The following is a 144,179-nucleotide window of genomic DNA, read 5'->3' as shown; positions in this document are numbered from 1 at the left end:
ACTCAAACAACCTTCACCCACAAGCATTCAGGCAGATATATCACATAAGCATATAGCCACATGGTAAGCATGCGAGATGCTAAAGCATAAAACACTTACAGTGTACTCCAAGCCAAAACAATGAACATATTAGTAACCAAATGTATGATCCAAGTCCATGTTAAATGGCTAATGCATCGCATACAAAATGCAATCTATAATAGGCTCGGCCAATCCTAGGATGGCGTATGGAATGCAACAAGTAAAACGTATTCAAGTTAGATTGAAATACTATGCAGTTAGCATGATGCGCCGAGCCCAGTGCATGCAAGACAAATGAATGGATGCACGCATGCATAGCATAAGGTATGCTAAATTAAATATGACCTAATACTAACCATCAAAAGCAGGTAAGTAAAAGGGAGAAAGAAGTGGGGATTGGAAAACATGCACACATGCACCCACACTTATTACACATTTGCCCTCGCTCGGAGGGTCCGAAAGAATAATACAAGCCGAATAACAAATCAACTATCCTAGCCAATTAATTATTACAAACCCTCTAATTAATTAACAAATTATTTACAAAAAAACAGCCTAAATATGAAACTAAAGAGACCGCCGCAGCTCTACCTCGGAATGCATGGATGATGCATGCTCGATTTGCCTTGCTCGGAAACCCGATACCATGCCACTATTGCCTCTGTTTACACTACCCTGCTCCTCTGAAAATTATGAAAATCCTGAGGTTGCTTCTGAACTGCTCCTTGAGCATTCTGGAATACCACCGGCCAAGGAATAAGATCACCGGCCATGGGAATATGCTCATCGGCTAAATATTGGGCCATCGGCTGGACATTGATGGTCGGTCGGCACTACAAATGGCCAGCCGGCTATTGCTTCCTGCAGAATCCTGCAGTTGACAGCAGTAGAGGGCAAGCAGTGTATGGCATGGAATTTTCAAGCAAATGTGAGTATGGCCACACTCCCTATCATGCAATGGACTCAAGGGAGCGTGGCTCTCGACCCTCAGGCCATCAATTATGCATTTTGATGCATGATGGCCTAAGAGACCAAGTTTGCCATTCAATATAAATGCATACACAAAAGAAATGAATGCCTCATGCCCTATCATGTTGAGGTCAAGGGCGTTGGCGACCGAGGAGTGAGACGTGTTTCGTCACTTTAAGTACGAACATGCCTCATTCCTCAAGTTTGGTTTGACACCCCAAACCAAACAAGATGCAATCCATGTATGCCATATACAATGCAAAGTGATGCAACTCATGCAAGGCAATATGAGCATGCTAAGCTAATGCAACATGACACTACTTACTCATGCAAGCTAAACTAATGCAATATGAACATGTCAAGCATACAACAAGACTATGTGATGCACTTAGCTAAACAATATGCAAACATGCAAACAAGATATAATGCAAGCATACAACTAATATAATGCAACATGCATCATGCTAAGCATGCAACTATATACAAGGGTGGTCTTAAAATGAAATGGGAGGCCTCAGCCATGCCCCAAAACAATGGCCAAAAGTGGTGGAAATTGTGGACAAATGCTCATGCAAACATGCATACCAATGGGCCTAAGACTAAGGCATAAAAAGGAGCATTCTACTACAACTATCATGACCACTCATGGCATGGACTAAGCAACCCAAAACAGAGTTTCTATGCATAAAAAAATGCCCCAAAACCCACTGATATGGCAGCCCCAAAGACTTAAACACATAAGCATGCACAATGGCTTATATATGGAGCATAGGATCACATCTCTTCAAAGCATTGAAAGGACAACAAAATGCAAACATGTAAGCATAAAACATGGCCTGAAATGACCTAATAAGTGATTGCAAATCACTGAAATAGCCAAGATAATGCATGTTAATGACTCACACACCCGATGCCAACATGCTAGAATGCAAAGAGACTATACAAAGCATGAAAGGCATGACCAAATCAACACCCAACAGACCTCAAGCATGATGAAACATGACCAAAAGCTTCACAAAGCTAGGCAAAAACATGCAAGCATGATGGTCTAATGGCAAGATGCACTTCTAGGCAAAATGGGGAAATATAAGGCAAGTGTATAATGCATGAAATGGACCATTAATCCGACCAAAAACAGAGGCATATTATGACCTAACAACACCCAAAAACCTCTGAAATGGAGCCAAAGACAACTACTCATGCATGCTACCATTATGAGCCAAAAACATGGACAAAAGAGACACAAAGGGAGAGGGGTGTCCCTCCCCTATGCAAGACCTCAAAACCTCTTCTTGACCACTGAAAATCCTCTGGATTTCAGTGATGAGAAGACCAACACACGAAGGTATTCAAAGCTCAACCAAAGAAGGCACAAAAGGGCCAAACAAGGCCTAAGAGGGGGAGGTCGACCCCCAACACCAAAATGACCTTAACAAAACATCTTAAGCATGCAAATACAAGACTTTTTTTCAGTTATACACAAAGTTCAAAACAGCATGCAAATGGGGGTAAAAGCTAATGCAAGATTGGGGAATATAAAGCAATAGTGTTACCCTTGAAGAACACTTCAAGAACAGCAAGTCCAGCCCCCTTCTTCTGATCAAAACCACCTCAAAACTCCAAGAACAAACTCTCAACACCTCCACAATCGAAGTATGGTGTAATGCTATGTGTTTTAGTGCAAAACTAAGAAGAAAACACACTTTTAGGCCCTCAAACACACACAAATGAAGAGAGAGAGGGAGATATAGAGAGAGAGTGGAGTATATATCAAATATATATGTATTATCTCTGGTTTTGCTCAACCCCCTCAAAGGAGAGGGAAGGCCTCCTTATATAGAGCAAGATGGAGGCCTAAGCTTCCAAGAGAAGCTAACAAAAGGGGTCAAGGCTTCTTAAAGAAGCTAAGGCAAAGGGGTCAAGGCTTCCTTAGGAAGCTAAGACAGGTGTCTAAGCTTCTTAAGGAAACTAAGACAAAGGTCCAAACTTCCCCAAGAAGCTAGACCAAAAGGGTGCAAAGGGTGCAATTCCTCCATACACGTGTATGGAGAACAGGTCCGTGCACTCCAGCTGGCACAGCTAGCATGCACAATGCCTGAAAAAGGCGAAAAGGAGGTGCCGGCCAAAAAAAGAGACCACCGGCCAAATACATGGTCGACCGACCACACAAAATGCCGATACACCTCAGATAAGTGCCGACCGACCAAATATTTGGTCGGTAGGAAAAAGGAAAGGCTGGTGGCTTCATGCCACGGTCGGTGGGTTTCAGGGATGGCTAACAAGCCTCTTCCCACCCTCAGAAGCACAAAACACAAGTCCCTGGTGCAAAACCAAGCACAGAACAGGCAAGTTAAGAGATCTTGAGGCAAGGTGCGCGGCCGAGGCCTCCGGGAACTCAAAACGAACACGAACATGGATGATCACCGAGCATTCGAACGGTGACGTCCAAGTCTTGAGGACGGTCAAAAATGGGGTGTCTACAAGATTACACGAACAAGCCTTAGCCAAAGGCAGGTGTCAACCCTCAAGATGAAAGGTGCCAACACCTTCGAAGAGAGGTGTCAACCTTAAAAAGCAGTGAACCAAAGCACATCTAGTGTCGACACCTACGAAGGAGAGTGTCGACCCTTATCAAGGAAAGCACAGAACTGGTTCACAGGTTGTCGACCCTATACAGTAGGGGGTTAACTCTTAAGGGTCCTGAAAGACCAAAAATAGTGTTTTTCAATGCAAATTTCACATGATAGCATAAGAACACATATATTAACATCACATAGGTATATTTAACATGCCAAGCTCAGATCGAATAAAGTAAAATTGTTCCTCATTAATAGGCTTGGTAAAAATATCAGCCAATTGATGGCTTGCAGGCACAAATTCGGGTTCAATGTCATCTTTAAGTACATGATCTGGTAGAAAGTGATGCCTTATTTCAATGTGTTTAGTGCGTGAGTGATGTATAGGATTTTTTGAAAGATTAATGGCACTAGTGTTATCGCATTTAATAGGAATGTGATCGAAGAGAAGTCCAAAAACAAGAAGTTATTGTTTCATCCAAAGCATTTGAGCATAACAACTAGCAGCAGCAATGTATTCTGCTTCCGCGGTCGATAAAGCAACATAATTTTATTTTTTGCAAAACCATGAAGTGAGTGAATTTTCAAGAAAATGACAAGTGCCAACTAGTGCTTTTTCTGTCAAGTCTACATCTCGCAAAGTCAACATCCAAGAAACCATAAAGGTCAAAAGCATTTGTTTTAACTACTCTACCACTACTGTGCCTCTAGAAATGAAAGATGTGCATGCACATGCTCGGATATCACTCGAAAAGACCTCCGTTTTGCTCCTGAAAGCCTCTATTTGCAGAGTTGAACATTTTCAGAACTATTTTGCTCCACCTTACCAACACTTTGCTGAGATTTGCATCAGTGGCCAGCCGACCACTAGTAGAGACTGCCGGCCAGGTGCCGGCCATAGAAGTCGCCTACCGGCCATCTATAGTGCCCTGTCTGCCATGGATGGTGGCCTGCCGACCACTGATCCACTGTTTCACCTGCTGCAACAGAGAATAAACAAAGCAAAAGGAAGGTGTAGATGCGCCCGTGGGCCTCATGCTACAGTTCAGACTCAAATAGTCACGGTTCTTAATCTGATCTCACAATGTGCGATGTGAGATTGATAAATCACCAAAGAGTCCAAATCTGGCAAATCGTTTTGAAAAACAGTTTTTTAGAAAGAAGTGCCAAACATGGACTGCTTTGCCAGATACAGAGTCGCCACCTAAATGTTTTATTTTTGGGAAATTTAAGAAACCCTGACTTGTTGCCTAAGGCCACATGTCCGTCATCACCAAAGTTGCCTCGGATCGAGAACTTGGGTACGATTGGGGAAGGTCAGCTATGAGCACCCCCGCTCGCCCGATCCGAAAATCGGCCTGTATTAAGCATGATATTTTGTTTAGAAAACATATGTGTTCTTATTCCAGTTAATTAGCTAGAATTTACTATGTGATGCGCATAACACACAAGTATAGACTAGATCGCCTAATTTGGAACAAAGCATCGCATATCTGTTTTGTTTGAAAAATGGTTTGAGGTTTGCTACTCGCAAGTAGGCTAAAACACGGGTTTTGACAAATTATTCCAATTCAAGCAGGTTTGCTACTCGCAAGTAGGCTAAAACACGAGTTTCGACGAATTATTCCAATTCAAGCAATCCAATTCAAGCAACCCAACCTTCACCCACAGGCATTCAGGCAGTAAATCAACTAAGCAATTAGCCTCATGGCAAGCATGCTTTCATGTTAACACTCACACGTGTGCAAGGATGCTAAAGCATAAAAGCTTACCTAGTACTCCGAGCCAAAACAAGAAACTAGTTAGTAATCATGCATGATCCTAGTTCATGTTAGCAATGGCTAATGCAACGCATGCAAAATGCAACTAAGATAGGCTCGGCTACCCGAAGAATGGCATGTGAAATGCGACAACTCGATACACGTATTCAAGTTGGAATTGAAACACGATGCAGTTAGCATGATGCGCCGAGCCCGGTGCATGCAAAACAGATGAATAATGCAAACATGCGAGCACAAGTATGCTAATTGAAACATGTCCTAAACTAACCATCAAAAGCTAGTAAATAAAAGAGAGAAAGACGTGGGGTTGGAAGACATTCACACAGGCACGCACACTTATTACAAATTCGCCCTCTTGACAGAGGATCCGAAAGAATAATACAAACCAAATGAATAATTAACTACTCTAGCTAATTAATTATTACAGACCCTTAATTAATTAGCAAATTAATTACAAAATAAACTAAGTATGAAATTAAAGAGGCTGCCGCAGCTCTGCCTCGAAATGATTGGATGATGCATGCTCGATTCGCCTTCCTCAGAAACCTGTTGCCATGCCTCGGTTGCCTCTGTTTGCACTGTTCTGCACCTCTGATAATTGTGAAAATTCTTGGGAGGCTTCCGAATTACTCCCTGATCATTATGGGATATCACCGGCCGAGATATCTGACCACCGGCTATGGAAATATGGTAACCGACCAGAAGTTGGTCCACCGACTGAACTTTTGTGGTCGGCCGGCACTGAAGATTGCCGACCGGCCATTTCTTCCTGCAGAATACTAGTTTTGCTGCAACAGAGGACAGACAGTGCATGGCAAGGTATTTCCAAGGCAATGTGTGCATAGCCACTCTCCCTATCATGCAATGAACTCAAGGGAGCATGGCTCTCGGTCCTCGGGCTACCAATCACGCATTTCGATGCATGATGGCCAAAGGTGCCAAGTTTGCAAATCAATGTAAAATGAATACAACGAAAACAAATGAATGCTACACACTCTATCATGTTGGGATCAAGAGTGTCGGCGACCGAGGATTGAGGTGTATTTCATCACTTTAAGTACGAACACACCTCATACCTCATGTTTGGTTTGACACCCCAAACCAAACACAATGCAATGCATGTATGCAATATGGCTCAAATATGCAAAATGGTTCGAGTATGCAATATGGGGCTAAGTCAGCAAAGCATGCCAAATGCGATGCAACCTAAACATGCAAATGTACAATGTGCTAAGCATGCAAGATGCAATGCAATGCGATCTAACATGTAAGCTAAGCTAATGTAACAAGAACATGCAAACATGATATAATGCAAGCATATAACGAGATGCAACATGATGCAACATACCAAACATGCAACTATGTACAAGGATGGACTTAAACCGAAATGGGAGGACCTCAGCCAATCCCAAAACAGTGGCCGAAATACCAAAAATAAGGCACCAAAATGCGAGATAAACATGCACACATGTTGGTCCATCAATTAGGCCACAATGCACAACCTTCAAACATGAGCGAGATGTGATAAATATGAGGATATGGCATTACAATAAACTCTGAAATCACATGAAGAATGATGCCAAATCGACTACACAATGCAAACATGGCATGTTAACGGAATTAAAGCTCAAAGCTAGCTATGAGACTTGAACCATGACTATGTCAACCAAGCCCCAAATGGTCAATGAGACTCAAAACAATCCCGAGGCAGACCAAAATGAAGCTAAAACTCATATGGAACAAAGCCAAAACATGCTGTAAAGAAGGGCACAAAACAAGACGCATACAAGGCCCAAAAGGGCAAATGCACTACACCTCTTATAACCGAACATGACATGACTTAGGAAAATAAAATCAGAGTTATAATACACCAAAACAAACCCCAAAACCCAATGAGAAGGTCTTCCAAAGACCAAATCATGGAGGCACATGCAATGGTCCAAATAAGGAGCATGAAACAACAACTCTCCAAAGCATAGAATAGGTGATAAATGCAAGTGTGTGGCCACGAAACATGGACTGAAATATGATGACAAGTGATGCCAAATCACTGAAATAGCTCAAATGAAGCATGCTAATGACTCACACACCCGAAGCCAACAAGCTAGAATGCAAAGAGGCTATATAAAGCATGGCAAGCATGACCAAATTGACACCAAACAGAACTTAAACACGTTAAAACATGACTAAAAACTTCACAAAGCTAAGTCAAAACATGCAAGCATGCTGGTCTAAATGCATGATGCATTTCTAAGCAAAATAGAGGAATGCAAGACAAGTGTATAGTGCTTGCAAGGGGTCAACAAACCAACCTAAAATAGAGGTAAACCATGACCAAATATCACTAAATACCCACTGAGATGGAGCTAAAATCGACTAAGCATGCATGCTACCCTTATGAGCCAAAAACACAAGCATATGAGACACGAAGGGAGAGGGGTGTCCCTCCCCTATACAAGACCTCAAAACCACTCCACCCCACTGAAAATCCTCTGGATTTCAGTGGTGAGAAGGCCAATACACGAAAGTTTCAAAACTCAACAAAGAAGGCACAAAAAGAGGCCAAACAAGGCCTAAGAGGGGGAGGACGACCCCCAACACCAAAATGACCTTAAACAAACATCTTAAGCATGAAAATATAGAACTTTTATCAGTTATACACTAAGCTCAAAATAGCATGCAAGATAGGCTAAAAGCTAGTGCAAAAATGGGGAATATAAAGCAATAGTGCTCACCCTTGAAGAACACTTCAAGAACAGCAACTCCAGCCCCCTCTTTCTAATCAAAACCAACTCAAAACTCCAAGAACAACCTCTCAACACCTCAATAACCAAGGTATAGTGTAACACTAGGTGTTTTAGTGCAAAAATAAGAACAAAAACACACTTTTGAACACTAATACACACACAATCTAGAGAGAGGGGGAGATATAGAGAGAGAGTGGCATGTGTGATATATATCTCTGATTTTTTGTTCAACCCCTCTAAAGGAGGAGGGAGGCCCTCTTTTATAGAACAAAAAGGGCCTAAGCTTCTTGGAGAAGCCAAGACAAAGGGGTCAAGCTTCCTCAAGAAGCTAGAACAAAGGTTCAAGCTTCTTGGGGAAGCTAAGGCAAAGGTCCAAGCTTCTTGGGGAAGCTAAGGCAAAGGGTTCAAGCTTCCTCAAAAAGCTAGAGCAAAAGGGTGCAAATGGTGCAAATCCTCCATACACGTGTATGGACGATAGGTATGTGTGCTCCAGCTGGCACAGCTGGCATGCAAAATGCCTGAAAAAGGCAAAAAAGAAGTCCCAGCCAGAAAATATGGCCGATTGACCAAACAAATGGCCGGCCGACCAAAACCAATGCCGACCGGCCTCACCAATGGCCGGTAACAACAAAACAGGGCCGGTGGCCTCAAGCTAAGGCCAGTGAGGTGTGGGGATGACCAACAAGCCATTCTCTGCCCTCAGAAGCAAAACAAACAAATTCTTGGTCCACGACCAAGCACAAAACAGGCAAGTTAAGAGATCCTGAGGCAAGGCGCGCGGTCGAGACCTTCGGGAACTCGAAACGAACACGAACATGGATGATCATCGAGTGTTCAAACGATGACGTCCAAGTCTTGAGGACGGTCAAAAATGGGGTGACTATAGAAGGCATTCTTACAGATTGTTTGCACAACTCATCCCTCCTTTTCATGAACAAATCTAAGAAAATGTGAACTTAAGCCACAAACCACCAATTCAAGCAATTTCATTGCATAATAACTTGTGACTCAAGAGGTGCAAGTTCAATAAATGCAAAATGAGACACAAACCTCCTCCCTTTCATGAAATATCAAGGAAAGAAGTTGACCTTGGAGACTTGGATCATTTCATCACTAACAAGTATGAAATGGTCCAAGTTCCATGTGTTCAATTAACGTCCGATTGAACACATTAAAAACACAACCAAATTCTTATCTCGGCTCACTTTTGGTTCCAAGTTTTAATTGCTCATTTTAACTTTACCAACCATTCCTTAATCTAATTAAGTCCAAAATGTGAATTAAGATCCTCTAAAAGGGGTAATTTAAGGCCTGAGAGAAGTTTCATACCATTGGTAATGAACCCTCAAAAGAGGATTAAACCATTAAGCATCGACCTGAATCTCAAGCTTAAAGAATCCCAAGTTTGAAACAACCCTCAAAGAAAATTAAAAAGTCAAGAAATGAGGGAGGTTGCAAAGCTTTAGGTGCTGAAATGAAGTGCAAAATGACACCAAAGCATGCAATCAACTCCAACAAGAGGTGTTTAATGGCCTAAAACACCATTCTTGTGAGGACCTTTACACTGCAACCATGCAATACAAGACTCAAATGCAACTAACAGCTAAGAACAGTCCTAAAATAGGTCTAAAACAGTCCCAAAACATGCTAGAATTAGGCTAACAAAAGCTAAAATAATAGGCTAAAACATAGAGCATGCTAGGCTAGTAAACAAAACACAAGAAGTGGAGGCTACCCCTTCTATTTTTGGACTTCAAAACATATTTTTTGCCACTGAAATAACTCTGAAAAACAGTGTTTAAAAGCTCAAAAATAGATAGTAAAAGGGTAGAAAATACAAGGGCAAAGGCCTCCAAAACGAGGTACAAAGAAGGGTGAACCACCCCCCAAACTTTATTGGCCTTAAATCACAAGTTTCAACCCAAAAATACAGATTATACAGCCCAAAAACAGTACAAAAAAGTGCTGAAATGAAGACAAAAAGTAGCTAAAACATGGCAATTTCAGCTAGTAAACAATCCAAAGGAAGGGTGGCTAACCCCTCCATTTTTGGGACTTCAAAACCACTTTTTTAGCCTTTGAAAACCTCTAAAAATCAATGGTAAAAAGCTCAAAAAAATTGATGAAGAGATGGGAAACACAAGTGGAAAGGCTTAGATAATAAGGTTCGAAGAAGGGTGATTAACCCCTCTACCTTTAATAGCCTTAAACCACAAGCTTTAGCCCATAAAAATAGGTTTTGAAGAGCTTAAAAACAGCAATAAAAGATGGAAAACAAGTGGTATAAAGATGGTACAAAGGTAAGAGAAAGTACACCTCTTGAAGAGGAATGAACCCTTAAGTCACAACCAACCAATTTCACACTCTCAAGTGCTTCAAGAGCTCAAATCCAAGCTCAAATCACCTCAGCTAGAAGCTCTCTAGGTTTAGTTTGGTGTGTTTGGGCATAGGCAATGCAAGTTGCGAAAGAGAGAGAGAATTATAGAGAGAGAGGATATTTTCCAAAATATTTCTCTACTCTGAATGTTTTCTAACCTTGAAAGATGAGAGGAAGGTCCTCTATATATAGAAATATATGAGCTTTGGTCAAAAATATCTAAAAATGGACAGCTAGAACAGCTGGCATAAAATATCTGCGGAAAACACTAGTGGCTAGCCGGCCATCAGTGATGGCCGGCAAGGCATCATTGATGGTCAGCAAGGCACATCAATGGCGGCAGACAAGATTTGCTGGCCGGTAGCCTCCATGGATGGCCAGCAGGCCACCAGAGATTGTAGGCTAGAAAGACCAAGGCATGATCCAAAAATGAGACAAAAAAGATACAGGGTTCGAAAGGCTCAAAGTTGTGGCATTCTGCTAAGGACTTCGAGCACTCAGCAAGCAAACAGACTCATCACCAGATGTACCTGCAAGAACATCCAAGTCTTGAAAGGCCGTCAAAAATGGGGATGGGAATGCAAAACAAACTACGTTTAACACTGAAAACAAGTGGGCACAGCCAAACGACGCCTAACACAGGCTAAGTGCCTACATCCTCAATACTGGCCTCAGCGCAGCATGGATGCTTACACATAACAGAACCATGTTTCAACATGAAAGGGTGTGAACACATGCAAAACTATGTGTTTCGTAGAAAGAGAAAGAGTACAAGTAATTGGGTGGGGAATGATATAAGTGAGGAATGATCTACTGAGAAAAGATAATGATCCTAAATGTTGAATGCAACAAAACAAAGTACAATGCAATGGATGCAATAGATGCAGTGAATAAGGCGTAGGCCGAACCACATCTTACCTAGAATATGTATGGACACAAAACAGACCACGTCTAACACAGAAAAGGTGCCGAAACCCTCAAACCACAATTCTTACAGAATAGGCGTGCACACTTGTAGAGCTATGTTTTAACGTGAAAAGTATGGACACATGCTAAACTAAGCTTATCATGGAAAAGATGCATAATGTAATGTATGTGATGGACAGTGCAGTAGATGCATGCAATAGATGCTATATGCAATGCGATAGAAGTAATAGATTATGATGGATATAATGATGCAGCTAGGAAGTGATGCTTTAGAAAGTACTTTACAGGGGCAATTGGTGCGGACTCACCTTATGCTGCTGGGGATCTTTCTCTTCTTCTTGGTTTCACTTCCAAACCACAGGTACTACTTTTCTCCCTGGCTATGTTCGCAACTTTCCCTATTCTCCAACAGGGCGACAGACTAGGTTGGTTCAGTATCCAGAATTGAGATGCATTCAAGCTACCTCAACCTATGGGGTTGCCATACAGATTTCAAGCTGAGGATACACCCCAGGGTATTTAAACCAAACTTTAGTCTCAAAAATCCCGAACCTTTGCGTTCTATGCCTCAGCCATTCGAACTCTAGTTTCTACCATCTCAATTGATCTCTTAGGAACTCACCACAAACACAGGCAGGTGGCTATACCAGACCACTGGAAGTCATTCGGGCATGACAAACACCAAAGGAATTGCACCTTTAGAGGATTTAAGGTCTCCTAGACCAAGAGAGTGCACATGACAATACGATACGGGGTGCACAAGACAGTGCAATACAAAGATACAAGGTGCTCAAGATAGTGCGAGTGAGGGTGAATGAATGCACAAAATAGTGCTATACAAAATGCAATGTACAAAATAGTGCGACGTAAGATGAAATGCATAAGATAGTGTGATGTAAGATGAAATGCACAAGATAGTGCGATGCATTGTGAAATGCACAAGATAGTGCTATGCAATGTGAAATGCACAAGACAGTGCCATGCAATGCACAAGATAGTGCGATGTAAGAAGAAATGCACAAGACAGTACGAGTGATAACGAATGCACAAGACAGTGCGATGCACATGATAGTGCGAAGTAAGTTGAAATGCACTAGATAGTGCGATGTAAGGGTGCACTAGATAGTGCGATGTGAGATGAAATGCACAAGATAGTGCGATGCATTGTGAAATGCACAAGACAGTGCTATGCAATGCATAAGATAGTGCGATGTAAGAAGAAATGCACAAGACAGTGTTATGTAATGTGAAATGCACAAGGCAGTACGAGTGATAACGAATGCACAAGACAGTGCGATGCACAAGATAGTACGAAGTAAGCTAAAATGCACTAGACAGTGCGATGTAAGGGTGCCCAAGATAGTGTGATGTGAGATGAAATGCACAAGAGAGTGCGATGTGAGATGAAATACACAAGATAGTGCGATGCATTGTGAAATGCACAAGATAGTGCTATGCAATGTGAAATGCACAAGACAGTGCTATGCAATGCACAAGATAGTGCGATGTAAGAAGAAATGCACAAGACAGTGCTGTGTAATGTGAAATGCACAAGACAGTACGAGTGATAACGAATGCACAAGACAATGTGATGCACAAGATAGTGCGAAGTAAGTTAAACTAGACAGTGCGATGTAAGGGTGCCCAAGATAGTGCGATGTGAGATGAAATGCACAAGATAGTGCGATGTAAGGGTGCACAAGATAGTGCGATGTGAGATGAAATGTACAAGATAATGCGATACGCAAGATAGCGCAATTGAATTGACATGCACAAGATAGTGCGATATGCAAGATAGCGCGATTGAATTGAAATGCACATGATAGTGCGATACGTAAGATAGCGCGATTGAATTGAAATGCACAAGAGAGTGCAATGCACAAGATAGCGTGATTGAGTTAAAATGCACAAGACAGTGTGATATAAGTGAAATTGTGCAGTATGCATGCAGTGATTCATGCGATGATGCATAGAATGATTGATCGTGCGATAGATGCATGAAGTGAGATCATTGTGCGATAGATGCACAGAGTGAACAAGATTACAAATCAATACAGTGACAATGCATGTTCCATGCGAGATAGACAACTGCTGCATGATGTTAATTGAAAGAGTGTTTTATGCAAGAGACAAGAGCATATTCTATGCAAAATTGAAAGCATATTCTATGCAAGAAACAAGAGCATATTCTATGCAAAATTGAAAGCATATTCTATGCAAGAAACAAGAGCATATTCTATGCAAAATTGAAAGCATGTTCTATGCAAAATTGAAAGCATATTCTATGCAATAGAAAAAAATCAAATATGTACTTTGCTGCCTCCGATTTACCTCTCGGAGGATTTTACAACATGCTCAAAAAGGATACTACTCATTAATAACGGTAAGGGGTAACATCTGCATGCCGCTTTCATCGCCATTCTGACTTGAAATAGGCTTGAACTTTGGTTCTCGGGGTCGAGGTACACTCATACTCCAGAGAAAGGCGAGGCCTGAGAAAGTGCACCTAGAATGCAATGTCGGAATTTGCTGAAGTTGAAACACACTAAGATGCTCCAAATTTTCCCTCTTTTCTTTTGCTTCGTAGTCCGGAACCCATGTAGCTTTAGATAGGTCCTTGTTCTATTGCTCTCACTCTTGACCTGGGTTGAACCCTGCAGTTTATAAAAGAAAGGATTTTGTTTTGCAGATCATGTTGGGAATGGCGCGACACTGAGCACAAAACAATTTATTTTGGAAATTTCTTAACCAGGTATTGAGCCTACGAATGACCACAATTAAAATGACTCAAAACAAGAATCGAGACAAACAAAAAACAACAAACACAACACTTGGATGTTTTCCACTGGTGGGAGACCTCTCGGTTCACTGGGAGCCCACAGCTTCTCTAGGTATTGTTTCCCACCCTTTCTCATTTGTGATTCTCACATCACTTTGGCACTCAATCTCTTTTTCTCTGAAAAGCCCTTTCCTTACTTTTTCTCTCAACGCACATCTCTCTGTTCTTTAATCTCTCTTATTTTTTATCCCTTCCCAGGTGTGGTTGGTGGATAAGCTGAAAGTTGTGGGCTCTTGCCCGTAGCACTCTTCTAGATTCTCCTTCTTTCACTCACAGCTACTGAGCTTTCCCACAAAGGGGTTGCGGTGCGACTGGACGTTCAGCAGATCTGCAACTAACCTCGATTAACAATGCCCTTGGCCAATTTGAATGTGATCAGACTCGCCCAAATAAGGGAGTGGAATACCCTGCTCCATTTCCAGTTCGTGCCTTGCACTTGGCTTGGTATCTCGCTTCTTGGAGGATGAGAGAGTCTTTTGGTCTCTGCTGTTAGCTTCAGTTGCGCCCTTTCCAGCGAGTGCATTGATAATGGGGAAAACACAAGAAACCTGACTCAACTATGCCTCTAGTTCATTATTTTGACCATATTTTGTTTTTGGCTTTCTGCTAAAACCATTTTGATCACTATAAGAGTTAGATTAACATGCTTGTTCGACTTTCTGATTTGAAATCATGTAAGTCAAGTTGTGAGCACTGAGAATTTTCCTTTTTTGGGTCCAAGAAATGGTGCAGTTTTGGAAAAATAGAATAATTTTCAAGAAAATTAGTCAACCTCACTAAAAATCTTCAAAACTATTTCTGCAAATGGCCATTGTTCAACCAACACAGAATCTACTCTCGAGATACACAATCTCATATCTGAACTTGATTTGTTTTGCAAATGAATCTTGTAATGGAATAGGACAACCGAATTTTGAACGAAGACAAACCAATTTGCACATGGATAAGATAGCTAAGTTGAACAAGGATCAACCAATCAACATGGATGAGACTAGCAAGCTAAAAATGGTTGGGGCCAAACTTCAAGATGAAGTTGCCTACGTATCCCAAAGATAGGAATCAGGCCGTACGCAGTTTCGGCGGTTAACGCGCACTCAGGTATTAACACTCTCCTTTTACACTCTAACTTTTGCCAAAATCGCCCTTTTAGGTTTTCAACCTTACAAGCTCTGTTTTTCTTTTCTTTTCTTTTCTTTTCTTTTCTTCTTCCTATTTTTTCATTTTTGTTCTTTTTCTTTTCTCTGCTCTAACTTTTGCCTGGGTCGCCCTTCCGGGTTTTCAGCCCAACGAGCCTCTCAAGGATAGAAAAGTTAACTTGTCCATGTTGATTAGCCGTAGGATCTCTAAGCCATCTGAATCCATGAGAATGGATGTTGTTCCTGACTAAATAGTCTTGATGATGTAAGAGCCCATCCAATTGGGATTTGAATTTTCCCCTAGTGTTGTGGATAAGAACACAATTGTCCTTCAGCAATAAACTTTCTTCTCTCCATTTCTTGAATTTGGCTTTCTTGCCAATCTTCATTGGTTTGTGAAATGACTCATCTTTTGAATCTTTGAGCACATCTGACCTTTTTTTGCCCCTAGTTCAAGGACTACTTCTCATTCAGCTATGCAAGCTTCCTTTGATGACATCTGATCTTCTCAATCTGACCTTCTTGCCCCTAGTTCAAGGGTTGTTTCCGATCCGGCCATACAAGCCTTATATTGTGATTGATCATTCGAACATTCTGAGTCAAGACACAAGGTTTGAAAGAAAAGGGGTCGAGTCTTGACACTGAGAGTGATCCTATGCTGCACAATCTCAAGATCAATTCCGTGTATATCTTCGTAGGACCACGCAAAATATTTTTTTGAAATCTTTTAATAAAGCGACTAGTCGCTTAGGCTCCTCTGAAGACAATGCAGAACCAATCTGGATCAAGCCAGCATCCTTCTCAGCACTCACATTAACAAACACGATCTCATTCATTAAGGGCTTAGCATGCCTCTCTTTCTCTTAGTTGATCAAATTTTTGCAAATCCCGAGGAATTCCTTCCTCTTTGTTTTCATCATAATGTTAGAAAAGTTTTGAAAAACTTAGGTCAATGCAATGATTTTAAGGCACAGAAAAGTAGGTGAAAATCACTGTTGTTTCATTCAGATCTTCTAACGCAACTGGCTCAATGGTAGAAATAGACGCAAAAGAAAGAGTGTAAAAGACAAACATAAAACAAAAAAGTGATGCCCGAGTTAACACGCCTGAAATCACCAACCTTCGACCCAGCAAGACTGACTCAATACAACAAGACTGACTCAATACAAAAAGATTGACTCAATACCCAAGGCTGAAAGTAAAATAAACAACATTTGCAAATTGCTCAAAATAGTGCGTGCCATCCGCCATATCTGGAGTAAAATGAGCGCCATCAACAGGTGGGTCTTCCCCGATCACATAGTCACATTATCCCCCCAGTTCATTGATCCAGTGCTGATAGATTTTGTAGGACCTAGTGCGGCGATGACCTCATTGTGAATCAAATCTTGAACTTCATGGCGAAGATGAAAACAACCGTCAGTGTCATGGCCATTTGTTGATGGAAGGCACAGTACTTAGCAGCATTATATCTGGATGGAAGGGGATCAAGAAGAGGCTGAGGGTCAAGGGGTTTGAGATGGCCTTGTCCTATGAGGATTTGGAGAGCTTTGGACAAGGTCATGTAAAGGGGATTAAAGGTGTAGTTTCCAATCCTGCCAGGCTTGACAGAGGGCTTAGCAGGTGTTGACTGGGTTTGATGATCTCTTACAAGTGTAGGATTGGAGCTAAAATGGGGGTTTCTGGTTCAGCAACCCTTTTCATGGTCTGCCCCTTGATTTGAAATGCTTCCAACCTTAGTGACAAAAGTGTCATCCATAGGTTTTGCAACAACTGCCAACACTTGTTGCTTGTTCAGCCCTTTGACCTTCAATGCCTTAATAGCCCACTAAAGCTATTCATAAGGATCAATACTTGCCCCAGCCTTGTTCTTGCCCCTTGCCTCCACTTTGCTAAGGGATTGGGTCGCTATATCAGAGCAGAGCCCAGTTGTTGACATGTCCTCACCCGGACTTGAGATAGCTTGAGGTTGGCCATTTTCTATTGCTGCTCGCCCCAAGATTGGGGGAGCCTTTTGGCGTGAAATTTCTGGCATGGGATGTGGTCGATGATGGAGCCAAAATCCCAAAGGCTAAATTTGCCATAGTTCTCTGAAGATCTTCAATCATGCTTACTAACTTAGAAGTAGTGGGTTCATGGATTTGAGATGATTGGGGTTCAAGTGCATCCATCATACACAAGTCCATGCTTTCTGGAATGAACACCTCAGGCTTGGGTAGATGGGTTGGGGTGATGTATATGCTGGGGTTATAGGTGGACGGTAGTGTATGGATGAGGTTAAGGTAGTGAGGAGATACTTCCTCATGGACGGGAAGGGGTTAGTGGTAACATTAGGGTCTTGAGGTGGAGCTATCATTTGACTGTCGATGAGATTCTGAACCTCATGACAAAGGCGGTAGCAACGATTGGTACCATGACCGTGCTACTGATGATACACGCAGTATTTGGTGGGGTTATATCTAGCAGGGAGTGGGTCAGGAAGAGGTTGGGGATCAAGGGCTTTGAGATACCCTTTTTCCATCAAGACTTTTAGCGCATTGGTTAGGCTTATATAGAGGGGGGTAAAAGTTCTGCCTTGAGCTCGAGTTGGGCCGGCTGTGTGTGGGTTGGTATTGGCAAAAGGGTTGGCAGTTTTAGGATTAGTGGTGACAGTATTTACTTTTGAGAATTTTGCAGTTGTGCTACCATTGGAACTGCGAACAACATTCCTCCTCATAGGTTCATTACCCTCCACAATGATCCCTTTCCTGATGGCATCCTCGATTTGAACCCCAATTTCATGGAGATCCTTAAAGTTGAATAGCGGAAGGACTATCATTTTCTGTAATAGCCTTTCATGCAGATTTCTAACAATGATATGAACTTGCTCTTTCTCTGGAGGCCTACTTTCCATCATAGCCACCTTTGCCCTCCATCGGATGACAAACTCTGAAAAGCCCTCCTTCAGTTCCTGACGCATTGGCTCAAGATCACAAGTTGTGACATCGATCTGCGTGTTGTAGGAATATTGGGCAACGAAAGATTTGGCTAACTCCTGCCAGATCTGTTTTACAGAGTCCTCCAATTTAGCATACCGAATGGCAGCTATTCCGGACATGGTTCAGCTGAATAGTGACAACTTATGTACTCAAGTTAAACCCATTGGTCATAGGATATCAGAAAACAGATGCAAATGCACCATCAGATCTCCAGAGCCAGCGAAGCGGTCAATATACGGCATCTTGAACCACTCCAGTAAGGTAACCATCGATTTAGTGTGCCCATCCTCTATGGCTGGAATAGAGTTGACCCCCTATGCCTTTTTGAACAGCTTTTCCAGCTTGTTAACTTTGAGCGCGGTTGGATCAACCTCGAGTTCGAACGGTGTCTCGATTTGATACACCAGGGCTCTAGAAGTTTGTGTTGGGATGGGTTCTACTTGGACTGGGAGAACCAGAACACCCTCAGTTTGTGGATCTTGAGCAATGGTAGCATTAATTGTGGTACCAGGCACAGGGATAGCCGCGGTGGGTACATGTAATGCAGAGGCCGCTGCTGGCTGTGGTTGCTGTTGCTGTAGGCTAGTTATAACCTCAGCCTGACGGGCCGTAACCTCGGCCTGACGAGTCGCGTCATACTGGAGGGAGTCAACTGTTTCCTGCAGATGGAGCAATAATCCCTCCAAATATGTCGGAAGCTGAGCCATGATAGGGATAGATGCCCGAGATGAGCTGAACGAAGGTAATCTAACTAGTGAATGTCAGAACAGTGGAACTGGTGAACCTTGTATGGCCCTCCTTCGTCTTGCCACTGGCAAAGAAAACACTGGTTGCCATTGAACTAAATCTCCTACCTAACAAAGTCTATCAACACAAGTCCAGAGTACCTGTGAGAACCCGAATATAAAAATTAAGTAAATAATTAAATAATGATATTACAATCTCAAATATTTTGATGGTGAATTCTAAGGTTCAAATTAAATATTATTGGAGGATCTTTTAATTAATTTTTAAACCTAAAATAAATTTATGGTGAAAGTCTTTAATTTAGAGGCAAGATTTATTATCTTAAAAAAAATAAATAAACAAAATAAAATAAAGTAAATAGAGAGTAGGGTGTGACTTGAACTCTAGACCACAAACTTAATAAATAAGGCTTTACCATTTGAGTTGCATATAACTTATATATGTATTTTGTATATTTATCTATTTATTTAACCTATGTTTGCCCACCCCTAGTATAAATAAAATAAACACAAACCCTAATTCTTGTGATATTGTTTTCCCACAACTTTGCTGAGCAGCCGTGAGAGGTAAAGGGAGGGAGAGAGACGTCTAGGTCATTGGGTGAAAATTGTTGAGTTTTGTGGTGGCCATTGGCAAGGTAAATCCCTTATTATTTTTATTCCTTCACTATCTTTTTCTTCTTCTTGTGAGTTACTGTGTAGTTGACGGATCAAATCGGTGAAGTAGGTACATGTGTTGGGCATGGCTATGAAATATTTGGCTGATTGAGATAGTGTTTTATGTATAAAGGATAGTGTAATTCTTAGTCCAAAAATTCTGTTCAAAATAACAAACTTTAAAAATCAAGAAACCATATCAAACGGATGAATTTTAATCTGAAATTTTTACAATAGATTAATTACATATTGAATTGAATATCTAAATTTTTTCATAATTTTTGGGAGTCAAAATTCATATAAACTGATGTGTTCAAATCTGTCCAGAAAACTGCCTTTTAACAGTAAATTAGGGAGTGTTGTTCTCTTTGGATATAAATCCAAAAATTATCAAATCAGCGTCATTAGAACCGATTACGAGTCTAGTTTCTTGAATTTTTGACCTTGCGTTGATTGCTCATGTATACTAAGAGAACCATCAATTTCTTTAAAGTGCTGCAGAAAACAACCTGTTTAGATATAATTAATTGTAGATAATTATTTTGATAAGCAAATCAAGTGAAACTATTTGGGTTTGAAACTTAGGATATATTAGTTAATATCTTGATGGTTTTAGAATTTTTCGAACAACGTGGAGTGGGTTTTTAATTTTCAAAGTTAGCGAATAGATTGGAAAAATTTTGTTTTATCTTAAAGTCACTTTTAGTTAAGTTTCGATCGGAACCCATGTCTTGGGTGATTTTAGACCTTGAAGAGCATTAACTTAGGTATTATTTAAGAGTAACAGTGAGTGGGGTTGAGCTGTGTCAGTGCACTTTAGTGTGGGGTACTTAGTTTATTATTCTCTTTAGTATTTTCAAATTAGTAGTGACGTGTAGTCTCCATACTTGGTTCAGGGCACTAGTTGGACTTTTATACTCAATTCGAGGATTACATTATTTCGTTCCAGGTGAGTAGTTTCATGCTACGTATTTTTATAAATGTTCCCCTACCTTGAACTGTTGGAAAATTAAATTGTTGTTTCATGACTAAACTGTTTTGATAAATTATTATATTATCAATGGAATCAAATTATTTCTGAAACATGTGTGAACTTGGCATACTGTAAACTATTTGTTTTGGTCTCAATTTTATAATGATGAACTATCATGTTTTGCAAAACTGATGTGTATTGATTATTGCGACCATATGTGTATTTAATCCAGGGAAATTATTCCACTGTGTATGGTTACTCTGGCCACTAGGGAACAGATTCGGGTTAGGCTGTGATGACTCTAGTGCTCTACGATTGTAAAGAAAAGACCTAGGTTAGGCTAGGTGACCTTCAATCGGATCGTCTTTGAGAAAAGGCCTAGGTTGCCACCCTGAGGATGACTCTTAATTCGGTATTCGATCCAACGGGGCTTATAGCCTTGAGAACTGTGTGGCATATTATTTGTTTTTTCTTGGTACCTAGAAAATTATTGGTGTTCATGTTATAATCTGTTTTAAGTGGAAAATGTCATTTATCATGTTCTTGCGAGACATGAGTATTTTAAGTGTTGAACTGTGGAACTTTCTTTTTGAAACAGATTGTATTTACCAAACTGTATGCCAATCTAGTTTCTGTGATATATATCTTATTTTGGAATTTATCCCTATTTTCAAAACTATATATACTATCTATGTTGCTACTCAATGAGCTATCAGCTGACTTAGTTGTTTACCATTTCCAGGTGTTAGAAGGATTTGGAGTGGACTCATGGCATAGCGGGACTTAATTGCATGGACCTCTAGGGCATTTATTTAATTTGTTTTAGGTTGCTTTATCGGGTTTTGTGCATACATTGTGGTTGGGTTTTATTTAGAATTATTTTATTTTGTGGGCAGTTTGTGTCCCATTTAGTATATATATATTTTTAGGAAGTTGGTTATGACTTGTTTTGCACTTGTGGCATGTCACTGGATTGAGTTTTGATTTATTTATTTCTGAGCTATCATCACATTTATTCTTTATGGTTTTGGGTTCATGTTTAGGCTTACGTGTGCCTTAGGCTAAGTCCCTGTGGGCCATGGCCGGTCATGCCCGGATTTGGGGTGTGATAGTACTCGGGGGATATCGGAGCCTTCTGAAGCTATGGTTCACAGACTACCTAACAAAAGAGAAAACAGACAGCACCTCAGCCCAATTTCACTAGAACGGATATGATCACAGCTAAATGAATATACTCTCTATATTGAATTCTGCCCCAAAATGGATACCAACTTTGCAACTGATGTGCACATTCCTGTACAGTTTCACTGTAAAGCACATACCAATTAAACAGAGCCAAAACAACCCTATGAGGGGGTAGGGTTATCATGTCCTAGTTTCGTCAGGAGCTAGGGTTCACTATTCAAACAATGCAGTTTCAGGTAATCCTGTATTTGGGTGAGCATCATGTCCTAGTTTGGAACAGTCTCTACAGTTTTTGATATGCAACTAGGCCAAATGGTCAAAAGGGTACCTCAGCAAGACTACCTAATATACCTCTCACACCTAACACCAACAAGTGAAAGGAGGATCAAGCGGTACAGCGGTAGTCCATATCCAAGGGTTTTGTTCCCATCGTGGCAGAGCCCACGACCAATTATCCTTTTGGCAAGCTTTTCCAAGCGAGCCTCTAGCAAACCGTCCAGGAATTGCAGATGGCAAACACAATGACTTAAGCGCACCAATGCAAATGAAAAGAAACACATAAGTGTAAATAAAATGTCATATCATGAGTTCGAGTCAAGTTCTCTAAATCCCCAGCAGAGTCGCCAAAAACTGTAGCTTGGCTTTTTCGCGCCCCCTTTCAGAAGGTTTGAAAGAAAGCCCTACAGTTTGGATGCCTGCGATTCTGAATCTAATCTCACAAGTGCAATGTGAAATTGATAATCACCAAAGAGTCCAAATCCGGAAAATCTTTTGGAAAATCGATTTTGAATCAAATTGCCAAAAAAAATGGACTACTTTGCCAAATACAGAGTCGCCACCTAAATATTTTATTTTGAAAAAATTTAGAAAACCCATGACTCATGCCAAAGGCCATGTATCCGTCATCACCAAAGTTGCCTCAGCTCGAGAACTTAGGTACGAGAGGGGAAGGTCATGAATTGAGCACTCCCGCTCGCCCAATCAAAGATCGACCTCTACTAATCATGATATGATTTTTATCAACATCATGTGTTCTTGTTTCAGTTATTAGGATAGCATTACTACGTGATGCACAAAAGCAAGTATAGACTAAAACTGCAATAATTGGAGCAATTCAATTTCATGTTTGTTTTTGCGAAAAGGGTTTGAATTTGCCACCTTAAGTGGGCTTAAAGTTTGTGGATTTTGCCACCAAACATAGTGGGCTTAAAGCTGTGAATTTGCCACTTAACAAAATGGACTTTAAACTGTACATTCATCGAATTGTTCTAATGCAAGCAACAAGCCTTCATCCACAAGCATTCAGACAGTTTATCAAGTAAATATTTAGCCTCATGGTAAGCATGCTAGACGTGGCAATCACTCACACTCATGCAAGTATGCCAAAGCATTAAAAACTCACCTTGTACTCCAAGCCAAAAAGATACAAGTCAGGAAAATATGCATGATCCTAACTATGCCAGATGACTAATGCAACATATACAAGAAATGCAATTAATAGGCTCGGCTACTAATATGGCATACGGATTGATATGATAACATGCAGTTAAACACGTATTCAGAAAAGTATTGAAAATGCAGTTAGAATGATGCGCCGAGCCTCGGTACATGCAATACAAAATGAATGGATGCAAGCATAAAGTATGCTAATTGAAACGTGATGCTCCTAAAGTAACCATCGAAAACGGTTAAGTAAAAGTAGAGGTGGGCAACGGTTTATCCGAACCGTTCAAACCGCCCAATCCACCCAACCCGCATATAAATGGGCGGTTTCGCAAACATAATGCGGGCAGATGCGGTTTGAAATATGACAAATTTGCGGGTTGTAGGCGGGTCGCGGTTTAAACCTGCAACCCGCAAAAACCGCCCGCACTTTAATTATTATTATTTTTTTTTTTTTTATATACTAACTTTGTAACTTTTACAGGAACACCATTATATTCTCTATGACACTAGGATCCTTATTTTTAAGTATTTCTCAACTTTCTTAATGCCGTAGAATTATCAAGTCCTAAACTTAGTTTCTTATATGATTTTCATTGGTGATTCATCCACTTTTTCCTAATAAAATTTTCCTTCTGATGGTCGATGGAACTTCTAGTTTGATTATTGATTACTGAACTGGCAATTGTAACTAAGTACAACCTTTAATGCATTGATATACATTTTTTTCATGGAAAAAACGCTAGTGTAGGGTCTCTTTGTTTTGGTTACTTTCATTTAATACATTGATATTCAATTTTTATTTGTAAACCCATTAGAAAATTATTATCATAAATATATAAAATGAATCTGATGCCTAAATTTGATGGGGAAAAAAAACTCAAAAATTAATTTTTAAAGAAAAAAGTGTAAACTGCAAACCGTCCACAACTTTGAAAACCCTATCCGCACAAACCACAAATCGCACTACGGGCGGTTGCGGGTTGACTTTTTCTCAAACCGCATAGATGCGGACGGGTCAAAATCGAACCGCAAACCGCACAAAACCGATCCACGAACACCCCTAAGTAAAAGGGAGAAAAACGTGGGGTTGGAAGACACACACATTATTACATTACGCTCTCACAAAGGAGAGTCCGAATGAGAAACTAAGCTAAGCTAATTAAGCTAACTATTACAAAATCGAATGAAATAAATAGCTAAACTAATTAACTAATTATTACAACACTTTGAATTTAACTAACTAATAAGCTAATTAAATTACACAAATGCAAGTAAGCTAAGTAATTAAAGTATTTAACTACTCTACCACTACTCTACCTCGGGAAATGAAAGATGTCGGATATCAACCGAAAAGACCTCCGTTTTGCTCCCGAAAGCCTCTGTTTGCAGAGTTGAACATTTCCAGAACCATTTTGCTCCACCTTACCAACACTCTGTTGAGATTTGCATCAGTGGCCAACCAGCCACTGGTAGAGACTGCCGGCCAGGTGCCGACCACTGATGCACTGTTTCACCTGCTGCAATAGACGACAAACAGAGCAAAAGGAAGGCATTCTCACAGATTGTTTGCACAACTCATCCCTCCTTTCCATGAACAAATCCAAGGAAATATGAACTTAAGCCACAAACCACCAATTCAAGCAATTTCATTGCATGATGGTTTGTGACTCAAGAGGTGCAAGTTCAATAAATGCAAAATGAGACACAAACCTCCTCATTTTCATGAAATATCAAGGGAAGAAGTTGACCTTGGAGACTTGGATCATTTCATCACTAACAAGTATGAAATGGTCCAAGTTCCATGTGTTCAATTAATGTTCGATTGAACACATCAAAAACACAACCAAATTCTTATCTTGGCTCACTTTTAGTTCCAAGTCTTAATTGCTCATTTTAACTTTACCAACCATTCCTTCATCCAATTAAGTCCAAAAGGTGAATTAAGGTCCTCTAAAGGGAAGGAAGTGTCAAACAAGGGGTAGTTTAAGGCATGAGAGAAGTTTCATGCCGTTGGTAATGAACCCTCAAAAGAGGATTAAACCATTAAGCATGGACCTCAATCTCAAGCTTAAACAATCCCAAGTTTGAAACAACCCTCAAAGCAAATTAAAAAGTCAAGAAATGAGGGAGGTTGTAGAGCTTTAGGTGCTAAAATGAAATGCAAAATGACACCAAAGCATGCAATCAACTCAAACAAGAGGTGCCTAATGGCCTAAAACACCATAGTTGTGAGGATCTTTACACTACAACCATGCAGTACAAGACTCAAATGCAACTAACAGCTAAGAACAGTCCTAAAACAAGTCTAAAACAGTCCTAAAATATGCTGGAATTAGGCTAACAAAAGCTAAAATAATAGGCTAAAACATAGAGCATGCTAGGCTAGTAAACAAAACACAAGGAGGGAGGCTACCCACTCTATTTTTGGACTTCAAAACATGTTTTTAGCCACTAAAAAAACTTTGAAAAATAGTGTTTAAAAGCTCAAAAATAGACTCATCACCAGATGTACCAAAAATAAGACAAAAAGGATACAGGGTTTGAAAGGCTCAAAGCTGTGGCGTTCCGCTAAGGACTTCGAGCGCTCAGCAAGCAAACAAACTCATTACCAGATGTACCTACAAGAATATCCAATTCTTGACGGGCCATCAAAAATGGGGTGTCTACAGGTACCTAAGGTCCAAATGTGGAATACCAACAAGATATCTAAAATACGTTTTACTGCGGTGATGTGTGATTCTTTTGGAGAAGATTAAAAACGTGCACACATACAAACACTAAACATTATGCCAGGTCTACTAGCAGTTAGATAGAGGAAAGAATCAATCATACCACGATATTTCTTTTCGTCTACCAGTTTACCTTGCTCATCTTTGTCAATTTTAATCAATGTGCTCATTAGAGTTGTTACAGGCTTGGATAAGTCCATTTCAAACCTTTTGAGGAGATCCTTGATATATTTGGCTTGACATAGATGGATTCCTTCTTGGGTTTGTTTTATTTCCAATCCGAGAAAGTATGTCAACTCTCCCGTCATACTCATTTCAAATTTGCCCTACATATCCTTAGCAATTCTTTACACAAAGATTCATTAGTAGCACCAAATATGATATCATCAACATAAATTTGAACAATAAGCATATCATCATTTTTGGTTTTTATAAAGAGAGTGGTATCAATTTTGCCTCGAGAAAAACCTTTTTCAATAAGAAAATTGCTCAAGCGTTCATACCAAGCTCTAGGAGCTTGTTTCAAACCATACAAATCTTTTGAAAGTTTAAAAACGTGGTCCAGGTGTTTGTGATTTTCAAAACCAAGAGGTTGTTCAACAAAAACTTCCTCCAAAATGTACCCATTTAGAAAAACACTTTTCACATCCATTTGGCAGAGTTTAAAATCTTTAAAACATGCAAATGCAAGCAACATGCGAATGGCTTCAAGACGGGCAACAGATGCAAAAGTTTGATCAAATTCAAACCGGATTCAAGTTTAGCTTTGTTTCGAGTAACCACATCGAATTCATCCATTTTGTTTCTAAAAACCCATTTTGTTTGCAATAATAGAATGATCCTTAGGACGAGAAGTCAAAAACCAAACTTCATTTCTTTCAAACTGATTTAACTCTTCTTGCATAGCAGAAATCCAATTTTCATTATGTTCAGCCTCAGAAAAAGTTTTTGGCTCAATTTGAGAAACAAAAGCTAAATTACCACAAACATTATGAATAGAAGAGCGAGTTCTTACACATTGTGTGGCATCTCCTATGATGAGATCCATGGGATGTCCATGAGCATACTTTCATTCTTTAGGTAGATCATTTTCCTTCATTGGGCGAGCATACTCTTTTTGGAGATCATACATAGAAATTTCAACATTAGGTTCCGAAGAATGAAGTTCCGAAGAATGAAGTTCATCATTTTTTGATAAGTAAATGCCTTCTATTCTTGGATTAGAATCCGCTATATCATCACTAACAATATTCTTGGAAACATAGGAGTTAGATTCATCAAAAGCAACGTGTACAGATTCTTCAACAAGTAAGGTTCTTTTATTAAAAACATGATAAGCTTTACTAGAATTGGCATAACCAAGAAACACGGCTTCATTAGATTTAGCATCAAATTTACCAAGATTATCTTTATTATTATTGAGTACAAATCATTTACAACCAAATGCATGCAAATGCCCAATGTTGGGTTTTCTTCCTTTCCACAGTTCATATGGGGTTTTCTTAAGAATGGGTCTAATCATGGCACAATTAACAACATAGCAAGCTATATTAACAACTTCTACCCAAAAATATCTAGGCAAATCATTTCACAAAGCATAGTGCGAGCCATTTCCTCAAGACCTCTATTTTTCCTTTCAAACACAACGTTTTGTTGAAGAGTTCGAAGAGCAGAAAAATTATGATCAATTCCATGCTCATTACAAAACAGGATAAACTCATCATTATCAAATTCTCTACTATGATCACTTCTAATGCTACAAATAGCAAGACTAATCATATTTTGAATACGTTTACAAAGAGCAGAGAATGCAGAGAAAGTATCACTTTTATATGCCAAAAAAATCACCCAAGTAAATCTAGTATAATCATCTACACAGACAAGACAATAAGATTTACCACCAAGACATAAAGTCCTAGATGGTCTAAACAAATTAATATGCAACAATTGAAGAGGTCTAAATGTAGAAATAATATTTTTGGATATGAAAGAAACTTTTGTTTGTTTACCTTGTTGACAAGCATTACAAAGTGTATCTTTTTCAAAATCAATTTTTGGTAAACCAATAACTAAATCAAATTTTGAAAGTTTTGAAAGCAAGTCCATATGAGCATGTCCTGACCTTCTATGCCATAACCAACCTAACATCATGATTGGAAGATAAACTATGCAAATCAAATACATACACATTCTCAAGCCTATGACCAACAAAAAGCACTTTGTTATTAGCAAAATTCTCAATAGTGCAGTGAGATTTTTCAAAAGTAACACGATTACCTTTATCACACATTTGGCTAATACTAAGCAAGTTATGTTTCAATCCTTCAACAAGCAATACATTCTCGATAACTAGTGAAGAAGTTTTACCAATACTACCTACACCGATGATCTTTCCCTTACTGTTGTCTCCGAAGGTTACGTGACCTCCTTCTTGGGATTTAAGGGTTGAGAACATCGCCTTATCGCCGGTCATGTGCCTTGAGCATTCACTGTTGAGGTACCACCAGTTGTTGTTGGATTTTGACCTAAAGCACACTTATAAAAATCATATTTTTGTTGGCCTTTTGGTATCCATTCTTTCTTGGGTTCATAAGAGTTAGAATTTGAAGTGTTTTTGGGAACCCATTGCTTTTTCATTCTAACAAACAAATTTCTCTTAATAGGACATAAGGAGAGATGTGTCCTTTTTTACCACACCAATGACATGTGAGATGAGAATGACTAGATGATGCATGAACAAAAATCTTTTCGGGATTCTTCATTTTTGAAAATGGTTTATATCTGATCCCAACTCTTCCAACTCTTAAGAATTTTGTCTAAGGTATCTCTACCTTGAGTAAATTTTGAAAAAACATTTTTCAAGTCTTCTATGTTTTCAGTTAAAACAATTTTCTCCCCTTTCATAATCTCATTTTCTTTTTCGCAAAACCTCTATTTTCTTTTCAAGAATGGATGACTGTTTTAAAATCTCTTTCTCCTTTTCCACTTTCAAGGCTTCATTTTCTAAAGCATTGATCTTAGACGTCAAGGATTCATTTTCTTGTGATAAACTTGAAATCATTTTCTTTCGATAACTACTTTTTGAATAAAGCTTGTTAAATTCGGCATGTAATTCATCAAAAGCATATTGTAGTTCATCAAAAGTAAAGGGTTCATCATTTACCTCATCCTTATCTTCAAGTGCCATCAAGCATAGGTTAGCAACTTCATTTTTGCAAACTTCAGTTTCTGAGTTGCTTTCATCACTATCTTCTCCCTATGCTACAATCATGGCTTTCTTCTTATCCTTCTTGAATTGTTTCTTGAGCTCCGGACATTCAGATTTTTAATGTCCCAGTTTGTTGTATTCGTAGCAAGTAACTTCAGATTTTATGTGAATTTCACCTTTTTGAAAATCTTTGTTGAAGTCTTTTCTGAAGAACTTTCTTATACCTTGTTTCTTCTTCACAAATGTCATTTCTTCATCATCTTCCTCTAATCATCTTCTTCTTCCTCTTGATGTTTTGAGGTAAACTTGAAAGCTATATATTTCTTCTTGTTCTTGTCCTTTTCTTCATTTCCTTCTTGCATAATGAGCTCATGAGTTAGGAGAGATCCCATCAACTCATCAAAGCTTAATGTTGATAAGTCCCTTGCTTCTATCACAACGATAACTTTATTCTCCCAGCTTTTCAGCAATGACCTGAGGACTTTTCTCACAACTTTTGCATTAGTATAAGTCTTACAGAGAGATTCCAGACTATTTATAATATCATTAAAGTGAGTGAACATTTGGGAGATGTTCTCATCGTGTTTCATTTTGAAGGCAAACTAATTCTAGATTCTTTAACTTGAGTAGTTCCCTCATAAGTTACAATAAGTTTATCCCAAATTTCTATCGTCGTTGTACAAGTGCAAATTCTATTGAACTCAGTAACATCAAGTACACAATACAACATATTAACAGTTTTGGCATTGGCTTGAATATGTTTATAATCAGCACTAGTCCATTCACTCTCAAGTTTGGGAATTTTCAGATCACCTATGATTTTGATGGGGACGTTGGGACCATCACATATGATTTTTCAAACCTCATAGTCAATAGATTGGATATGCATAATCATATGAGTTTTTTAATAATTGAAATTTGTGCCATTGAAAAAGGGTGGCCGGCTTGAGACTTGACCTTCAGGAAGAGAGGAGCTAGAGGTTGCCATAGATCGCTCTAAGATTGTTAAGTCACAAAACTAGAGACGTGGCTCTATTACCAATTGTTACCCGGGTAGGCAACCCAAGAGGGGGGTGAATTGGGTAAATAAAAAATATGAGCAGAAAATTGATTGTAATTAATCAAGTAAATAAATTCAGCAAGCAATCAATTATACCGAAAATAGAAGAGAATGGGAGAAGAGCTCAAACACAAAGATTTATAACGGTTCGGCTCACCGACTTGCATCCACTCCTCAAGGTACCTCTTTGAGAATTCCTCCACTATGAATTGAATCAATACACCACCGAGCTTCACCTAGCTTGTGGATCTTTATATAGGACTTACTTTATCTGTTAAGGACTCTCAACTAAATGCCTCACCTTACAAGTGTTTTGCTCATAAATAAGGGAATAAGAATAAGAGGTACAACTATCCTCTTTTACAAAATATTTCTCTCAAAAGATAAATATGAAAGTGAAAAAGTAAAGGGATTTTTTAATACTCACATATGAAAGTGGAAGTGCAATAGAGTATGATAAATGAAGGTTATTGAATGCTCAGTGTAATGACCCCAAAATGCGTATAGAAAGTCACCCTTATTTAATTAGGGGTTAATGTGTTTTAATTCAACTATATCTATCGGAATTAAAAAAAAAATTAAAAAATTATCTGCTGAGTTATGGCGACCTTTATTGTATCGGCTTGAAATTTTTTTTACCCTCCACTCGAACATGGGCTCATTTTTGACATTCTTAATAGTGTATTTGGAATGTTCCTACCTTATTTTGGGGTATTGTTTGAGGTGGTGGTATGATGGTAAAGTAAGATTGGACCAACGAATTTAATTCGAATAGTTAACCTACGATCAGCCGTCATTCATTTGTCCTTTTCTTTTTCCACACTTTGAATTTGAATGTGAGGTTAGAACCATTGGAAAGCTTATTTCCGGGGCTTCGATTTGGACACAAGAATGACCTAGAACGGAGTCCCGATGAGAGAGTTATACCCGTTTGAAATTTTCACATCTGTGCTGGAAGCAGAGCCGCACGTGCGGGGAATAGCGCCGCACGTGCGGTCTGTGCGGGACAGCAGCTCTAAAAACGGGATTTTTGGGCCATTTCTTGCAATTTCTTTTCCTCTCTTCTTCTCCCCTCTTCCATGTCCGAAACCCTAGCCCCAAATCCTTGAATCCCTTTACTTTGCTCACGATCCACCATGGTTTTTGGCATCAAGGATGGAGAACAAGGGAGGATCGATGTTTTTACCCAATTAGAACTTGGATTTGTGAAGGCTTCTTCTCAAGCTCACTTCTTTGCTTGATTATTGAGGTAAGGGTTTGAATACTCTTCAATACTTATATCCATAGATAGATTTGTGACATTTTATTATCTAAATACAAAATTTCCATGTTTAGAGCATGTAGTGTATAGTATGAGATTTGGGGTTTTATGGTTTGAAGATGTTGGGAGTTAATTAATGGGTTAAAATGGTGAATTATGAGTCCTAGGTGTATAATCAATGGAAAAGTTGGAATAAAAAGTGTTGGGTTAATAAGTTTGATTATTTCTTGAAATCTCCATATTTTCTTGAAACCCTAGGTTGATTAGAGATGATAACCAAAGATTTAACCCAAATTGAAAGTAGAATAATGAAATTGAGGTATTGAATTATGTATATACAAGTTTAATTGGAATTTGGTGATACTTGGAAATTATGTTTAGAATTTGCGAATGAACTTTGTTATGAGCACTGTGAATCATGTCTTAATGAGAAAGGAGATTGGGGGGGAAGAGTTTGTTGATGATGTGGATGATGTAAACTTGGCTACGGAATATTGAATTGAGTCTTAGCAATTTAATTTGAATTATGTGGAATAATATTTGGTAGTATTGAGTTGAATAATATTAAATAGTGTGGATTATATTGGATAGTGATCATTATGTGAGGTTATGTCGATTATGTTGAATTGTGTTAAATGTTGTTGAATTGAATTGTGTAGGGTTATCTGCAGGGACGGACCTAGCATGTAAACACTGTGAGTAATAGTACTCTAATGCACATTATTTACCGTTAATAATGATTCTTATTAACATCTTGTTCTCCGTGGTCAATTAAGTTAACATGTATGTGGAACGAGAATTAGTGTGAACTTATGTAAACATTGAAGGATTTGGCACACACTGACATGATACAGACATCTACCTAGAGTGGATCGTCAAAATGAATAATTGGATAAGACTACGGGTTGTTTGTACATTAATAACCATTATGGAATTATGTTAAATATCAGATGGACCTCTGAATGACTCAATCCCGATAAAGAATTGAATGTCAATAACACGATTATGTGACCCACGTTATGATGTGAATGGCTCCATTCTTATTAATGTAATGGAGCATTTACCTTCTGTTTATTGTTAATAGTGTTGTTCTATTATTGTGGGACAATTATGTCACCTTATGAGAAACCATGGGAAAATCTAAGAGCATTACTGGGTACTACGTTCTGTTTATTATTGATAATGGATACTAACACACTGTTATCTGTAAGTCAGTTGTATGGATTTATAACGAACAAGGGAAATGTAAGTGTATTACTAGATTATGGTATCTGCGTATCTCTGGACTCGTTTAATATGTAATAACATTCTGTTATCTGTGAACTAGAGGTAGTAATTCATGACAAACAAATGGGATGTGACTGCATTATGAAGTTCAATCTGGTAATAGTTGCTATTAGCACTCTGTTGAACGTAACGTAACTGTGTTACCTCATGTGAATAATTAGAAGGAACTATGTGCGTCTATATGAATCTATGAGGCCGAGGGCCAGCTTGTGAAATTATGAATATTTGTGTAATTGTGAACTTATGAGGTCAAGGGCCGACTTGTGAATCTATGAACTTATGAGGCGAAGGGCCGACTTGTGAATCTATGAACTTATGAGGCAAAGGGCCGACTTGTGAATCTATGAACTTATGAGGCCGAGGGCCAACTTGTGAATTTGTGACCTTATGAGGCCGAGGACCAACTTGTGAAAATATGAATCTATGAGGCCGAGGGCCAACGTGTGAAACTATGAATTCAAAGGGCCAAGGGCCAAGTTGTGAAGTTATGAATCTCAATTATGAATCTATAAAGCCAAAGGCTAATTGTGAATATGTGAACCCACCAGGCCAAGGGCCAGTCTGTGAATTTGTGAACCAACAAGACCGTTCTGACACTAGTACGGAATCAGATTAACTACCTGTCTTTTATATTATATAAACTCTTATTTGCATTATAATTCAAGTTGAACATGGAGTTATTCACGTACTATTATTCACTGAGGTTATCTCACTATGTATTTTGTCTGATTCCGTAGGTCCTGCGTTTGGAGGTCAGCCTCAACTTTTAATGCTCGTCTTCCTTTGTTAGCCTCTGTGTGTCCAAGCATTTGGGTGAAGCCTACCTGTTTGGTGAAGTTTTGGCTTAGATTCTGATTTTCTATAATATGTTGTAACTTCTAATGTTTTTTTTTATTATACGCCCAAACACGGGCGGGGTTGTATATGTGTATGTAACTATTTTTATCTGTCTATTTGTGATCCTGGCATGATAGTGGTTGCTCAATGGATGTAGCTCTTTCTTTGCATGTTATTATATAAACTTTATGCTTCCACTCAGGCCCCATATGTTATATATAGCAGGTTAAGTGTCCGTTTTTGAAGTGGTCATGCCCAAATTTCTAGGGGCGGGTTTGGGGCGTGACACTCAGAGTTTCTGTGTTGGAGAGAAGTACATTCAGATCTAGAGAGCTTCCTCATTTATAGCTTTAATGGCTTCTAGCCGTTAGAGAGAAGTATGAGTGAGTATTCTAGCTGTTGGAGCAGATCAAGTGTAATATCTTTTAGCTGTAAGGAGCAGAGCATGGGTGATATCTTCTAGCTGTAAAGAGCAGAGCATGGGTGTGCACAGGCTGTTATAAAGTCTTTGGAAGTGGAGCCTCATTAAATGCACAAACTCATAAGTCAAATCTTGGAAGCTGATAGTAGAAGATATTGTGTCATAAAAGTCTGCTCACAAATCAGAAATCATTGTTGTTCTGCGCATAGATCAGAAAAAGTGGCTAAGATTTGAGTTATGTCAAAATAGATTTGAATGGGCAGCTAGCTTTTTTTGTAACTCAGATTTAAAGGTGTCGACCCCTGTAGATTGGGTATCGACCTTTTGCTTCTCTTTTCTACTCTTTGTGATTTCCAGGTGTTCCTGGTGTCGAGCCTTTCGAAACTAGGTGTCGACCCTTTGTTTGCTGACAGTCTGAACTTTGTATACTGAAATTTAGTGTTAACCCTTGTCATTCTTGGTGTCAACCCTTGTTGTTGGATTGTCTGAGCCTTGTATACTGAAATTTAGTGTCGACCCTTATCATTCTTGGTGTCAACCCTTGGTACACTGAAACTTGGTGTCGACCCTTGTCATTCTTGGTGTCGACCCTTGGTTGCTGCAACACGTAGGCATTGTGTACTTCATTCTAGTATCGACGTTTATTGTCTTGGTGTCGACCCTTAGACCTGTTTAAAGCACAGATAGTGTTTTGCATACATGTGCTAATTCCATGTTTTTGAGGTACCAATATTCATGAGAAAATGGCAAATTATAAGCATTCATCTATTAGAAACAATGAAGAGCAATAATATAATATTATTTTGAAAACTTTGAATAAATAAATAAGTTCAAAATATTTGTCAATAATCAAAATCAATAAGAATTTAAATTCAAATAACCTTGGGACTAACTTGATTCACTACCCTATTTTCTATTGTGAATGAAATGATTTATGAATTATGATATCAAAATGGCATTGCATAGTTTTGGAAAGAGATATATAATATTTTGGCACAGATTCATATACTGTGTTGGATTATTTCTACTGGCTTTGGCTCACCCTATATGGGAAAAACATTTCAGGTGCTGATGATATGCCACCGCCAAGGCAATAGCTTGGGAGGACTTGGAGCAAGAGCTTTATTTTTGTTTAATTGTTATATATGTTTTGTACAAGCTAAGGGCCTTTATTTGTATTGGATTTAAATCCACTTTTGTTGTAACCAAGCATTGTCTTGGAAAGTTGTAAGCCTTTAGGGCATTTGTTATCTATTTTACTTTCATGTCATATCTCTTATTGTAACACATGATACAGATTCAGAGTTAGGGCTTGTGAATGTATGAATACATGTGTCATCTTTTGTATAATTCAAATCATATATGAATGGAAAGGATATTTATTTTGGAAATGCATTGTCTTATTTGATTATACATCATAGTTTGTCGTTTATATTTTCAGGGCGTTACAAAGACTAAGTCCCTTTTTGTCTAGTTTGTATGTATATAGTGACGTAAGGATGATGTGTATATATATAAAGTTTAAAAAAATTTATGTCCCATATATATTTACAAAGCTCAATGGACATTGCATATTTGTTATTTGCTTCTACTAGCCCCTAATAATTTTATTTCTGTTTAAGAGGCCTTCAGTAATCTACAAATACTGGCCAGTTACGATGCTAAACCTATAGGGGCAAGTTTGGGTCATGAAAACACCCCTCAGAAAGTGTCTTGTGGCTTCTATTCTGGAAATCCTGCACTGACCTAAATCTCAGCCAAAAGATGAATTCGGCCGGCCCTTTTTCCTATTCGGCCGGCCACTGTTATGTATAGCCGACTAACTTCTTCGAGAACAGAGCATACAATTTATGGAGAGTGTTCCCCTCGGTGCTTCTAGAGCTGCGGGTCAATTTCTTTTATTTGTTTTATATGATTTGTTAGATTCAGCAATAACTTGGCTAAATTAATTCATTGTTGTAATAATTTCTTCAATTTCCCTTCTTTTCTTTTTTATTATTATTTATTCAAAGTGTTGTAATAATCCCTCTCTCTCTCTCTCCCCCTCTCTCTCCCTCCCCCTATCCTTTCTTATTCAAATTGTTGTAATAATCTTCCAGCCTCATGTGTTTCTAACCCTTTTATTTATGTGCTTTCTGTATAACATCATGTTTTATTTATCATATCTATACTGTGCATCCATCTTTCATGCATTGAGATTCGGTTAATTTGCATATGTAGGTTTTATCAATTCTTATGTGTCTTTGTGCGCTAATTCATATCTTGAAATGATTCACATATCATGTACTTAGCAGCCGAATCTATAGTTTCATTCTTGTATATGTACTGCATTAGCTATTTGTATATAGGATCATGCATATATATAGCATATTATTTTTTGGTTTGCCACGGAGGAATACTAGATGAGCATTTATAGCTTTAGCATCTGGGTTGTGTATGTTATTTTACCATATTTAGCATCTTATCATGCAACTATGTGCTTAAATGATATACCTCCTCTAAAACCAGTGGATAAGAGTTGTGTTGCTTAGGTTGGAATGATGTTGGTTGATATACATGTGAGCTTAGTTTTCTTTAAATTGTATATTTATTCAAAAACCTTTCAAAATGTATAAAATCAAAGCATACCAAAATAAGTGACATGATCTATAATTGAATGCCTCACATAGTGATGTTAGCATTCTAAAATAACCGGAACATGAGCATATAATGTTTATAAAACTCATATCATGGTTTGGTAGAGACCAATCTTTTGATCGGGTAAGCGGGGATGCTCAATTCATGACTCTCCCCCCTTATACCTAAGGTTTCGAATCAAGGCATCTTTGGTTATGATGAATAATGGCCTTTAACACGACTCACGGGTTTCTTATTTTCCCCAAAAGATTAGGTGATGACTCTAAGATCTGGTGATGTAGTCCATTTCTAGTATATTTTGCAATAAATAGATTTTCGATAAAAGTTACCTGATTTGAACTCTCATTTTTTGTTTCACGCACTAGTAAGACTAGATCAGGAGATTGGGAGTCTGAATTATTGGGCACGCTTAGTAACTCCAAAAGCATCCCACATTAAAATTTGAAAACCCTAATTTTTTATTACATCTCATTACCATCACCTCTATCAGCCCATTATTCTTGCTACCTCTTCATCACTGGCTAGCCCCTCACCGCCAACAGTTGCCACCTAGTCCCTCATTGTCTTACCGCCTCACCCCACCACTCTTTATCGCCGCTATCTCTGATTACCCATGTCTCACTCTTTTTAGTTGTCGCCGGCTACTTCTCTCCCACCATCTTTTGTCCGCCACCCCTTCTTTTCCCCTTCTCTTCTTCTTTTTCTTTTTCTTGTTGCCATAAGCAAATTAGAGAGATCTAGACAAACCAGATCTCGTTTTGCAGTGAAGAAAAGAGATGTGAGAGAAGCGAGGCTAATTTGGACTATGATTTGGTCAGTTCTTTATCTTTCGTTTTCTCTCTCTCTATCTCTCTTTCTCTCTCTATATATATATGGCGATCTTGTGAGATTCAACGTCGATGACTCCAATGAAGGGTTTGTAGAGATTGGGAATGGGTGGAAGGGATAGAGGCATCGGCAGCTATGGATGGTGAGGCGAGAGGTGGTCTTAAAGGTTTGAAGGTGGTGGTTGGAAGGTGGGGATAGGGTTTTTGGAGGAGGAAGAGGAAAGGAAGAAGAATAAGAAAAAGAAGAGAATAAGGAGATGGTGCATTGGCTTTGGTGGAAAGGGCGCTGGTGGAGACCGCCGCTGGTGACAGTGGCAACGAGCGACGACAATGGCAGAAAGGAGGAAAGTGGATGAAAGAGAAAGGAGATGCACATGTGTGTAAGGAGAGTAGTGGTTGAAGAGTGGTAAAATTGGTATATTGAAAAGTGTATAGAGAGAGAGTAAAAAATTAATTGATTGTAATGAGAAAATGCATGTAAGAAGATCAAATTGTAGTGCAAGTAAAATTACCCATTTGAATTTTTTTTTTCACTTATCATTCCAATTAAAATTTGAAAAAAGTACTAAAAAGTAATGGGAGAAATATCAAATCAATGCGACAATCAAAGATTATTTATTTTTTTATAATGGTGCAACTTTTGTGTGTGCATGGTGCAAATTCTCCATGTCCATTGTGTAAGTCCTCACCATAAAAAAATTCCATCTCTAATGCAATAATTTCTCCAAGCTTCCACTGATTTGATATTCCCCAAAAATAAGATAGAGACTAATAAAAATAAAATAAAAAATATTAACTTAGATGGTAAAAATAAATAATAATGATATTTAAGAAAATTCTACTATACACACCTTAAAAGGGGTATTTTTTTTTCTTTAATTATAACATTATTTTAATTATAATTTATAAAATCTTTAGTTATATGTCATGTAAGATTTAGTTATGATTTTTTTTTAATTATGACTTAAAAAATATAAAATTATATATTTTTTTAAATTCTAAAGTGCACATGACAAACACCGTGTAGCATAAACTTTCCCTAATATTTAACCCATATAAATATTAATCCAAAGCATGACACTCTGACATGAAGTTTTAACGTCTCTACAATTTAAAATTTTGAGCCTGCTTCACCAGCTAACAATGGAAGGCAAGGCCATCACTTATTTGGTAAATCTCTTGCAGTCTTGCATAGACAAGAAAGCCCACCTATCAGGCAAACTCCTCCATGCTTATATACTACGTAATGGCCTCTCTTCCGACACCTTTCTCTCCAACCGCCTCATCGAATTATATTCCAAATGTGGTCATACAGATACTGCTCGCCATTTGTTCGATAAAATGCCTCACAGAAACATTTATTCATGGCATGCCATGTTAGATGGTTATTGTAAAGCTAGAAAATTAGAAGATGCACATGAACTGTTTGCAGTAATGCCTGAAAGAAACACGGTGTCGTGGAACACCTTGATTAGTGCTTTAGTTCGAAGTGGGTTTGAAAAAAAAGCATTGGATGTTTATCATATGATGAATCTTGAAGGTTTTATGCCTACCCATTTCACATTGGCTAGTGTTTTTAGTGCTTTTGGTGCATTGATGGAGGTAGACTGTGGTATGGAGTGTCATGGTGTTGCTATTAAGATTGGTCTTGACAAAAATATGTATGTGGCTAATGCTTTGTTGTGCATGTATGCAAAGTGCAGGAGTATTAGGGATGCAATTCGGGCATTCAGGGACTTGCCTGAACTTAATGAGGTTTCTTTCACGGCAATGATGGGAATGCTAGCAGAGAGTCACCAGGTTGAGGAGGCATTTAGTATGTTTAGATCAATGCACAGAACCAGAATTCATATTGATTCGATTTCATTGTCGAGTGTTCTGGGTGTTTGCACAAGAGGAGGAACAGGGGAATTTTGTGTCACTAGTGAGATGCATGGGTTTTCAAGTAATATGCATGGCCAACAAATACATAGCCTCACTGTTAAACTTGGTTTTGAGAGAGATCTTCACTTAAATAATTCATTGCTTGATATGTATGCGAAGAATGGGGACATGAACAGTGCTGGGATTATTTTTAATAATTTACCAGAAGTTAGTGTTGTTTCTTGGAACATCATGATTGGTGGGTATGGCCAGAAATATCAAGCTGAGAAAGCTGCGGAGTATATGCATATAATGCTGTGTCAGGGTTTTGAACCTGATGAGGTCACTTTCATCAATATGCTTTCAGCATGTGTCAGGTCTGGACATATTGAAAGTGGACGTAACATATTTGATAGAATGGTATGCCCAAGATTGAGTTCATGGAATGCGATACTCTCAGGGTATTCCCAGAACAGAAACCACAAGGAGGCAGTAAAGCTTTTTAGGGAAATGCAGTTTCGAGGTGTCCAACCTGATCAGACTACTGTGGCTATTATCCTCAGCTCATGTGCAGGGATGGGGCTTCTAGAGGGTGGGAAACAAGTCCATGCTGCCTCAGTAAGGGCTATGTTTGATACTGATACATATGTTGCTAGCGGACTTATCGGTATGTATTCGAAGTGCAACAGAATAGAGAGAGCAGAATGTATTTTTGATAGAATCCCAGAATTGGATATTGTTTGTTGGAATTCTATCATAGCAGGTTTATCACTAAATTCTTGGGACAAGGAAGCTTTCACCTTCTTTAGGCAAATGCTAGGAAGGGGGATGTTTCCCACCGAATTCTCTTATGCTACTGTCTTGAGTTGTTGCACAAAACTATCGTCTTTATCTCAAGGGAGACAGATTCATGCTCACATAGCACAATATGGATATATTAACAATGTCTTTGTGGGGACTGCTTTGATTAATATATATTCTAAATGTGGTGATGTAGACGGGGCCAAACAACTTTTTGATGAGATGCCTTGTAAAAATACTGTTACTTGGAATGAGATGATCCATGGGTATGCACAGAATGGATGTGGCAACGAGGCTGTTATTCTCTACGAAGACATGATTGGATCAGGAGAGGAACCTGATGCCATTACCTTTGTTGCTGTTTTAACTGCTTGTAGCCATTCAGGACTGGTAGATATGGGGATCAAAATATTCAATTCAATGCAGCATGAACATGGTGTGGAACCACTTTCAGATCATTACACTTGCATCATGGATGCTCTGGGCCGTGCTGGTCGGTTCCATGAAGCAGAAGTACTTATAGATAAGATGCCCTATAAAGATGATCCAATTATATGGGAGGTTTTACTCAGTTCTTGTAGGGTTCATGCTAACGTAAGCCTAGCAAGAAGAGCAGCAGAGGAGCTTTTCCGCTTGGACCCTCAAAACTCTGCCCCTTATGTGCTTCTTGCCAATATATATTCTTCTTTGGGAAGATGGGAAGAAGTAAAGGTTGTTAGGGAAGTGATGAATGATAAGCAGGTATTCAAGAATCCAGGTTATAGCTGGGTTGAACATAAGAATAGGATGCAAGTCTTTAAGGTTGATGATGATTTTAGGATGGCGATTGATGAATTTGAAGAAGAAAATGTTGAAATATGTTACTTTAATGGATGATACAATGGCAAGACAATTTGATATGTGGCATTTGTATTGCTCAGAAGATTGGTGTTGACTAGGTGATATCATCCTCCCTAAGGCAACAATCCTGAGTTATATGAACGTGATGGACCAAAACATCTGAGGTTCCAAATGGAATAAGTAGCAAAGTGACTTTCTTTCTTGTTTATACCAAAAGATGACTGATTCTCTTACAGAAGCTGGAGAGAACCATTGGCTTCTTGGGAGCCCGGGAGGTACATTAACAGCATTTTGCGTCCTTCCAAAATTTGATGTACACATGCAACATTATTCTCTGATTAAAATGAACTAAAAGATAAGCAACACATGTAATCTCTGCGGTAATATTCTTCATGTGACACGAAATATGCGTGCAAATTGGAATGTTGCCAAATTATGTCACTAGAAGAAAGCTCTAGATTAATTTTGTAAAAAAGGTTGTATCACTGTTATAAGGCTCCCGTTTATAGCAGGGTTGGGAGAGGTAATAGGTAGGCATCCTTTTTTTTCTCTTTTTTTTTTTATATCTCAAGGTGTCCAGGCCAGCTTACGCGCATAATTTGTTTTTTTTTTTTTGCACGGAGAGACTGATCCCTGTGGCTAGGGGCAGATAGCACTTGCCTTAGTGCTAGGTCACTACCCATTATCCATATAATTTTGTTTATGCTGTTGGCTTTCATGCTCTTGTTTTTTTTATAATGACACTCAACAACCTTCTAAGTGCAAAGATAGCGTCCCAATATTTGGCCATCGTTAGATAATGGAAGGGAGCTGTGTATATTGCGAACAAAAGTAAGGCAGCACGGTGTAATTTCAGAAACCATGAGGGAGGTCCCTATAATTGTCAGAAACTTAAGGAGAGGTCCGTGTAATTAACCCATTGAATTTTGATTATTTGTACATTGCAGTGGTAACAAATTCATATTTTGTTAGACCTAAAACAGGATGCTGGAGATGCTACGTCGTAGTAGGATTCCTGAGGGTCAAAATGATTTTTACGTATTTGATTGGGTAGTTGCTGGCTAATGATGCTGTAATTCTCAGGAATTTCTTATTAGCATGCATACTTTGTTGAAATTTTGATTCAACTATTATTTTTCATTGAATGCTTCTTTCTGTTTCCCCAATCATCTTACTTTTCTGTTCTTTTTCTATCTTTGTTTCTGTTTGCTTGACGGTTGCCCTTTCAGTATTCACCTATTTTCTTCAGTTTCTTTTATTTTCATACATCATTCAATCTAGTTTTTGCTTTCCTGTCATTAGAATCCTTCATTTTTTACGGCTGCGTACTTTATTTATGTGTGTCTTTATCAGTATGGTCTCACAATGCATGAAATTGTGGTTTCTGTAAGGTCTCACAATGCATGAAATTGTGGTTTCTGTAAGTCTTAAATGTTTCAGTATGTTTTTCAGGTTGACATTTTCAGGGACGCAGCAGACCATATGGTGAACTACATTGACCAAATTTGGACCCAAGGCTTTGAGATTGACTACTTAAGCATTTGTTGTCGACTGGGCATGGATCATTATCATGCTGTCACTATACTTCTCACACTCAGAAATCAAATTGACACTGTACTAAGGGTGCTTTTTCTAGTCTAGGCATGCAGAACCCATGCAGTTGATGTGGTCTGCGTGATAAGAAGGTATTTAAATCGCGTGAGTAAGGTGGTAGTTTTCTATGCATTACTAGTTTTATGCAACCTAACTTATATCTTCAAACCAAGCTCTGTAGAGATGATGAGAACCATGATCTTAGCTTGGAGATAGATGTGAGATCTCCTAATTGAGTCCTAGAGTGATAGGTCTACCTTTATTTCCTATCCTTCTCTAGAGTAGGTTATCTTAAGTAGTTACCCTTATATACACCTTGCAGACAGCTGAGAGCCCTTCAATTGTGATGGGTTTTTGTTTCTTGTGAAACTTACAGCATCATTTATATCACTGAATTATTTATTGTGGGATAGTTCATGTATGCATGTGAACATCTGGTGCACTGTTATTAAGTCTGGCTTTTAAAGAGAATGTTTACTCACTATTACCTTTTAGTGTAATTCATCGTATATGATAATGATAAAAATATGAACTTCATTAAATTCGCCATGGTCATCTATTTATCTGTACATATATGCATTTAAGGGCTCCAATCTTAACCAGGTTTCATAATTCAGCAAGTTTTTGGGCATTGTATTATGATATTTTGACATCTGAAGCCTTCAAATTTTTCAACGATGTACTTTGTGATTGTGTTCTTGTCTGTCCATGCTCTGGAAACATGGATCACTACTATTTACAATGGTGGTCTTAGGCGTAAATTCTGACACTAGATTTATATACTTACTACTTGTGAACGTATTAATGCTTAATTTCCGACAAGATTTTTATCCCAACACGATTGAGAATTCTTGAACTACTTTTCTATTGCAACCCAGTTGAACTTCAGACCGTTTGAAGCAGTCCTGTATTTAAGTTTGAAATTTTTGTGTTCTTTTGGGTACACTTTGCGCTGAACATGCTCAAATTAATATTGAAATCCCAGCTCTTTGTCATCTAGGTACTGATGAAATTCAGCTGTGATTTTGCTTCCAACTATATTACGGCTCAGTGAACACTTTGCTTAATGGGGTGGTTACTTCAACGAGCATTTATAGGCTACATGGATCCATTTTTTTCATTTGGTTCCATTTGCATCTCTTTTGCCAAATTATCAATTCCAGGAGGTGATCGTCCAACATCTCTCTTCATTTTTATTTTTTATTTTCGGTTTTTTTGGTCCGACTCTCCTTTTGTTCCATTTTGTTTGATGTTGTCCTCATTGACACAAATTATTCTGGTGTACAACATTGATAAAAACCGCACATGCAAGTTCATTTTGTTTTGAGGTAGCCTTTCATAAACTCCTGTTATTTGTGTTGCACATCCTAACTTAAGGGATTGATGTGCTTCTCACCATTCCTTAATGCAATGGTAGACTAGACTTCTATTACAGTAATTTGATTCAGTTCTTAAGATGGATCATTGATCTTTATTCCATTTAACGTAGAATTAAACCGTAACTTGGCTTTAAATTTTCTGTGTTACCCATAATTTTTTTGTTTGGCAAGGCCCCTGTGTAATGGAGGGCATTCTAGATACAGCATTGCCTGCCTATTATATTCTCAAATATAAACTATGTTACACGGACTCGGGTGCGGGTATCGGGTGCGGATACGTATCTAGGGGTCGGGTACTTTCAAATTAAAAATTAAGAATACGTGGATATGGATCCAAACGAGGATACGGGAACGGAGATACGTTAAATATTTAATTTTTAAAATATATTTATTTTTATCTTATGTATTACTTTTATTGATAATTTTTTTAATTTATCTATATATATATTTTTTTACTTTTAATTGACATATATATTATAAATAATAAAAATATAATAAATAAGGAATAACAAATTATATTAAAATAAATATAAAATAGATAATGTATTTTGTAGATTTTATTAATTTTTTATTATATATTATTTAATTAAATTTATTATTATATAATTGATAGGTAGATGGTATCTTTTTTTACTTTTGATTGGTAGGTGAAAATGTGAAAATTTATTAATTTGTTGGTTGGTGACAACTTTTAAGATGGAAGAAAATGAGTTGTTCTCAATATATTATTTATGATATAATTTATATTATATATTATTTATGGTAAATTATATTATATATATTATTTATGATATAATTTATATTATATATTATTTATGGTAAATTATATTTTATATAATATTTATGATATAATTTATATTATATATTATATAATTTATATTATACATTATTTATATAATAGGCACCAATTAAAAAGAAGAAAGAAGAGAAGACGGTCAAGAGAAGAATACAGAGAGAAGGGGGAAAAGAAAAGAGAGAAGAAAACAGAGAGAAGGGAGAGACGACGTTGATCGAAACAGAGAAGAGAGAGATGAAGATGATCGAGAGCGAGAGAAGAGATAGAAGAAGAGAACAATCGAGCGTGAGAGTGAGAGAGAAAAGAAGACAGTTCAATAGAAGAAGATCGAAGCCCTAATCGCAGGATCGAAGCCCTAATCGCAGTTTTCGTAGCCCTAATCCCAGGTATGTCATCTTTCTTCTTACTTCCATATGCCATATCCACTTCTTCCATGCCGTATCCACTTCTTCTATGCCGTATCCCGTCCGTATCCCATACCCGTACCCGTGTCGTGTCGTATCGACACGGGTACTTCGCCAAAACTGACGAGTCCGTGTAACTTAGAATATAAATTGTGTTATATGTTTGAGCCATCTCTTCTTGTAGTTTCTTGACTTGTCACATTCTTCTAGTGCATTTGGTTGCTCACAAAAAAGATAATGAACTGAGAACTAAGAACGGACACGTGACACGACACGGACACATGGACACGTAAACTTTTAAAAAATCTAGGACACGACACGTTACGTTGGGGACACATTCAAAACATATATTTTTATATTTTTATTAGATGTATATTTTTAAATAGTTAATATATATTTTATGTCAAATATTTAATTTTATCAAATTTATCAACCTTAAGTATGCTATTTTAGTAATTTTAATTTTTTTTGAAAAAAATAATACTCAGCGTGTCCCTAACATGTCCCTAGCGAGTCCCAACGTGTCCACAGCATGTCCAAAGTGTCACAGCTTGTCCAGCTCTCTCCAGCATGTCCAACAAAGTAGCATGTTCGGTGCGTGTCCATGTCCGACACATGTTGGACACCTATACGTGACCTTCAGAGACGTGTCCGTGCTTCATAGACTGATAACTATTTTATATGCACAATGTGGTGACCTGGTGGTCACGAGTTCGAGTCATGGAAACAGCCTCTCCATTTGCGGAGGTTAGGATGGGTACATCAACCCTTCCCCAGACCCCGCTTAAATGGGAGCTTCATGCACTGTGTACGCCCTTTTAATGTGGAATTAGACTATTAGGCATACCTTGCCATATTACGATAATTTTGTTACCGCTCCCATTCCTATACAAATACCACGTGAAAGCTCAAAAGTCAAATAAATTATTCTTTTTGAAAAATCTAAAAATCTTGGAGATATTGATTTGTGATTATGTATCAATTTTAAGCAGTAAATAACAATCCCAATCAAACAATCAAGAAAAATCGACACAATGATTTTAACGTGGAAAATCACAATTGGAGCGCCTCCAATTGTGATAAAAAGCCACGGGCCAAGCCACAAAACAATCCACTAAGAAGACACAAAGGAATTATACAAGTATACTCTCAATTACCTAGCAAATCGACACCCAAATCGAACTGACCCCTATATGCCTCTTCCAGCCCCGTCTTCACCTTAGAATTGGCTTGCCCAACGTTGAATCCACAACGCCGATATCGAATCCACAACGATGAGCCACTCCGGAATCCACCAAAGCTTCAGGCCCAAATTCCACGGAATTCACCGAAGAACAACTATCTCTCTTTTTGAATAAAACAAACTAAACAAACCCTTTATATAATTCATTCAATTCATGATTAAACTCTCACATATATCAAAGGAAACAAGCAAAGAAGCTCCAGATGAAAACCCTAATACCTAGAAGAGGATCTAGAAGCCGTAAACCTAAAAACGGACTGAAACACATATTTATAGAAAACGGCCGCGATCTCCGCTCGGGCGCAAGAATGGACGCTCGAGCGAACTGACTAAAATGCGTGTGAATAAACAGGGTCTACAGTCGAGCGCAGGAATGGCTACTTAAGTGGAAAAACAACTTGACTGCAATTTTGCTTTTTGCTTTGGGGGTACTGCCCCTTGACCCCGCCTGGGCGCTGCCCCGGACCGCCAATGGGTGCTACCCCTTGGACCCCCGCGAGCTGACCAGGTAGCTCGATCCCCGACATAGTCAGTGAAATGGCAAACAAGAAAGAATTAACTTCTGAAACTTCTCTGCAAGGCACAATTTGGGTTGGATTCGCATCTAAAAACTCATAGTCTCACTGCAATAAAAGTTTAACAACATTACGACTGAAAAGAGTTTTGTCAAACAGGATTGCCGATAACAAAAACCTAACACTTTTTATCATTTACAATTTTTTGAGCGAGAAAGTTGATTTACATCTACCTTGTTTCTTTCCTGTTAATGTATGCTAATCGGCAATTTTTCCCTATTCTATCGCTTGCCTTTGAAAGTTTATTTGGTTCTATTTTGCATGCCTCAATAAATTATTCTGCACTTAACTAATGGGTAAAAAAAGATAGCAGTTTATATTTAGTCTTAAATGGTTTCTCATTGAGAATTAACTGTTGATTTTTTAATTAATGTTTTAAGATTGAAGGAGATGAAATTGATGACCAATATCTTGCATGGACAGGTAATTGAAGACCATGTGAGATACTTTGAGCTAGGGTCTTTCATTTTTTCCAAATGTTGACAGAGTCTACCACCACTTCTACTGGGTAAGAGGCTAAGATTGGATATTTTAATGGTCTGCATCTAGCTGCTCTGCATATTTATGTGTTTGAATATTACATTTACCATTGATGGCTAAATGATATTTATTGGTTGAACAAACTACACCAGTGGTACCTATACTTTATCCTTTGTGTCAAATTTGTTTATGTAGTTCCAATTGTGACAAATTTGCCTTATAATTTTTTCCATTCTGTCAGTTTGGTTGAAATGATAACATCTGTCAGTGTTTTTAAGGAAAATGGTCATGTAAGCAAATACGGGAAATAACTCATTTCCCTTTCTCTCTCCCATTCATCTTCTTGCTCTCCCCTCTCTCTACAGAACACCCACACTGAATCCACTGTATCTCTCAATAGTTCTCTCTCTCCAATTAGGGTTACAATTCAGTCAAACGTAACCAGTTTTGCTTGGTGATGATTACACCGGAGTTGTGTTGTGTGGGTGAGAGAGAGAGAGAGAGAGAGGTGGTCAAAGGGGGCAAAACACCATCTAAATATCTATTAGTATTTTAGGTGTTCTTCTCATGGTTATACGCCTGAGCCAAACACTCACCAGTTTTTGTTCAAAATATTAACTAGAGCTATCAATTGAACCAAATTGACATAATATTAAAATTTTGTCACAATTGGAATTACAAGGATGAAATTGATACAAATGATAAATTGTAGGGTCCATTGGTGTAATTTGTCTTTATTAGCTTCATTGATCAAACTGTCACAATTGAAGAAGCAAATTAGATAAAATGTGCAGTCAAGGATCTGAATGTTGATGCATCATCTTGCAGTCCAATGAGAATAATTGTGGAAGTTGCTATTTTCTGATCCATTTGAACTGCAATATGAGCTATCAGAAGAAAAACATGAGTTCACATTCCCTATGTAATGCTTGCACACTTATTTTTAATTTTTATACAAAAGAAGGAAAAAGAATAGACTAAATTCTAAATTGCATCAACAAAAGAAACTCCTCTTAGGTCACATTAAAGGGACCTAAGAGCTCACTGGGCATATGATCTAGGTACAAATGATCCCTCCCACAAAGAAGACATTGGTTAGCAAGTGCATCAACACAACCAATTTCTTCTATATAGATGTGAGACAGAGAGCATTATTTGTCTATGCAAAGAATTTTATTTTCAATAAAAGCTTTGAAGCGGTAAATACTGATAGTTATATCCTTGATAAGTCTTATAGCCTCCGTTGAGTCTGTCTCCACCATTTCTCCCTTAAAATTCTTCCCTGGTCATCCCAAATGATGCCTCCAATATTAGCATGACCTAGATTTTCTTTGCAGCTTCCATCTGAATTATGCTTTAACCTTCCTTTGCAGGAGGAAAAATTGAGTTAATAAGGACAACAGTAGACTTAGATCTTCTCTCTTTGAGAAGGGGAGAAGGCTTCATTAATAACCTTGGCATGGAAAGGAGTATTACAGATGAGCGAGCACTCTATCATCAGCGACACTGTTATTGGAATCTTACATTGTTTCTCTCCTAAAGATGCTGACAGATAAGCTATATAGTGGACTACAGGAAATGACAATTGTGCAAAGTTTGCTGTGAACAGTGGGACTTGAGCTACACTCTTAAGCTGCTTGGTTCATGGATTTGGATAGGGATTAGGAAAAGGAAAGGGAAAATGTGTGTGAAATATAGCTATATTTCATTCACATTCCACCTACTTTTTTCCTTTCCTTTTCTAAATCCCTATCCAAATCTATGAACCAAACGCAACATTAAGCTTATTATTGAAGAAGGAATTACTAGTGGAAAGAGTTGTAGAGCATTTTCAGTGAGGTGTTGACACCTCTCTCAAGAAGCAAAGGCAACCATACCTCCTGTGAATTTGACTCAAATTGAAAGGACTTTACCCTGGCTAGCCAAAAAAGCAAAGGTTTTAATCTTTAGAAGAGACTCACACTTCCATATCCAGTCTTCTAATTAGGCTCACTGGACATATCATTGTTGATAATGAGGTCATGAAAGTAGTTTTTGGAGCTAAATATGCCATTAGAATTCAGGCCTCGGGCCATTGATGATTCAATTAGTAGTTGAAAATGATCTCATTTTGGTGATTGGAATCCTTACACAAAATGGCTATAGATTTGTTAGTATCCACTTTTTTGTTTTTATTTTTTGAGTTTATTTATTTATCTATTTTTGAGATACTTGACAACTTTATCGCCGCATAAGTAAATAACAAAATTATTGGGAAAACCTTTTTGACATGTTCGTTTACATTACATTACGCTAAACATGATCGGAAAGCCTGTACATTTGTGTGTGACCCTTGAATGCTTGTGGAAGAAACTACACAAAATCTTGATTCACTCCCTGCGATTTTAGGTATTTATCAGATAGTATTGTGGCCGCCCTTAAAAATCTCTATAATTGTATTTCAGTCCTCTCATACTTCACAAAAATCTCATTAAACTATGCAATTTTGAGTGTTTATTTATTATAAAAAAAATAAAAATAAAAAATCATCATTTTGGCTCCACAAAATATAAATTGTACTTTGGCTAATCATAAATTTAATAATTTTACCCTATACCTCTGTACAATTTCAAAATTCCACCACTGACGAAACATTTTCGTAGGTGTGTCTGGCAGAATCTCAAAATGGACTTGTGGGCAAAACAAGTCCTTTCAATGAAATTTTTGAATGTTTGGTGAGCTAACTGAAATGGGCTTCCATGGGAATGCCATATTTTAGAAGCAGCGATGGTACATCCTGTTAATTTTAGAATTTTAATTGAGTTTTAATGATGTGAAAATTTAAATTAAAAAAAAAAAAAAAGTTAAAATATCATATCAATTGATGGGACTCACCTCTAAAGCTCTTTTAAAACTTATATTTTAGAGCTTTCAAATATTTTTCTTTTAGAAGTACATTGACAAAGCATATCAAGGCTACGTCTATAGTGACTAGGGGTGTTTAAATTATCTACTAAATCAATCAAATCAAATTGACTTCTTTAGGTCCCGTTTGGAGACTTACTTTTTTAGTCAATTAGTCAAAAAATTACTAAATTAGCCAAAAAGCCAACAACTCATACCAAAAAGTCAAAGATTCTCTTTTCTCTCTACTTTTTGCACATCTTTTCGTAATTAGTTAAAAAGTCATCCCAAACATACAAGTTTTTTTTATCTACCTTTTTAGCTAAATAGTCAAAAAGTTACTAAATTAGCTTGTTCCCAAACGAGGCCTTAGTTTGGGTTTGGTTCCGAGTCTCTAAATCATTTAATTGATAGGATTTTATTGATTCATTTTAGATCTCAATTAAATCGAATCAATTCGAGAATTCAACATGTATATATATATTTTTAAATTTTATTTATATTGCCATGTCTTCTCCTAATTAGTTTAGGGAAATGATTTGGAGCCCTAAAAATACCCCTCCTAATCCCCCTAATTTCCAATTTGGGCAACTTTTTTCTTTTTTTTTTTTCTTTTTTACTTGATATGGAAATTAGGGGGATTAGGGGGGTATTTTTAGGGGGATGTAGCAAGGCCCATTAGTTTATTACAATGGATTTGATTTCAACTAATAATTTTTCACATATAAGAATTATTAGGTAAATGAAGGAAGTACTATAAGTTCGAGTTGGATTTCAAAATTGATTTAATTTGCATTGATTGTATTAATGAATGTAATTTATATTGGTTATGTTTAAGCTTGAGTTGGACTTAATTTGTATTGGCTTGCATTAAACAATATTTTACTTTTTATTTGTGTTATATTTAAATTTTAAAAACTCATTTATCTTAATTATTTATTATTTATTGATTTACTTGTTTTTAATATAATGAAATTGTGATCCCAACTCAAACCAACTCGAGCTACATTGGGTTGAAGTTGAATTGAGTTGGTTCTAGTACATGATTGGTTTAGTTTTGGATCCAAAAAAATTGGAACCAATTGGGTTGATTTTAAATTTAGTATCGAACCGAGTCAAACTGACCCATGAACACGTTTATCAACAATTGAAACATACTTATTTGCTACAAGTTATCACATTACTTCTCTATTTTTTTGCACATATTTTCATAAAAAGTCAAAAATAAAAATTAAGTAATTATTTTTTGACTTTTTATAAAAAGATATTTAAAAAAATAAAAAAGTGATCTAACAACTTATAATAAAGAGTGATAATAGGTAGCCCTAATTTTTGTGACTCAAATTGGCTCAAATGATGTGGCTCGATGATGTGGCGATGATGTGGAAAATTATTATATATATATTTTATTTTTTTATTTTATTTTTATTTTTTTTAGAATACTAAACCTAGTTGTTCTTGATAATATACGATTTCTTGAAATATTTTACCAACTCTTTTTCTTGTATCTATATCTTTAGTTGTACTAGTATTTAGTTGATTTTGTAAAAATTCATGACATTAGTGACAATTTTCTATTAATATTATTACTTGATTACCATCTAACAACAAGTCTTGGATATAAAAATGGTGGTAAAGACTCATAAAAAGGAAAAAGTTTTAGATGTTTTGATTTTAGGCCCACTATACTTTCAAAATAAAAACAGTATCTAAAGATTTTGACTGTCACCTGAGCATAGTCAGTGTAGGGCTCTGGCATTGGCAAGCTTCCAGTTTACAGAGGTAGTTACCCTCAACATTTCCTTCCTTAAATCAGGTTTAGCACAGATCTGTTTCGTTTCCTACCTCAGACCGTAACTTCAGAAACTGCTTCTTTAATTATGCAGGAGACATAAGATCAACAACTTGACATACAGTAATGACACACTCTCTTCTAAAAATGAAAAACTTTTTTATTTATTGAACAAAGATTTACAAGGAAATGGGTGTCTGTAAATTATTGGATTACTAGAGTATTGTTTGCTCTGAGAAGGCCTAAGAACTAGACTTTTAAGGGGTTGTTTGGGATGTGCTATATAAGTGCACTTTTTGACTTTTTGGCTAAAAAAATAGAGAACAAAAAGATGTATATTTGAGATAACTTTTTGACTTTTTACGAAAAAAATGTGTAATAAAATATTGTAGTAAAATCAAGATGACCATTTTACCCTTGTTGACTTTTTGACTTTTAACTTTTTCACTTTTGAGTATTTGAATTCAAAGGACAAAATAATAATTTTGCTCTCTTGGCTTCCCCACGAGCTTCACCAAATAAAAGGGACTTTTTGACTTTTTTTAATAACTTTTTGACTTTTGTAGTAGATCCCAAGCACCTACTTAGTGTCAAGTATACCCTAAGTAATCTGTCTCTTTTTTCTCTCCCTTATATAGGCACCTTGTAGACCTCTAAGTCCGGATTTCAACCTATTCTATAAATATACAATATTTTATATATTATATTTTATTGTTACTAGAAGACAAACAAGAGATAAACAAGCAAGTGGCATGGCTACATGCTGATTTATTTATTAACAAGAGACACCTAGTGGGGTAGTCACATGGAAGTGTAGTCTTCAGCCCATGGTTTGCCAAACTGTCGGTGGTTTTATCAACCCATTGCATTGGTTAGATTCCACACCCCTACATCACCCATGATATTACTAAGATCATAGTTCTCATCATACTCTTCAAACATCTCATCACATCCTTCTAGATCTTATTCCATAAGATATTTCTCCAGAATTTTACATCCTCTTTTAGATAAATATGTCCCCGATTCTACTTGTTCCAAATAATCATATAATGATTCATAAGGCAATCCTGGAACAATTAATTTTTCTGCCAAGGATGGTGTTATGGAAAATGTAGCTCTTCCATGATGAACTAATTTGAATCCAACCCTTGCTAATTCTGTAGTTTCGTGAGATATTAGGAAAAATGCCCTCACCCTTGCTTCTGTTGGATCTAATATAAAAGGTTTGTCCCAATCTTGGGGCCAATCACATTTGTAAGGGATTATGTCTTTCTTGTCCTTGACTTTTATCATATAATGAGCTGCATTTAGACGTTCATCATTTACCTTTGTTTGGGCAGTTGTAAATGTGATGGATGCCATGCTTGGATATTCTTCAAAGACTTTATAAATTATTCTGAACATGAATTGTTGGAATTTGGTGAGCTGAGTGAATATAGTACTCTGTAGGTGAGGTGGAATGTCGAATGTATTGATTATTCCCAATTTCCACATTTGAACCAAAGGATCTTTTGGGCTGATGACCTTTTATGGATTAAATAAAACTTTTAACATTCTATAACTGTACTATGCGATTCATCCGTTGAAGTAGCACTACTGAGTTCCTAGATAGGTGACACGTTCTTCATACCATTTCAGAAATAACTTAAGAAACGTATATTTTTTTTTATTTTATCTTGGAGGTCACCAGGGAGTTGAAGAAACGTATATAATACTTTTAATCTTAAAAAGGTTTTTGCTACTAAATGGGTCGTTCTAATAAGCTCATTCAAAGAACAGTTCTTTCTTGCAGCTTGCATTTTTTCGATAATTTTCGCGCTGTCTTGTGTCACCAAGTCCAAAACCTCTTGAGTTTCTTCCAGGAGTGTTTCTTGCTCTGGTAGTGTAAGTCTTGTGGATGAGGATGCCAATGCCATCTGCAAGTTCTTGAGTTAGAGTATCTGCTAAACTATTTTTATTACCATTAATATGTTCTATATCAAAAGTAAATTTTTTTAACCAAAGTTGCCATTGTAAAAGCCTCCCTTGCATCTCCATGTTAGATAAATCCTTATTTATGTAACATAATAGGCCTTTCCAATCAGTTCTTATTAAAAACGGTTTTTATGCCAAAAACATTTAAAAAATTTCTATTCCTTTTACTATGGCTAATAATTCTCTTTCCATGGTAGAATAAAATTACATTCAGCTTGATTAAAACTTCCACTACAATATCTACATAATTGATTATTTTCTTTTATTTTTAAAACTGCGCTCCAGTGGTTGTTATTTGCATCAGTTTCTAGTACTAGTTCATCATTTTCATTAGGAAGAGTTAGGGTAGGTAAATCTATACATTTTTGTTTTAAGAATTTTACTAAGATAGAGTTGGCTGAGTTCGAAGTCCAACTCTCATCATTTTTTAGTTTCTTTTGTAAAGGTTTTCTTATTTTGGCTAAGTCTTTTATAAAATCTGAGACATATGTTAAACATCCTAAAAATCTTTTTAATTGTTTTCTATTCATGATTTTATCAGAAAATTTATTAATTCTTTCGAGAACATGATTTTGCATTTTTATTGTTCCTCCTTTGACTTCAAGTCCTAAAAATTCTATTTCATTTTGTGCATACACAAATTTCTTTTCACCTAATATTATTCCATGTTTTTCACATTTTTCTGTTATTATTTTAATATCTATTCTATGTTGTTCTATGGATTTGGAAAAAATTAAAATATCATCTATATATACAAGACAAATATTATTTAATTCTTTAAAGATGTTATCCATTCTTCTTTGAAATATTTGAGGTGCATTTTTTAACCCGAATGGCTTTACAAGCCATTCATAATGTCCTTGTGGTGCAATAAAGGCTGTTAGTGATATGCTATCTTTATCCATTTTTATTTGTCAATATTCACTTTTACAGTCCATTTTGGAGAACCAGGAGGCGCCATGTATTCTGTTGAGAAGGACTTGCTTATTTGGAATAAAATAACCGTCTTTTTTAGTATTATCATTTAATGTTTTGTAATTTATTACCATTCTAACCTTTCCTCTTTTAACCTCAGCATGATTTATGACCATAAATATTGGAGTACTATGTGGACTTTCACTATCTCTAATTAATATTTTTTTTGTTTTAGATCTTCTATCTCTTTTCTGAATTCCTCTATATCATTATAAGTATATACAATTTGTTTTACTCTAATTGTTTTATTAGGATCGATGAAGTCTATTTTAGCTATACTTTTATCTTTATGCCAAAATTTTGATGGATCTTCACTATATAAATTTTTGCATCTTTCTTGTTGTTCTTTTTGAATTTCTTCTTGAATACTAATTTCTTTAATACTTAATGCAGTTTCGCTCCCAGTTGAAGAGATTACCTCCTCACCACGCTCTGATACCAATTTACGAATTTCTATTGGATCTTATTTATGAATTTCTGCTAGATCTAATTTAATATTAATTACGAATTTCTACTGGATCTAATTTAATATTAACTCCTGTAATAATTTTCATTGATAATTTACACTTGCCTTTTCTAAAGATATTTTATTTTTTATACTAACAATTCTTTGGCTTTAATTTATTATATATTGTCCTGAGGCAATAGTCAAAAGAGAATTTAATTTATTTAACTCACTCTCTAATTTAGAAATATAATCTAAACTATCTTTTACTTCAGCTCTAAGTGTTGTAATTAAAAACATATAATTATTAATTCTAAGTTCATTTGAATATATAATTTTTATTTACCATGTATACTTTTTGTAATTTTTATTTATATATATTATTTTTATTTTTTTAATTTAATTTTTATTTATTTATTTATTTATTTTTATTATTTTTGGCCAATTTATAATTTTATGAAAGTTATTAATGACAAAAATAACTAAGACCATCTCCAACGGTGAACCAAACTTGGCATCAAATTTAAAATTTGGTGAAAAAGTCATTTTTTTAAGCTCCAACGGTTTCACCAAATCGATATCAAATCCAGAATTCAGCAAAAATGGTACCAAACTGAGTGCAGGCGAAGCATTTCACCAAAGCACTGTTCCTAACCGTTGGGATGAGACGAACGGGTCAACCATCCGGTTGACCAACCGGTCGCCCCGGAGAAAGTTCAGACCGTTCACAAAAAAGTTCAAACCAGTCAAAAAAAAAAAAAAAAAAAAATTTGCCTAGGTGGTCGACCACCCGGTCGACCGGCCGGTTGACCACCCGGTCGACCACCAAAAGTTCAAAAAATTCAAAAAAAAAGGTACAAACAGGTAAAAAAAAAAAAAAAAAAAAAAAATTTGCCGTTACCGGTTGACCGGCCGGTCAACCAACCGGTTGCCCAGCGCAAATTTGATGAAACGGATTTGATGTTGAACCGTTGGCGCGCGAAGTATCAAATTAAGGAAATGACCCCTTTTTTACTCAGATTTGGTGAAACATTTGGTACACCGTTGGAGATGTTCTAAGGTGGCTTTGGTTTGGTGAAATGGATGTCTAGACAGATTTTGAGCCAAATTATGTCTCAATCTCCCAAGCTACTAGGAATTAGTGGCCTTATAATATGAGTCTGTACATTTCGATATTTTTAATTAAAAAATCGTATAAATACCCCCTTACAAAGGAGTGAAAGTGATGAAACTTTAGGGTCGCGGGAATTAAAACGTAAAGATACATAAATGGTAAAATTAATATAATATTTATCAATAGTTGAGGAGATTTTTGTGTGATTAATCCTTCATGTAAGAGTAAATTAAAAATATATTTTTTAAAATTTATTGAAAATATGTCTCTTATAATTTTAAAAATTATAAATACTCCTTTGTCAAAAAAAATTATTGAATAAATGAAATTTCAAACTACTCTCCTATATAATAATAAAATTATTTAAAATTTTAATTGAAATATAATTTTGACATCATTAAAACTATTAATTGACTTAATTATCTATACTATTATATTAAGTGAAGAGTGAACTAGGGGTAGGTATCAACCCGTTGGCTTGCTCGGTCCAGCCCTATTTTTTTAGGGCTTGGAAGGTTATTTTAGCCCATAGGACTGAACTGGGCCAACATTTTTAGCTCGATATATTAATGGGTTGGTTTGGGATTTATACTTTCAACCTACCTAGCCGTTATTAAATTAATTAATTAATTATATATATTAATATATATATATATATATATTGGATTTAGATTTTATCTCTGTTGATTTTATGAAAATTCACATTTGTAGGATGTGTAATTAAATTTATTTAAGAAAATTTTCAATTTATAATGATGTCAATATATTTATTTAATAAATATAATGTATGATTGAATTTAATGATGAAATGTTTTAAATTTTTTCAAACATATAGTCTGATTGGTGGACTTGGAATTTTTAATTATTTTTTGGGTCGGGCTTGGGCAAATGTAGTGATCAGATGTTAAGGCCGGGCCGGACTTAGGTAGACACAAAATTCCTTATTATGTAGTGTCAACCCAATTTGGCCCGACGAATGTCCACTCCCTAGGCTAGATTTAGTGTCCAAGCCTTAGATCTTAAAGACTCTTACCACTTGAATAATAAACAATATATAGTAATAATTTTTATTTTATTTTTACTTACTTAAATTGCACAGAGATCATTTTTTTTTTTTTTTTTTTTTGCGATTATACACATCAAAGGATAAAATGTAATTTTAAAAATTACAAAAAATAATTTATATTTTAAACAAATTTTAGAAAGTATATTCATAATTTACAGGGGTAAAAAACATATTACTCAAAGAAAAGTATACTGTTTAAGTGGATTCCCATTACATTGGCTTATTAAAATTTCAGACAAGGATGAGCTTACAATAATTCAAATCAGCAGCACCACACATGGGTCTCACTACTATGGGTGTGTACTGTGTACGATATATGACTTATATTATTTATAGTATCATTTTCAAGTTATAATTAAAAAAATTATAATGGAACATAATTAAATATTACTTAAGATATAATTAAAAAAAATTATCATAACTAAAATAATAATTATAATAAATCGTAACCAAATCATAATTAAGTCATAATTGTTTAGGAAGGTGAGTTTTTAGTAAAAAAAATAATTATAATTTATCACATCACTCACTTTACTTTTCTATATATCTTTTCATAAAGATTTAATTAAAATAGTCAATTTCTCAAACGAGATTCACAACAAAACACTACTTGATGCATAACCGAAGACCTCTCCAGTCATAACTTAAATAAAAACAACAATAAGTCATAATTAATTAACACCACAATTGAGTAATAATCTAACCTTGTTTGGGAACAGGTTATTTTAGTAATTTTTTAGTTTTTTTTTTTACTAAAATATAAGTAAACAAATTAATATGTTTAAAATGACTTTTTAATTTTTTACGAAAAGATGTGCAAAAAGTAATCTTTATCTTTTTGACCTAGGTTATAGGCTTTTTTTTAATTTTTTAATAATTTTTTGACTTTTGGCAACACTATTTTTTAGTCTAAAAGTCAAAAAGTCATTAAAAAAATCAAAAAGTTAACAACCTATATCAAAAAGTTAAACATTTCATTTTCTCTTTACTTTTTGTACATTTTTTCGTAAAAACCTAAAAAGTTATTCTAAACATATTATTTTTTTATATTATATTTTAACCAAAAAATTTAAAAATTACTAAAAAAATATGTTCTTAAATGAGGCCTAAATTAAAAGTATTACATATCAAACGAGACCTCAATAACACAACGAGAACCACGATGAACCAACCTTAATGTCCATCTAAACAGTTGCCACTAGTTTCGGTTGATATCTAACTACTGAAATGTATAAAAATCCATGAAAACATTTTAAAATATAATATATATATATATATATATTTATATTCAAACTTTTTGTACTTTTATTTTTTATTGAAGAAATTTTATTAGTAATCTTTTGAAATGAACTATATAAGTATACCTTTTAGTTTTTTAATTAAAAAAGTAGATAAAAAAAAAATTGTATGTTTGAGATAATTTTTTGATTTTTTACAAAAAAATATGTATTAAAATATTGTATCAACTAGCAAAATTACCTTCTTAGCATGTGCTGCACTGTGATGGTATTAAAATATTGTTTGGGTTCCGTGCAGTATACTGTGCTGCATTGTGATGGTATTAAAATATTGTTTGGGTTTCATGCAGTGCACTGTACTGCATAGTGTTTTTTTTTTCTTCACCAAAAATGTCTAATGATGTATGTGAATAGTGTTGATTTTTTTACTTTTTCAGTAATTTTTTGACTTTTTTAAGAGATGTCAAATACCTACGTATTATGTGAAATTGTCTATATTATGCTCCCAATAAATGAGCAACAGTAAGGTACTAGATATGGATAAGCTCCCCTCCATATTTTTATCTCTTCATGTCCTTCTTATAGGTCCTAATTTGGATCCGCACCGATAATCCAAACCGTCTATCTCGTAAATTTCGTAATAAAGGTCATTTAGGCAAAAAATGAATTTCGTTGAAAAATTATAGACTTAAGAAAAAATCTCATTTTGTTTAATAAAATGAACCACAAATATAATTGTAAACTTAAACATTTTATTTTATAAAATAAAATATTTTTTGTTCATGTGTATATAATTTTTCAATAAAGTTCATTTTTAGCATGTATGATCTTTATTACAAAACTTACAAAATAGATAGTTTGGATTATCAGTACGGATCCAAATTAGAGCCTATGGGAAGATATGAAAAGATGATGGTACGGAGATAAACCTATCCCAATTATTGTCTTTAATATAAAAGTGTCAATATTATCTAAGAAAAATTTCCATTATGTTATTGGTTATGAAGACTATGTGAATAATGTTATCACATTCTAGAAATAGCAACACTGAATCATTACCCATTATTAACAGCCTGAAACTATTATTAGCATGACTCAAATATAAAATTTTACTAGTATGTATATATATAATGTGTAACATTTGGATTGCCCAAAGAACTGGCAATTTTCTGTTGTTGTTTTGTTTGGGAGCAAAGGGATCATAGTGGGTTTCTGCTGGCTTCAAATAGCCCATCAAATGCTACCCTCCATAATTATTTATTAAATAAAGAAAATGGCTTGGAGGCAAGGGGACACATCGTTATTGGTACGGAAAAAGTCTGTTTAATTTATTTAAAAGTTAGGTTTATATTGTTTAATGCCCTCACATCCCTTGCCTTTAAAAAATTAATTAATCAAATGTTTAACCAAAAACAGCTTTTGTGAAAGTTGGTAATTTGGTTGGGAATGGAGTGGTGAGTGACTTCTCAACTTGACATTTGGGTGGTGGTGAAGGGATGGCTTTAGTGCTCTCCTTTTAGTAAGACTAAAAAATATTATCAATATATGAGCTTTGAAGATCTATATTCCTATTTGGATTGTATATAAATTACATTAACCTTTTTTTGAAATTTAAAATATATATATATATATATATAGCAAATTTCACAATTTTAATATAATTACATCAATATTCCTTTTAGTAAAGCTAAGTAAATCAGAATTAATACATATAGTATGAAAATATAAAGATAAATAAACAGAAATGGATAAAAGGAATGTTAGTGTAATTATATGTTTAAGTGTGAATACATATGGTATGATAACCCAACCCATATTATGCTTAATCATACATGTGTTTATGTGTTTGATATGAATTTGCAGGTTTAAATATGTCAACTATGTGATTTTGGAATTATATTTGTTAAGTGTAGGAATATCTGTTTGCATTTGCAACTTTGAACTAAAATTGAAAGCCTTAGAGGGGCCAAAAATCAAAACCGACTTTATGTTTCTATTTAATATGATTTTTAGAGACTACGGTGAAATTTTGCAAAATTACGATTTGTAATGTTTTAATTAGCCTAATTGTATATAGCTCTAGCTTTTGAGTTCATCTTGGTAGAAAGCCTTTGCTAGAGAATGGGTTAGAGAGAGAAGAAGATGAGAAGCTAGGGATTTGGAGGAGATTCAAGGGGCAAACCCTAGATTTGAGTCAATGTATGGAAATCTACTTAGAATTCTTATATACAACTTATCTTTTGCTTGAAATCATGAGGGATTTGAAGATTTAACACTTATTTGAGTTAGGGTTTGGTAATGTGTAATTGTTTGAACAAAATTCAGAAAGTGGAATCTTAATTTCTTCACCTTTGTTTGATTTGAGTTTAATCTTGTGAACAATTCATGAAATGAGCTCTAGATTGTTGATTTGTTGAAAGATCATCCATGTTTATATGTATTGTGGGCTCGATCATGTAATTTATGAATGTATGAAAAAAGATGAGACCTTGATTTTGTCATTGAAGCAAGATTGATGTGTTTGAGTTGTAATTACGCATGAATCATGTTAGTATATCATGTGTTTGAGTGGTTTTTGCATGAATTTTTGGCTTGAAAATAAGTTTGAAAGCTTAAGGTTGAATCAATTTTCGGACTGTCCAGAAAAGCCTAGAACCGCATGTGCGAAGCTCACATCTGCACGTGCAGAACTCTCAACCGCACGTGCGAAAAACAAAACAAATCTTAGCGTTGCTATTGCATTAATTGCATGTACAACACCTTCCGCACGTGCTGTGAGGGACTTCCACACGTGCAAAAAACATAGGGAAAACCTGCCCAGTGAGGGACTTCTGCACGTGCAAAAAACATAGGGAAAACCTACCTTTTTTTTTAATTTCTCCGACCCTTTGAATCTGTTAATGAACATGTTTTGACCCTTCACAATGCCTAACAATGAATGGAAAATGAACGAATCGTAAAATGAAGAAATAAAGGAAAAGGCTAAGAATTGAACGAATTGTTTACCAAATTTGTATATGTGTTGTGTTGTGTAGGTCACCTACTAGAAGGACCGCTACACGGCCAACATCACTGTGAGTAATAGTATCATAAAGATATGTTCTTAATTGATTATTTTGATTCAAATACGGTGACTTATTCTGATATTGTGTTTGATCGAAATGAACGAGTTTTATGAACGTTATATGACATATACAATATGGACCTAAGGTCGTTCCATTTATGCTATGATGTACTTGGGCTGTCACGACCCAAACCCGCCCCTATGGGTTTAGCATCATAACCGGCCAGTAATCCGTGATTACCGAAGGCCTGCTTGACAGTAAAGACAGTAATACAGAGTACAGGGGCTGGCGGAAGCCAAAACAATAATAAAAGATGTCCAATGAGCTGTGACAGTCTGTATGCAAAAAGACTTTTCTGAACATATTCACATTCAAACCAAAACAGTATATACATAACAGGTGCACATAACATCCAGGTTAGGGACCAAGTCCCTTCTTCAAACTGTACAGTACAAGTTTAAAATAGTATTACAGAATAGAAGCAAAAAGGGGAACTGAGATACCCCAAAAAGCCCTGGCTTGGACTGACATGGAACCTCGCAGTAAGGCACAACAGTTGGTTTGACAAAACGAGAGCTAACCCGACGCCCCTAGCTCCGGTCCGGTCTGGACACCTACATATATATATAAACAGTGAGCTAAAGCCCAGTGAATAACAACTATGTAAAGAGCTTAAAAATGAATGTCCTTTCAGTCATTAAACAGTCATAATAGTCATTTAGTAACCATAGCAGTTATATGTAGTACATCCAATAGCAAAACAGTACAGTAGGTCTTAACAGACCGAACAGTCAGTTGATGGCCATAATAACAATAACAGTAGTGGTTCCAAACTTGGGAACCAACAGAGATCTCTGTGACAGTAGCAGTAACAGTACAGTAACAGTAAGTTGCTAAGGATGCCACGAATACAGTTTACAAATAGGACAAACATTCGTTCATTAAACAATAACGTTTCAGTAAACAGAACAGTTGCTCATTCAGAAAATATTCATAATTGAACATATCTTTACAACATTGTTACTCACAGAGCATTGGGCTATAAGCAGCTAATGAGCGTCCTCAGATGCCAACCCTACAGTTACAGAACGAACACACACTAAGTTATACACTTGGGTTTAATAACTTAACCCCTAACTTGACTCGGTGTGGTTCTACATCAATAACCTCATTAACATGCCTTAAACTAGGCCTAGGAATGCCTGGGATGAAATAAGGATGCAAAGATGTACTTTAAAACACTTTTCAAAATTTGCTGAAACAGGGGTCCACGCTCGAGTGTGGCTTTCTACGCTCGAGTGGACATGCAGACAAAGGAGCTCCGCTCGAGCGTGACTTTCCCCGCTCGAGCGGACTGTAAACTCAGGTAAAAGTATTGGATGCATGCAATTCACGCTCGATGGACGCTCGACCTCCGCTCGAGCGCGAGACACAAGTCCTCACTCGAGCGTGCATTCCCTCGCTCGAGCGGACTGTAAACACATGAAAAGTACTGGATACACGCATTTCACGCTCGAGCGTTACTTTTCCCGCTCGAGTGGGATGCATGTACTCAGAGTGTATGCTCGAGCGTGAAGTCTTACGCTCGAGCGTGGCCAAAATCTAGAATTTCCAGATTGAACCTCCAAGCTCAAATTCAACATTTAAAGCATCAAATTCGATTCTTTTGGGCCAAATTTCTGGAAAACACTTTAAAACTCGTAATATGACATGTTTCAAAGATCAATTTGCAAAATCAAGGCTCAAAAGTAGTTCAATTAAACACAAATCCAAACAAAACTTCATGAACATAATGTATATGTGACATGCAAATGTTCAATTGAAATCAAAGCTTCAAATACTTGATCAAATGAGTCAATTCACTCAAAAACATGATGAATTCATAGACCATAGCTAGAATATAGACATGCATGTGAGGATTTCCATGAAATCAACCTCAAAACTCACCAATGTGTACATGCATGCATGATTCAAGTTTCAATTCAACAATTTAAAACCAATTCTGGACTTAGATCACTAATGGCTCATGGACCATGCAAGATACAACTAGAATTCAAGTTCAATAAGATGATTCTCCTATCTTAGGTCTTCAATTCTAGGTATGGAAGCTCAAATATGTAAATTTCCTTCAATTTCTTCTAGTTCTCCAAGCTAATTCTAGATGAAATCACTCTTTCTCCCAATTCTCTCTCTCATTCGGTTAGCTCTAGATGAAATGAATGAGATGGTGTAAAGTTAAGCTCCCAAACAAGATTGTAGAAGTGGCCCACTAAATGGCAAGTTTGGTAATTAATCAAACTAAAGCAATTTAATATTATTTAATCCAATTAAATCATTCCAAATCAATTTTAATTAAATCTACCATAAAATCACATAAATTTCAATTAGCATAAAACACTAATCGATTTCCGATTCGGTCGCGGATAGGACCTTTAATTTGCAATTCAAAGATAAAACATGGACAGATCGTTCAATGACTAACAGATAGAAATGCATTTAAAACAGTATACTCTTGCAATCAATTCAAAATCTCAGTCAAATCAGTTACTTATCATTCTCAGTCACAGTTTAATAGTAATCAGAGGTGAGGGTTGTCACATGGGCCCAAGGCCGTTATGTTAATGATATGATGATATATGATCGAGCCCGAGGCCGTTATGTTAATATGTGGGCCTGAGGCCGTTATGTTAATATGTGGATCCGAGGCCGTTGTGATATATGATTGGGCCCGAAGCCGTTGTGATATATGATTAGGCCTGAGGCCATTTTGTTATATGTTGGGCCTGAGGCCATTTTATTATATGTTGGGCCTGAGGCCGTTGTATTAGATGTTGGGCCTAAGACCATTCTGTTATAGGGTGGGCCTAAGGCTGTTCTGTAATATGTTGGACCTAAAGCTATTCTATAAATATGATTGTGAATAATGCTGTAAATGATGTAAATGTGGAAGAGTATTGTGCTCACATAATATGTTTCCTTTTAATTCAAGATTATTCATTTGATTCTCTTTATTTTACTATTATTCATTGAGTGTCGCTCACCCCATATGTTGTATGTGTGTAGGTGATTAGCATATAAGTCAACCTTAAAGGCTGCTTTAAGAGTTATTTTGCGAACCCATTAAGTATAGCCTCCAAGATGGAGCTTTTGTCTTTGACTGACATCATGCTATGACTTTTGTTTTGTTTTGCTTAATGGTCTTGGGTTATGTGAACCATATGTATGGAATTCTCTTTGGTACATTAGTTTTTGCATGGACATGTAATTATGTGAATGTGCTATGTTGTAAGCTATATAGTTTTGATCATTTTGGCATGGCTCAATGGACTTCTTCATTTATGTTATGCTTTTGCTTATGGCCCCCTTATTATAATTATTTTATATGTTTGTTTGAGACTGAAGGTAATCAAGTGTTTACTGGCTGGTTATGATCCGAACTTTTTAGGGGTGGGTTTAGGTCGTGACACGTTTAGTCCACCTTGATTGCCGTTCTCTTCTTCCTGCTCCCTAGCTGGAGATTCTCCGAGTCCAATATCCCTTAGATTGGCAAAGCTAGGGAATATCAAAGTCGTAAGGTGTTGTTCACCTCTTGGAACTGGAATATGGTCTGTCGTCGAAAAAGTCGAGTACTTAGGATCATATCTTAACAATATATGGGCGGTGTGTCATTGCCCTTAGAGATTAAGACAGCCAGGAAAACTAAGAACGATCTTCCCTTGCACAAGAACAGATTCATTCGCTGAAGTGAGGGACTAGGTTGTTGTCTGCACCAGAAAGAAAGGGTCAAAATACAGACATTTGACGCTGAATAAGAATTAAATGTGCAAAATATCTATTCACCCACCTGGTTCGCCTTTCTATCTAAGAACCGGGTCCAGGAGATCTTCTCCCACGCCAAATTTCTAATTACCCCGGATGGCGACCATAACATCGTCGACTCTTTTGCCAGAACTGGCAGGCATGGTTATTAAGTAGTGATCTATATCTTTGGCCCTTAGAAAATATCGACCTTGCCGACCAAAGGACCTAGCCAGGACGTAGTAATATCGAATGACAGGAATTCCTAGGTCGAGTCGAAGCCGACGGTTTAATTCTATTATACCAATTATTATACGGTAGAAATTTACATTAGGCTGTGAAGGGATCAGACCCCAGTAACGAATGACGGATCTGAGAAATGGATGGAGAGGAAAACGGACTCCACGCTTAGCGATTGACAACAAAGGGAAGATGATAGTGTTAACGTCAGCCCTTTCTATATCAACCACATCATCCCTGATAAGGGTCAATTAAACGTCGTCTAGGATCAAAAAATGATGACGAAAGGCGGTGACTCGATCCTTAGAGATGAGAGCTTTTAAATGATTCGTCATATATGGTAGTCAAATCAAAGACCAGAACAAAAGCAAGAAGAAGTAACAAAAGGCTGGACTGAAGCTATACAAGCAAAGTAAAAGATTAGGCTTAGAAGACTTACAGAGTGAAACGAAAGATACGAGCTATTGAGAAGGCAGAATAATCGCACAAAGTTTTGAAGGTGGAGAAATGCTAATGCTGTGTAAAGAGTGAAGTCCCATTAGAAACAAAAAAAGGCAAGAGAGATTTCAAATCGCATTAAATAAATGAAGAGTACGAAGAGGCGGAAAGCAATAATCATTCTTCATTACGTCTTTTCTAACACGAGTGTTGAAAAGGCGTGTCCGTCGTATTCCCAAATTCTAAAGCACTGTAAAATGTGGTGACTTGATCTTTCGATGATCGAGTATGTTGGCTACACGGAACCGTGGGTAGCCGAATACTCGAAGGGCAACTGTGGGAGCCAAAATATAATGGCCCAAATAAGTACACGAGGCCCAAAAACATAGTCCAACCCAACTGAGCCCAATCAGAGATCGACCCATTTGGCGAGTTTACTGGGCTGAATCGGAGCCGAGTAGAAGTCACTAGAAGAGACGATCGCCGAGTAATGTCGAGCCAAGTAATGTAGATGAGTCAGTATTGATTCGTTGAGTTGCCAATTCTTTCCCATAAAGTGCAACGGGGAAGTGGGCTATAGCAAGAAATGCATAGCACAAGATAAAAACTCGAAGGAGAAACTCTATAAAAAGGAAGGAAACTCCAAAATGAGGTATGATCTAAATTATTAACCTATACAAATGAAGAGCATTAGACTTTTCTAAGAGGCTAATTAAACCGTCGGAGTGGTAATTCTGGCACTCCCGACCAGAGTTGCTATTTTAGGTGACGTTCGAAGGATTGTTCAAAGATCTGCTTGGACAAAAGAGTATCGGAAATCCATTTCTCTACACTAATCAATATAGTCTATACATGTATATGATCATAAATGCTTACATACTACACACATAAGTAATGTACTTTTTTTCATTATCCAAAATAAGGTTATACACAAGTATACTTTTCTTCAAAATCATTTTCTAACATTCTAAAATGGACCAAAAATCTTTAACTTTTCATCTCATCATTTTTAACTTAAAAGATTTCATCACTTTTAGATATTTGAAAACCTTCTCAATAAGTACCTTCAAAGCCTAAAAGATTTCATCTCTTTTAGATATTTGAAAACCACCTCAATAAATACCTTCAAATTCACTAAAGTAGATAAATTAAAATGACCCAATACAACCATACTATGATTTGACAACGTCGAGGCCACATTAATTTTAAATAACTCCCAATAAGTTATCACATCATATAACCCACTAGATTCACAATGACGATCACCACTACACCCTGGCCCATTTGGAATGTTAAAGTTTGATTAAAATAATTAATAAAGACAAAAAAAATAAAAAGAGATTAAAATAATTAATAAGATAAAATATTATATTAAAATCATAATTATTTTATTTTTTTTCTTACAACCATCAAATCAACTACAAAAGAAGTTAATTATCATTTTAAAAATAATTTTTTTAATCAGAATAAAATAACCAATTAGTCAAAAAAATAATTTTTTTAATCAGAGTAAAATAACCAATTAGTCAAAAAAAAATTAAAATAACTAAATTCTCAAACGAGACCAATATCTCCGAGTCATCACACACATATCCTAGCCAATAGGACAAAGGAGCATTTGGGCATCCATTACATCACATGTACACATTGCATAAACAAAACATTACTATCTCAAAAACAATTCGGGATTTATCGAGGCAAATGTTACCACTTTGTGGTGTTTTGAGAAGTTGGAAAAAAATTAATTTTTTAACTTTTTTAATGATTTTTTTTGATAAAAAACTGAGTTATTTTAGATAAAATAATTAATTTTTTTAACTAAAAAAACTGAAAAATTAAAAAGTTGACTTTTTGGTGATGTTTCCAAAAGAGCCCAAATCATGTGTTGGTTGGAGGGAACTTCGGACCCATGTGAAATTACCAGTTAGTGGTAATTTTAGAAACTCATTACAGATAAAAGAGCCCAAATCATGTGCTGGTTGGAGGGAACTTCGGACCCATCTGACATTACCATTTAGTGGTAATTTTAGAAACTCATTACAGATTCATGAAAAAAATTATAGTTTTAATTATTAAAATTTATAAAATTTACAACTTATTTATAATAATTTTTCAAAACACGCACTGCACTGAAATTCTCCCTTTTTTAAATACACTTGGCCAAAAAAAAAAAAAAACTCTCACTCTTTCTCTATACTATTTAAATACTATTTTTATTAATTTAAATTTAAAATTACTTTTATAAAGTTAATATTATTGACTAGCCCAAACCACTAGTTATATTTCTTGAGCTAAAATCACCAAAATTAAAATAGTTAACTTGATAATTAGTTTGATAGAGTTAAAATTTGATGATTTATTAATTATTTTAGCTAAAAATAAAATGGTAAATTACATTAATCTGTCTTAGGATTTCGAGAAAATATAGTAAGTCTCACAATTTTGACATAGTTAGATTGAGCTTTTTGAAATTTTAATTCATATAACATTTAACCTATTTTCATCAATAATTAATTTGTTATATAAATGGAAAAATAAATTTTATTTTTTATTTTTTGATAACTCGGTATCTAGTTCAATGAACTGACTAACCCGGAGGACCAATCCCACAAATGAAAAAAATGATATTGCCATATCTTTTACACGAAAGTGTATATTTTACATTTTTTTTTTGGTTGTGGATTTGCACTATCTGGATTAGTTTCGGTTCATTTAACCTTACTAAATGGGAGGTTAGTATAATTATGTCAAAATTGTAGGGCTACTGTATTTTTTTTTTTAAAATTCAGGGAAGATCAGTGTAATTTACCTAAATTAAAAATAACTAGTTTGATAGTGATGCTCTTAGGCCGCGTTTGTTTTGTTTTGTTAAGCGATAGAGATTGAATTTGTAAGTTGATGAGCTCCACAAAAATATTTGTTTTGCAAAATTACTTAGGTTATCTTTGGCATAAATTTTTTGGGCTAAAATAATCACAAAAAGACAAAATAGAGTAAAAAGTCAATAAGATAAAATGTCACATCAAAACCATAATCATTTCATTTTTTCTATCATAAAAGTCAAAAAAACTAAAAAATTCATCTCAAGCGAGACTTTTTAGCCCCAGGCTAATAGTCAAAAAATCAAAAAACCAACACATATTCCAAATGAAAGCTAAGAGTCTCATTTGACAATAAATTATCAAGGGGGTTGGAATTCACAATTTAGGCATTATATGACATAACTAAATAAGTGCACTTTGAATCATATCACTTATCTATTTTTTTTACATATTTTTTCATAAAAAGTTAAAAAATATATTTATTTAGATCATTTTAAATAACTCCTCAATCATATGATATTGAAAGTGAAAATATAATTTTAGTATCACTTTAAAAAAAATAACAAAGTTATCATTTATATATTAAAGAATTTTAGTTCATGAATTTAGTCAACTTCTACATAAATTTATAAATTTAATTTTAACCAATTTATACAATCATCTTAATATAGATATAATTTAATTTATATTTTCAACTTAATGTGAACAAATATGTAACTCACTCAATTATAGTAAGTTTTTTTTATTTATTTATAATTTTTTAGAAAAATGATATACAAATTTACTTTACAAATCTATTTTTTAGATCCAATAATATGTAAATAATATGATATATACAAGCTCATTTTACAGATCTATTTTTTAAATATAGTAATGTGTAAGTAATATGATCAATTGATGATTAGAAAAGAAATAAATAGAAATGTTATCTTAAATATTTTAATCAATTATCACATCATTAAATTTAAAAAATAAGTATAACTTTTTAAGTGCAAATAGCAATTAGTGTGTTTGGTTTTAGTTTTCTAAATTCAATTTTTCAAAAATTGAGTTTTTTATTTTTCGTGTGGTGTTTTTAGCAAATATTTTTTAAATTTTAAGCAGTTTTTTTTTTCTTTTTTAGATGTACGATACTTAGATGTATCTAAATAGTAAATTATTTGTAAAAAAATATTTTAAAAAATTAATAAATATACAAAAATATGAAAATATACTGAATTTTCATATATATATATTTTAATATTTTTGACATTTAGTGATTTTTTTAAAGATTTTTTTTTAAAAATATTATATTTTTTAAGTATATTTATGTTAAATATGTCTAAAAATTAAAAAATTACTTAAAATATTAAAAAAATTTAATAAAAATAAAAACATACAAAAAAATAATAATAAATAAATAGAGAGCAAATTACCAACACCCCCTCTAGGTTTGACTAAAATACGAATTCCTCTTAAGGTTTGAGAAATTACATTCCACCATTTGAGGTTTATATTTGCATAATAAATTACTCTCTTATTTGCTATGCAAATATAAACCTTAGGGAGCAATTTATAATTTCTTAAGCCTTAGAAAGAAATTCATATTTTAATCAAATCTCGAGGAGTGTTGATAATTTACCCAAAAATAAAATTTTACTAAAAACTAAAATTTGAAAACTTGAAACAAACAGACTGAATACTCTCTCCGTTAATTTAGGGGTGGTTTGAGATGATTCAAATAAGTGTACTTTTTGACTTTTTATAAAATATAAATTTGATATAAATTGAATTTGAAGTAATTTAGTAAAAAAAGTAATATAACTTAAATAAAATAATGTGATTTAAATAAGATAATAATATTTTTACTCTTTTTTTTTTTAATTATTACAACCAAGAGCTTAAACAGGCAAACGAACATGGCAAAAAGTGGACATTGTAAAGGCTGTAGGAACGGCGCCGTGTTTCTCTTTACCGATAAGCCTGCTGATTTGCTCGAATGGGCATTGAAACCCGAGCTCTCTCTCTCTCTCTCTCCCCGCATCTCTCTGATTTTGTGTATTCCTGAAAACTCAGATAATTTCCCGGCATACGAACAACCCTAGCAATCGTATACCTCAATTTCTTTCTCCAAAAAAAAAAAAAGAAAAATTGAAATTCCGAGAAATAAGAAACACAAAACCAAGCTCAATGAAACTAACACAGCGAGGGAAAGATATAAAAAAAGTATACTCATAGCTCTTCTCACTATTTTTTTTTTTCTTTTTTGGGTGTTTGAGCATTTTGAGGGTTTTGAGAGAGAAAGAGCTGACTTTGAAGCTCGAGGAAGACAATTTACGTTACAGACTTCGAAAAAGTAGGCTTTCTTCGAAGCTTTTGCAATGGAGATTTTTCAAAAAGTGCTGAATTTTGATCCTTTGTTTGGGATTTATTGAAACTTTCAAGGACACTTTTACCATTTGAAACCATGAGCTTTGATTGTGTAAAACATAGAAATTGAGCTGCAAATTTACTTTTTTTTTGTTCTTTTTTATTTTTTTTGGCAGTAGTTGAAACACATCGCAGATCTGTTTTTTGTGGTGTAATTTCGTCTTATGAATAAACAATCGGTAACAAATCACAACTCATTCCTCTCCTCTCTCTACACACTGACATAAATGTTTATGGTTCATTATTTGGTAGAGCAATGGTAAAGGGCCACAAAAAGTGTGGCTCAAATGGCTCGAAACTGTTAAAACGACGTCGTTTTGGGCGCAAAACAACGTAAAACGACGTCATTTTAACAGTTTTGAACCATTTGAGCCACACTTTTTGTGGCCCTCAAACATTTTTCATAATGTCTGTAATTTTGTAGGGTCAGCGGAGCCTTTAAAGCCTAAAGTCACAGATTTGGAGTCTTATGCGCAATTATTGCTTCATAGATTTTTTTAGATCAACCGCCAGCTTTTATTTGAAGCAGAAAAAGGGTTACAGATCAGATCAAAGTGATCCACAACCACACAAGAGGTAGACATTTCATTTTAGCTTTTCATTTTAGGTTTGTGAAGATACAAAGTCACATCTTTTGCTTGTTGTCAATAATGGTTGCTAGTTATAATAGTGTAAAAGCAGTGTACGTTTTCTCATCATCTGATGCTTTATTTTTATTTATTTATTTTGAACCCTTCCCAGGCTGAAAAAGAGAGAGTCTGAGCAAATTCAGAGGCTTTTCTTTCCTTTCCGTTTTTGAAAGCACTGCAAAAAGCTCCAACCGAGCCTGCGACCGAACGTGATATATCGAAGCGTAATAAAAGGCCTTTAGGCTCCGTTTGTTTGGCGTTAGGGGGAGAGAAGTGGATTTGATAGTGAGAAAGGGATTGAGAATGTGGTGTTTATTTTGAGAGATAGAGAGAGAACTAGTAATCTCTTAATATTAGTAAGGAGGAAGAAGAAGAATTGGTAAGGAGGAGATAGCGATGATATTAAAAAAATAGTGAGAGAATTAGAAATTTTTTTATTTTTTTTATATTAGAATTTTTTTTAAATATAATGTTTATTTTTTTATTATTTTATATAAAAATAATTTAACAACTCCTCACTATTAATTCCCTCATTATCAATTCCTTCACTAACAATTCCCTCACTATTAATCTCCTCACTATCAATTCATTCCGTTCTATCCCTCAAAACAAACAAGCCTTATATTCGAAAGCCGAAGTAGTGTGTATGATCGTCATCAACGCAAAGGACAAACCACACCTGCACTCTGCAAATAAACTTTTCTTTCTCCAAACCCTAATTTTAAAATATATAGACCGTCTCTCTTTCTCTCTCTAGAAGTGGAGTGGGGAAGGAGGATATGAAAGAAAGCTAAAGGGGGTGTTTCAGTTTATGGAGCTGGACGAGATTCAAACGCAGGGATGTAAGTTTCCCAGGATCGGCAACGGCATAGGGAAAAGGGGAAGAGAGCAACAATACCCAGATGTGGATGAAGATGGAGGAGAACCCAAAAGGGGTGGAGGAGGAAATGGTGACATTGGTGGTTTTGGTAGACTAATTTGTGGGTGGCCATCGTCGCGGATTGTTAGGGTTTCTAGGGCAACTGGCGGTAAAGATCGACACAGCAAGGTTTTGACCTCGAAAGGGCTTCGAGACCGTCGTGTTCGTCTCTCGGTTACCACTGCTATTCAGTTTTATGATCTTCAAGATCGTCTTGGTGTCGATCAGCCCAGCAAGGCTGTTGAGTGGCTTCTTAAAGCCGCGGCAAAGTCCATTGATGAACTGCCTTGTATCAAAGCTTCACTTCCCAACACGCCCAAGCAGCTGAGAGACGAAAAGCGGTCCAGAGAACAAGGACTCGATGATTCTGCTGAGATGGAATTGGATGGTGATCCGAATCACAATCAGCATCAACAACATGTTTCTTTGTCGAAATCAGGTTGTAGTAGCACTTCGGAGACTAGTAAGGGCTCGGGATTATCTCTATCGCGGTCTGAAAGTCGCGTAAAAGCTCGAGAGCGGGCGAGGGAAAGGAATCAAATGAGGGCAGAGAAAGAAAAGGAGAAAGAGAGTGAATCTGGAGCGGCCAATGCCAATCACCTAACAAATGTGAACCCTATTTCTCAAAGTTCATTCACTGAATTGCTCACTGGTGGGATAAACAATGTGAATAGCAACAGCAGCTCTAGTCCCAATGGATCAGCTCAACAAAACCCTAGTGGTGGAGAGGCTAATTTCTTCCAAAAGACCCCGATTGATTACTATGCCTCTGGTTTTCTTGCTCCATCATCATTGGCGTCCCGAAACCATAACTCATCATCTGGGTTTTCCGGACAAATTTACTTGGCAAATTCAACGATTTCGCCATTCAGCGTTGCGGGAGATCATCATCATCATCATCATCATCATCCAGAGCTGCAACATTTCTCTCTTGCCCCAGACCATTTCCTCCCAGTAGCTTCTTCTGCAGTAGCTGGTGGTGGGAGTGGAAGTGATTACAACCTCAACTTCACATTCTCTGCCGGCCTTGCTGGTATGAATAGGGGGACCCTTCAGTCCAATTCACCATCTTTGTTACCTTACCGTCAGAGGTTATCATCATCATCACATATAGACGCATCAAATTCAAATGTAAATGTTAATGTACCCTTCTTCATCGGGACCGCTGCGCCGAATGCTGCATCTTTGGAGAATCATCATCATCAGTTCCCACATGGTCTTGATGGCCGCTTGCAACTCAGCTATGGCGATAGCGGAAGGCATTCAGACCACAAGGGCAAAGGAAAGAACTGAGTTAGCATAGCTCTCGGCCCATCTTCATCTCTCTGGTAAGACTAACAAAAAAATCCTTTTTTTTTTTTTTTAAAATTAAAATTATCTGCACCATTATTTGTGCAACCTTGGCTCTATTGCTTCACATGGGTTTTGGTAAATATTTCCTTGTTTGCTTTTCAGATCTGCATGAATGAATATAGTTTGATTTCTTGGTATCATAAAAAGCATTTGGAATCATATATTTATATTTATAGTTGTTTGTGTTGTCTTTTATGATACCGGGTCTTGATTGCTGCAAATGGGGATCGGCTGGTTGTCTGTTTGTTTGTTCTCTTCCTGGTTCCCTTGTGTGTAGCATGCGCTATGGTCGAGCCAGGTGTTAGTCGTAGAGAGGGATTAACGCACTTTGAGCAATAGTGAGAGATTCTAAATTCTAATGGAGCTTATTTTTAAATTATAATGTCATGTCGGAACCATTACCATTTCAATGACTTTATCACCCAACCAGGCTGGAAACGGCGGACTGTCCACATTAGAGCGACTCCCAACCAAGCTGTGAAACTCAACTTTTTTTTCTTTTTATTTTTAGAATGGAGCATCTAGAGATTTATTTTTATATTTATCTTTATTATACCCTTTTTCTCATTTTCATTTTCATTTTTTTTATTTAAATTTTAACAATCAATCATATATATATTTTTAAATATCTATAACTTTCAAATATAGAGGTGATTTTTATAAATTAGTAACCATTATAAAATGATACAAATAAAGATATAATTAATAAAAAAATTGAACATAATAATTTAAATTAAATATAAAAGCTACATTTTTTTAATCATTGGATAAAAAAATAGAAATGAGTGAATTTTTAGAGAGAAATAAGTGACTTTTTCACAAATGATAAATATATCCAAGATATAACTTTTATTGGAATAAAGTTTTACTATTTGTTTTAAATAAAATATGTGAATAGTGATTGAGATAGGAATAGAAATGTGGTTGGGGTTGGTATGAATAATAAGTCTCTAAAATCAATTTTTGAATATGAATATAAATATTAATTGTGATCTCCGCAATAAGGCCTAGTTTGGGAAGACTAAATAAGTGCACTTTTTGACTTTTTTTGTATTATGTGTAGAAAAAGTAGAGATGAGATGTTGATTGATGTGACCCAAAAAAGATAAAAAGATGAAATAAGTGCACTTTTTTGGGAGTAGCCAAACTAGGCCTAAATATTTGGGTTGGAGACGCGTGAAAAATTATTAGATATTTTAATATCATGGGATATTATTTATGTGGTACATTTAATAAATGAGAAATAGCCACATATATTAAGTGAGGGAAGGGACTATGATACATACCCTTTGAGGGGTATGAACTATATGTACCGTATAACTATAGAAGTCACAACTAATAAAATAAAATAAAATAAAATTATAATTAAACTAAAAAAAGTCATAACTAAATATCTCAAATATCTCAAAATAATGTCATAATTAAAAAAGAAGAAGTCATAATTAAAGAAAAAAATAGCATAACTAAGAGTGTATATGGTACGAGGACGTGTATAATAGAATTCTCCTTAACTCTTAGTCATCTAAAAGAAGGGTCAATATCACCTCTAAATTTTTTGCTATGTGATTGCTTTGAAATTGTTACTGTTTTGGCAATTCGAAAGTTAGAAATGTAAATTTGCACGTGCCATCAAGGATTGAATAACTCTTGCAGATATTAATTTAGCCAAACAACTGATTAGGCCATTGTGAATGTATTTTTTTTAAATTTTTTATTTTTACTTCAATGAAGATGACTTAAATATTTGTGTTTAAGTGAGAACAAATTAATGAACAAGAAAAATTAAGTGCGACAATAATTTAAAACAGAATAGGGAATGGGGAGAAATTGAGACAGGAATTGAGTAACTGATTAATTGAATAATCCGATTACACTTGTTATTAACTTGATTGACCTGACAACTTCGAATGTGGAAACTAGTTACAGATTTTAAGTTAAAATCCACTCCTATAAAATGTAAGTGCAGAGTAAGAGATAAGTGTTTGATTTGTTCGGGGCTTTTTCTGTCTTTCACTTTGACTGATTATAGATGTACTTTGAATTCGCTAGCAATTGCTTTTTGACCTCCATGATCTTCATCAATATAGCTACATTCATGAAATTTTTCCATCCTTTGACTCTGAATTTGAATTCCAAAACTTTAATCGATCTTTTATAACTGCTTGAAACGATTATGCCCTTTAGCTTTGCCCCTCAACTTCAAATGTTATTGAAATTGTGATTTGCCATGTGACACCTTCCATTACCCAACATTTATTCCTCTCTAATCGCACCATATGCTCTCTTAATTGGATGATCACACCTCTTCATATTTTGGCAACATGTCACCTTCGAATTGGTGATTTTGAATTTGGCGCCAACAGAAATACTAAGTAAGCAATACCACATGAAGTTTAAGGAATACTAAATAATTATTCAAGACGAAGGCCACGTTTAGGATTAGATTAGCAATCCAATGAGACCCACATAAATTATAAGAGACCCATGGGATTTATATTACCAATCCAATGAGACCTACATAAATTATAAGTAAGAGACCCATGGGATTATAAATCCCATGTGGTGGAATTAGCATTCATAGGAGGAGTTAAATTTGTCATTTACATCCCTTAGGATTGACTGTGAAAATTTTATTTGTCAATCACTTTACAAAAATAACAAAAAGTTTATTGGTGATAAGCCTATTTCTATAGGCATATGGCATTAGGTTTAAAGATTGATCTTTAATGGAGATAAGGGCATGATATATAAAATTGTTTGGTGATAAGAGCAAATTATTATTTTGAAGGATTTTTTTTTTCATTTTTACCCCACTGCCACTATATCACTGTCGGCCGCTGCTAAAAAAGTGGTTGGAAAGTTCGCAATGACAATCACTAACTATGTTATATGAACTTTTCAAAATAAATTAAATATCCGTGTTACACTTGATACTCGAACATGGGTATAGGATATGTGTCGGTTACTTTTCAACGGACACTTCTTATATGATTGTATATAATTTAAGAAGTACGGACACTTCTAACAAGGTGATGTATCTGTATCGTGTCCTTGTCGGACACCAGCACTTTTTCGATACTTAGCCGACACGTGTCCGACATTCTTCAAAACGTGTCTTATTTTTAAAGATCCGGACACTTTTTGAACACTTAGAGGACACACGTGTCTATCGATTAAATACAAGTGAAACTAATTATAACTTTGAACAAAACAATTTAAGATACAATAATAAAACAAAAATCATCTAATTTATAAGAATTAGCATCATATTATTTTTTTTATTATTTTTGAATGATATATTCGTATATATATAACATATAATAAATATATAAAATTATATATTTCATACGTGTTCCTCACGTGTCATGTCTTGTTTTTTTTGAAAATTGACATAGCTGCGTGTTCGTATCGTATTCATGTCTTGTCCGTACTTCTTAGTATATAACACTATTATTATATATACGTGTTGTTGTATAATTGTTGTAAATGTCTTTTTGATATTATAAGTTACATATAACATCATTTTATATCACATACTTGATTAAAAATATAAAATATGACATTTTTTTTTACCGAGTCCATGTAATCTTAAATTTATGATTGATGAGTTCGAAAGCTAAATACATATCCATACCCGTCACTTGTACCCTATTCCATATAACATAGGCAACTGGTGGTGGTAATATAGACAAATAGATATATATATATATATATATATATATATATTTTGATCAGTAAAGAAAAATTTCATTAAAAAATATGAAATTAAAGGTACAGAAAGATAGGTGAATAGATAGGTGATACACAGATAAATAGGGGATTACACATGGACAGATGGATGACACTTAGACAAATAGGTGAATAGACAGATGATGTGGACGGATAGGTGGATAGTAGATTTTGTTTTGAAAAGATGCTTGCTTAGGGAACCAGCAGTTGGAGCAAGTATTCCCACGGCTGTCCAAGCTTGCTGTCAATAGGGAGGGTCTTTTTTCTGTTGGTGTTGACATAAATGAGGGAAGAGTTCAATGGAATTTAAGCTTTAGAAATTAGAAGGCATTTTTTTTTCTCTTGGGAAGAGAAGTACAGGAAGTTGTTGTGCTTACTAGAAGACTCACCGGTTCTGAAAGAAGTGACGAAAGGAAGTTGAATTCATCAAGTATGTTCTTAGGAGGGTTGGACACGGGTCGGTTCGGGTCGGTTTTTTATTCCGACTGCTACAATGTTCGAAATAGACTAGTCGTGAGATACGGTTTTGAGGTTGGTTTCGGTCAAGTTGCTCGAGTTATAGAAAATCACAAACAAAAAACGAAAACATAAAAGAAAGAAAGATCCAGGAATGATTTGTGAAGGAGGAAGAAGTCAAAGAACAAAATAACAATAAAGGGATACAAAAATGAATAAACTCACAAGAAATCAAAGCCTTCATCCATTTTGCAAGTGGATTGGAAGTTGTTCATAATCAACTCACTAGAATAACGCAACTTAGGGTTTGGCCCTTCGTCATCAAATTAGATGATGGGTTTCGAAAATCAAAATATTCGAAGTGGGAGGGGAGAGGAGGTGGTTATGTTTCGGAATTTAGAGTAGAGAGGCAAGAGTGATGGAAGGAGATTAGACACTGAGAATAGGGGATATCGGAAAAAAAAAATTAAAAAATAAAAAAAGTGTTAAGAGAGATAAGTAAATACCTATGAGAGAGAGGATAAACATATACATCTTTGGAATATGAAATGAGAGAGAGAGATTTTTGAAATATGTAATGGCTTTTGAAATAATGACTTATTGAAATATGTGAAGTTGTTATCATGTGATAATGACAGAGCCTTATAGATATACAGAAAGCCAATAGAACAATGACAGGTAATAAAATTATTTTTTAATAATTATCGGTCGGATCGGTTTTTGTCAGTTGGTGCACTTATTGAACCGCCGCCCGTACGAGAAATTGAAAATTTTCACTCCTCTTAGCTGCAGCCGACCACTACTTCCTAAAAGACCGGCCATTTCTTGATTTTTTGAATCGGATTGGTCGGTTTGGGCAGGTGATTCGGGTTTTTGTACTGCCCTAGTTCTCAGTGAATCTTCTGTATAAAATGGCTGAAGCATCCTGAGGTTTTAAAGTTCCTATTCTTGATAACTTTTGGAAAAGTGTTGCACCGCCAAGAGCTCAATTTTTTGGGTGGATAGCGTGGTGTGGCAGAGTTAAAACTTGTGAGCTGTTGCATAGCTGGGGTGTTGTTGATGGAAACTTTCCTTAAATTTGTCATTTTTGTGGGCAAGCTATTGATTCTATGGAGCACATTTTGTTGCAGTGCAGCATGGTGTGGATAATTAGGTTTAAATGTCTTTTGTGGTGGGGCATGTAGTGGGTAACACCTAGTTTTGAGGGAATTACTGTATTGGTGGTTTGGTTTCAAGTTAAAAAATGCAAGAAAAATGATTTGGGAAAGTATTCTGTTTGCAGTTATTTGGGACATTGTGGAGGATTAATTGAAGTTGTCTTTAACAATTGTCACCCTTCTTTGGATGAGGTGTTGGATCTTGTGAAGGTCAGAGTTGCGTTACAGGTTAAGACATACGTTAATATTTCACGTTATTCTGTCAATAATTTTCACACTTTGGTTTTAACCCCTAAAACCCCCATTGCCAAGCCTATCTGATTCCTCTTTCAATCATAAAGAACCCAAGTTCTTCTAAGCCCTCAACAAATGTCACTTTGGTTTTAGCCTTATCAACAAACATAACTTGTTCCTCTTTCAATCGTAAAGAGCCCAAATTTTACTCAGCAGTTTCCCTTTGGGTATGGTTCTTTGCACTCAAAACAACCCCTTACAAAGTATTTTTTACTTGTATAGAACCCTAGCTCTACCCTTTTTCTACTATATTAAAATGATAAAAGTTCCACATTTTACCAACCTTTCTACCACTTTAAAAGAACATTTAAAAAAATGAATAAAGGTTGAGACCCCCTTGACCGCCTTTAGTTTTGATTGGTCAACTTTTCCCTTTTTTTTTTTTTTTTTTAATCTTCTCACCCAATCCCCAACCTCCATGTGTGTGAGGGGGTTGTGGGGGTGGGTGTTTTAAGGGGGTCTAAATCAATGTCTTAAAAAAATAGTTCAAGTACTTTCTATTATGCTGCCCTACATTTTGTATCTAAGCTCACCAGAATTTTTTTTTTATTTTTTTATTTTTCTGTCAAAGAAAGAAACTTTATTAAAAACATTTCAAATAAAAAATTGCAAAAAAACCTCACCCTGATCAAGCCAATCCTGAGAAACATTCTCTCCCAAAAATTGAAACATGAGGAAAAATACTCAAAATTCAGGTACTATACAACAGTCTGAAAGAAGTTTAAAAAACTGAATCTCCTATTCCATCAATTCAAGAGATAAAATCAGGCGCTGAATAAATCATTCAAGCTCCTCTACCCAGCAAGAAAAACTAACCAGTGCCAAACTGCAACCTCAAGCCATTCTGAAATTACATTGTTGAAAATAACTTTGTTCCAAGCTTACAGGAAATTGTTCACCATATTAATCCTACATCATTTTTGATTCCACGTTGCTATCAACCCCATTTCACAAACAGTTGACCATTGATTGCAGTTTGTTCCACTTACAGTTTGAGTGTCTTGTTTGTTATTCCATCATTAATTGTTCTGAATTGGAAATGCTTTTCCCATTATAAAAAGAAACGGAATTAGTTTAGAGCTTTGTGGTAGCAAACTATGGGTGCATACTATTTACAAGCTTCATTAAAAGCATGCTATCAAGAAGTTGTGTGGATTTGACAAAACCACCAATCCCAGTCAAATCCTCATGGCTAACATAAACAAAAACTGCAATTAGAGATGCTACATAATCTTAGAGAGCTCCACATTTATGAAGACTAGTCAAATAGATTTTCTCATTACAGACTCTAGTGTGGGGTATTCCATGCTTTGTGCATGTAATCAATCCCTTTTAAATTCAGCACTCCTTGTTGAACAAAAATAACAACAATCTCTAAAGCTAACAATTCTGAGAAAATTAGGAACTTCATTGAATTTCTTAATAAGTTTCTGCATAATATTGATGGTGTTAGAAGCTTAAAATTAAAAAGATCAAAATCTGGAGCAGGGTATCCTTCTTTCTAGATGTTGAAAACTCTTTTGTTTTGTTCATCAGTTGGTCCCTGGTCAATGCTTTTTGGCTTTTCTCTGAGCATGTTTGCGGCATTTATGTTGGTGGCATTATGTTCCGTAACCGTAACCTATTCTCCCAAGTGCTGGAATGATAGGCCTATGTTAACTAACCCATAAAGTATGAGCTTCCCTGGAAGTATGATTTTGCCATCAATGAGCACTAAAACTTGATTCTGTCTGTAGAACATCATGCCAAGTGGTAATGTGTAGGCTCAAAATTATAGGGCCATGCTTGGTTCCAGGTTGGTTTAAGGGTTTTGAATACTGTAAAACTATGGGTAGGACATAGGATTAGGGGATAGCCTGATAAGCAATATCATGAGATAATGTGTGAGATAAAAGATGAGATAAGGGGGAGATTATTCAGATTGTTCTCTCCATTTAGTCACCATATGGGTGATAAGCAATCTTTAGGGCTCAATTCCAGGACCAAAAATAATGAAACAAACGATGGATTAATGGACATGGAGGAGAGCTGGCCCTACATGTTTTTTTCCTCCCCCAATCCCCCTTAATCCGGTAAACAAACAAGCCTAGTAATCAAACATTATTTTTTTTTTTTTGGTTTCTTTCATATTTGTTTGATTCAAATTGTAGAACTAATCATAACTAGTCAACCATATTGTCACAGACAGGATACAAACATTTAGTGCTTGTTTGTTTGCGGGATTAGGGAGGTTGAATTGGGACTAAAAGACATGTATCCCCCAATGTGTTCTCCTTATCCTCCAATGCGTTGTTTTGTTGAAAACAGGTAATTTCCAGAATTAGCCCTTATCACTCTCATATGATGGATTAAATGGGGAATAATTAATCCCCATCCCGTCACATGATCAAAACATTTACTTTTATATCCAGTACAACCAAACATATTTTAATGTTCTATTAGCACAAGAAGTTGAAGGTGCATAAAAGAATTGAACTCCTGTAATCTTAGGCCTCGTTTGGGAACCATCATTTTTAGCCAAAAAGTCAAAAAGTTACTAAATTAGCCAAAAAGCCAACAACTCATACCAAAAAGTCAAAGATTCTCTTTTCTCTCTACTTTTTGCACTTCTTTTCGTAAAAAGTCAAAAAGTCATCCCAAACATACTAGTTTTTTTTTAGCTCATATTTTAGCCAATTAGTCAAAAAGTTACTAAATTAGCCTGTTCCCAAACGAGACCTTAATGTAATACAATATTAAAGTCCGAAACCTAATGTATATTATAGACATGTAAACTTTTAGATTCAGTTTTTTTTTTGACTATAGTTGTATTAACCTTTGAACACAGCATACCATTTCATCCTTAGTAAGCGACCTTATTCAGCTTACATGGTAAGGCTGGCCAATTGATCTCCGTTTCTTCTTCTTTGTCGTAATTTTTATTGTCATTTAATAAAATATTACTTTTTTTTGCCGATGAAGGAAAACAAAAAATCCCACATGACAGCTTTCGCCAAATGCGTGAACTTAATTTTTTTTTTTTTGGATCGGTAATAAAAGTATAATTTTATTAGTTCAAATAAAACATTACAAGAGAGGAAAAGCGAATTGTGTTTAAGCTTACCCATTGTGGTAGACTCTCACAGCACAGTGCAACCTACAAATAACCCAACAAAAAATATAGTGGTTGGCAAGAAGCCAACAACCAAAAATTACCCTTAACAACAAAGCAAATTATTGGTTTTAAAAACCAGCAAAAACAAAGCAATTTCTTCTTTGTCCTCCATGGCCTATTCCATAACCTCTTCAAGTCCTCAGGGATAAAGAAAAAAAAATGGAATATGGACTTAACACTTCAAATATTTAAAAATCCAGGGACCTCAGCTGTGAAATACTTTTAAGTAGGGCCTCAACTCCTATAGACTTGTGCTCAAGGAGGTATTTTTAATTTTTCCTACTAACTATACACCATGAAAAGAAGTTTGTTTTCCAAAAAATATTAATCAATAGGGGCTTTTTAAAGTTATATGTTATTGATAATAGTACGTTCTACTGTATATAGAAATAAATTAATTATTGTAAATTATGTTGACCTCCCTCGAGTTTTGCAGGATATTACTTTATTCTTATTAGTTTGATGAAATTATACCAATCTCTTGTCCACTTATCCTTTTGATTCCTTCGTTTGGACCTCTACTCTGTATAGAATTGTAAGATGAATTGATAGAGAGAGAGGGAATAAATTGAGTGTATTGATTATTAGGGGTGGGCGCGGGTCGGTTGCGGTCACGGAATCTCTAATCCGCTATCCGTCTGCCAGATTGGCATTGGAGAAAATCAATTTGCATCCGTCCGCCAATCCGGCGGATGTGGATTGAGCGGATTGGCGGTTTGGAGGATGGATGCGAATCGGTTTGGCGAATTAAAATTTTATAAATTTTCAACATAATTGAACTTGTGTACTTCCACCAAAAAAAAAGAAAAGAAAGTATTACAGTCAATGACTTAAAAAATATTACAATCACTGCATGCCTCATCCAAAGTAAGAAAGTTTGAATCTTTAGAATATCACAATTACAGCATGCCTCATCCACATAAAGTATTACAATCTGTGGCTCTTAAAATATAAAAACAATTCAAACCACCAAAATCATAAACAGAGTAGTAGTAGAGATTGTATGTCTCTGTATTGTTACATCTATATCTGTTTTTGAAAACAAAAACCAATCAGCATATATCATATTTTCGATTTATTATTTTTAGAGATAGATTTAAAAACTAAAAAATATAGATAAATAATACGTTTATTTTTTTCAATTCAAAAAAGATATTCAAGTTGAAAACTTTTTTCAACAGAATATTTAAACTCTTTTTTAATTGAAAACACAAACAGAATATTTAGACAAACTGAAAACACAAAGTCTTATAAATTACTAGGGGTGCTCGCGGTTCGGCGGTTCGGTTGCGGCCAAAGGAATCTCAAATCCGCCATCTGTCCGCCAGATTGGCGGATTGGAGAAAATCAATCCGCAACCATCTGCTCGTCATCACGCATCCGTCCAAAATGCGGCGGATCGGTTCGGTTCGGTCGATTTTGACGGATCGGTATATCCGTTGCTCACCCCTATTGGTTATGTTAAATGTGTATATTCAGTCTATTACACAAAGGGAAGCTTGCTCTCTTTTCTAGAGAGGAGAGTACATAGGATGCCAAAGGGGCACCGAAAGTAGAAAGCAGAAACAATAATAATGGTTTGCTTTACTTTACATAAATGTATGGCAGCTATTTACACTAACATCCCTTCGCAAACTTAAGGAGGGATAGCATCAACCAGCTTGAGTTTGGAAACGAGATAACTGAAGCGACCAGGAGGATGAGCTTTGGTGAAAATATCAGTAGGTTGATCGACAGAAGCAACAGGGCGAAGCAGAACAGTGCCACGGGTAATATGCTGGCGAATGAAATGACAATCAATCTCAATATGCTTGGTGCGATCATGAAAAACATCATTGTGAGCAATCTGAATGGCACTCTGATTGTCACAATAGAGAGAGGTAGCGCCAGAAGAAAAAACATCCAAATCAACAAGGAGCCATGGAAGCTAGAGAAGTTCTTGAGTAGTATCAGCAAGAGCTCGGTATTCAGCTTTGGTGATAGAGCGGGCAGTGAGGGATTGTTTCTTGCTATGCCAAGTAAGAAGAGAATCCCCTAAGAAGAAACAGAAACCCGTGGTGGAGCGTCGATCCGTAGGATCCCCAGCCCAATCAGCATTAGAAAAAGCACACAGTTCAAGAGAGGAGGAAGCAGAATAGTGGAGGCTATGGAACAGAGTGCCTTTGAGATAGCGAAGGATGCGGAGTAGAGCAGTATAATGGGGAGTGCGAGGAGCTGACATGTACTGACTAACAATGTGAACAGTATAGACAATGTCAGGACGAGTCACGGTGAGATATACAAGACTACCGACGAGCTGGCGATAAAGAGTAGAATCTGAGAGGAGATCCCCATCGAGAGGTGTGAGACGAATCTGAGGATCAACTGGGGTAGAGGTAGTTTTGCAATCGGTAAGACCAGCACGGGCCAGAAGATCGGATGCATATCTGGCCTGGGACAAATAGGGACCAGTAGAATCATGAGAGACTTCAAGGCCTAAGAAGTAGTTAAGAGTACCAAGGTCCTTCATCCCAAATTGACAGTGGAGAAAACTTTTGAGGTGAAGAATACTAGCTGCATCATTACCAATGATAATCATATGATCTACATAAAGAAGGAGAAGAGTGGTACCATGAGGAGTAGTTCGTATAAATAAAGCAGAGTCATAGGAGCTAGAGGGATTTTTTGAAAGAACGATTCCAGACTACAAATGAAGACCGACTTGAGGAATGGGATAGTAAGAACTACTAGATCATTACCTGGTTTCGAAATACCTCTATTCCCTCTATCATATGTTAGTGTAAATAGCTGTCATACATTTATGTAAAGTAAAGCAAACAATTATTATTGTTTCTACTTTCTGCTTTCGGTGTCCCTTTGGCATCCTATGTACTCTCCTCTTTATAAAAGAGAGTAAGCTTCCCTTTGTGTAATAGACTGAATATACACATTCAACATAATCAATACACTCAATTTATTCCCTCTCTCTCTATCAATTCATCTTATATGGTATCAAAGCCAGTTATACACTTCTGGCATTTTTCGTTTTTGGTGCTTAGTCCCGTACACAGTGGCACTACACCAAATAGCTCGGAATCACCTCACGATTCCAACGGCACCACGCCCGTCACCAGAAACGCCGTCACGTGCCTCCACGCGCCACCTTTGTGTTCGGCGCGTCTCAGCTTCCGTCGCCACTCGCACACATGGGATTGAAGCAGAACAAAGCAGGCAGAGCCAAAAACCCGAAGATTGGTGTATGGAGGAGGAGTTCCATGCAGACGTTCAAAGGGAGTTTGATTATTTGTGACAGGGGTAGAAGCACAATTGATAGTGTATACAGTAGTAAGGGCAGCTTCCCCCCCAAAAGTTTTCAGGGCAGGAAGAAGAGAGGAGAGCGCAAGTAGTGTCAAGAATATGCCGATGTTTCCTTTCAGCACGGCCATTTTGTTGGGACGTGCCAGTACAGGAACGATGAGGCTGTGTATCATGACTCTGAAGAAAGGAAAGGAAATCGGAATCCCGATATTCCATAGCATTGTCAAAGTGAAAAAGTTTGATGGTTTTGGAAAATTGGGTGGGGACCATTTTGGCAAATCTATAATAAAGGTGTTTAAGTTCATACCGAGTTTTCATGAGAAAAGCCAACTAAACTGGGAAAAATCATCAATAAAAACAACAAAATAACGAGATCCCCCCATAGTAATAGTAGGGGATGGGCCCCAAATATCCAAATGTATAAGATCAAAAGGTGCATGGGAAACAGAAGTACTTTTATTGAATGATAAAGCAGGTTGTTTTGCAAGTTGACAGGGTATACAATCGAAAGTATCTGGAATTACATGACCCAATTGACCACTAGAAACCAAAGACTTTAAGCGACTAACAGAAATATGCCTTAAGCGACAATGCCAAAGATGAAAAGGAGATAATGAGGAAGCAGATGCAGGAGCAGCGATATGAGGGGAGTCAGGAACATGAAGGTGAATGAGTTCATAGAGACGTCAGTGCTTACGGCCGATCCCAATAGTTTGCCCCGTCTGAGGGTCCTGCACCAAACAATCAGTAGTAGAAAATGTAACAGTTAGACCAAGCTCACATAATTGACCAATAGAAATAAGGTTTAAAGTGAGAGCAGGGATATGATAAACTTGAGGTAAAGATAAAGAAGATGTGGAAACAGTACCAACATGACGGATAGACATGAGAGAATCATTAGCAGTATGAATTGAGGGAATATGAGTAGATGAAGAGATGGAAGAAAATATAGTAGAACTGGAAGTCATATGATTACAACAGGCAGAGTCAAAATACCAAGAAGAGTTACCTGGGATCACAGACAAAGCAGTAGGAGGTGTACCAGAGGTGGAGAGAAGCTGTTTGAACATGGCCTCTACGTTAGTTTGAGAAAAAAGAGGGGTAGATGGAGTAGGTGACTCAGAGAAACCCTTAGAGGCAGCAGCAACAGTGCGATGAGATTGATTCCCGGAACGATGAGAGCTCCCTCGGGAAGAACCACGCGAGAGGAGTGGCTAGTGGAGGATGATCGGGATGGATTGCGAAAACAATCCTGCTGTAGATGACCAGGACCAAGTTTGTTGCAGTATCGACAGGATCTGACAAGGCAGTATCCACTGGGTCGATGATGGCCGTGACTGAGGAGTGGCAAGAACAGAGTCCACATGATGAGTTTGGAGAGTACGAAGACGAGTCTCCTCAGATGGCAGCTCAGAAATAGCTTGTTCAAGAGTGGGTAACAGAAGGCGATGAAGAAGAGAGGCACACACGAGCTCAAAAGAGGGAGTGAGAGCCATGAGAAAGTGAACCAACTGCTGCTGATTACGATAGATAGTAAATAAAGCAGCATCTTCTCGGTGAGGCCATGCCGGTTCTAAGAGAGCAAGCTGGTCCCAAACAGAATACATTTGAGAAAGAAAGTCATTAATAGACTGACTGGATTCTTGGTGCATGCGGTGAAGTTGGCTCTGAAGTTGATATTGATGGGCAAGACCAGTAGTCTGGTATCGTTCTTTCAAAAAATTCCATGTCTTTTGCAGGAGTGGTTACAGAGTCAAGCTGAAAATGACCAAACTGAAGACTGATAGAGGGAACAGAGGTATTTCGAAACCAGGTAATGATTTGGTAGTTCTTACTATCCCATTCCTCAAGTCGGTCTTCATATGTAGCAGTAGCAGTAGCAGTAGTAGCAGCAGTTTCATTGGTGTCTTTCACCGGTTGGGTCACATCCCCGGTGATAATGCGCTAGAGTTTCTTTCCTTAGAGGAAGGAAGACATGACTTGGGCCCATAGAACATAGTTGGAACCATTAAGAATAACAGAAATTGGATGGGAGGCATCATGATGATCCATAATAATAGTTGAGTAGGGCTAAATAAATAGGAGTAGACCTGGAGGAGCAAAATTAGGTAAAACAGAGTGTACCAGTGAGTCCGGAAGGTTGAAAATAGCTAAGAAAGGTGTGTTGTGCTGAGATGACGTCAGCAGATGCTAAAATGATGTCAGCAGCGCACAATAGCAGGTTGCAGTGAGGAGCACGATAGCAGGAAGGGCGTGCGGCGCACCGTAGCAGACTGGCGCACGCGCGACGCACGGGAGCAGACTGGTGCACGCGGGTGCACAATAACAGAACGGTTTACGTGAGGCGCACAGCAGTAGGCGCGGCGCACGAAAGAGCAGGGCTGACGTCAGACGTTGATGTGAGCAGGTAACCGAGGGTGCGTGTGCGAGTGGCGTCCGAAGTTGAGATGCGCCGAACACAAAGGTGGCGCGTGGAGGCGCGTGACGGCGTTTCTGGTGACGGGCGTGGTGCCGTTGGAATCGTGAGGTGATTCTGAGCTGTTTGGTGTAGTGCCATTGTGTACGGGACTAAGCACCAAAAATGAAAAATGCCAGAAGTGTATAACTGGGCTCTGATACCATGGAAGATGAATTGATAGAGAGAGAGGGAATAAATTGAGTGTATTGAATATGTTGAATGTGTATATTCAGTCTATTACACAAAGGGAAGCTCACTCTCTTTTATAGAGAGGATAGTACATAGGATGCCAAAGGGACACCGAAAGCAGAAAGCAGAAACAATAATAATGGTTTGCTTTACTTTACATAAATGTATGACAGTTATTTACATTAACATATTTACACTAACAAGAATATTAAAGAATTCTTCTGCCCTACAAAACAAAGGCTTCTGTTCAACTCCTATCTCACTGATGGTCAAATAATCTGCTATTGTAGCATTATTGTCGAAAGCAATGGAATGTAGGACTCGAAAGGTCTTTATCATATCATGCGCCATGTCAAAAACTTGACCCTCTTCCCATCCCCAGCCATATATCTAACAAATCTAAACAAATATAGCCAATATTTCTTGATACCTTTCCAGTTTCCATAATCAACCCTATAAGATCCTTTTGTCTCTCATGAACCCCAACCTTTCCCCTGAAAGCCATGATTGCTTAGCTCTACCTTTATCTATAACATATCTCTGTTTCCTAAGAAAACTTGAGTGAAGGGCTTAAAGTTTCGAACACCCAAACCATCTCTACCTCATAAGAGAACACACTATATTAACAATATGATATTTGAACTCATCACTTAAACCTCCCTACAAATAAATAAATAAATGCAATTCAATTCCTCAAGTTTCTCTGCCACGGAAGCGGAGATAGTGAGATGAAACTAGTGGAGACTAGAAAAGGTGCTCGTTTTAAGAGCAAGCCTGCCTACTTTTGAGACATTGCCTTTTCCAAGCAGCCAGTCTTCTTAAAAACACTCCACAACAGCATCCTAAATTGAGGTAGCATAAAAGCAAGAACCAATAGGAAGCCCCAAATAGACACAGGGAATGATCCCAAATAAACTAAATGTGGCCAATTGATGTTAAAAGGATGTTTGGTCATTACGGCAGCTAAAAGGAGCTGAAATTTGTGGAACAAAGTTGAGGGAACTAATATATGTTTTTGTTATTCCTTTTTACCTTGTGGACAAACTCCTCCAAAAATATGGCTAATTTGGCCATTTCACCTTTAAGGATGGCAATGTTTTGATTCAATGAATGATGAGTAATCTTCTGCCATTTTTCTCTAAATAAATTGTAGGATTAAGTGCTTACTATCTCACCAAAACTCATAGGTAGTGGTGAAGATGTAATTTTATTTCTTTGAAGGGTACAACACCAAGTGCCACAAGTTGACTGTGACTCGTGGAGGTCTGGCCCCTACCCAGGCCAACATAAATTAGTGGCTCAATAGACCTCGTTTGGCAACTTTCAATTTTAACCAAAAAGTGAAAAAGTCACTATAACTTATCACATCACTCTTTCTACTTTTCTACACATCTTTTCGTAAAAACCTAAAAAGTTACTAAAATAGCATGTTCCCAAATTTTGATCTAAAATCTCACTACAAAACTTTGCTATTTGAATGAATATTTATGAGAAACATCAAGAATGCAACAGCATAAAGAACACAATTCTGGGTGATTTTTCTATGGGCATTGCTTCATCAAGAGATATGTAGTATCCATTATTAACCATCACAAATTATGGGTCATTTGGGAATGCCTTTTCTAGTGTTTTTTTTTTTTTTTGAGTTTTTTACGAAAAGAAATGTAAAAAAGTAGAGAGAATAAAACGAGGCCTAATATGAAGATAATACTACACAGAGAAAAGCAAATAAAACTCTACAGTTTAGAAAAAGCTGCTCAAGCATTACTATCTTTTATAACCTCGGACATAGATGAGCCAAACACTATTGAAATGCACACTTGTCTAATATTAATTTTGATATTATTTTTGGGTTATATAATACAAAATATTAGTCTTAATTATCTCCTCTTCTGCTTGCAAGTGTATCTGCAAATACAAAACTATTATTGTATAGTCGTAATAAGCTGGCCTGGTATCTAAAAGGAACAGCTGGGAATGGAGTTCTATTATTATTCGTAGTGATTACTCCTCAGCTATGAAGACATTTCAAAACAAGTGCAGTATCCGTGTCAGACACACGGACACTTCGGGGACACGTATGGGACACATCACATGGCGTGTTCCCTTATTTAATTAATTTATTTTCAGAGAACACACCGATGACACACTAGGGACATGCCAAGTTGTATTTTCTCTCATTTTATTTAGTGCTTTTGATGAATGTTGAATGTTTATTATTATTATTTTTTAGATTTAAATACTTAATAGATCATCCATAAAAAAAGATATAAACTGTAAGGATTGCAGACCTTATATTTTCTAAACTGTTCATTGGCTTTGGTCTTCCCTTCTATTTTAAGGAAACGTTCCTTATATTTTGTCATCCTAATTTTCTAAACTGTTCATTGGCTTTGGTCCTCCCTTTTGTTTTACGGACCTTATATTTTGTCTTCCAAGGTAATCTACCTAATTCTTGTGTTGAAAGGATTGCAAACAGTTTCATTTTCCGCTTGAATTTCTCTCGATAACTTAATTTTTTTATGATTGCTGCAAAAGTAGTAGGGCATAAACTATCTTGCCATTGTTTGATGCAGATGCTGGAGAATACTGAAGATGGAGATGGCAGCAAAGCCGTGAGTGAATGCATACCACCCCTGCATCTGGAAATGTCATTATTCGGCTTCTAAAATTCTTTTGATGTTTGCTTAATCCAATGTAAAGCCATTCAGCTCGCATTCATGTGTTTGGACATGTTATTTATGCAAGCAAGGTGTGTTCATGTTTTATGATGGGATATACCAAAGACGTTATTTGGTTCCAGTTAGTCGTTCTGCTTCTGATTCTATTGTGGAATTAATTGTCCATGTTCATCCTTGTTATTGAAGCTGAATCACCATTTCTGTTTCTGAACTGGTGACATATAGCCGTCTTTTCTTTTTTTTTTTTTTAGGTATGCATTGATGATACATATAATTCGCTCCGGTAGCAGCTGCACTTGGCAGTGTCATCTTAGAATCCAGACCATATCCTGTGGATATACCGACTGCGGCTTTTGCTTAGCTATTTGCCCCATTGGGACTAGGTTGGCATATCAATCAATGTTGGACACACTGTAGTTTAGGTCATTCATCGTTGCGTTGAAACAATTGGTACATAGTTTAGCTGTATAGGAGTCCAAGTACCTCTCTTGGCTTGATGTTGTGCCCGCTGCTTGGTTGCTTAAGCAAATTCAAGAGTTAAAAGGCTTGTGCTTCCAGGTGGTACGGGATTTTCTGACTATTTCCAGAATTGTGTTCCTGTCCCCAATTCACTGTCAATCACATGATCATGCTTTGAGATTCTACATCATGCGGTTAAGAATGTGTATTTGGAAATAGCAAAATCTATGGCCCTTGTAGGTTAGTGAAATCATGTGTTATGTGGAGTATGAAAATAGTGAATTTGGCTTTTGCTCAAGGCAGTTTGTCCGTATGATTTTACTACGAGTAAATATATTGATGGGAAAATGTTGTAAAACATGCAGTTCACTTATGGAAAATGTAATAATGCATGCAGTTAACTCTCTCTGCAGGCATGTTCTTCCCAAAAGTGAAAGATTGATGTTGCTTAGACCAATGATTGGGCTACGAAAGTATGGTGAACTAACCATGTCCGGCCATGTAGGTCGGTGTTAGGATTAGAGCATTAAATTGACAATTTTATTACTTATGTATAACTGTATATAAGGTTCAAGTTAGCTACTAATGAAGCATCTTAAAGGTAACCAATTCTTCTTTGAAGCATCTTCTAGGTTATGTAAATCTAATGAAGTGTAAGGTTTGTGATTTGGAAGTCAACCTAATTGTGGAAGAAATTATGTAAAATGAAAATCTTTGAAGGAGTGTTTCGTAACGCTGTGTTTGGTTGGGGGATTTGAGAAGGGAAATGGAAAGGGAAATGGAAATGAAAGGAAAAGGAGAAAGAATTAATAGAATTCCAAATCCCAACTATGTTTGGTTGTGTTGGTTATAAAATAGAATTGATGTCCTAAAAGGTATCCTATTTCTTTATTTATTTCTCATCCCCTTTCTTTTCCCATATATTTTTTATTATAACCAAACATAAATAGGATTACATTTCTCATTCCTTTTCCAAATCCCACTTCAAAAACTCCAACCAAACACAGCATAAAGGTTTTGGGTTGTCATATTGAAAACTCATTTAAATAATGGATTACACCTGTAGGGATGCTAGGAGTGGATGTAGACACAATATATATATATATATATAATTTGAAATTATAAAATAAGACTAATAATACTAAAAACATCATTTTATATGATTTCTATTAGTTTCATTTTGAAATCATGTCAATATTCAAATATCGCTATTGTTTTGAATTTACTCTTCATTGAGTTTCTTATATTTTGTATCATTATGCCTTGTGAGATTATTATTTTTCATGTTTAATATTGAGGTAAATGATTCACAAAAAATATTGTTGCCTGGAATGTTAGAGACCTAAATGACCCATCTAGGCAAAGACGTGAAATCTTTTGTTGAGAAGGAAAATATTAAGAGTTTAGGCCTTCTCGAAAGTAAAGTCATGGCTGATTATGAAGGGAGAATTTTTTATCATACGTTTAGAAGCTGAAATATTTGCTCTAACTATAATATTGCTGCTTTGGGTAGCTTGTGGGTTTGCTGGGACCCTGGGTTTTGTAATGTTGTGGTCTTGGACCAATCTGATCAGTTTATTTTGTGTAAGGTCTATAATCTTGATAAGAACTCCTAGTTTTCGTTACTTTTGTTTATGCTGAAAATAAAAACACTCCGAGGAAGCCCCTTTGGCTCAACATTCATGAGAAATCTCACAGCCTTTAAAATATGCCTTGGATTCTCTTGGGAGATTTTAATAGTGAGATTTCCATATGAAAAGGTATGTGGGGGTTGTCAGATGGATCCCAAGTAAGGAGGGGACCTGAATGAATGCATTTTGAATTCTGAACTTGATGACCTTAATTATGGCAGTTGCCAATTTACTTGGGTTGGCCTAACAAACATGGAGTGGTAACTATATCACTTCTAAGCTTGATAGGGTCATTGTCAATAAGGTCTGGATGTCTACTTTCCCATCTTCTAAGGCCATTTTCTGTACTGCTGGTAATTCTAATCACTCTTTTATTGTCATTTCCATCTCTTCTGGGGAAACTCTAGGAAGCCTTTTAAATGTTTTGTCTGTTGAGCTGACCCCAAAGAATTTCTCCCCATTAATAAAATATGGTGCCAATATGTGAACGGATCTCCTATGTTCAGAATTTGCTATAAACTGAGAGCTCTTAAGCCTATCCTCAAAGTTCTCAGTATGAAAGAGTTTAGTGATATTTCTCTTCGAGTTTACTGTGTCAAAGTTGAGTTGGGCTCTGCTTAGCTCAATCTGGATAAGAATCCTCTTAATATTAATTTCCAATTAGTTGAGAGGAAAACATGTTATAAATATGCTGCCCTTTGTAAAGCTGAGGAGTTCATCTATTGGAAATCTAGAATCCAGTACCTTAAATTGAGCAACATGTTCTTTTCTGGGGTAGAAGCTAGAATGAGGGAAGACCTCTTGGCTATTATGGTTTTCAAAGAGGGTCATCTCCTTGTTAGATACTTGGGTGTTCCCCTCATTTCTACTAAAAGCTTAAATATTCTGATTGTACTCACTGTTAGAATCACTAAAAAAATCAAGCTTTAGACTAATAAGTCTCTCTCTTATGCTGGGAGGCCTCAACTTATTAAGTCTATTCTTTTTTCTATATAAGTGTATTGGTCCTTCCTTTTCATTTTGTCCAAGAAAGTAATAAGGGAAGTGAAGGCCACTCTAGGGGCATCCCTATGGTCTGGGGCTGCTTTGAAAAAGACTCTGGCCAAAGTGGCCTGGATCCACATTTGTATCTGTTTATTTCTTAGAAAAACCAAGGGGCGAACACGTAGGCTATGTTTACTTGGATTCAGTGCGGGTGTGCTAGGACTTGTGGGCCTAACCCAAGGTTAGAAATGTTTGGATATTTCTGACTTCTAACACAGACAAATGACTATGTGTGGCTCAGAGGAACCGTCACTGGTTTGGATCTTGCCCTAATGAAGAGGACTTTTACTAAATTTGCTAGGTGCAAAAAATAACTAAAATAGAATTGAATTTTCATTGATTGAAAGATGAAGTATAATTGACTAATCTAAAGATAAATTGGATAAACAACTAATTGCATGTAATTGAATTGCATTAATGAAAGATAAAGCTGTAAGAAACTAAGATAAAAGCTATGAAAGCTAAGACAAATGTGTAGATGAACTCTTGGTTGAGTATTTGGTGCTAGATCACTTCAAATGTTGGCTTTGGTGTGCCTTTATAGTGTTGGGGATGCCCCCATTTCTGCTCAACAGCGTGACAACCCTTCCTTGTGACATTTGTTTCATGATCCTTGGCTTGATCCTCAAGTATAGCAACCACTAAAGCACTAAAGGCTAGTGTCCCTCCTTTGTAGCTTTGAATTAGTCCACCAAGCTCCCCAAGCTACCACGTGTTTTATCCACAAGAAGCCTAAAACCCATTATGCATTACTTGGGGAAAACGGTTCCTTCTTTATAGCTTAGTTGTTGATTTGCCAAACCCATCAAATCCCACATATGTTATCCTTATGCAACAACCTCTAAACCATTTAGCAAAAATCAAGGGGTAAGACATCATTTAAGGAGATAGGCCTCAACCAACTCCTACTCTTTAGGAAACGGTTGAGGCCACTCAAATATCCACCAATCTTAATTAATTAATCAATTAACCAAATTGACTTAGTCAACTTAATTAATTAAAATAAAACTCAAGCCTTTAGCCGCCATTTTGCCTTGATGGGTCGCCCAAAATCATCAATCTTTTGATCTTTCATCGCCACATGACATTAAATTTGAACGAGGAATTATCACGTGGCAATTTTGTCAAAAAGGGTACAACACAGTATCCCTAGAAATGAAGGTGGCCTTGGCTTCAAGTCCATGGAAATTTGGAACAAGGCTGTTGTTACTAAGCATGTTTGGTTTTTGGTTTCTGGAGGTGAATAATCCATGTGGTGTTAGTGGGTTGTGTCTTATTTACTCAAGGACAAAAGCTTTCGGCATGTTAAGATCCCTAATGACCCCTCTTGGGTCTGGAGAAAGCTCTTAGGCCTTAGGAATGATGTATTCCCTCTATGTTATTGGGAATGGTGAGTCCACTTTTTTATGGCCCAATTACTGGCACCCTCTTGGGTCCTTATTCTTAAAGTTCGTTGAGAGGGCTTTTATGATTCTAGTTTGCTTTATCTCTAGTAATTCATGAAGTGGCCCTTAGCACAGACCTGGGAATGGATGGAAATAAAGAACATTATTCTTTCAATGAGCCCTTTCCGTTCATGTTACTTGGATCCCAACTCCTAATGGCATCTTCTCCATTAACTTTGCATGGAACCTTTGGAGAAGTAGGAGGGCTATTGTTAATGGATCTAGACTTGTTTGGTTCCCTTATCAAATTCCTAGGGTTAGCTTCATTGTCTGGCTTGCCATTCATGAGGCTCACTCAATACTGGGGATAGATTAGCTAGGTTTGGCATTAAAGATGTTGCCATGTGTTTGTGGTGGTGGTGGGAGAGACCATGACCATCTTTTCTCCAGTTGTTCTTATTCTAAGAAGGCGTCGGATTCTCTCAAAAGAAAATGTAATGTGTCCTGGTCCCATGAACTTTGGCTGTCCTTGTACATACCATGTCTGCTCAGATTAAAGGTAAGTCTCTAGGGGCTACTGTGAAATACCTGGTGTTCAAATGTTCTGTCTACGGCATTTGGATGGAACGGAATAATAGAATATTCCAATCCATGTTTGGTTCGTGTTCTGGTTTTTTTTGCAGGTGTACATTGTTCCATTGGGAAAGGGTTCTTGATGCTTGAGGTTCAGAAGCTGTCAACTCTTAGGCATATCCTAAGCTGTCAGTAAAGACCATCAGTTTGGATTTCCCATGGCAAGTATACCCATCAGCTACATTGAAATAGACTTGCACAAAAAATAAATATATAATAATAATATGACTGCGCGAGCAAATGAAATCAGTATGCACACAATTCACCCAACCCAACACACAATTCACTGTTCATTTGCTAAATTATTGGAAACCAAGAATGAGAGTCATCATCAAATGCACACTTGCATCATAATAAGACCTGACAAAAGCTTAGATGGACAGCCCACTTACACCTAATGCTCTTTTCAGATCACTAAGATTGATGGTAGTTGAAAAAAAATCTCATTGACATTTCCTTGCTATTAATTCTTAAATGCCTGTCTAATCACGGCAAAAATAAAACTTTTATACATTTGATGTGCAAAATAAGCTTATCTCCGGTCTTAATCAGCTTTTCAAACACCAATCTTTTACATAAATATCGAAGAGGAGGACCAACAACAGCATTTCTTCAATCTAACCGATTAAATTGATCAATACCTGTCTTTGTAAGGTGTTCCATACACTATCAGGTAAGGTACAGTCCGGACAACGGTGTCGATAGGAATTGCAAAGTTAACACCAGAGGACATTCCTGTCCCTGAAATAAAAGAGCAAATAATTAAAAACATTTAAAATTCTGAACTAAGCCTTCAAATATTTCATTATCATTTCTGATGGTGAAACAAAGTTTGAACAGTACTTTTATTTTATTTTATTGATCAGCAGTCTGAACAGTACTTGTTTTAAGGAAATCATGCTAATAATGGTATAATCTTGAGACAGTGGCAACGGTGACAATCATGAGATGGCCCGAACAAATTTTTTTTCTTTTTCTTTTTCTGTGCAGTTCTAACCTTACTAGAGACTAAAAATTTGGAAACAATGTCCACAAATACATAAAATGTATTTATTATTCATGAATACAAATTTTGGACATCTAGTCAAATGATTAATGATGAAAAAGTTTGCAAACTAAGCACTTTAAAATGAATTTTATCAAGAAATAATCTTGACATGAAAGAAGCCATTTTTTCATGAAGAATGATTCCATGAATGTAGCAGAACATGGATAAGTGCAACGCATGGTGAAGCTGACCAAAAAGGCGGAAAATCTCAAAATACTATAACTAAGCACATATAACTCCTTCCTCTATTGAAATACAAAGCTCCATATTTACTCAATTAACATTCACAGTGTTGCAAAAGGGCCATCTTTCCAGAATGATTAACTGCATAAGCAAGCCAAGGCAGACCAACTATCAAAAATTATTTCACGGCAAGGCCTTTATTTTTACTATATATTGCTGCAAAACTATTGTTAAAGAAAAAACTAATGACAACATTTTCTCACCTCTGCGAGTAAAAGTTGCCGTATTAACTCCAATAACGTGACCATATGAATCAATTAAAGGCCCACCTGAATTTCCTGTTCTTCAAAACCAAATAATTGAGAGCATCTAAATAATTACTTTTGAAGGATGACTAAGGAACTAAACTCATAACTCAAATAGCAACGTACATTCTCCTAAAAAGACATCAAAATCACTGCAATTGTTAGTGAACAACACCTATTGGGTCTTGTAAATCCTAATAAGTACTGTACACTGAGCCTGGGTCCAATGGGGGGTTTGGGGGCCTCCCTCAAGGAATGGGGATTTAGGGGAGTCTCCTTCGAATTTTTGGGTACTTTGCTAATTTTTTGTTGCTTCCGCATTGCCTTGATTTCTATACTTATAAATAGATGAGAGGCGCCTCTTGTTTTTTTTGTAGAGAGTTGAAATGCTTTTGTAATCATAGTGAAAACTGTAGTAGCTAGCCCTGTTCTGGGGTGAATAATGTAAATCTTTATGTTCTTGTGTGTGCGATTTCTTCGATTCATTTTAACTTTCTTGTTTCCTAACAACACTTTAGATGTCGTTTGGTAACATTTACAATTTATTGTTTTTTGTTTACAAAAAAATAAACAAATGTGTCAGTATATTTAAAGACAACTTGGTATAGAGAGCAAAGAAATGCCATTCGGAGCCAGTGGCAGCCCCAAAATTCTTGTTTCATGGTAGACATTTATTATTGTTTGGAAGAAGCACTTGGAATCAATTTTTTCATCTTTACTAGTTTTTTCAATTGTTCTTCGATTAAAAAAAAATTAAAAAAAAAAAAATTAAAGACGACAAAAACTTATTTAATTGATAAAGTAGTTTTTTAAGTTGCTTTTCCCAGTTTTTAGTAGACATTTTTCAATTTCCTACAATTTTTAAAATTTTTAGGAGCTTTTTGTCCAAAAATTACTAATAGTTAAAAAATTAAGAAAAAATCTTTAAAATTATTGAAGACAAAAAATAGGTTAAAAGAAGTTGCTTGAGATATATTGATACTATTGGCAAACATAAAAAAGATATTTAAAATTTAGAGGAGTGGGTTTAGATTTACAACGAAAGTGTTCAATTATTATTTCTTTAATATTTTATTAGGTTTTTTTTTTTTTTTGGGTGAGAAGCGAAGCATTTTTTTCTAAGAGTGAAATAACAATCCAATTAGCCAAGTATTTCAACAACAAAAAAAAAATTTAGAATGACAAATGACAATCCATATAGCCCAAAGTTGCAAATGACAAATCAAACAAAAATACAATACATATATAGTACGCAAAAAATTTGAGGGTATTCAAAGTGAATTCGTGTAAATGTAGTGCCACCCCTGTAGAGTTTTGAGGATTTTCCCTTTCAAAGTCTCACATGCAGGAGTTAAGACCTTCAAGCTATTGAGAAGGCCAGACAACAGACACCAAACTATAATAAGCCTTTTGGTGAGTAAATTAGGCTTTAAAGGAATATCTGGCAGGTCCTACATTTGTAGCAAAATAGACATCACATTTGATAGGCCTCTGCCTAGGAAGCATAGATACGGATACAGATACGGATATGACACGATACGCATATAGTAATATGACAAAATCTAAAAAAATAGGATACGAGTACGGCTAGTATACGTTTCCAAGAAAAATATATTTGAAAATATTATATTAGTAGTCAGTTACACATGAACTCAAAAATGTTGAGAAACCATACTGTAATTTTATAATGCAAAATACTAATTTTTAAGAATTAGGTGTTAATTAAGTTGGTAGCTAATATCTAGTTTACTGCTTTTACTTTTAATAGGTCTTACAAATATTTCATTTCAATATCAAGTCTAATATGTTTATATTACAATAATAGAATAACTATATTTACTTTAATTTTACTTTCTAATTCTTACTTTCTATGTAGTTATAAGAAATAAGTCAATTTGACAAATTATATTACTTTAATTCACTAAGTTCTTTTTATCAAAGAACTAAACAAAGTATTGAAAAAATATTCTTGTTTTTATCCTTACAATTATATTATATTATAATGTTATGCAAGAAATGCTATAATTCTAATTTTGTAAAGATAATACGTGATTTGGAGTATCCGATATTTCAAAATTAAGTATCCAATACTTCAATATTAATGAAAAATTAGCTAAGAAGTAGCCGATACTTTTAGTAAAAATCTGATATGTATCTGCGAGTATTCAAGGAATATCGGTATCCGATACGAATATGATACGGATACAATGCCCTTTTAGAAGTATCCGTGCTTCATAGGCCTTCGCAGCATCATAGTGTAGGGCCTGAACAAGGTGTAGAGTCACAGAATTGTTTCGATAGGAGTGAAAGTCCTCACAAACATCATGGACTTAGTGCAGGACTGCACAACATCTTGAACATGGTAGAGGAACTCATTGACGTAAAAGGCATACGCGACATTCTGGATATGGTGTAGGATTAGGGATGGGAATGGATAACCCACCCTATGGGTACACATGGATACTAGACCTAAATACATGGGTTTTCTCCTATTTTCTTGTCCATCGGATCAGATAAGTGGGGTTCTTTAAATCTCCATCGGAGATGGGTCAGGGATAGATACCTGCCCATTTCCCCATATAAAAAAACTTGTGTTTGTTCACACACTTAGTCAACTTTCCCTTTCACTGTGCATCTCCTTTCACCCCTCTCTCTTTCTTTCTATATATATATCGATATATTACCGTGTTTCACAAATACGCAGATCAGTTCTCTCTTTCCCTCTCTAAAATTGCTTCTCTTTCTCTCTCTCTCTCTCTCTCTATATATATATATATCTCTGTAATTCTCTTTCACAGATATATATACTCTTCATTCTCTCAACTATTCCTTCTCTCTCTCTCTCTCTCTCTCTCTCTACGCTTTAATCGATCAATCGTAGCCTTAATTCTCTCTGTCTCTGTCTCTCTCTCTGTGAACTGTCGTGATACTGATCCATTACAGTTCAATTGATCTATTTTGTGCCTGGTTTGGTTTCTTGGACTCACAATCTAACTTTCTCTCTCTCTAACATTGATCAATTCTATTTTTTTTTTCAATTACTAAAAATTTATTTGATTGTCTCAAAATTATATATTTGATTATTTTAAAACAAATTTTTTAATTAATTAATTAATGTGTATTTGATTTCGTTGTTGAGACAAATAAAATTGAATATATATTCAGCTTTGGTTGTGAACCTTTAAAGACAAAAAAAAAGAGGGTCAAGTTAGGTTGGAGAAAATCCAAACCCATTAGGGGATGGGGAATGGGGAATGGGAAAAAATTATTATAGGGGGATGGGGATGGGGATGGGGATGGGGAATTAATATCCGCCCCATTGCCCTCCATTGCCATAGGATGGCTTTAGGTCAACCTTGACAAGGAGCAGGGCAGCATCAAATCAGCTTGGATATGGTGTAGGACCATACAATCATCCGATGATCCCGGACTTCGCTTGAGTGCAAGGCCTCATGACAGCCTAGATAGGAAACAGGAGGACGTCAAGTCCTAGAGTGTTGACTAGGCAGAAGGCCAAGAGATTCTAATGACATGGCAATGACTACCTGAGGTAGCCAAAGGAGGTTGGTCTACATGTAAGACCATTGTTGATGACAGATGAGGTGGCAAGTGGTTAAGGCCGTCCCTAGAAACTAGCTAATGGATATGTCGGTTGAGTAACATCCCCCTATTTCAGTGGAAGCACTAGTCATGGATGAGATTGTTTAAAGACATGTCACTTGGTAGTTAAGAAAATATCAGAAATTAAAGGGACATGTGCCCACATCTAGTCCCTACAAACATGCAGGACATGGTTGGGTAATTATTAAAATTGAGCTTCAAGTTAATACCAAATGAGACACAAGGCTACATCTGATGCATTTTCCTACGAAAGTGCAGAATACGGGTTGTTCGTTGCTAAAAGTAAGCCTCAAGTTAGTAGGTCATTGGACACTTGGCATAATCAGGATAGTCTACTTGCCATGGTAGTTGAGCAGAACATAAAGAACTGGGCAAAAATTGTGTTCTCATTTTGAAGGGAAACATAATGTTCAAATTAATTTTTTGCCAAAATGAAAAGAAAAAAAACATATTTGGCATACACATGTATTTTAAAAATTTGTCTTGAAAACAAGTCAAAGGGTGGCCAAAGGTGGTTGTCGATGGTTGGAGATGGCGGCTGGATGTGGTTGTCAATCGCTGAAGGTGGTAGTTGTTGGTGGTTTCCAATGGCCAATGGCGAGAGGTGGTTAATGGGCATGGGAAGTGGTGGCCTATAGTCGGAGATGGTGGCTGGAGGTGGTGGCCGACATGGTTTCCAAAAAGAGGTGGTAGCTGGTGGTTGTTGCTGATAGTTGGGGATGGTGGCTGGCCAACAAATGTGCTGGCCTAAGGTGGTCTTCAGCAAGAGGTGGTGGCCAAAGGTTGTTGCCGCCGGTAGGAGGCTGTTGGCAGCTGCTGAAGGTGGTTTATTGATTGTGAGAGGTGGTAGCCGAAGGAGGTCACCAGCGACGTTGGCTGGAGCCAGATGTGGTCATAAGCAAAGTGGGTGGGTGGTGGGTGGTGGCCGAAAGGGGTGGGAGGAGGAAGAAATGAAAACTTTTTTTTCTAAACAAGTGAAATCAACTTTTTTGTTACAATAATTTAATAAATTTTGTAAACTGTATAGAAGTTTTTGTAAATGAAAATAGTCACCAAACGAGTTTTTGTTTATAATTTTCAAAATTTTTGTAAATATAAATAGAAAAATGTAACCATTAAATGTTACCAAACAAGCTATTAGTGACTTTGTAAACTTATGAAATCACTAAACTACAATCAAGAGTGATAGTTGAATATTTTAATTGAATAAATACTATTGAGGCTATAAAAATAGGTAATGATGGGTTAAATGAAACATAAATTTTTCTTCATATAAACTCTACACAAAGGCAAAAGATGTTTCCCATGATTTACCTGAATTAATAGCAGCATCAGTTTGTATAGCTCCTCGGATAGCTTGTCCATTTGGTGATGGTATCTCCCTGCCCAATCCACTAACTACCTGCACTAATTGAATATCAGTAAACAATAACCATGAATCTGAGTACTTGTTAATCTACTCACATACTGAGGCAAGTACTGTGTCTGTGCCAAACAAGGAACGAGCAGTCCCAAATCTAGAGAAGAGTCAAGCTACAACTGAACTAGTTCTTTGGGAAAACAAAAAGGGAAAAGAAAATAAATGCTCAATTTAATAACAAAATTACCCAAAAATCTAATATGAGATAGTTGATTAACAAAAGAAACCACCTCACCACTATTATTACCATAAAGTATCTAATGTTTGACAATAGTTGCAACTAGAATAAGGGCCTTGGTCTAAAAATGTAATTGTGCATCATAAATGTCATATATCATGATAACTTACCCCTGTTGTTAGAGTATTCTCATATCCATACGGATTTCCAATAGCAAAGCAGCTCTGACCCACATGCAAATCATGAGATGTACCAAGAATGGCTGGTTTTAGTTCATTCCCTTCAACATCAACCTACAACGAATTTGAATTTAGATGCTTGGCATTTCAAGATACCTAAATGTATATGGAAGTTCAATCATGCGGAAGGGGCAGAGAGGCATAACATTGAGAACTAGTCCAGTGCACACTTCAGGCTAAGGACAACATGAAGCTTGAGAGAAAAATGTAACTTGAGAAAGTGAACATAGATTTAAAAATATGAACTAAAGAAATGACCCAACACTACATGAAATAGGTCATACAGTGGATGCTGTTGAGTTTAACACACTGGTGGACCCAGAAATACCTTTATTGATAACACTCCAGTACACAAAACACTTGTACACAATCACACACCAATACACTTCACTTATCCACTCACATATACATTCAAGCACTCACACTTTGTGTCTTCCTCACACAAGACTTTGAGACACCTCACACTAGCTAGTGCTTGACTACTCACTTTGGACTCACTCTTCTTTCACTCAATTGTCCAATTGCTTAGTACATGCACTCATCTCATATTTATAATAGTTAAAGAACTTTCTAGAATACACTCATAATTTCCCTACACTCTAGAACAATCTAGATTACTCTAATACATATTAGAGCTTTCTATTCTTCTCTAAAGTATTCTAGAACCTTCCGAAACTTTTTAGATTTCTCTAATTTTCTCCAAACTTCTTTAATGTTCCGGAACCTTCTAGCATATTCTAGAATCTTCCGGATTTCTCTAGGTCTTTCCAGAATCTTCTAGATCTTTCCGGAGTATTTCTAGATTCATGTGGAAACTTCTAGAATATTCTAGAGAGTGAGGAGAGTTAGTGATGACTCTCAACAGATGCAATATGGTATGCATAAGGTTTTGATAGAAGATGCATATACAAGGGTCTATGTCTCAAGAACAGTAAGCTGCCCACCCCCACTTGCAGTTTTTGAGTAACACCTTGCATGTATGTGAAGTTCTGTGATACAGCATCAGCAACCCACTCCATCATTTTCTATAGCCTATAATCCATCTAAATTATGCATAGTTTGGTTTAGATGATAAAAAAACCAATTATCAATATCTCAAAACTGTTCCAATCTTTGTTATTAGAATCGTATGATTCGATTCAATTCAGTGCGTAATTGATGCGAAGAAGTTGCATGAATCGCAAATAGCTGTGAATCATGGGTAAATCAATGACTCGTTGAACCGAATCAGTGAATCGTGAATCAATCAATTCACTTTCGATTCGCTGAAATCGATGATAGGCCTTCTTTTTTGGTTTTTTATTGTTGGAAAAGGATTCACACAACATTTTTAAAGTCTTTAGGATTACCATATGCCATCCTTTGAGTTTCTCCCCTCCCTATTTAGTCTCAAACTGTGTTACTAGAAAACGCTAATATCCTAGCGAATTACGTATTAGTAAGCACGCTCCGAAATATAGTACACTTCCGTTCTAAAATAATAAATTTAGTGATCGGAAGCGATTCCAAAAGTTTTTTCCAATATAATTCCTTAGGGCTCAGTTTGGTTAGATAGAGAATACAAGAAAGTAAAAGAAAGAAAAATAATAATTTTTTATGTGTTTGTTTAGATATAGTCCTAGAAAGTAATGGAAACTAAAGTTTTCTATACTACTCAAATTAGCCTGTTAGTTAGGCTTATGATTTCTCGAAAAATATATAGGGAAATTTATTTTTTCCTACGAAACTTGACAATGTTTATTTTGTTTCCCTCTTTGCTCATGCTTCTCTCCACAACTTCTCTTAAGTGGTGATTACATTTTTCCCATCATTTTCTCGCAAAGTTTTCCATCTATTTAAATGCATGCAAAAAATAAAATTTTCATTTCCCTTTCTTTCACTTCATTTTCCATCATTTTCACTTTCTATCATTCGTTTCTGTAAAAATTGATGTATTATTGATTAATTGTTTTGTTCTGTTTACAATGAGTCCTATATATAGAAGATTAAAGGAGGTAGGTATGTAGTAGGTGAAGTAGTAGGTGGAGTAGGTGAAGTGGGTGGAGTAGGTGTAGTGGTAGGTTTTGGTACATTTTAACAGCCCCCCGCAAACTCAAGGGGGATAGGAACTAACCAACTTGAGTTTGGAGAGACTAACAAAACAAGAAAATAGACGAATACATAAAATAAAAAAAGGATAGGAGACACTGTATGGTCGTGTCAGACCGTTGTAGAAGACTGTATGGTTATGGTAGACCGATGTAGAAGACAGTTTATGGAGTCATGTCGGACCGTTGTAGCAGACAATGTTGTGACAGTTGTTGTGACAGTTTACGGAGTCTTGCTGGACCCTTGTAGGAACTAACCGGAATCAATGTCGGGACAGTTTACAGAGTCTTGTCGGACCCATGAAGGAGCTAACCGGAATCAATGTCGGGACAGTTTACTGAGTCTTGTCGGACCCATGAAGGAGCTAACCGGAATCAATGTCGGGACAGTTTACAGAGTCTTGTCGGACCCTTAAAAAGTCGCACCCTCAAAAGGTGTGCCCAATCTATCAAAAGGCGTGCCATCAAAAGGCGTGCCCAATTCATAAAAAGGCGTGCCATCAAAAAGCGCGCCCATGTTGTCGTCTAGCGCCGAGCGGCGCATGATGCGCGTGTCTGCCTCTTCATTATGGTCTTTATAAACCGAAGCGGAGGCTGAGGCTTGGGCAGAGACAAAAAACTGCTAAAAAACCTCTGAAAAACTCTTTGTGTTCTGAGAGAGATACTCTGTAACACTCTGTTAAAACCAGTCTGAAACCTCTGAACATTGGCATTCTGAAACACTCTGTAAACATTCTGTAACCAACCCTTCTCTGAAACACTCAGCAACCCATAACATGGCCTCTTCTTCCCGTCCAGCTACCCAGAACATGGCCTCCTCTTCCCGTGGTCTGCTCACGCTCTTTCCAGACCTGAACGAGTCCACAAGAGAAATAACTGGTGCGGTGGCCCTTGAACCTCAACCAAACACCTCTGGTTTTGCTCCGTTGAACTTTCCGATGCGGTCTGTGGAGCAAAAAATGGCGGTGCAAACTGATATTGAGGCCAATCAGTATACTTTGAAGTCATGTGTGGAAACCATGACTGCGGTCACAAACTTGTCGCACCGGCTGCAGAGTAGGACAAATGAGGTGCAGCAGTTAAACTCCCAGCTGGCTCTGCTCCAACGTATGTATAAGGATGCGCGAGCAGAGATAAGTGTGCTAAAGGCGGAAAATAAGGAGCTGAAGCGGAAGGCCACCGTTATGTTCCGATTTGGAGGTCCACCATATACTGTAGTGGAGGAGCAGGGAGTAGTGATCGTGCCCAGTGGAGTGGGAAACACGGAGGCAACACCGTCAAGGGCCGCCCAGGATGGAGGCAAGAAGAAGAGACCGGCGGCAGAGTAGAGAAGAAAAAATGCCGCCTGTGGATGTGGTTGTTTGGGTTTAGTTTGTGGTTTTTTTTTTTTTTTTTTTTGTGTAAAATGGTGATCGGGGTTGATCCCCAACATGAATAAAATGAGTTTGGTGTGCAGTGCTTCTTCTTCTTTTCTTTTCTTTTTTTTTTTTTTTTTTTTTTTTGGTTTGAAAATAAAAGAAAATAAATTTGAAGAGAAGTATGTGAATAAAATTGAAGAGAAATGTGTGAATGTGAAAGGAATAAAAAAAAAAATAAATAAAAAAAGAAAAGTGAGATTCAAATTTGTTTGGTCGAGTCCTACCACTAAAGGAAAAGTAAGATGATGGGTGTGCAAACCAGTTGGTGGTTCGGTGTCTTTTCAAAAGATGGAGTAAAATAAATATAAAGAAAAGAAAGTGGAGTGGGCAACAGGTGTGTAATAAAAAAAAGAAAAAGTATAGGTTGAGCATCGTGGGGAACAGGAGTTAGCTGTTGGTAAAAGTTATAAATGGCTTTTGCTAGTGGTAGGGCCCACCAGCAAAAGAAAAGGCAAACAGGTTGTTGATATGGGCAATGTGATTTAGAGTGGGGCTATCCGTGGACTCATCATCACTGTAAGAAGAAAGTTCACAGTCTTCTTGGGGCCTCTAAGGAGTACCGTGTTCTGCCCAAGTGGAGCTCTGAGGGCCAGTTGATCAAATGTCAGGCACTCACCTTAGAAGCAAAGAAAGGCAGTTCAGTGATGCATGACTGCACAAATGCACACTCTACAACATCTGGAACCCCATTAAGACCCTTCAAGCAAGCATCAGCAAAAAATAGCTCCAGCATAGGCCATTGAGAGTGTAGCTGAACCCATTTACCTCAGATCTGGTGTTGATGTGGCTGATATCGGCGGCGACGCCAGGGGTTGCGGCGATATCATAGAGGGAGAGCTTGGAGACGAGTGGGTTCAGCTTCATCGGCAGCGCAAGCGGCTGCCCGATGCTGCCGGCAGCTCTCAAGATGGCTACCTTACGCTCCGGAGCCGAGTCCGATGAGTAGAAACGACGTAGGAGATGAGTAGATGAGGCACCTGTTGTACACCATCTCAGAGTTGCCAGAGAAGTTTGGTAATCGATCAGTGGTGAATGCCGAGGTTGAGGCCTGAATATGGTACGGAAGTTAAACAGTCCACATTTTTCCTGTTAAACTCTTCCATAGCTTTCTCATATTGTGCTTGCATCTTGGTAGTTTTTCACTGCAAGTACCTTTCTCCTCGATCAAGAGGGCTTGAGCGTGGGATTCCGAGGCAGAGTCCTCGGAGACGATTGAACAGCGAAGAGAGAGAAGATCGATTCGCGAAAGTGAGTAGTGAAATTCACTGAGATACTATTTACAGAGAGAGAGAGAAGATTTGGACAATGATGGGAAGGTATGTGTAGAAAATAAGCGGAATAGATTGAGGTCCGGCGGGCGGCTAAGCCGAGGTTGCCGCCCGCCGGTGAAACGAAAAAAATACTAAGTTCTTAACCTTGCTCTGATACCATGTAAAAATTGATGTATTATTGATTAATTGTTTTGTTCTGTTTACAATGAGTCCTATATATAAAAGATTAAAGGAGGTAGGTATGTAGTAGGTGAAGTAGTAGGTGGAGTAGTGGGTGGAGTAGGTGTAGTGGTAGGCTTTAGTACATTTTAACAGTTTCTTTCTAAACAAACAGAGCCTAAATGCTACCTTAGGAGAAAAAAATAAAATATGATGAACTAAATCTAAGGCGAGTTACGTTTTGACAAGACAAAAACATCAAAAATGAAGAAAAAAATTAAAAATACATTTTATTGAATGCCTAATAGTTAAAAGAAAATTACTCTAGAAGTACCTTAAATTCTTAAATGTAATATATAGACAAGTCTATCTATATCGTACCACATTTTAGAACATGTGATGTACCATGTTCCTGTTCTCAAATACTCAAATCTTATAAGAAAAAAGAAAAGAAAAATAACCCTCTTTTTCTACAATATTCTAGGCTTACATATTCTACTTTATCTAAGTGCTTGCATTTGTAAAAAAAATTTTTTGAAGGCATTGAGTTTTTTGAAAGAAATTTTTTTTGGAGATTTAGGTTTCTTAAACCCCCTTTGAGGTGAGTGTTTCTGTTACTTAGGCCTCGTTTAGCAACATCACCTTTTAGCCTAAAAGCCAAAAAGTCATTAAAAAAAATCAAAAAGCCAACAACCTATACCAAAAAGTCAAAGATTTCCTATTATCTCTACTTTTTGTACATCTTTTCGTAAAAAACTAAAAAGTCATCCCAAACATACTAATTTTTTTTACATCATATTTTAGCCAAAAAGTTACTAAAAAAGCCTGTTCCCAAATGAGGCCTTAGTTGTAAAAAGTTAAAAACATTGTTGTTGAGTTATTGTTACTAGGAAATTGAGAGTTTGTCTTTATTTACTTTTTTTTTTTAATCAAGAATAGTTGATAAGAAATAGTATTAAAAGGAAAAAGATAAAGTGGTGATCTTACATGAGAAACCGTGTTGACTTCTTACCTATGGTTGTTAGAATCGAACGATCCACGATTTGATTCATACAATTTGATACAAGTTTCAAACTAAGTGATTTGAATCATATTGTTGAATCAGAAATTGAGTGAATCGTATGATTCAATTTGTGATTCATGACTATTCACTATGATTCAGTTCTACTTTTGTTTTTGTTTACAAAAATGCAGGAAACAACGTCATTTTTGCCAAATTATCAAGATATATAGAATAGATCAATTAGTCATAATGATATACATGATTTTATATGTATAAATGTATATGCAATCTAGTTGTATTGGCATTTGCTTTATTTTAAACACCACGTGTGTATTTTTTTATGTATATAACGATATAAAATTATATATCATATTAAATAAGATGAATCTTATGATTCACTACTCATAATTTTAACAAAACGATTCAAAATCTTAAGTCTCAAGCAATATGAGTTTGAAAATAAAAGTCAAGTTTATTACTGTTAAGAAAAATAACATAAAATTTAAAATTTAAAAAAAAAAAAAAATTACTTTGACCCCCACTTGAACTTTTTAAAATTTATGCCAGTATGTCACTAGTGTGTCCATAACATGCATGTAATGTCTCCCTAGCATATCCAAGCAAAAAAATAAAAATAAAAAAAAAGAACTTGTGGGGCACTCCAATTCACATGCCCAACACATGTTGGACACGGATGCGTGGCCTTCGAAGAGGTGTCCGTGCTTCATAGATACCGTGCTTCATAGATCTGTGTATATATAATATGAGATATATATATTTAAGGAACTTTATGGCAAAAAAAAATTTGAATGGATAATTGTAAAGTCTTGCTGAAAAGCATAAAAGAGAGGGGCTACTATGGGAATTCCGACAAGTATTCGGGGCCCAACAATTCACCCATGTCTTGTTCACAAATGTGCAATGTGAATTGAGTGAGGGTATAAACTCAGCAACAACGTGGAAAATTCACTTATCCAACGAAATGCCAGATGAAGACTGCATCACTAGACCTAGAGTTGCCACCTAATCTTTTTGGAGAAACTAAGAAACCTTGACTCCTACCAATATAGGCGACTGAACTGTCGTGACCAAAAAACTCGGTCTAGGAGTTTAGGTATGAGAGGGAAAGGTCATGAATTGAGCACCCTTAGTTCACCCGATCCAAAAATTGGCCTCCACTAATTCTTGATATGAGAATTATTGCCAAAATATATTCATGGTCTGATTATTAATGCTACTTTACTATGTGAAGCAAACAACAAAGTAAATCACATATTTTAGAAAGCTTCTACCCTTTTTTTGTAAAAATGAAGTGCTTTGAGAGTTTCAAAGAAAAAGACAAAACTCTTGTGAAAAGGATAGACATTTCCAACTTAAGCAAAATGACAAGCTAGATGCAAAGAAAATGAGAGAAGCTCACTTAGTACTCCTTCGCACCAATCTATAGCACAAAATAAAGAAACTATGCATGATCCTAGATGCACTAATCTACTAATGCAAAGAAAACCCATGAATATGTATCCTATAGGCCCGGTTTCCACTAGAATGTCATGTGAATCATCTCAAGCATAAAAAATCACTTTGACCCAACGTCAACACAACAATATAGCAACAATATCTCTAAAATGCGATAAATCGGGCCTGGATGCACAAACTAAGCTACAAATATAATAGAAATGCAAGATATAAAGGAGGAAAGAAAAATAGTGATAGATGATGGCCTAGATCTCCCTTAAAGCATGGAAACAAGCGTGAATTTAGCCTAAAAGGCAAGATAAAGACTCGAATCCATGAAACAGTCAAGTTAAAGGTGGTAGATATACACTAAGAACATAATAGAAATAATAGAAAATGCATGAAAAAAAGAAGAGAGGTAGAGATAAAAAAATAAAAAATAAAAAATAAAAAATAAAAAATTGATCCAAATCTACTCCCAAAGCATGAAAATGAGCGTAAATCTAATTCAAAAGGTAAGACAGAGGCTTAAACCCATGAGATAATTAATAAGGGAGTAAATTTAGCCATTATCAAAGGGAAAATATATGTTTGGATGCTAAGAAAGTGCAAGAAAAAGAAAATAGAACTCAAAGCAAAAGAGATCTGTCAAGGATCTCAACTATTCAGGCCCAAATACTACCAATAATCAACTAATACACAAGATTTAATCAACTTCCAAAGCAAAATAAGTATGTTTGGATAGTAAGAAAAGAAAAGAAAGTGAGAGAAAATGCAAGTAGTGTTATACCTCTTTTCATAAGAGCAAAAGAAAACAAGACCAAAGCTTGAGAAGAAACTCCAATACTCTCTCAAGGCTTCAATGGAATCTCAAGAAGCTTCAAAGATCAGCCTTCAATGGAGGAAGGGAGGGTTGAGAGTGTATTTGGGCAGACTCTGGGCTATGCGAGAGAGAGATATGTTGTCTCTATTTCTCTACCCAAAGGGGTGTATAACTCAAAAATCACAAACATTTAAGGGGCATTTCCCTAAATAAGCCAAAATACTAAATCAATTCCCAAACTAAGCCTAGTTTTGAAAGAATTCCCAAAATAAGCTAACTCGTGGTTCACAATCACGATTTCAACATATATACGCCTGTCTCGCGTGAAATTGGGGAAGCCTTAAAATCGTGATTACAAAAAGCGCTTTTGATTAAGAAATCGCGGTTACAAAACGCGCTTTTAATTAATTTTTTTTTTCTTCTGAACTCGCTGTTACAAATCACGATTTTATCCAAAAAATTTTTTGTTCTGAATTCGCTGTTCAAAACCACGCTTTTATGAAGAAAAAATTTTGTTCTGAACTCGCTGTTTATAACCACGATTTTATCGAAAAATTTTTTTGTTCTAAACTCGCTGTTCAAAACCAGATTTCTGTTCAGTTCATGGTGTCCACAATGTATTGTTGTCCGAGACTTATGTCTGTACTACCTATGTATTTTTGTGGGAGACTTATGTGTTTTTTCCTCAAGGTTTTATGAATTATATTATCACCTTCTAATCCAAAACAAAGACAACAGAAAAAAAAAAAAAAAATTTATGAATTACATTATCACCTTCTAACCCAAAACAAAGACAAAAGAAAAAATATATATATTTAAATGAAAACGGCTTTATTAAAGCCCAAACAAATTGCTGAATAACACCTTCTAACCCAAAACAAAGAAAAAATAAAATAAAATTTTTTTTTACATCAAAACGGCTTTACTAAATCTCAAAAAATTTATGAATTACATTATTACATTCTAACCCAAAACAAACACAAGAAAAAACAAAATAAATTTACTTTAGTCAAGCCAAAAAAAAATGCTGAATTACACATTCTAACCCAAAATAAAGACAAAAGAAAAGAAAAGAAAAAAAAAAAATTAACATGAGAACGGTTTTAGTAAAACAATTTTAACCCAAAAAATTATTCTGAAATACATTATCACCAAAACAATGACAACAGAAACCGAAACCAAAAAAAAAAAAAAACCAAAAAAAAAAATTTCTTCTTCAGAGTTCAGTTAAATTGAAACTAAAAAAAAAATTTGCTAAAAAAGCGTGGTTCAGAACCGCGCTTTCAGAAGAAAAAAAATTTAGGCTAAAAGCGTGGTTCATAACCACGAGTTCAGAAGAAAAATTTTTGGCCAAAAAGCGTGGTTCGAAACAGCGAGTTCAGAAGAAATTTTTTTTTCCATAAAAGCGTGGTTTATAACAGCGAATTCAGAACAAATTTTTTTTTGGATAAAATCGTGGTTTGTAACAGCGAGTTCAGAAGAAAAAAAAAATAATTAAAAGCGCGTTTTGTAACCACGATTTCTTAATCAAAAGCGCTTTTTGTAACCACGATTTTAAGACTTCCCCAATTTCACGCGAGACAGGCGTATATATGTTGAAATCGTGATTGTGAACCACGAGTTAGCTTATTTTGGGAATTCTTTCAAAACTAGGCTTAGTTTGGGAATTGATTTAGTATTTTGGCTTATTTAGGGAAATGCCCCAACATTTAAAAATATCGACATAATAGAAGTGTCAAACAAGATAAGCATAGAGAAAGAGAAGGAAAAGGAGGAGGAGATAGAGATTGAGGAGATAATGAAGAAGAATAACGACAACAGTTAGTCTGGTTGAAGAGAAAGCTCTATCCAACCAGCATCTTTGTATAATTAGGGCTGAAAAAAGTGTTCGGTCGCAAGGTATGTTTAGGGGTTTAATCCCTTGTAGCCACATGTAAACAAAAAGTCAATAAGATTATGTGAAACCAAAGGTTGTAATTGTAATAAACAAACATTTTAAAAGAAGCACATAAGTCGTGCGCCTTAAGCCTAAGCGTAAAGCACGCGCTTCCTCCTTTATGGGGCATGTTTTACATTGCCTAGCCTGAGATGTTCCGAAGCGCACTGACTGCGCCTTGATGAGCCTTGAAGCATAAGCACAACCTTTTGCATCTTATGCTTTGAACTGCTCCAAAGACTTTGCACCCCTAGTATAATATTAAAGTAGCATATTGTTTACCGTGTTTTACACACAAAGGCTTTTAAGAGCTCGTTAAGTTTCCCTTTCACATTAACCACTTTCCATTGGAGAAAATCAGTACTGCCATACAAAAACTATACATTATGACCTAACTATTGCCTTTGGAAATCAAGATGAGAGCAAAGAATGAAGTATGCTATACTATACCTAGGTGAAATTAGAACCAAAAGTGAAATTTAGGGGGAGTTCCAATAAAAAACCTTCAGAACAGCAAGATCATATGCTGGATCAAAACCAACAATCTTAGCTTCCCTTGAAAAGCTATTGCCTTTTGCATCAGCTAGAAGCACCTGTAAAAGAAACACCAGCAAGACATTGCCAATGTACCAATAAAAAAATAAAAAATGACAACATGCATCACAGTTCATTGACCTGAAAAGAAAAAAAATAAAAAAGGAAACGAGAAATTTCAAAAATAATAAATTATGAACAAAACCTTACAGCGTTGTAGTCCACTTCTATCTGTTGCCAACTTCATAATAACATGATAATTAGTTACCTGGCACATATAGAAAGTGATTTGTTTAAAGATATTGAAGTGACACCCTTATATTAAAAAGCAAAAAATCTGACTAGAATGAAGCAAAATCACAGAATCTCTACTATACACATTACTCAACCTACTGGAACAAACATAAAAATTCTTAAAAGATAGAGAGTATGGAGTTTTTTATAACAGCATAAATGACAATAGCTATTTTTTTCATACTTGCAACAACACTGTCAGATGGAGTTTTGGAAGACATTATTTTCTATAAAAAGAATATAAAACGTGACATGAGTATGAAAGAGGTTCAAGAATCCGTTTTCTTTCTATAAGGGCTAAAATCACTTATTTTGGCTTTTTTAACTCCATATTGTAGGGTGGATCTCGAAAGATATGAAAGATCTCCCTCCCAACCGTGCATATGACTTTCATCGAATACGGCTTTCCACAGCATTCTATACGCAATACGAACTTAATCTAAATAATATTATTCATTGAACCTTCAATGGTATTAGAAGAATTACAACATTTATCTAATAATATTGAAAATACAATTTTAGAATTTCCTTGTCTTAGCATGAAGCAATCATTATTTTGATTTTCTCATTTCCGCAATTGTCAAAATCATAAAATCTACATATAATAATTAATGGGGGAATTACTTGACAATGGGGCATAGAAAAAAAAAATACAAAAACATGAGGGATGCAAGTGAATCTGTGGTGGGGTGCAAGTGAAAAGCTGTGGGGGTGCAAGTCTCACTTGCACCCCTCCATGTTTGTGTATTTTTTGTTTTTCACTGTCCAACTGTTAAGTAATTCCCCCATAATTAATTATCAGTCATGTGAACCCCCAAAATATGTAGGATGCATACAAAAACAAGAACATTAGTTGGAAAGATGGCCACAAAAATGAAGAACAAAAAGAACAAGAAGAACAAAAAGTACAGGAAATTACTTCGAGAAAATTCCAGTGGTTATAATAAAATTCCAAGGAACAGTCGCGCATGAACAAACTTAAAATTTCTCACATTACTGCTTTGCGGCACAACTAATACTATCACATAAAATGCTGTAAAAATAAAAATGGAGAATCAAAGAATTATGCATGTTTTGGGAGACGCAAACATGAACGTGGAAAGCTTAAGAGATATCATTGTAACGAATATCATACAGAAATGGCATTGTAGAAGACAGAAGACAAAAGGAGTGCAGACAGAAGCAGCCTTTGCTCTGTATTTATAATGCATGACGCATTTGAAAATTTAGAAAAAGGGAATGCTTACAATGTGTCCAAATTTATCCCAAATGAAGCCGGAACCTGTCCCTTCCACTTTCACATTTTCGTCTTCAATTAGCATGCTATCATCTGAGTTCTTGGAGCTTTTCACTAATTCAAGGTCCTTGATGAAGACGACTGATGGTGAAGTGTCCTATAACCATAGCCAAAAGCTCTGTCAGCATGAAATTACAAGGATCCAGGTAACCAATGACGTATAAGATTAAGAAACATCCCCAGTCCCCCAAAGATAAAATAAAATAATGTGTCTCATCGAAACCGGAAACTTAGACTTTTGATAGAAAAGAGATGGTGGGAAAGAGAAAAAAATAAATAAAGCAATATTACTATTGTCATTGCCTGCTGTAGCGGATCCTTAGCAGAAGAAGTTCATCTCATCCAAATATTGTAATGATAAAAGTGAAAGTTCTTAAAATTTTAATCTACAAGTATTCTTTGATAATTTCCATAGACACACACATGCATGAGACCTGTAAGAGTTGTTCATGAAAAATAATTCAAGGAAAAATGACTTCTGCTGGCCCTTAAATAAGCTCACAAGCCATTACTTCATGTTATTCTGAAAAATAAAATGACCTTATCAAAAGAAAATTCTGGACAAGAAACTGTCAACAACCCTATTTTGCTTTATGGGAAATGTAAGAATTTATGTATTATTGATTGTTATCTGATGATATTTATTACAAATGGTGAGTGGCTCATTATATAGGAGAGGGTGAGTGTAGTAGGTGAGGAGTAGGTGAGTGTAGTAGGTGAGTGTGTGGTAGGTGATGGTAAGTGTGTGGTAGGTGATGGTAAATTTTAACAGCCCCCCGCAAACTCAAGGAGGATAGGAACTAACCAACTTGAGTTTGGAGAGAGTAACAAAACAAGAAAATACATAAAAATAAAAGAGGATAGGAGACACTGTATGGTCGTGTCAGACCGTTGGTGAAGACTCTGAAAGGTGGGGTCATAACGTGGTAGAGGACACTGTATGGGGGTGTCATAACCATGTAGAGGACACTGTATGGTGGTGTCAGACCGATGTAGAAGACAGTTTATGGGATCATGTCGGACCGTTGTAGCAGACAGTTTACGGGGTCATGTCGGACCGTTGTAGCAGACACTGTGTGGTCGTGTCAGACCGTTGTAGAAGACAGTTTATGGGGTCATGTCGGACCGTTGTAGCAGGACAGTTTACGGGGTCTTGCTGGACCCTTGTAGAAACTAACCGAAATCAATGTCGGGACAGTTTATGAAGGAGCTAACCGGAATCAATGTCGGGACAGTTTACAGAGTCTTGTCGGACCCTTGAAGGAGCTAACCGGAATCAATGTCGGGACAGTTTACAGAGTCTTGTCGGACCCTTAAAAAGTCGCACCCTCAAAAGGTGTGCCCAATCTTTCAAAAGACGTGCCATCAAAAGGCGTGCCCAATCCATAAAAAGGCGTGCCATCAAAAGTCGAGCCCAAGTCATAAAAAGATGTGCCGGACATGATGGCGAGGCACGTGAGTGCCTTGGCTGGCGCGCCCGTTTGTCGTCTGGCGTCAAGTGGCGCGCGATACGCGTGGCTGCCTCGCTATTTAACCAAGGTTGATGCTGAGGCTGAGGCAGACAAAAAACTTCTGAAAATCCTCTGAAAAAACTCTTCCTTTGCTGAGAGAGAAACTCTGTAATACTCTGTAACCAACCCGTCTCTGAAACACTCAGCAACATGGCCTCTTCTTCTCGTCCAGCTACCCAGAACATGGCCTCCTCTTCTCGTGGTCTGCTCACGCTCTTTCCAGAACTGAACGAGCCTACAAGAGAAATAACTGGTGCGGTGGCCAGTGAACCTCAACCAAACACCTCTGGTTTTGCTCCGTTGAACTTTCCGATGCGGTCGGTGGAGCAAAAAATGGCGGTGCAAACTGATATTGAGGCCAATCAGTATACTCTGAAGTCATGTGTGGAAACCATGACTGCGGTCACAAACTTGTCGCACCGGCTGCAGAGCAGGACAAATGAGGTGCAACAGTTAAACTCCCAGCTGGCTCTGCTCCAACGCATGTATAAGGATGCGCGAGCAGAGATAAGTGTGCTAAAGGCAGAAAACAAGGAGCTGAAGCGGAAGGCCACCGTGATGTTCCGATTTGGAGGTCCGTCATATGCTGTAGTGGAGGAGTATGGGGGAGTGAACGTGCTCGGCAGCGTGGAAAACACGGAGGCAGCACCGTCAAGGGCCGCCCAGGACGGGGGCAAGAAGAAAAGACCGGCGGAAGAGGCGAAGAAGTGAGGTCGATGTGTGACCGCTGCAGAAAAGAAAACAAATCTGTTGTTGTTGTTGTTGTTGTTTTTTTTTTTTTTTTTTTTTTTTTTTTTTTTTTGTGTGTGTTGTTGTAGAAATGTGATCGGGGTTAATTCCCTGTCATGAATAAAACGATGTGTGGTTTGTTTTTGTGTATGATTTTTTTTTTTTTTTTTTTTTTTTTTTTTTTTTTAAAAAATTATCACCCGATAAAATATTTTGTAAAGAATACTACTTAGAACACAAACCCCACGTAACAAAAATCAGATGTTTCGAAATAAAAAAATCTTCAGACAACTATCATAAGTGCAGAAAAGAAAAAAACAAAAATTTCAATAGTTCTTAATCATCTAGAGGAATACCAAAACACACTGAACGTAGCTCCTAATCAAACAAAGAGAATCCCATGTTAAAATTGATGTATGATTTATTTATTTTATTTTATTTTATTTTTTTTATTTTTATTTATTTATTTTTTTTGTGTTGTAGAATATTGAAGTATTGATGAAAAAGAAAGATAGAAAAAATAAAAAGAAAATAAAATAAAGTTTTGTGAAAAATCAGTATAGATATATATATTGATGAATCAGTGGATATAGGGTGAGTGAAGGATAATAGTGTGGGAAATATATTATAATAATAAAAGATAGTGGGGTTGATTAAAGTGGACAACGGGACCAGAGAGAGAGATAGTGGGTTGATTAAAAAAAAGATTGTGGGGAAAGAATAAAAAAGAAAAGTATAGGTTGGAGAGTGGGTCACATGGGAGAGAGAAAAACAACATAATTGGGTGATCAGCTGGAAGCATGTGGATAATTCTGACAGGAAGAATGTTAGTATCGAGTATGTTGAGTCTGTGAAAGAATCAAATAGTGGACGAGTGTCTTTGGATGGTGGGAGCTCTAGCAGTGGCAGCAGCAGTTCAGATGACGAGTCTCATGTTATTGAGAAGAACGTGGTGGTGATAGAGTCAGGGGAATCAAAAGCAGATGATCCTAATTTGGCTGCCGAATCTGCTGCTTTTGCTGATTCAGTAAAGCCAGCTGATTTGCCTGAAGTAATTCAAGCTACTGATGGTGTTCCGGCAATGGATGCTTGTAATTTGGTTGTGGGAGAGCCAAAAGAAGAGGCATATGATCCTCTCTTGTAGACTCAGATAATGTATCTAAAACGGTGGTTCCAGTTGTGATGGATATGGGATCACAAACAAAGGAGGATAAAGTGGCTTCTAAAGCAGATGAGAATTCTTGAGTTTCTTCCGGCACTGGATTTGCAGCACAAGAAGATCAAGATCAAGAAGAATAATGTGTGGCAGTGGAGTGAAGATATGTGTAGAGGTCCGGCGGGCGGCCAAGGCGAGGTTGCCGCCCGCCGGTGAAGCAGAATGACTAGGTTGTTAACCTAGCTCTGATACCATGTAAGAATTTATGTATTATTGATTGTTATCTGATGATATTTATTACAAATGGTGAGTGGCTCATTATATAGGAGAGGGTGAGTGTAGTAGGTGAGGAGTAGGTGAGTGTAGTAGGTGAGTGTGTGGTAGGTGATGGTAAGTGTGTGGTAGGTGATGGTAAATTTTAACAGGAAATAGCCAAGAATCTTAACAAATTGTTTAGTGTTCAAGAAACTCACATCCTGGAAACAAAACCAGAAAAGTTTAGATAACTGCTGTTCTTGCAGCAGAACAATATATATTCTGAGTGATTTTTTCTTTGAATTCCATTAAAATCACTTCCTCTTTTTATTTTTCAGATGCAATTATTTTAAAAATGGCTCAAGCCATTTATGACAGCTTCGCTAAGTTCATTTTATGAAAATATTCAATATCTATGATCAACAATTTAACAATATTATTGAGTATCTATGAAATACAAATATAGATATGATACGGATACTAATACTGATACGGTGATATGACAAAACCTAAAATATAGAATACGGGTTCGGCCAAGATATGTTCGTTAAAAATAAAAAATAAAAAAAACAAAAAAATAAAAAAACTTTTCTTTTATTCTTTTTATTATTGTATCACACATAAGCTCAAAGAATGGTGACAAGCTATTATTAGGAATTAGGTATTAGTTTAAGAGCCAGTAGCCAGTTATTTTACATTTACTTCAGTAGCTCCTATAAAGATTCCATTTTAATATCAAGTGTAAACTAAACCCTAAACCTTAATGCATATACCCCGCTAAACCTGGGGTTTTTGATTGCCCTTGTGCTTTTTCCTATCACAATTAAATGCAATGTATGCAAAAGTGTTGTAAGCAAGTTTATTTACTTGTTTAATTGTTGAAATCTGATTTGTATCATTAAATTTTTTTTATGTATCCTTAGTTTCTAAAAAGTATGGATATGAATATGTGACACATTTATGACACACTAAAGAAAATTAGTTTCAAGTATCAAATATGTTTAGGAAGTATAAAAAACGCATCCGCAGGTATTCTAGGAGTATCGGTATCCAATATGGATCCAACTTCCTTCTTGGAGTTCGTGCTTCGTAATTGACCATTTGCCTCACCTAGGAGATTTTTTTTTTTTTCAATTCCCATCAAATAAAAAAAATTGGAATCAACTACAAATAAATGCTAAAATAAAATTTTAGGTAGAGTAATTCCTTTTATTAAGCTGCTTCTAGAATCACCCTAATCTACATAGGGCTGTTTGGTGTAGTTTATTTGAGTTGTTTATCGACTTTTTTTAATTCTAGGATTCTGTGCCAAACTATTTGGTGCATCTTCTGCTTACAACTTATTAGGCAAAAATAGCTTAAATAAGCAGAAAAGTTGATTATGTGCAAGTTGGGGGAGTGGTAGTTTTGACTTCTACTCTATGATTATCAGCTTTTAGATTACAATAAACTGCACCAAATAGGTCCATAGAAATGCTATCAAATTATCCCCTATCTAAACTGTCCCAATGTTTTTGGCAAACCAATAAACCCAACTACATCCAAATAGAGTTCCCCCCAGCATATGAAATTTCCTTGTAGTTATTCCCAAATCATCCCAACTTGTCACAATCTTTTTGACAACCCGATAAAACCAACTATATAAAATAGAGTTCCCCGTATATGAAGAATAGTTTCCAAATGGTTTTTGAAGTTCTAGAATTGCTCCAAACATTCATAATATCACACATCTTCTTTCATTATTATTGACAAGCATTGCTTCTCTCTCACACAAATTCATCACAGGCAAAACATGTTGTCCAAGTTAATTATGTACATTGGTTTTGCAAATGACTTTTTGCTTTACAGTTATTTGAACGCCAGATAATTCTCAAAATGTAGGATAGTTACTCACTGTGTTTCATAATGATGAACAAAAAAAAGTTAAAATCCAACAGGCTCATTGGCCAAAACCCTGCACCCAAAGTCCCACTTATCAGTAATTGTTTGGGGTCTTTGTTAGGTGTTTTGATTTATTGTTTTGCTTGTGCTATTTGTTGGACCTTATCTCAAAATTGAATGTCCAGTTTGATCTAATTTTTGTAATCTATCTCCAACCCATTGACAACAAAAAAAAACAAATTAATTTGCAAGGACATGCAAGAAAAAACAGGCTGTTGTTGTCTCATTATTGACATCAAAACATGAGAAACAATCTCTATGTTGCCCAAATTCGGAATCAATTTGTGAAATTATCGATACGCTGAGTGACTCATGGATTCTATAAATAAAATCTACTCAAAAGGTCAAATGGGTCGATCAATTTGCACAAGAAAAATACACTTGTGCTGTGTCAACTTATAAATGTCATATATATATATAGAGAGAGAGAGAGGGAGAGAGACCTGGAAGAGGTGGACGACGCGATCTTCATCTGGGTCGAGCTCATCGGCATTGGCGGAGTGAGAAGAAGAGTGATTTGAGGTTTGATATAATTGGAGATAAGAAGCCAACAGAGAGGTAGTGAAGACTAGTGTGTTGCGTCTCGTGAGAAGCCTCTTATTACTATTACCATTATTTGAAGAAGAAGAAGAAGAAGAGATGTGAAGTGGGATTGGGGTGGAGATGCATTGCACACAACTCAAAACCACTACCATAACGACTCTCTGTTATTGTCTCAAAATTTCTGATTAAAAAAACAATGTAAATATCTGATGATAAAATTGTTTTTATATTTTCATTTATCGTTCTTGTGGATAGACCTGGTCCACCCATTACGCGGCTCGGCTTTCGGCTCTAGAATTTTTTTTTTTTTTTTTTTTTTGGGATAAAAATTATATTTATAAATAAAATATTAAAATTTATATATATAATTAAAAAAAAAAATTAATAAGAATGATGTGGTATTGTTTTTATTCTAAATAAATTTTTAATAATGTTTTGTTTTGAATAAAGAAATTGTTACCAGATTAAAAGAAAAGTTATATAAAACGGTTATTAAATGAAGTGAAAAGTCATAATAAACTATATTATTATGTATGAAAATTATGTATAAATTTTTTGTTTGTACTGTATCACTCAAAAAAATTACAAAAATAGTGGGAACTTAAAAAAATAATAATAAATGAAAATATTTGAGACTTTCCAAATATTTTGATAATTTGATACAATAATGTGATAGAATAATTGTTAACTTTTGATTTATTGGGTTTGGTTATGGTGTGCAACTTACACCTTACACCTTATACCTTACACTTACACCTTACACTTACACCTTTTGTAAAAAATTAAACCTTACACTTACACTTTTTTTGAGGTTGCACACCATGTGCAACCCACTTACACCTTACACCTTACACTTACACCTTATACTTATACTTACACCTTACACTTACACTTTTTATGTAAGTGGCACATGGTGTGCACTTGCACACTTAAGAAAACTCCTTGATTTATTATATAAAATATAGCTTTCTTGTCATATCAATGTGGATGAATTTAAAGATTTAAAATTATGAATCTCTATTTTTTTTCCCGTATATATAAACACAGAATTTATGGCACAAATATACTAAGGCTGTATTTGTTTGGATGAACTAGTTAAAGGGAGATTGGGATGCAACAGACAATTAGTCCTTGGTTGGAATATTTGGCTGAAAATGATGTGTATCTTATATTTATTTTGTTATAGGGTTTAAATGTATGAAAATGATTATTTTAGTCAATCTCGTGTGAAAATGAGAAATTTTGAAAAAATGATAGGAAAATTCTATTTGTATACCGTACAAATTCTCACTATATACTACAAATGGTGTTCAGAATGTTCGGATTTAAAGTGATGAACAAAAATAAATTATTCAAATATACATTATGTTCAATTATTTATATCCAAACAATTGCTTTACGTTTATACATCTATATCTGAACATTTGATTTTTGTTTGAAAATTTATATTCAAACACCATTTGTGGTGACATTCAAAAAAAAAAAAAAAAATATTTATGGTGTATACCGAGAGTTTGTATGGTGAGCAAAGAGAGTTACCCAAAATGATAATTTCGAAAAAAACCATTTTATCATTTTGAATTGTTTACCATGCCAATACTAAATTTAAAGCATACTTTATTTTATTTTATTAAGATCACTTTTGATCTTATTTAAACACGACATTATAAGTATATTTCTATTTATAATTTTACTAATATAAAAAAAGATATATATATATATATATATATATGAGAAGAGAAGAGTATTATATATTACGAGATTAATTTATATATATTTAAAAAAAATTAAAATGAAGAAAATATAGGTTGCATATTTTTTTTATTTTTTTTGAACATCAGAACTATATTTTCTTTTATTATTTTATTAATACTAAAAAAAAAGACTATTATATAGTATGAGATTAATTTATACATGTTTTAAAAAATGCAACATGTTTAAAAAACATAAAAGAAAGAAATGATATATACTTGAGGATCAATTTTATCATTTAACTAACTAATCTGGTAGTTGGCTCAATCCGTCCATTTTTATTTCACATAAAATCCAAGATGTTACAATAACACAATCAAATTGGCTCGGTTTGGTCGACCGCCGGTTCAACTAACAAATTTACCAATTCTCTTTAAACATAACAATTTTTTGTTCTGAACTGTTCAAGAGGATCAACCGGATTAGAACCTAGATTGGTCAATGGTTCAATCGGTTGAATTGATTGGTCTACTCCAATCTTTAAAACCTCGGCGACACTACATCTACCCACAAGCAAAATAATTTCAATTTTACAAAATTGAATATATGATCATTATGACATTATTTATTGGGCTCAAAGGTCTATCCTTGGGGTCTTCGGTTGACTTGGGAATTGATGCAAGTAAATTGAGATGACTGATTGTATAGAAAATTAACTGACGGATGTCTAAACTAAAAATGAATAAGAAAACTTGTAAAATTAATTTGTTGACACCATAAATAGTAATATTATTATTACTATTATTATTATTGCAGAATACATGGTACTTTTTTGATCAATTGGAAGTTAAGAGAAATTAAAAAGTTAATGATCTTGCATGGTGGAACATGGAAGACAATGTGGAAGAAGTTAAAGAACATGTGAAGAATATGATGGACAAAGTAATTTAGTGAAAGACATGGAGGGATATGTGACATTGTGAAAATGAAGGTAGAAGAGTGGGTAGTTTTAGGTGGTTACTGGATAGTTATTGCTGGAACTGTTTTTTTCCCTATAAATAGCCATTGATGGCTACATTTACAAGACCCAAAACCATATTCAAAAACCAGTTTATTTTGCTTTACATTTTTCCTTTCAGTTCTTTACTTTTCTGTACTGCATTTCAATTTCTTAAGAGTAGTTCTAAGCTAGGCTGTTCATTGCTGTAATCCCCTTCGAAGCTGTGGAAGTGAGAAGGTACTATTGTAAACATTTGTTTACTTAATGAAATTTAAATTCTGACACTATTCTCTTCCTTCTTCTTTACTTTTTGATTAATTCTTCTCAGTTTTCTCCTAAAACAAGCCACCAGTAAAAGTCTTTTTCGTTGAGGCTAAAAGAACTTCGAAGCAATCGTATGAATAATTGGTTGGCATTTACTATTTTTGTAAGGACTTATTGATCCTTATTGGCATGCTCAAATTACATTTCTAACCTTTGAAAACCAAAAAAAGCAAACATATATTTTTGGTACGCCTAGTGGGATTATCATTATAATGGCTAGACTAAGACGACAAGGAGAAAATGAGTGCCTTGAAGAAGTCATAGAAGAAGAAATGACAAACGAATTAGATTTTGCTATTCAAATTCAAATTTATCAATATGAAATATATTGGGGTGAAAAAAAAATTTTAGATCTTTAAGAAGAGATCTATTTTCTTCATGAAGAAAATTTTCAAGTTGTTACTTCATTATCATATTATTTGGTAGAAGAAAAAAATACACCATTTAATTGGAGTAATTCATCAACTTGATATAGAAATTTACCAATGGAGACATGAGTTATCGACCCTTTTTGTCAAGCCTTTAATGACTGAATTTTGTGGGGTTTTACAAAATGTTTTCAAGTTTTTTATGACTGAATTTGGTGAAAAAATAACTTCATCAATGGCTCGAGAAGTTCAAGAGCCCGTTTTTAAAGAGCCAAATTATGAAGTTAACATAACGAAAGAGCATGTTCTTGAATCAAACATGGCTAAGAATGATGTTCCATATATGGCTCGGGGGGGTTCATACATCCATTTGTAGAGAGCCAAGTCATGAAAAGCTTGTTAGGGAGTATGTTTTTAAACCAAGTTTGGTTAAAAATGATAAGCAACCCACAGTTAGTGGATTTAAAATTTTTGATGATGTGGAAAATCCCAAATTATTTGAATTTCCAAAACCACCATATACCACTATCTTTGTTGTTCAAAATTCATTTTGGATTTGTGGTTCACATCAAAATTTAATTTTGATGAAATGGTTAACAAAATATTGAAATCTAGAAAATATATTTGTTGAGTTTTTTCCTACATTTTCGCAATGGGAAGCATGGAAATGACCATTAATAACGGTCCTGACTATTTTTATGGTTATATGTGAAATAGCGGCCAATACAAATTTACAATTGGTCAAGAAAGAAGAAGCTCTTTAGAAAACACAGTGAGTCCACATGTTTGTTGTTTTCTACCATGTAATGTGAAAACCATCATTCTTGACCAAAAGCTGGTTTTATATTCCAGATTGTCTTCGAAGTGGATATGTAAACAATTATCATTTTGGCTTTGTTGTTGATTAACATGTGTGCTTCGAAAGCCCTTTTTTCCATAATTTTTTAGCTTTGAAACACTCCATCCTGCATCAACAACAGCTTTGAAGAAAAAATAATGGTGGTTGTGAACCTTCAAAGCTTTGCCGAGTATTTCCAAGGATGTAATTAGCCTTTTGTTGGCACCTTCAACCTTCGAAGGATGATTTTGTCCCTCTAGAAATACCTTTAGAGGATGGTTTTCCTTCTTTGAATTACAACCCTTCAAGAATTCGAGACGTCTCATAATTTTTTTTTTCATGATATTGGCTACTGTCAAGTGAGACATTTGCTACTTTTACATGGTAGTAAACTTCGAATCGTTTTGGAGTGGTTTCTAAGCATTCTAAATTAGCTTTGAAGCAGCTCCAAGGAGGCTTTAATATGTCCTTCTTTATAATGAACCTTCTAGAAAGCTTCGAAGGATGCCAAAGAAGCTTTGAAGGATTCAAAAAAAGCTTCGAAGAGGTTTTTTATAATGAACATAGTAGTGTTGCCATGTCATTGAAGTATTAGCCATGATTTTTAGACACCATACATAGTGAGTGCATGCATTTATTGACCACAAATTGGTGTCTCATGTTAAAATTTTGAACTTGCCACCTAAGAAAGTATAAAGCTTCTACTCATGACTCATACCAAACATGATTGGTATGTATTGTGTCCAAATCAAATTGGTACTTCTCGATTTGAATTGATCACTTTTTGCATTCATATTGAATTCGAAGTATATGCCTTTAATGTAGTGTCCCTTCGAAGCACTTCGTTGGTGCTGTTATGGTATTCAAAGCACTTTATTACTCATATCGGTTCTGTGCTTAGTTCGGTTCTTCAAAAATTCAAATAAACATTATTTTTAAAGAGCCACGGGGGGTAATATTGACACCATAAATAGTAATATTATTATTATTACTATTATTATTATTGCAAGACACGTGACACTTTGTTGATCAATCAGGAGTTAAGAGAAGTTACAAAGTTAGTAATCTTGTATGGTGGAACATGGAAGATAGAGTGGAAGAAGTTAAAGCACATCTGAAGAATATGATGGACAAAGTGACTTAGTGGAAGACATGGAGGGATATGTGGCATTGTGGGAAGGAAGGTGGAAGAATGGGTAGTTTTAGGTGGTTATTGGGTAGTTATTGCTAGGTGGTTATTGGGTAGTTATTGCTGGAAGTTTTTTCCTATAAATAACCATTGATGACTACATTTACAAGACCTAGAACCAGATTCAAAAATTAGTTTATTTTACTTTACATTTTTCCTTTCAGTTCTTTAATTTCTACTTCTTTACTTTTCTGCACTACATTTCAATTTCTTAGGAGTAGTTCTAAGCTAGTCTGTTCATTGCTATAATCCCCTTCAAAGCTGTGGAAGTGAGAAGGTACTATTGTAAACATTTGTTTACTTAATAAAATTTAAATTTTGACACTGTTCTCTCCATCTTTTTTTACTTTTTGATTAATTCTTCTGAGTTTTCTCCTAAAACAAGCCACTAATAAAGGTCCTCTTCGTTGAGGCTAAAATAACTTTGAAGCAATCGTTTGAATAATTGGTTGGCATTTACTATTTTTGTAAGAACTTAATGATCTTTGCTGACACACTCAAATTACATTTCTAACCTTCGAAAGCTAGAAAAACCAACATAATTATAATCATTTAAATTTAATTAGGGCTTAATTACATAAATTAAAAGTTTAAATTTTCCTTGGTCATTATAACCTCTAAGTCATTGCTTGCCTATAGATACACCCTTTAATCACCTGTTTTGGAAAGAGATTTTGGAGATAACAAACTGCTGCCCAAACATATTCAATAATCCTAATTTTGAAATTTCTCAATACTCTAGAATTCTTGAGTGTTTAGAGCCCATAAAGTGAGTTTTGAGAGTCCAACATATGAACATTAGAAGCCTTTAAGGTGAGGTCAAAGTAAGTTTCCAATGACCAACAATGGAAAAGAGGAAGAGAAAATCAAAGAGAGGGAGAGGAATAGAGCATAATTTTTGTTGTTGTGAAACAAAAAGTCTAAGTAAAGCTTATAAGGTTCCCTCTCCAATGATCCGAGGGCTCTAATTCACTCATAAACAAGACAAATGGATATGATACACACAAATTCATATTTCTATATAATTTCAGTTATACACAAGTTATATAAATATAATGATGTTTAACACAATTAGAGAGAGAGCTTACCAAAAGAAGAAAGAAAATACTAGTTTGGCTTTTTAATTTTTTATGAAAATATTTGTCAAAAAATAGAGAAGTGATGTGACAATTTATAACAAATAAATAAATAAGTTGCTTATTTAGATTATTGCCAAATCACCAGGAAGTAAAAGAGGAAAGCACATGGCTGGGAGAGATGTGTGAAAAATCGGCCCATCACTCGTGATGGGAGTGGCGAAATTATTAAAATGTTTCTCAATTTAAATTTTAAAAAAATTCTCCAAATTTTTACTAAAATAAAGCAGTTCAAAGGGGTTGTGTACTTAATTTAATGAATTTTCATATAATAATTTAATATTCAAATACAATAAAATAAAGATAATTTACAAACACAATTGTAAGGGTTTTCTTTTTTTTAAATACAAATTCTGCTTTAGAAAATACATTCATCCTCTTCAGGTTTCAAATCATATGACAAATTCCCCTTAGATTAGTCAACTATTAGGTCAACTAATTAATTTCGGTAATGTTAGTAATTTTATTTATTAAAATACCTACTTAATCCTCAATACTCTTTTATTTGCACACACACACAAAGGGAGAAAGAAGAAGAAGAAGAAGAAGAAGAAGAAGAAACAAGAATGGAAAACAAAAAATTGAGGAAAGGAAATGGAAGTGTGAAGAAGCGGATAAGTAATGAGGCAGTGATGGAGGCGTGAGATAGCAATGTAGAGAGTTAGCGAAGGTAATGGTTGTCACGGTGGGAGGGTGGGAAAGGGGAGACGGCTTGCCACTGTATTGATTTTAGAGAGAAAGAAATTAAAAACACATGAAGAAAAAATGAAAGGAAATACAACAATAACAAAATGATGAAGAAGACGACGTCAGGAGAATCATTTTCTATAGATATTGGAAGGTAATTAAGTAATTTGATCTTTAATGGTGACACTGTTAAAAGTCATACTCTGACAATGGAATATTCATAATTTCTCAAATCAGAGAGGGAAATCTATACTTTAGACAAACCTTAGAAAGAGTATTTTTAGTTTACACATAAAATTATATAGAAAATTATCTACTCTGTTTAGAGAGTCTATCTCTCGAGTCTCCAACTAAAACGAAAAGTCATTTGCATGTACTGATAAAATTAAATTGTGAAAGAAAATAAATTAATTATGGCTCTAATTTTAATTAAATAAACATTTATCGATCTCAAGATTAATTACATAAGTTATCTAGGTATTTACTACAATAATTAAAACTTTAAATTTACGTGGTCATTACACTGCACTCCCTTTGTTTGCTGCTGTTAAAACCAAGCGAAGTCGTCATTAAGCAAAGTCTAGATCAAGCGAAGTCTTCTATATTTCGCTACAGAATGTGATCCTTTTCAATTGTCGTGAGTGACGCAGATGTATTAGTGATTTGTGACCAGTCAAAACAGAGTGTACACGAATAAAGGAGAGACCACATTAAAATAAAGGCACTCGACTCAAAAATCCAAATTTCAATTTCTTAAGGCTAAAGATCCACGCACTAAACTTTTCTGTCCAGGAGGACAAGCTTAGATTATATGTCCAAAATATATATATATATATATATGAAAAATTAGGGATGATGAATATTTTTTCATGAAAATAATTATGAAAAATTTATAGGGCTCGTTTGGTTTGATTTTCTGAAAAAATTTTGGGAAATTTTCTCTACAAATAAGTTTTCAAAAATAATCAAACCAAACAAATTTTCCCAAAAAAATTTCTCAAAACTTGTAAACCAAACAAGTTTTCCAAACAAATCTCTCTCTCACACATATCAAATCAATCACTTTTTCCAAAACTCTATCTCAAAATAATTTTCCAAAACATCTTTTAAAAAAAACCAAACCAAACATGTTTTCGTACTTTTTATCTCTAAAACACATCTCTCAAACACAAACCAAACATACCCATAATCTTTGGATTACCTTGATTAGTGTGTGGTGCTTTATTTTAAATGTAATCTAAGGATCACAAAACTTTCATGATTATTTTCATGAAAAGCTTGTCATGATACCTAACATTACTGTATATATATATATATATATATATGCAATTTACACGGTCCACACACAAATCGTCTTCCTTTCTCTCTCTCTCTCTCACTTTAAACCATTGAGCAAAGCTCCGCCGCGTCGCCCACTGCCCCCGGAGACTATCACCAGAAGGCGTCTAGGGCGCGGTAGTAGACATCGCCATCACCAACACCATCTCGGTGTCTTCATCGTTGCCCCTCCATATCTCTCTCTTTATCTCTCTTCTTCATATCCTCTGTCGCCGTCGCCGTCTCCATTTCTGTCCCATCTTATGCTCATTCGTAGCAAGACGGTGACTCCGATGGCTAAACCCTCTCTACCAGCGCCGTCGTTTTCCACCGACGCTTCACCTCCCGCCGACGATTTGTTCTTTCGCATCCTCATTATCTCTCTCTCTTTCTCTTCCTCATTATCATCAACCATGAGGTCGTCGGCGATGGGCTCCAGATCTGTCGCTCACTCGGAGTTTGATATGTCTCGGTGTGTAGAGCACCAACGATAGTAGATCGGAACCGATCAAAATGAAGATGAACACCCCAAATGTTGGTAAAGACTCTCTCTCTCTCTACTCTATTTCCCTTCTCCCTCTTTTGCTCTAGTTCACCGTCTAAAAGAGAAACCCTAGAAAAAAATTTAAAAACTATTTTGTAGTTTTTAAATAAATCACTCTACAATTATTGAAATTTTTGTTTAAATTTGAGTTTGTACATCAAAATTGTTCGTATCAAATGAAGCTTTTTATTTACATTTTTACTCAAACTTAAGTAAAATTTTGAGTATGCTGGAGATGCCTAATACAAGTATTTGGCTCAATTGATAGTCGAGTTTGGAGTTAATGTTTCTGGTTGTGTGTGTGCTTATTCATTCAGTAATGTTGTTGATGTTTTTGGTTGATTGCAACAGATCATTATGGAATTGGATCATTTTGGTCTGGATTATTTTATTTTATTTCAACAGATCAGATCTTTTTTTCTTTTTGTTGTTTTTGTTGTCATTGATGTTGATGAATGGAACAGATAAACAAAAAAGTTGTGATAGAGATTTTCAATTGGTATTGTTGTTGATGTTGATGATTGCAACAGAGAAACAAAGAAGTTATGATACAAATTTTTAATTGTTGTTCTTGTTGTTGATATTGATGATTGCAACAGATAAACAAAAAAGTTATGATAAACAAAAAATTTGGACAGATAGATTTAAATTTAAACAGATAGTTAATGAAAAGTCAAACAGATAAAAAAAAGTCAAGATGTAAAATTAGAAACAAAATGTCCTTTAGTACTTCTCCCTAAACTATTTCAAAAAGTGTGGATCTCTCACCAATAAAAAAATATTCACTAGATCTAATAGCGTAGACACTCTCTAAATTAGATTTATCACCAATTTTCTTTAAAATAAAACTAAAAATATTAAAACTAAATTGATAAAATTAAAAATTTAAAGACTAAAATAAAATTTCTCCAAAATTGGCAATTGTGAAATTTACCCTGTAAGTTTCCATGAATATGTCGATATGATCTTCTTGTTAGATCATTGGTATAAAGATTAGTATTGAATTTTGTCATTGTCTTGTGTGATGTTATTTGTGAAAGATTAACTAACAATGGCCAAGTGATCGGTGATCGGTGATCCGGTGAGGGTATTTATCACACAAGAAAATACAATCTGGAAACCAAAATAAAAGGAGAAAAATTTCAGATGACTAAACCATTGTGATGACCATGTATTTATAGTGTGTACATGGTGTCTCTTAAGCAATGGTTACAACCATTTCTTATCCAAGAGTCACAATGCTTCAAAACATTGTGTCTTTGCATTTCAAATTCAAACCAAACTAATTCCCAGATTGTTTCTTCCTGCAGGAAGGTTTTGTATTACCACCAATTGGGTTATGATTCGGTGTGTCTTTGCATTGTAAAATTCAAACCAAACTAATTCCCAGATTGTTTCTTCCTGCGGGAAGGTTTTATATTACCACCAATTGGGTTATGATTCGGTGTGAGACAATCCACCACATTATGGTGTGAACATCTCTCATACCATCATCTCCCACTTGATCACACTAATATTGATGATAAAACCTGAGTTGGGCATGTTTACCTTGGTACCAACATTTTGCCTTATGCTAGCTTTCATCTATGAATTTACCTCATAGATCTACGTCTGAGTGTGACTTGGCCATATGTGCACACGTTTTTGCCACCAATCTGACTGCACCTATACGAATGTGTTCTCCCACTGACAACACACTCCAGATGTCTTCAATTCACTATATTTCAAATGAACAACATCAATTTTTAGTGTTGGGTTCATAGTCCATACCCAATCACCATTGACGACTTCAGCTGCACACATTCCTCATGTGTCGACTTGCTCTAAAGTTATTGTTAAGTACTTCCTCTAAGGCTCATTCCTGAAGGTTTTCCTTGACACACCTTATCAACGACGTTTTGCTGATCAAGCAGGCAATATCATCTAGTCAGCGTGTTGCATATCATAGACTTTACATCTTATACTAATTATGATGTCTGTACCTTGTTAGTTCTTCTATCTTATTATCTGACCAAACACATGTTTTACATGCAAGATAGAGTCGCAAAACATCAGTTATCTAGGTGTCCTTAGAGTCATCTGACTATGCTCTTATATAAGTAGCTAAACCACCTAGCTAGGCATTTTTCAATCCTATATTAGCTATATGTTCTCTGAATTTTTCCAGAGACAATCCTTTGGTCATAGGGTCGGCCACCATCTCTTCTGAGGGAATATAGTCGACTTTAATTCCACATCTCTCCACTAGGTCCTGAATATAGTGATAACTTACATCAATATGTTTTCCCTTAGAACTATTCACTCCACTTTTGATTAACGAAATAGCAGACTGATTGTCACAAAACATATTGACCGGTCTGGTAGGTATACCTAATTGTAAACTGTTAACAAAACGTTTTATCCAGACCGCATTACTTACAGCTGTGCTGCAAGCTATGTATTTAGCTTCCACAATGTACTTTGCAACACAACTCTGTTTCTTACTTAACCAAGAAACTGCTTTTCCACCAAACAAGAACACATGACCACTAGTAGATTTTCTATCATCTACATCTCCTGCAAAATCTGCGTCAGTGTATCCTTTTATGTCTAGATCACACAAACTAAAACATAATTTCAAATTCTTAGTGCCTTTTAAATAACTGAATATTCTTTTGACTGCTTGCCAATGTTCCTTACCTGGATTGGATTGAAACCTACTTACTAATCCGACTGCATGACAGATGTCAAGTCTTGTGCTCGTCATAACAAACATTAGGCTACCTATTGCCTAAGCATATGGGACATCTCTCATTTCCTCAATGTCAGACTTAGTTTGAGGACTCATACTTTTACTAAGACTTTGTCCTTTGCAAACATGTGTGCTTAAAGAATTATAATTATCCATATTAAATCTTTTGAGCACCTTGTCTAGATATTTCTCTTGATTTAGATATAATAATTTTGAATTTCCATCTCTTAAAATTCTAATTCATAAAACATAGGTTGCAAGACCCATGTCTTCCATTTCAAATCTAGATGCTAAGAAAGTTTTGGTTTTTATAATCATATCTGGACAATTTCTTGCTTACAATATGTCATCCACATATAAAGACAATATTGCTAACTTGTCATCATTTTTCCAGATATAAATACAATGATCTAATGTGCTCATAACATAGCCCATTTCTAAAATAGCTTGGTGGAATTTCAAGTACCATTATCTTGAAGATTGCTTGAGTCCATACAGATATTTCTTCAACTTATAGACTTTATCCTTGTTGCCTTGGATCTAGAAACCATTAGGTTGCATCATATAAATTTCCTCTTTTAATTCTCCATTGAGAAAAGCTATTTTAACGTTTAATTGATGCAATTCCAAATCCATCCTGGCTATTACTGCCATTAGAATCCTTATTGAGGCAAAATTTTCAACAAGAGAATATGTATCTACGAAGTCTATTCCAAGTTGTTGAGTGAATCCTTTGGCTACTAACTTGGCCTTGTATTTCTCCAAACTTTCATCTACTTTGAATTTCTTTCTAAGAACCTATTTGAAACCAATGGCTTTTCTTCTATTCGGGAGATTGGTTAATTCCTAAACATCATTTTTCTTGATCGAGTCAAGTTCTCCATTCATTGCCTCAAGCCATTGTGTAGCATCACTGCTACTCATTGGTTCATTATAACTAGTAGGATTATCTACTAAGTTATTAAGTTCTTCAATTTGAAAAACATAATGATCTTTCAAAAATGTAGATGGACGTCTTGCTCTCTTACTCCCGCTTATCCCAGTATTTGAAGCAGGTAAAACAATGTCATGTAGTTTTTGTTTCCTCCCACTATTAGGTGGTTCTGGGAGAATTTGTGGATCATAGGACAAAGAAGGAAGAGAAGAATCCAGAGATACTTCGAAGAGCAATTCAATTTGTTCAAGAGGAGTAGCAAGATCAATGGATTTAAGAAAAATAGCATCTTTACTTGTTATTAATCCACGTTCTGGATGGTAAAACGATAACCACTCCCATTTTCAACATAACCAATAAACTTGCATTCCCAAGTTTTACTTCCCAATTTATCCCTTAAAGGTTTGGGAATAGAACATGTGCTTTACATCTCCAAACTTTGAGATTTTGAACATTAAGTTTAGTACCATGCCAGCATTCGTAAGGAGTTAGAGGTTTGGCTTTTGTTTCGACTTTATTTAATATGTACGTAGTGATAGACAAAGCTTCTTCTAAAAAATGAATAGGAAGATCAGCATGAGCCATCATAGACCTTGTCATTTCCATTAGAGTATGATTCCGTCTTTTTGCAATCCTATTTTGTTGTGGTGTGTATGGCATTGTAAACAAATGTTTTATGCCATTGTCCTTACAAAAAGAATCCATAGATTCATATTCGCTATCTCTATCATTATTCAAGTTTTTAATGGACCGACCAAGTTGCTTTTCTACCTCTAATTTATATTCTTTAAACTTTTCAATTGCCTCTAATTTGTGTTTAAGAAGGTAGATATGTCCATATCTTGAATAATCATCAATGAAAGTAATAAAGTATTCCATGTCTCGAAGAACTTTAGTTCTTAAAGGGCCACAAATGTCCGAATGAATTACTTCAAGTAATTCTGATGATTTCCAATGTTTTAAAAATGGCTTGCTAGTCATTTTTCCTTTGATACATGGTTCACATATATCAAAATCATCGGAACACACTTTGGGCAATGGGCCACTTTTAAACATTTGAGACATTTTATTTTTATTATTGTGACCTAAACTTAGATGCTATAAATAAGAACTATTACTAGTAGAAACAGACAAATAATCAGAAATACATACTTGATTATTATCAATAGGAAGAGAGTACATGTCATTCACTCTTACACCTTTTACTAATACATTTCCTTTCTTAATCACCACTGTGTTAAACCTAAAATTGATCTCAAAACCCTTTTGGGTTAATATGGGAACCAAAATTACATTTCGGCGAATGCTGGGTACATAAAGCACGTCATGAAGTACAATGGAAGTTCCATTAATAGAGAATTGACAGTTGCCAATACCCAAAACATCACTATAGGAGTTATTGCCCATGTAGATTCTGTGGTCACCAATCTTCTTTTCAGTAAACTACACGAACATGTCTTTATTTTACACAATATGCCTCGTTGTAGCAGAATCAATCCACCATGAATTTGATGAAGGTTCAAGCACCATTGCTTCAGAAATGGTCATCGCAATGGGATTATGATGTTTTTTTTGCTTGTTCTAAGGACAAGTGGCTTTGATATGACCTTTTTGATCGCAATTGTAACATGGGCCAGCTTGATTCTTGTGATGTAATTGTTTTTGCCTTCCTTGTTGTTTTTTCCATCCTTTCTAGAACCTCTTCTTCCATTTTTTCTTGAAAGAAGTAGTATTTCTCTTGTTGAATGGTGTGTGAGAATTATTCTGTGGTTGTGACAACGATTGTGCCATTAACAAGTTAGAAGACAAAACTTCTTTACGCCTTCGCTTCATTCTTTTTTCTTCCAAAACCAAGAGTACAGTCAATGCTACCATTGAAATCTCTCTTCCGCTATGGGACACAGGGACCTTACAATCCACCCCCCTTAGGGTTGCACATCCTTGTGCAGTAGCTTGCCAGCTCACAAGCCTGCCCACATGCATCGAGAGACGCCGGGGGCCCACACTCGGTACTCCAGAGAATCGGCTCTGATACCATTTGATTAACATGATCACCAACACTATCATTATCACTCATACGAGTGTTATTTTATCCAAGAGCAATTGAATTTGAGTGTTTGATCGAACTCCACATTTACTTTCTAGTGTTTCCATTAGTTGTTTGGCAGTTTCATGTTCTTCGAGTAACGGAATAATATTGTCTTTCATATTATGTAACATTGTTGCCTTTGCCATTGCATCATCTTTTATCCATTTTTTTTAAAACCAATTAGAATCATCATCTGGTTTGTAAATGGATAAAGTGTGCAATGTTTTTTCATGTGCAAGAAGATAAGAAATGTGGCGTTTCCATGCTCAAAAATTATTTTCATTAAGTATCTCAATTCTTGAAGAATCAATAGCACTTTTAATAGCCATACTAAGAACAATTGTGTTATAATAAAAATTCAAATGTGAATATTACAAAACAAATAAACAAATAAGAAAATTAAATACAACAACACGTCTTAATAAGGATAAGGTTTGTAGTTGTTGAGTCGGCCCTTATGAAAAGCAAAATATTGATGTGGAGGAGTTGAATGGTCTTCTTGCCTTGGGTAAGAAGAATGATGAAAACCCAATGGCCAATTAAACCCAATAATTTGCTTATGGGTCTTGTGAAAATAATTACGAGCCCAAGGAACACAATTCCTGGGTAACACCCTTGGATGGCCTCATTTTCTAATTATTTCTTCAAAAAATTTAGTATAATGATCCATGGAAAAATTCTTAGAAGAATTCTTGAGATTTTATATTTTGAATGACTAAAAACGACTTTGAAATGAGCGAGAACGGGCCGAAAAACCCCTTGAACTAGACTGCCACTAGTTCAAGGGCTGGGCTGAACCAGCTTAGGCTGAGGGTCAACATGCGGGTCAGAACACGGGGTCAAGGCACGGAGCAGAAGGACGCGGGTCTTGGTGTGGATTCGGGGCGCGGAGCATTGGATGTTAGGCCGACGCGCTGGTTTAGGCATGGGGAGATGGGCCGCGGCTTTGGGCTGCTTGGTTGTGTCGCTGGGCTGGGCTGTCCCTGTGGCTTTGGGCTGCTGGGTTGCACCTGGCTAACTTGGGCCGACTGTTGGGTTGGCTCAAAAAATTTCTTTTTAATTTTTAGGCCCAAAGGAATAGACTTTTTGGCTGTAACTCTAATTTTTGGGCCTTTTCTCTTTATTTTGGAATTTGGCCCAATGGATGGATTATTCAAAACAAAGACTACAACGGTATTTTTGCCCAGGCCATCTTCTCCAATGACGGATGACGGGAGTCGACGACCAAACACTAAAATTTGAACTTCGTGGGTCAACCTTTTGTCGTTTTTCATAACGAATTTCACCGTTGTGATCAAAATTTTGAGACGAACAAGATGGCACTAAAGTGGTGAAGCCAATAGAACCGAAAATTATTTTATAAAATTTCTTCCACTCATACAATTTGGCCATACTTTCGGCAATGTTTGGTACAATATCACCACCGATGGTTATTTTCTTTGGATACTTCTTAGGGAATATAACTCGTTGATGATGATTAAATAAGCAAATGGAGTTTACTAATGCCGAAGCTTGTCGATCAATAACACTCTAAATATTTGGTAAAAAGAGTTCGAAAATTTTTCGTTTTTTCGGACTATATTTCGACATCTGCGATAATGTGTATCTTGGCTCTGATACCACTGATCTCGTGAGGCCGTGAGGCTCTGATACCACTGAAAGATTAACTAACAATGGCCAAGTGATTGGTGATCCCGTGAGGGTATTTATCATGCAAGAAAATACAATCTGGAAACTAGAATAAAAGGAAAAAAATTTCAGATGACAAAACCATTGTGATGGCCATGTATTTATAGTGTTTACATGTGTCTCTTAAGCAATGGTTACAGCCATTCCTTATCCAAGAGTCACAATGCTTCAAAGCATTGTGTCTATGCATTTCAAATACAAACCAAGCTAATTCCCAGATTGTTTCTTTCTGCAAGAAGGTTTATATTACCACCAATTGGGTTATGATTTAGTGAGACAATCCACCATATTATGGTGTGAACACCTCTCATACTTTTAATTTGGTGTCGAATAATAATCTACATTATTTATCTTGTGATATTTATTTTATTATTTTTTTAAAAATAATATAAAAATGATGAATTTTATTATTTAAATCAATAAAAAATATATTACGACACCACATGGCTACCAAACAATTTTGCCCTAATTAGATGCTTAGTTATTGATTTCTTGTTTGGAAAAAATATATATATATATATAAGAAAAAATAAAGTGGAATTACATTTTGTCATGCATGTAGTGAAATAAAATGAAGATAATTAAAATCGGTAATAAAGAATAGTGAAGATAATTCTAAAAAAAAAACAAAAACTAAAAAAAAAAAAAAACAAAAACAAAAACGAAAACTCACTCATAATTCGTGTACCATTTTTGTAATTTTATGAATCACAAATCTTATTGTGTATTGTGGATTTGTGATTCATAAAATTACAAAAATGGTACACGAATTATGAGTGAATTTTTGTTTTTGTTTTTTTTTTTATAAATATTTTAAAAAATTGGTAAAAAAAATATATACTTATAGAAAGCAAAAACTTTGAAGAATAAAATATTGAACAATGCATAATAATTAACATTACAAAAAAAAAAAAAAAAGAAAAGAAAAATGAGGTAAATTACACTTTGTATCAAATTTCATTTTGGCCCTATACATGAAATCGTGATAGTCAACCTTCTATACTTTTGGTCAAATCTCACTTTGATCCCTATACATGAAATCGTGATAGTCAACTTTATGCACTTTTAGTCAAATCTCACTTTGATTCATTCACAAGTGTCAATGTCCCCTTCTATTACTTTGTTGTTTAAATCTTTAATAGATTCCAACTATGTGAAAAGAATATAACCACGAAATGAGAGTAAGAGAGAAAAAGTATTCACATTTTTCACCAGTACACACTTTGTCTGAAAGTTATATGATACAATATATGTATATGTATGTGTGTGTGTGTGTGTGTGTATGTGTATGTGTGTGTGTGTGCGCGCGCTGAAAATTGGGATGAATAGGTAAGAAAGTAGAGTTTTTGAAATAAAAAAAGATAATAGAGAAATCAAAGAGTAAGGAAGAGAAATAGATAGAAAACTGCGTTATTGTGGAAAATCGAGTTTCGTGATTCCAATTTATACAAAATCCTAATTCATTTTCTTAATCGTTCACAATATGTGTTTTATTCTAGTTTAATACAGTCATAATTTAATATATATTTTGGGACAAAATATGTATTGATGGGAAATGTAGATGATTTTACTCTATTATCCTCATTTTGTAGTCAGTGTTCCATAATTAAATCCAACCGCACATTATATTTTTTAAATATATATACTGACATGATTATAAGTTGAAAGATTTTGTGTATAAATTAAAAGATTTCTTAAATAAATCCAATCACACATCACTATAAACGTGAGTTTTAATAAAATCAATAAAGATGAAGTCTAGCTCCCTCCAAAAATATATTTTTTAATATATTATAATTAATTAATTAATTTAGTTAATAGCTGGTTGGGCTTGGTTGTATTGTGATCTCGATTTAGACTCGACCCATTTATTATCTTTGAATCCAGAAAATCATATTCGTGGTGGTCGTACCTTTCTCCTCATGTTGATGTTGGCTTAAGGGGTCGACACTACCTTTGTTGGTGTCGACACCGTCTTCTTTTTCCTTGCCTTGTTCTGTTCCAAGGGTCAACACTAGTCTGGGAGGTGTCGACACCTTCTTACTGCTGTGTCCCTGGGTGGTTATTGAAATTTAGGGTCGACACGAACACATGCTTCTTTTGTTGGCCTCAAGGGTCAATACTAGTCTGGGAAGGGTCAACCATTGTCTATTGCAGAATTTGGAGTATGCTTGCTGAAATTTAGTGTCGACACCTTGCCTGCTGCCTAACACAAGTGTCTTAACTTTTCTTCTTGAGGGTTGACAGTCAACCTCTGTGACTCTTTTTTCAAATTTTGTTCGGCTTGGGCCCTACTTTTTGGAGATTTTTGACTTGTTCTTGTCATTTAACCTTGGAGTTACTATTCTATTAATACCTAGTCACTATAAATAGACCCAAAGTCTCTTTCTCTCGTAAGTTGTTTTCTCTTTTTCCCTCTCTCACTTGTAACTCTCTCTCTCTCTCTCTGAACATTCACTTTTTCTCACTTAAATCCTTAGATCTACTCACCTAGATGTGTCTTCTCACCTTGATCTTTTGAGATAAAGTGTAAATCGTGTCAAGAGCTTTCCTTTGATCCGAGTGGTTCGTGATTTCGTTGACGTCGATTTTTTCCAAGTTCTTCTCTTTCACCCTTCTAAGCTTGAGATAGGAATTCTTCGCACATCTCTATGAGTTTTAACTTAGCTATTTGTTTTTTATAAAACCACCTTGCGAAAGAAATGGACTTTTGAACAAATCATGGAGTTTGGGTTTGAAACTAAAAAGTGGGGTTTTCAAATGATTTCATGGAAATAATTGTGGGGTTGGGAAGTGAGGTGTAGAGGTGACAACATGGTTGGTTTTAAAATTTGGAAGTGGTTTTGGAAGAAGGGTTTTGCCCTAAATGTTGATTTTCTATAAATAATGATATAGATGTTAGAAATATGGAATTTAATTGTTATTGATTAAGATGGTGGAGTTGGGTATGTATTACCACTCGCATCTTGAAATTTGGAAAGTTTATTTTTATGAAAATTATTTTATTTGTTTAGAGATATCTGTTTTGGACTATCGGTAAAGGATAGCCATGATTGTTATAGAAATTGCATGAGGACTAGGAGAATGAAAACTATTTCTCATCCACATTTACACATTTGTAATAATTACATTGTTTTGAGAAAATGGTGAATACTTGATGAATTTAGGTAGGGGTGTGGTTACTATGATAAGTTGGTCTGTGTGCCCTTGGTGAAAGACCAGAAACCCGCATGGATAAGTGTCAAGTCTTCTGGTTAATACCAGTAAAAATGACAAAATAGTAGTGCTTGTATAACTTGCTAGCAGACACGTACCTAGAGATTCACAGAGTTGTATTCACAAGCTGGTTTTCCATAAAAAGGAAAGTGTTTCATGAATGGTAATATAAACCTGGCATGACATGATTTGAAAGAGATATAAAATGTTTTGTCATGAGCATTGCATGTGCATTTTACTCTTATAGTTTTGTTAAGATTCATATGTTGTTTTGGTTTATTTTTACTGGACTTTGGCTCACCCTATGTGAGAAAAACATTTCAGGTGCTGATGATATGCCTTCGCCAAGGCAATAGCTTGGGAGGACATGGAGCAAGAGCTTCACTTTGTTTAATTGTGTATTTGTTTTGTACAAGCCAAGGGCTTTTATATGTTTTGGAATTTAAATCCATTTTTGTTGTAACCAAGTGTTAACTTGGAAAGTTGTAAGCCTTTAAGGCATTCTCTTATATTTGTTTACCTTTTGTTTTGTTCCTCACCATGTAACACATGTTATAGATTCAAGGCTAGGCTTATAAATGTATAGTTGCATGTGTTGCTCTTTTGTATAAGAAATTTAAATTAATGGAAGTGCTTATCTCTTCATACGTCGTCTTTTACTCACTATTGTGGATGGGTTGTTGTATTTAATTCGGGGCGTTACAGGTTGAAAGTATAAATCCCAAACCCAATCTATTAATATAGTGGGTTGAAAATGTTGGCCAAATTCGATCCCGTGAGCTAAAATAATCTTCTCAAATCCTTAAAAAATAGAATTGGATCGGGAGGGCCAACGGGCCAATGTCTACATCTATAGACGAGTAAGGACCTGTAAAAATGCTAGACAAAAGAAATGAAAACTTACCCTTCTCATATAAAATTATTTTTTATTAAGTTGATTAACTTTTTAATAATATTAATTTAAAAAAGGGTTTTACTTATCTCAAATTATTATCTCAACTTGAGAGAGCGCTTGGATTTGGTAGGCCCATTTTGAAACCGATTTCGGTAATTCCAATTGTTCACTTCTTTGGATTCATTAAGTAGAATATTCATGTAAAAAATAAAGATGATTGGATATCGATATCTATATGTTTAAATCATATTTGTTTAAAAAAAATGAACAATAAATATAATTTAAAGAATAATCTTTTATTTTTTGTAATACAAAATTGATTTAAACATATAGCTACCGATATTATTTTGATTTTTTACATGAATATTTTACTGAACAAGTCCTAAAAAGTGAGGGTTCGGATTATCAGATGTGAACATAAGAGAAACCTAATTATTTTTAAAAAATAAATTTAATTACTTTAAAAAAAATTATTAAAGTAAATTTAAGTAGTCATGTCTCGTATGTATCGCATTATGTATTACGTATCGTACATAACATCACGTATTATATATCGTAAGATACATGTAAATTATATTTATCAATTTACCTCTAAAAATATCGAATAGTCGATATATATCGTAAAACTAACGGAGCTAGTTTGTTTGACCAGAATCCTTCTATTTTATTAGGGGATTAGTGATTTGAAACTCTCTACCCGTACTTATTTGGATTTCTCCCTCTCTTTGATAGTTTCTTTGTACTAATTTGTTATATTTAATTATTATTATTATTATTATTCATTGAGTTTTATTATAA

The 144,179-nt window shown here is 35.8% G+C and overlaps 3 protein-coding genes and 1 long non-coding RNA gene across 14 annotated transcripts; 2 read left to right on the top strand and 2 right to left on the bottom strand.

Moving 5' to 3' along the window:
- Positions 1-38,659: 38,659 nt before the first annotated feature.
- Positions 38,660-49,859, top strand: LOC114279408 (pentatricopeptide repeat-containing protein At4g20770). Of its 7 annotated transcripts, XM_082887280.1 has the most exons (7): positions 38,660-41,404; positions 41,926-42,030; positions 42,582-42,814; positions 43,723-43,888; positions 45,003-45,283; positions 47,543-47,627; positions 48,973-49,859. In XM_082887280.1, the coding sequence occupies exon 1, from the start codon at positions 38,769-38,771 to the stop codon at positions 41,163-41,165; it is 2,397 nt and encodes a 798-aa protein (XP_082743406.1). In that variant the 5' UTR covers positions 38,660-38,768; the 3' UTR covers positions 41,166-41,404; positions 41,926-42,030; positions 42,582-42,814; positions 43,723-43,888; positions 45,003-45,283; positions 47,543-47,627; positions 48,973-49,859. The 7 variants fall into 7 exon arrangements, with proteins under 7 accessions (XP_082743406.1, XP_082743402.1, XP_082743405.1 ...); XM_082887276.1 differs by lacking the exon at positions 41,926-42,030; XM_082887279.1 differs by having other exon boundaries at positions 41,926-42,814.
- Positions 49,860-71,363: 21,504 nt separating this feature from the next.
- On the top strand, positions 71,364-92,381 carry LOC114279407 (transcription factor TCP2). The gene is made up of 5 exons (XM_082887274.1): positions 71,364-71,654; positions 71,978-72,037; positions 72,283-72,434; positions 72,600-74,734; positions 92,070-92,381. The coding sequence occupies exon 4, from the start codon at positions 73,299-73,301 to the stop codon at positions 74,697-74,699; it is 1,401 nt and encodes a 466-aa protein (XP_082743400.1). The 5' UTR covers positions 71,364-71,654; positions 71,978-72,037; positions 72,283-72,434; positions 72,600-73,298; the 3' UTR covers positions 74,700-74,734; positions 92,070-92,381.
- On the bottom strand, positions 80,911-84,341 carry LOC145798682 (uncharacterized). The gene is made up of 2 exons (XR_014340083.1): positions 83,114-84,341; positions 80,911-82,880 (listed from the first exon to the last, which is right to left on the bottom strand). It is a non-coding gene; the product is annotated as an uncharacterized LOC145798682 (long non-coding RNA).
- Positions 92,382-97,753: 5,372 nt separating the features above from the next.
- On the bottom strand, positions 97,754-122,939 carry LOC114279406 (protease Do-like 5, chloroplastic). 5 transcript variants are annotated; one of them, XR_003635271.2, is made up of 9 exons: positions 122,633-122,938; positions 116,548-116,694; positions 115,212-115,274; positions 114,976-115,065; positions 104,252-104,374; positions 103,798-103,885; positions 98,821-98,900; positions 98,648-98,698; positions 97,754-98,067 (listed from the first exon to the last, which is right to left on the bottom strand). XR_003635271.2 is itself a non-coding variant. In XM_028221640.2 (9 exons), exons 1-8 carry the CDS (start codon positions 122,882-122,884, stop codon positions 98,652-98,654), a joined length of 885 nt encoding a protein of 294 aa, XP_028077441.2. In that variant the 5' UTR covers positions 122,885-122,939; the 3' UTR covers positions 97,754-98,067; positions 98,648-98,651. The 5 variants fall into 5 exon arrangements, 3 of the variants coding, with proteins under 3 accessions (XP_028077441.2, XP_028077440.2, XP_028077442.2); XM_028221640.2 differs by having other exon boundaries at positions 98,821-98,895; positions 122,633-122,939; XR_003635270.2 differs by lacking the exon at positions 98,648-98,698.
- Between the last annotated feature and the right edge of the window lie 21,240 nt (positions 122,940-144,179).

This window comes from Camellia sinensis, chromosome 9 (assembly GCF_055761805.1).
Source record: "Camellia sinensis isolate YWXY chromosome 9, ASM5576180v1, whole genome shotgun sequence".
Lineage (NCBI taxonomy): Eukaryota > Viridiplantae > Streptophyta > Magnoliopsida > Ericales > Theaceae > Camellia > Camellia sinensis.
The sequence above is the reverse complement of the archived record's forward strand: the minus strand, read 5'-3'. Positions and strand labels throughout refer to the sequence as shown.

Coding starts and splice junctions, on each gene's coding strand:
- LOC114279406 (XM_028221639.2), bottom strand. CDS start 122,884: ATGGTAGTGGTTTTGAGTTGTGTGCAATGCATCTCCACCCCAATCCCA. Junction 104,375..114,975: donor ATGATCTTGCTGTTCTGAAG/GTTTTTTATTGG, acceptor AATTCGTTGTAG/GTTGATGTTGAAGGGAATGA. Junction 98,896..103,797: donor TGATGCTGCTATTAATTCAG/GTAAATCATGGG, acceptor TTTGAAGAACAG/GAAATTCAGGTGGGCCTTTA.
- LOC114279408 (XM_082887281.1), top strand. CDS start 38,769: ATGGAAGGCAAGGCCATCACTTATTTGGTAAATCTCTTGCAGTCTTGC.
- LOC114279407 (XM_082887274.1), top strand. CDS start 73,299: ATGGAGCTGGACGAGATTCAAACGCAGGGATGTAAGTTTCCCAGGATC.